The sequence below is a fragment of the Nelumbo lutea genome, chromosome 3, assembly GCF_056320005.1.
Source record: "Nelumbo lutea isolate HS-2025 chromosome 3, American lotus-T2T, whole genome shotgun sequence".
Taxonomy (NCBI): domain Eukaryota; kingdom Viridiplantae; phylum Streptophyta; class Magnoliopsida; order Proteales; family Nelumbonaceae; genus Nelumbo; species Nelumbo lutea.
In genome coordinates, this window is record NC_142686.1 from 33,033,187 (window position 1) to 33,144,817 (window position 111,631).

Genomic DNA, 111,631 nt, shown 5'->3' on the forward strand with positions numbered 1-111,631 from the left:
GTACCTCTACAATACCAAAGTTTGATCTGTGCAAGCTTAATAGAAATCTCTAGTTTCTACATCTTGAACCAACTGCCTGCATCTACATGTGAAAGATTTAAGAGATGTATCTTCATTCCTTTATGCTATATATTGTGAAGGCTGTTGTAATTTCAGAAATAGAGTATATTGTTTTAAAAGTCTTTCATTTTCAAAGGGTAAAATTGTATTTTTAAAAGGGGAGAAAAAATGAGAGCATGTTTAAGTCTGGTGGGTCAACCCACAAGGTATATTTAAGTCTATTTGAAAAACTTAGGGTATGTTTAAGTCAATTTATGAAAACTCGGTATGTTTATGCCGTTTTTCCTAAATGAAAAGAAATCTTAATATCAAGAATACAAGGAAGCATGCAATTAATTAAACTAGTAGTAATTGCATACCCCCAAGAAACATATTATTTCTAAACATAAATCTCCTTCCTACCTCAAGATTGTATCTATTCTTCCTCCTAGCAACACCATTCTATTGAAGGCATAGGCACAAGAAGTTTGATGAATCACCCTATACTCCAAAAGATAGGTAGCAAGGTTACTTTCAAAATATTTTTTAGCATTATCAAAATGAAATGTTTTGATATGATTATTAAACTAGGTAAGAATCATCTGATGAACATTGAAATAAGTGTGATGCTTCAGCTTTAGATCTTATCAAATACAACCACAAAAAAAAAAAACAAAACAAAAATAAGCATCAACAAATAGTAAGAAATAACAGTATCCACCCATTGCAGGTATATGATAAGGTCCCCGAAAATCAGAATGAATATTTGCAAAAGAAAATGCAGATAGTTTATTACAACAAATAAAGGAGTTTTTACATTGTTCGGATAATTGACAGCCCAACAAAAATGCCAAAACATGACTTGATCAATAAACTTAGATGAAACAGATCTACACGCCAAATACTGATTTTGTTGACAACTTCTCCCAAGTAGCATGCCTAGAAGGTATATTCCATTTGCCTTATGGCCACTGCCAACTATTCTCTTGGACTCTAGATCTTGAAAAACATAAAAATTAGGAAAGAAAGTTATTAAGCAGTTCAAAATCATAATAAGGCTACTAACTAACAAAAAAAATTATTTAACTTAAGCACAAGAAAAACAAAAGCAAGAGTTAAATAGTCAATCGCTCTAATTTTCCCTTTTCCCATTTTTTTAGTAATAAAATAAAATTTATAAAGAAAAAGAAAACGAAGATACAAGGAAGGTGACCAACGGTCACCCAAGAGAGAAAACAAAAAACAAAGCCTCCATACACATATCAAAGACTACAATGAAGGACCCAATCGCAAACCCATGCCCCAATTCCCTACCATTCTCAACAGAGCATAGAAAAGCCCCCAACTTCAACAAATAAAAAGAAACCCCTCAAAACCAAAGACCCATAGCATCCCAAATCAAAAGGATAATTACTCCAGAAAGCACAATAAAACCCTTTAAGCCCTCCCAAGTACAAATTTGGACCCCCAAACCTAGTCACCGATCTAAGCTGAGATACCAGCTTCCCCTATGAATTAAATCATAATATCTTTGTTCCTCTTGCTAGATCCTCTTGGCTTCTTTACCTTCCACTTAGGTCTAAGCCTGAAAAGTCCATTCAACCTGGAAAAAAATTTCAAAGCTTTGATAGTTTGATGATCTTTCTGATTTCTGAACCTTCTTACTGTATTAGAGGAGCTGTTGGGATCTCTCATACCCTGAGAGCAATCATTGAATATCTCTAACTCACAAACTGCATTCTTCTCAAAAATTTCAAAAGTGATCTTCTCATCTACTTCATTGAGACAATTTTTCTCATGCTCTGAACTCCTAGGATTGAGAGTTTTTTTGCATAATTAGGACCAAGAGTTTCTTCATCTTGAATGCTATTACCATATTTCTATTTCCGCCACTTTTTCCAACTCAATTGTTTTGTTAATCTTGTAAGTATCATACATCATTATTTCCTCTTTCTTGGTCAAAACTGTCTTCACTTGAATCACTTGAATCCCCAGCATCCTCAGATGATTTATCTTCTACTTTTTTACCCCCTTTTTTTCTGTTAGAGGCCTAGTGCAGCAATTCCTCTTCCTATTATATGTTCTGGAGCAGGTTGCAACTTGTGATTTTTTTTCGACATTCTCCTCTATTTACCTCCATTTTCCCATAAAATAGGAGCCAAAGAGCAATTGGCTATAGAAACCTCTTCCCCCACAAAACACAAACAATAGGATTGGAAGAAGGAGGATAGGCCAGTCATGTGATTAAAAGCACCTAAATCTAGCATCCATGAAATACTCTGATTACATGAAGTGACATGAGTACCTATGTGGGAAAAATTACTAGATCAACCACCTAAAGATATACTCCCTACTGCACTTCTTAATTACTTAAAATACTTCCTATATTTTTCGTACTCAACTCTAGCCACTACAAGCATCTCTGGAGAAGAAAGGCTAAGTGTTGCACAATGGTTTGGTTTAGAAGTACAGGATGCAAAAAAAGTGCAAGGGCCTTTTTCAAAATTGTAATTTAAAAAAAAAATAAAAAAGAAAATTTGATGAAGTAAAAAAAAATAGTCATATATAAGAAAATGTAAACCTGTAACTTTAAAAGAAATTAAGTGTTTTAAAAACATATTGGATCAAATTAAAATGCATAAACATTACATATAAAACGTATTCAAAGTGAAAATGCAAACACTGTGGATCAACAATTCAAGAATTTGAAACATCTCGCATTCCTAATCCTAAGAAATCAGCCCTTTGCCTCCATAAATGCCCCTCAAGACAAGTCTAAACAAGTCCATGTGTGGGTTTAGGCCTGTACTCCCAACCTAATTTTTTGGCCTGTATGCACAAAGGGGTTGGTTTGATTTTAGTTGTAGTTCATTCTATTTTGAGATTAGTTATTAGATATTAGCTGTATTGTTGTTGCTTCTTTATTGGAAACTTTGCTATTTGAGATCCTGTTTGCAAGAACTAAGGTTTTAGGACATGAATGGAAGCACATGGATATGTTGGGAAAACTCAAATAAGTCTCAAAAGTTACACCAATGACACAAAATCTAGGTCTTAGATGACCATACATGAGGTATATAAACAATTAGGAAATATTGAAAAATGATAAAAATAACCAAGATATGCAAGCATATGTTAATTCTTAGGAAATCAATGTAATTATTGTTAATTTTTATAAATATATAAAACATAATAATCATTGTTTCTTAAAGTTTGTCGATAATCTTTCACTAAGAAGAGAAAATGTAAGTTGAAAATTTAGAATTTGTAAAGTTATAAGAAATAGTTCAAGCATGGCATGGTGGTAGATTTGTTATCTCTTAATTTAGACACCCAGGTCTAAAACTCCTTTCTTGTAACTTTTTGAGTTAAGTAGGGAATTAATGGACTTGTAGAGAGGAGAGAGTTGATGGAGTGAGTTACTGAGGAGAGGTAATGGGAGTCAATTAAAGAAACAAATTTGAATTTGAATTAATGACTTAAATATAGGAGTTAATGATGAGGAGAGATAATGGGAGTTAATTAAAGAAACAAATTTAAATTTGAATTAATAACTTAAATATAAGAGTTAATAAGAGAGAATCTGAAACAAATTTGAATTTGAAAAGTCATAAAGAAATAGGAGTTTATTGTCCAATACGATGGGCACGGACAGAATGGAACAAAATTTTGACATTCCACCCATACTGCATGTAGGTAGCCTCCAAAACCAATACGTATTGGCCATGAATATACTCTTACTATCTTACAAACAACAATAAAAGGTAATTTGCAGGCACTATTAAACCATTACAAAGGTACAAAACACATAAGAATCTCGATCTACAAAAACAGGCATATTCAAAAGATGTGCATGTTTGGGTTAAGGCGAAAGGCATAATCCACACCAAGCACATGTGCCTTCAAAAGGGAATGTACCTAGGTTCATGTGAGGCACATGCCTTAAAATGACCTTGCTTGTGTACTTGGGCATGCCTTTTAAAACACTGGTATTGCAGGCATAGGGCAGACTCATCACCTGGTGTAGTGGCAACATTAGCATTGCCCTTCCTGTTATTTTTGAATCATACAGGCTTCAATGAGGATGCCAATTCAAACAAGAATCCTGTGTATGCTTAGGTTTCTTGCAAAACTCACATACTACATCCTTTTCTATGGATGTTTACATCCTTCTTACACTGTCATTACATTACAGTCTCAAAGTGACCAATCACCTACTAGTATGACTTAAGGGTAGATAAATAAAGAGCAATTGATCTCTCTTCTTGTTTCATTAAGAACCCAATAACATAAAATGCCTACTTGTAAACAAACTTACAAGTTAATATCAGCAGATACATCAATAAAGACAAAGTCACATAAAAAGAAATGATAGTGAATGCATGTGTGGCATTATTTACTTGTTATGAAATGTATACCTCCAAGAATATTATTTTGTCACATGAATGACACACCGCAAGCACTTCCCTTCTCTCATCAGATTGAAGGCTTCGTTGATTTCTTCAAATTGTAGATTATGTGTGATGAACTCATCTATTTGAATTTCCTGCTTACATAAATAATGGAGTTAGTAAAAAAAACTATCTGGATCAGCATTTATTTTGTTTGATCAGAACATAAAAAGTTTGTCATGAAAATCATAGTCCATCATCTAACCATGGCTGCAAATACATTCTTTAAGTTACTTATTAAGAGTGCGGGTATGCGGGTTTGAGCATGGAGAGCGGCTACTTCATGCTAAAAAAAATCTGGAGGTTAGGACCATATCTACTGCAACTAGATCACTGGGATTAACATTAGATAATGACCTTGTAGGTAACCATTCTTGCAACTTGGAAAGGGTTAATTTATTGCCTATTAGTCATGTCTTGTTTTTCCCCTTCCTATTTCTGAAAATGTTTCCAGATCCTATGATGAATGAGACAACTCTACCACTAGACCTGTTCACGGTCCGGGCCAGGCTTTGCATCTTTATTAACAGAAAATGTCCAGGCCCAAGCCCGAGCCCAGTCCAACCATCAGGCCTAGATCTTGAGCCTGAGCCTGGCCCTTATATAAAGCCTAATGCCCAATCTGGACAGATATATTAATATAATATATTATACTACATAATACCATATATAATATATTAATATATATTATATTTTTTGTTATATATATGATATTATCAAGCCGGGTTTATTTGAAAAAGCCTGATCCCGCCTGAAAAATAGTTGGGCCTGGTGCCTAGAGTCCGAGCCCATGGGCCTAAAGCTTTGTTCAAGCATGATAAAGAACAGACCAGGCCAGGCCATCCCGTTGAGCTACCCAGCCCATGAACAGGTCCATCTACCACTCTATGTATACACTCTAGAAATCTATTCATCACTGACTTCCTAATGCTTGGTATGTGTGCAAAACAACTTAGTTTAATCCTAGTAATAAGCCAGTGATGGCTATTAACCAGAATTCCAGTTACCTTCATAGTTTGCCTCTTCTCCAGACCATCCAGAAGAAGAATCACAACATATAGTAACCAAAGGGAAACTCAAGCATCATTTTTTCCAAAATCCAATTTATTCAAGCAAGGAAACCTTAGGTTAGCTCTAGTGTGTTGTCTATTCAACAATTAGCTGATTTTCTATTAACAACTTAATCATATTCAACAAAGCATTGCTTACCTGTGGATCTCACTTCTTTTAGAATACCTAACCAAAGAAGTTAAAAAGCACCAAAGCAGACTTGTATTGAAAGAATGTTGCAACAAAAATTCTTGCATAAAGAAAATAATAGAATTTTGTGGAAGATAAACCAGAAAAGTAATGCAATTTTTCATATCCATTTTCAAATTTTCAAAGAGTTATCTAAAAATGGTGAATAGGATTTGAGCCCATAGCTTAATGAGTTGGAATACTGGATTCTAATTCTGCAGTCAAGAGGCTGTGAAATTACGTTTTTCAAATACATATCTACTAATGATGGAAGATCAGATTTAGGTTTCCACCCTCCAAATAGAGAACCTCGTAAAGTCCTTCCTGAAAGAAGTAATGCATAGTGAGCTGTTATCTCAGGCTTTACTTTTGGTACACCAAGAGTGACGGTCATACCCCAACCCTGAAGAAACCAAAAGATAAGAAATTACACTAAATTTAATTGATAAAGCTTAACTGAAAACTAAAGAACAAAAAACATTGTAAATGATAATTACATCACAGCATGACTGCAATGCAGTAGTTATCATTCCAGTGTCACCAATACACTCAAAAGAATAATCCACCCCCCCATCAGTAATGCGCTTAATAACCTGAAATAATGGTAAATGGTTTAGATTTTAGTAAAATCATGACCAAACAAAATTTATATTTGGATAAAGTGAATACCGTGTCATGTGTGGAAAATGATAGTTTCAGGTTAATTCAATGCAAATGTATTTCTGGGATAGATTTCAACATGTTCATTGTTCAGAATGTAGAGAAAAAAATAGTACAGTTGACTGTTGGGCATATCATTGTCATTTAAGCGTAAGGGTTTTTTCTATCATTTTACATGTTTTTATTGGCATAATGGTAATTTTAATGTATTTAAGTCTAATAGAAACATCCAATGGCTATATGTCTTTTCTATTCTGCATTGATTTCTCTCATAATAATTTTTAGTCTTTTATATTTCAAGTAGACATTAGAGCTCATTTTCTGGGCCAATTGAGCAGTTGTATTGTTCTCTTTTATCGAGTGCACATAATAGAAACCTTATTACCTAGGTCAATGGTCATGACGTGGATTGAACGAACTAGCCTATTCTTCCATGACTCTAAAGGTGGACTGAGCAGTAGTATTTTTCTGGTACTTTTTGCCTAGGTATGATCACTTAGAGAGATATTGATGTAAAACAGGTAGTACAATGGGAGCAAGGTGAGCTTAAAATTTGAAGGAAAGGCTCAATAAGGTGACTTGTAGTCTTAGGAGAGTTTAATGGAATTATGTAAGAATTGCAATTTGACCTATAAAGGCTTCTAGATCAAATTCAACAATTCATTTGTTTCTTCTTGGACCAATGAAATTCACATCATCATCTAAGCCTTGTCCCAACTATATGGGGCTACATGAATCCTGTTTCGCCATTTCGTTCTGTTCAAGGCCATATTCATTGTCACAGGGACCACCCTAGAATACCCTTTCCCATTTGACACTACACTCGGGTTAAGGTGTGATGTGCATTTTTCCGAAGAACACCCAAGCATGAGCATGAAAAGACAAATCAGGACCCGTGAACATGGGAGTTCGGAAAAAGTTTTAGTGCCCACTGCCAATGTGATACCCTTCATCCTTTATCTAGGTTTGGGATCAACTGTGTAAGACAAACTCACATTGGTGGAGTTGGAACAATGAAATTTGCAAAAACCAATAAAGTAGCTCTAGGAGATTTGGCATTAAACAAAACAAAATGGTGAAAGAGGATTGATGAAGCCAACCCCATATGTTTGGGATAAGGCTTAGATGACGAAGATGATGAATCAAGTAGGTTTGTCAATGGAATTTTGAAATTTCCATGCATATTTATAATTCTGAAATGAATGGGCGACTTAATTTGAAGATATTACGAGTAGTTTGGGCAAAAAAGGACAAAAGCTCCTCCTTTTGAAAAAAAAAATGAAAATTCTAAAAATTAAGATTTTGGTTGGAATTTTTGATTGAAACATAATGGAAGATAATGAATAAGACCTAAATTTTAGAGGGATCTGAACTGATCTTGTCCAAAAATAAAAAATTTCCTTTCTCTACCTTGCTTCCCCTAAGCATTAATTTGGACTTTGGAATTAGAAGAAGGCTGCAGGATAATGAGTCTGCTTTGGTCGAGTTGCTTTTGCAAATCCTTAATAAAGCTTGCCAAGATCCCTCTAGGCTTGGCAAGCATGTTTGGACCAGTATTTTAAAAGCGCAAGGGCCAATTTGCGTAGGTGAGGCACGCGCCTTTTTAAGAAAGGCGCAAAAACTACAAAAGAAAACTAAAAAAATAAAAAAAAAAGTCAGAAAATTCAAAAAAAATGCCAAAAATTTTTAAACAAGTAAAAAAATTCAAAAAAGATTAAACATAATGTTAATAAAAATATAAACTTAAATTTTAAAATAAATGTTTTAAAAAACCTATTATCTAAAATTAAAATACATAAACATAACATGTAAAGCGTATTCAAATGAAAATTTAAAAATAAAAGCAAACATATAAAGCATTTTCAAGCATGTAAAACCCATTATCTCTTTTTTTCCTTAATTGCATTGCTTCAAGTAGCTAATGTGATGTAAAACATATTATTCTTGATTCTATGAGTCACCTTTGTACCACGCCCCTCAAGGCAAGCCCAAACAACTCTATTTTAAGTTTTGGAATTCTTATTTCTTACATAAAAAATAATGATTTTATAACTTTCATTGCCTTTTAGGAAGATATTTTATTGTAATGAATGAATGAACAACATTTTAAAAAGGTGCACACCTGGCGTGCACCTTTTGAAAGGGGTGTGCCTAGGACCTGGGCGAGGCGCATACCCCAAAATGTGCCTCGCCTGTGCGCCTCAAGCGCGCCTTTTAAATCACTGGAACTTTGGACACCTCATCCTCGAGGCCTTTTTTCTTGTGTTTCCTTTTTAGCCCTCTATGCCTCTTTGGTGTCAACCTATCTCCCCAAGATAGGTGCTTTTTGTTGGGAAGTTTTTCATGGCAAGATAAACACATAAGGTAACTTGCAAAAAATAAGACCTTTTCTTTGCTTATCCCTGAACTGGTGCATCCCCTGTAAGTCCAATGGAAAGAGCTGCTACCACCTACTAATCTCCTATCCATTTGTTGCAAGCATTTAGGAGTGGTTTTCTCTTTATTTGGGTGCAAGTGGATCTTGCCATCGGAGTTGTTTAGACTTTTTGACTCATCTACTTTCTCATGGCCGAAGCGAAGGGGAAGGATTATATGGAGATGTATAAGAGAAACAGTAATTTGGACCATTTGGGAAGAAAGGAATGTAGGAATTTTCTTGAGAAGGAAAGAAGTTAGGAACCGGTGTGTTGTGCTATGACAAGGGTGATTCATTGGATCAAAACATTGGATATCTTTTCACAATTCTCTTTTGATGACATTTGGAGAAATTGGGGTGAAGTGGCACAATGCTCCTCCAAAAAGAAGCTGATTATTATGGTGTTTTCCTCCTACCAAAGATGACATCAAACTGAATTTTGATAGGAGTGGCCAGGGAAGCCTGGGTCCTTCAGGAGTAGAGGGAGTATTTAGGGATGGGAGGGGTAATGTGATTGCTTTGTTTTTAGGACCATTTGGTGTGGGAGACTCTGTTAGAGTCAAATTCCTTGCAGTCATTCAGGGTGTTCAGATTACAAGAAATCTGAATATAGAGAAATTGATTATTGAAGGTGATTCTCCAAGTTAGTGGTGAGTTGGATAGGAAAATCGGAGATTGTAGGGTGGACCTTTATGGAGGAAATGAAGAAATTTAAATGGCTTACCAGCAATATAATTCTAAGGATACAATGGGCTAGAAGATTGGAAAATGGGATGGCAGATGTACTAGCTAAGCAAGAGGTTAATAGGGATCAACTGTACTGGGCTCAATTGTAATTTAAGTTGATTTTTTTTCAAGGGGTGTACCTCACACCTCTCCAAGGGTTGTATGTACTATACGTGATTTGATGATTTTTATAAAATAAAGTTTCATTTGCTTATCAAAAAAACTAAGGAAATTGAAAAAGAGAAGGAAGAAACCTATTTGGGTTGTGTAGAGGGTCCCAAGGAGTAATTTGAAGCCTTTTTAAGAACTAAAAGAGATGGTAACCAAAAGATCTCAATCAAAATTGTAATAGAGAATTGGAAGAGAAGAGAGAGAACATTAGAGAGAAGAGAATGAAAAAAGAAGAAAGATTCACTTAAGAGAAGAAGCACATAAAACAGATAGTTGCACCACTTCAGATGACTATTGCAATTCATTGTCTCCTTAAAACAGGGCATACAAGTTTCAAGATACGTTTATAAAGAAATAATAGGCTCAAGTTGCTATTCAAGAAATTATAGAATTGCCACTAGCAACTCTACCAGTGTGAGCTTGTCTTACACCATTGGTCCCAAGCCTGGATAAAGGAGGAGGATTGTGTCAGGTTGGCAGCCAACACTAAAACTTGCCAAACACTCATGACGTGGATAGACAACTCCATATGGTTGGGATAAGGCGTGGATGATGATAATGATTGCCACTAGAAAGCTTCAACCCAAAGAAAACATCATAATTTTATTGTACTTATCCTATGACTATGAAACTTCGAATGCAACTTGAATACGACCCAAATAACATAGCTACTAGACAGGACCCCACTGGCATTAAGTTTTTTTGAGAAAAGTTAATCAATATTCATAAAGGATACATGAGGAGGTGTACAAAGCAGGGGGAGAACCCCTACAATTTACAAAGGAGGAAGTTTGTCGCTATATAGCTGCTCTAAGAGTGCACCACATTTTGCTAAGCCATCTGCTGTATGGTTGTATTCCCTAGGGATCCAGACTAACTTAACGTTTAGGCATTCCAAAGAGTCCCTGGCCTCTTCTAAATAGTGACTGAATCTCCATGGTCCCCCCTTTTTGTCTCTCAACCATTTTGTTGTATTTGCTGAATCACCTGCAATGGTTAAATTTTGAATTCCCAAATTTTTTATTATTCAGATTCCTATGAGGGCAGCCATTACTTCAGCCTTTGTGGAATCTGCCACACCAATAGGACCGCTGAAAGTCCAAACGATGTTGCCCCTTTCATCCCTTAATTTTCCTCCAATACCAGCTAAACCAGGGTTACCTAGGGCATTTCCATCAAAGTTTAAGATCATCACACCTTCACTGATGGGTTCAGGAATTCTCAAGGGTGATTGATGGAGGTGAGGGAGAAATAAGAAAAGGTGAGCATCTCTATTGAGGTCATTGACTGAGACTCCTCTGAAGATATCAGAATTTACCGTCCAAAGGTTGCACAGATAAGAGATGTCTGAGATTAATTCCTCCAGGGGCCTTGCTTTATTGTCTAAGAGCCTTTTGTTTCTTTCATCCCATACACCCCACAGCACTGCATGTATACTGATTTCCAGTAAATTTTACCCCTCTTACTTAAGCCTGTTCCTTGCCACTGATGTAGAAAGTCCTTGACATGCTTTGGTGTAACCCAACTGTACCCTGCCAGTTTCAGAAAATGGAACAATATCTTTTGGGTGAATTTGCAGTGAAGGAAAATGTGATCTGCTGATTCTCCTACACTGAGGCATGAAGAACAAACATGAGGAGAGATAGATAGTCTGCCCAAAAACTTTTTTTGCAAGAGGTCACAACTGTACCCCACTGGCATTAAGTAAATTTGCCATAATAGCTCTAAACCAGAAAATGACCTCAACATAAAATATCAAGATCCAGAATACTCCTAGGTTGATTCTAGGAAATCAGTCTGACATTAGTGAATTGCAGAGACCTAGTGAGAAAAGATGAGAAGATGAATCTATTTTGCCACTAAAGTTTGATCTGTTAGATATCCTTTAGACTATCAAAATAAAAAAAATGATTGATTTTGAGAATGATTGAGAGTTTTAGGCTGATTCATCCTTTTTTAGTGCCATCTACAATAGGTAGGTTTTTAAAGTTACTAATTGGTACCTCTTGAGCTGTGTTTCTCCTTCCTATTGCATAGCTATTTATTGCCATGGATACTGTTTGACACGAAGACAGCATTGAATTGTGCTACTTCTAGTTCTATGAGTTCCAGGAAGAGCTATGATGAAACTTTGCAATGCCCATTACAAGTTTACGACTGTAAAACTTGATTGTACAGACCACCTTGATTGGGCTCAACCAGTGAAATGAGTATCAGTGGATGGGGAAAAACAGGATACCTCACTGGAAAAGAAATTAAGCCTGCCACAATCAGGTGTATTTTTTGGGTTATACTCTTTATGGTTACTGTTGACAGTTGTTTATGTATTCAGGTTTAGTACCATAAGGGTACTGTTGTAATTTCTCCTCTGTTTATATTGTTCGACTGTACTAGTATAAATAATAATATCATTCTTTCGCCCCCAAGGTTCTAGAGGGCTTTCAGACACTCGACTCACCTCTCTTCTCTCTTCTCCTCTCCTCTCTTCACTTGCTCTTGCTCAACATGGTATCAGAGCAAGTCGTCCAGGCCTGAAGGGTGGTGTCAAGCTAACTACTGTTGCATCCAGTGCTGTCTCCAATCGAACTCCTAATCTGGTGAAGTTAGTTCGACTCAGAAGTTACAGAGTCTTTTCGTCTTCCAGCCCAGAAATTGCTCCTCCTGTCTGCTCGACTGTAGAGAGACTACTGTTTGCAGTTCGTAGAGGGTGTTCTGTCTTCAGAAAGGCTAGCATCTGAAACTAAAAGAAGTATTGCTCATCTTCTGTTTGGCTGCCTATTGTTTGAGGATTCGTAGAAGGAGCTCTGGTTTACAGTCAAGGAGTTCTGATTTACCATAAGGGAGACTATCATTTGAAACTAAAAGAGGTACTATCATCCTTGTCTGTTCAGATGTCTATTGTTTGCTGAACTGTTTGATGACTGTTCGGCTACCCTACTGTTGTCTGTTCGACTGATGAACTGTTCGGCTGCCCTACTGTTAAGCGACTGTATTCCTTAACACAGTAACTGTATTCAAACATTTTTTGTTGGTATTGTGAACTGTTGATGGTCTGTTTTAGCCGACTAATTGTCTGCTCAACATTAATTTTATTAATTGACTGTTCGGCTACCCTATTGATCTCCTTGACCGGTTAGCTATCAGCCCTACCAACTACCAAGTAGGTCATTCGGACCTGTTCTTGTACTGCAACAGCAGTGTGCAGACTTGTTTCAGTGAAACTGTAGGTCAGAAGGACCTGTTTCAGTACTGCAACAGCAGTGTTCAGTTTGTTATTTGTTCTTAGTGAAACTGTAGGTCAGAAGGACCTGTTCTTGTACTGCAACAGCAGTGCTCTTTCTCTTTGTTCTCAGTGAAACCGGTGGTCAGAAGGACCTATCTCTGAAATAGTCTTGTGCGGCTGTACCTTTTTGGTTGCTGTTTCAACTTTTTATTCAGATATCATGGGCAGTGAAGATTCAGCCACATCTGGAGTTTCCTCAATGCTGAATGGAATGGGTGGGGGTGACCTATCCTTTCCTATGGCTGTTGTCCCTCTTGATGGTTTAAATTACCTGGAGTGGTCAAGAGGGATCAAATTATACGTCACTGCAAGGGGGAAGATAGGCTATATTAATGGGAGGATCAAAGAACCATCCTCCAGGAGTGCTGAATATGATAGATGGAATCAGGAGAACAGTATTGTTATGTCCTGGCTCTTGGTTTCCATGCAACCTCAAATCAGGAAGAATTTCATGTGGGCTGAAACTGCGAATGAAACCTGGGAACAAGCAAAGTCTACATATTTAGAAGTGGACACTATGCCAAAATTTATCAACTGCAGGCAGCATCTTCTACTTGTAGACAGGGGGAGAGGTGTTTATCGGTCTATTACTCTGACTTAACATCTGTCTAGAAGGAGTTGGATCACTACCAGAGTGTGGATTGGAAGTGTGATGAGGATGCTAAGAAGTACAAACAGCTTGTCTCCCAGCAAAGGGTGTTTGCATTCTTACATGGTCTGAATCCTATATATGAATCAACAGGGTTCAGATTCTCAGCTCTAAGGATCTCCCTTCTGTTCAAGAAGTCTATGCTCTTGTACAATCTGAAGAAAGCAGGAGAAATTTGATGAACAGCCCTGGTGGGGATGCTGTTGTGTTAGTTGCAAAAGGGGGTGTATCTACTAGTGTGGGATCTTCTTCCTGGAAAGGAGATCTCCAGAAAAAAACAGAAGATAAGGAAAAATTGTAGTGCACTCATTGCCAGAAACCCCGACACACCAAAGATACCTATTAGGATCTTCATGGGAAACCAAAATGGGCTCAAGATCTGACTAAGAAGCAAGGTTCAGAGGTGAATAAGAAGTACGGACAGCAAAGTACAAAGAAACATCACATGGCCAACATGGCTACTCGGGGGAATCAGCCCCCCATTTCTACTATGACTCAGACACATCTCACTAGACCTGACCCGAGGGAGGACATTTCCATGACCATTTAGAGCTCTATGGTAGAGCAAATCGTCAGGTGGATACTCCTCCCTCAACCTCATTTGCATCTATGTCAGGTAACCCTGCCACTGCTTTCCATGTTGCTTCTCACACCCCTGACTGTCCATGGATCATTGATTCTGGAGCATCAAAACATATGACTGGTACGTCCTCTTACTTTCAAACCTATCACCCTCTTTCTGGAAGAGACAAAGTGAAACTAGCCGATGGATCATACTCTTCCATAGCTAGTCAAGGAACTCTCTCTCTTCCTCTTGGCCTTACCCTTTCTGATGTTCTTCTTGTTCCAAATTTTCCCATTAATTTGTTCTCTGTTAGTAGTGTTACTAATTCCTTGAATTGCTTAGTGACTTTTTTCCCTTCTCATTGTGTGATTCAGGATCTGACCTCGGAGAGGACGATTGGTAGGGGTCGTATGGCTGATGGACTTTACATGCTGGAGAATAAGGCTGGTCTTCATGTTATAGAGTCTATGAGTCAGTCTATGAGTCAGTCCTGTAAGAAAAAAGTCTATTTATGGCATTGTCATCTTGGTCATTTGTCTTTTGAGTCTTTGAAAGTTGTATTCCCAGAACTGTTTAAGTCAATGTCTGTTTCTGATTTTTCTTGTCAAACGTGTCAGTTGAGTAAGCATTGTAGAACTCATTTTCTTCAAAGAAATAGTAAATCTAAATCTCCGTTTCACATTGTTCATTCTGATGTGTGGGGCTCTGTTACTTTACCATCTGAGAGTGGCTACAAGTATTTCATTACCCTCATTGATGATTATTCTAGATATACTTGGGTATACTCGATGCGAACCAGGGAAGAAGTACCAAAAATCATTCAAGATTTCCAACAGATGGTCTTCACTCAATTTCAAACTGAAATCCAAATTTTCCAATCAGACAATGCAAAAGAATTTTTTCATAGTGACCTCACGGAATTTTTTGCTTCGCATGGTTCCCTTCACCGTAGCTCTTATGCCCGCACACCACAACAAAATGGTGTGGCCGAACGGAAGAACCGACATCTCCTTGAAGTGGCTCGAGGTTTACTACTTCATATGAATGTTCCCAAACGGTTTTGGCTTGAAGTTGTTCTTTGTTCCACTTACCTTATAAACTGTATGCCCTCTCGTCGGTTAGAGTACAAAGCCCCACATCAACTTCTCTTTCCTAAGGCTCCCCTTCTATTTATTCCTCCTCGTGTCTTTGGTTGCCGGTGTTTTGTCCAAAATCTGTCTCCCACCCGTGGGAAATTGGATTCTCGTGCTATCCCTTGCATATTTCTTGGTTACTCCTTCACTCAAAAGGGATACCGTTGTTTTGATCCTGTTTCTCGTAAATTCTATGTCTCCATGGATGTTTCTTTCTTTGAAGATGAGCCTTTCTATCCTGTTTCTCCTCAGGGGGAGTGTAGGCATGAGGAGAAACTGGTTCAGCTTCCCTCTCTCCCTGACCCTCCACCTTTTCGTGTTTTTTTCTCGTCGTCGCAAAGGCCAACCAAATTCAAGAGCTATAGAGAATCCGGAAGCTGTACCTCCAGTGCCACCAAACTCCTCGGGGGAGGATCATACTCACTCAGGTATTTTGGCTCCCAATGATGTCCTTGAATCTATTGAAAATGACTCCTCTACTGCTAATGATCTTGACCGTCCTATTGCTCAAAGGAAGGGTGTTAGATTGTGCACCACTAAACATCCCATTTTCAACTTTGTCTCCTATGAGAACATTTCATCCTCATTCCGTGCCTTCCTTACCTCTATTGACAGTGTCCCTATCCCTAAGAATGTGGCAGAAGCTCTTCCAGTTCCTGAATGGACAAATGCCATGAGGGAAGAAATTAATGCCCTTCACAAAAATGGCACATGGGAACTTGTTGATCTTCCTAAGGGAAAGGTTCCAGTTGGATGCAAATGGGTGTTCACAGTCAAGCATAAGGCTGATGGAACAGTGGAAAGGTATAAAGCTCGCTTAGTGGCAAAGGGATTTACTCAAGTGTATGGAGTTGATTATGCAGAAACTTTTGCCCCCGTTGCCAAGATGAATTCCATTAGAGTCCTTTTCTCTCTTGCGGCTAATCTGGATTGGGTTTTACACCAGCTAGACATCAAGAATGCATTCTTGAATGGTGACCTTGAAGAGGATGTGTACAATCACCAAGAGCTTGGTTCAGTAAATTCCATGTGGTAGTTCAGTAGAAAGGATACAGGCAATGTCAATCAGATCACACACTGTTTGTGAAAAAAGGAGAAGGTAAAATTGCTGCTCTAATTGTATATGTGGATGACATAATTGTTACTGGTGATTGGGAGGATGAAATTTAGAAATTGAAACTTTTTCTTGCCACTCAGTTTGAAGTGAAAGATCTAGGACCTGCCAGATACTTCCTTGGAATTGAAGTTGCCCGATCAAAGAAGGGTATCTTCATTTCTCAAAGGAAATATGTCCTAGATTTACTTCAGGACACTGGAAAGATGGGGGTGAAACCAGTTGACTCTCCCATTGACCCCAACCATAAATTAGGTGACAACTGTGGTGAATCGCTCAAGAATGTGAAACAGTTTCAGAGGCTTGTAGGGAGATTGTTATACCTTTCTATGACTCGCCCAGACATTGCATATGCTATTGGTGTCCTCAGTCAGTTCATGCATGCTCCTAGGTCTTCTCATCTTGAAGCAGTAGAGAGAATCCTCCGATATCTAAAGAAGTATTCGGGTACTAGTTTGTTATTTCAAAAGCACGAACATTTGAAAGTTGAAGTTTATACAGATGCAGATTGGGCTGGATCCCAAAGTGACAGAAAATCTACCAGTGGCTATTGCACCTTTATAGGAGGGAACCTTGTTACATGGGGGAGTGAAAAGCAAAATGTGGTAGCTAGATCCAGTGTGAAGCTGAATATCGTGCTATGGCCCATAGGGTTGCTGAAGGCATGTGGATAAAGAATTTGTTGGGGGAGTTGGGTTTCCCAGTGACCAAACCTATAACTCTATTTTGTGATAACAAAGCAGCTATAAGCATTGCTACCAATCTGGTGCTACATGATAGAACAAAGCACATCGAAGTTGACAAGCATTTTATCAGAGAGAAAGTTATCACAGGCGAAGTGTGTACCCCCTATGTCACTTCTAACAACCAGCTTGCAGACATCTTTACAAAGGATTTAAACCTTTCCAGACATCATGATCTTTGTGACAAGTTGGGCATGATTGATATCTATGCTCCAACTTGAGGGGGAGTGTTGACAGTTGTTTATGTATTCAGGTTTAGTACCATAAGGGTACTGTTGTAATTTCTCCTCTGTTTATATTGTTCGACTGTACTAGTATAAATAATATTATCATCCTTTCGCCCCCAAGGTTCTAGAGGGCTTTCAGACACTCGACTCACCTCTCTTCTCTCTTCTCCTCTCCTCTCTTCATTTGCTCATGCTCAACAGTTACTTTGACCCTATTTACAATAGGTGACTTTTTAGATTGACCAATTGGTACCTATTGAGCTTTATTCTCTCCGTTATATTGCATAGCTATTTATTGCTATGGAGATTGTTTGACATGAAGCAGCATCGAATGTTGCTAGTTCTGGTTCAATGAGTTCCAGGAATGGCTATGATGACACTTTACGATGCCCGTTACAAGTTTACAACTGTGAAACTTGATTGTAAGGCTACATTGAATGGGCTCACGCAGTAAAAATGAGTATCACTGGATGGGGCAAAATGGGATACCTCACTGGAAAAGAAATTAAACCTACCACAATCAGGTTTATGTTTCTGGGTTATACTATTCACAGTTGCTTTGACCCTAGTAGAAGATCAAGACTGTAATCAGTCTTGAATTCTAATAGGTTTTAGGTTTACAAAACAGAAGAAAAGTGAGAGAAGGGAGAAGAAATAGAAGAGAAACAGGAGAACACAAGGGGTTGAAAGGAGGGACAGATTCTAACGGATCTGCCGCCGCCACTCTCTTATTATTTATAGGTTATGTTCAGTACATAATGGAAAGGACAGATCTGCCCTTAGTACTTATATGATAAATAAAGTAAATAAAAACTGAAATAAATAACAACTGAATTAACAAACTGGCCCAAACTGACACTACTATAACTGAAACAAATAACTACACATGCTGTCCTACGAGCCTTGGATAGGGCTGTCTCTAACTTCTTCCTTGGTACAACCTTGGTGAGGATATCCGCGAGCTGCATATTAGATGTGATATACGGAAGACACACTTCTTGTGATGTGACCCTCTCTCGCACAAAATGTCGATCAACCTCAATATGTTTAGTTTTGTCATGCTACACTGGGTTGTGGGCTATATTAATAGTTGCCTGATTATCACAATACAACACTAAGGGCTTTTCATAGTCAATACCCAACTCTTCAAGTAGTGACCTCAGCCATAAGATTTCAGCCACTCCGTTAGCCATTGACCTGTATTCCGCTTCAGCACTGGAGCGGGAAACAACACTCTGCTTCTTACTCCTTCAAGAGACAAGGTTAACTCCCACAAGGGCACAATATCCAGAGGTAGGCCTTCTGTCATCAACACTCCCAGCCCAATCGGCATCTGTATAGACCTCCACCCTCATGTGATTATTGTTCTTGAGCAGTATACCTCTACCCGGGCATCTCTTCAAGTATGCTAATATTCTCTCTGCCGCAAGGAGAGGTGAAGTTCTAGGGGAGTGCATGTACTGGCTAACAACACTAACTACATAACTGATATCTGGCCGAGTGAGGCAGAGATATAGGAGCTTTCCAACCAACCGTTGGAACATAACTTTGTCTTCAAGAGGCTCCCCGCCCTCTGCACTAATCTTGTGATTTTGTTCAATGGGTGTATCAGCAGGCTTAACACCCAACTTTCCAGTTTCCGCCAACAGATCTAGAACATATTTTCTCTGAGAGATAAAAATCCCCTGCTTGGATCTAGCAACCTCAATACCCAAAAAGTACCATGTAATCTGAAGAGCTATACTCGAAGTAGCAAGGAGGAGAAGAGAACCACAGAACTGAAGAGAATGTCGAACTGTTCTATCCAGTCGACCAGTCCTTTATTTATAGATGAATATGGTACAAAGTACAAGAAATTACTGGGATGCCCATGATTAGTGATGGGACACCCAGATGACTTAAATCATTAAACAGGATTAGGCCCAGGCCCATTAACACAAGCCCAGTTACAAGATAAGTTAAACATAAGAATGGGCTAATAAGAACTCTTATCAGCCGAACATCACTCTAACATTCTAACACTCCCCCTCAAGCTAAGCATGAATATTAATCATGTTTAGCTTGCCAAGTATGTCCCTGAACTTCGTTGATGCCAGCCCTTTAGTTAATACATCTGCAATCTGCATCTCTGATAGAGTATAAGGCACACAAAGTTCTCCTGAAATAATTCTCTCTCTAACAAAGTGTCGATCAATTTCAATATGTTTTGTCCTGTCATGCTGCACAGGATTGTTGGCAATGTTGATAGCAGCTTTATTATCACAATACAGCTTGAGAGGACCCTCAGTCTTGATACCAAGCTCATTAAGGAGAGTCCTGAGCCATAAGAGTTCAGCAACCCCGTGTGCCATAGCCCGGTATTCTGCTTCTGCACTTGATCTAGCCACAACATTCTGCTTCTTACTACGCCATGTGACTAGGTTTCCTCCCAAGAATGTACAGTAACCTGAGGTTGATTTTCTGTCTCCAATGGACCCAGCCCAATCAGCATCAGTGTAGGCTTCAATTTCAAGTCTGTTGTTTTTTCTGAATAGAATTCCTTTCCCTGGGCAAGTTTTCAAGTATCTGAGGATTCTTTCTACTACTCTCATATGAGGGGCCTTTGGTGAGTGCATGAATTGACTGACAACATGCACTGCATAGGAAATATCTGGCCGAGTAAGGGATAAGTATATCAGTTTTCCTACCAACTTTTGGTACCTTTCCTTATCACAATATTCCTCACCCATTGATTCTTGTAATCCATGGCTTGGTTCTATTGGAGTGTCTGCTGGCCTGCACCCCATCATGCATGTTTCTTCTAGGAGATCTAGCACATACTTTCTTTGACATATGTAGATTCCTTCTCTTGATCTAGCAACTTCAATTCCAAGAAAGTATCTCAGATTTCCCAGGTCTTTGATCTCAAATTCTGAAGCTAAGAACTCCTTCAGCCTCTTCATCTCTTTCACATCATTTCCAGTAATCACCATATTATCCACATACACAATGAGTGCTGTAAGTTTGTCATCCTGTCTCCTTGTAAACAATGTATGATCTGCGCTGTTCTGAGTGTACCATACTTTCTTCATGGCCAAACAAAGTCTCTCAAACCATGCCCGGGGAGATTGCTTCAAACCATATAATGCTTTCCTTAGTTTACATACCTTCTTTCCAACATCATATCCAGGTGGGGGTTCCATGAATACCTCTTCATGAAGATCACCATTTAGGAAGGCATTCTTCACATCCAGTTGATGAAGTTCCCAAGAGAATTTTGCTACTAGTGACAGTAGAACCCTGATTGTGTTGAGCTTTGCTACTGGGGCAAAGGTTTCCTTGTAGTCAATTCCTTCCTTTTGTGTAAATCCCTTTGCCACAAGTCTGGCCTTGTACCTCTCAATTAACCCATCTTCCCTGTGCTTTACTGTGAATACCCACTTGCACCCAACAGTGCCTTTCCATTCTGGCAGGTCCACCAATTCCCATGTCTTTGCTTTCATTAGGGCTTTCATCTCCTCATTCATGGCTTCTTTCCACCTCAGATCAGATGCCGCCTCTGAATACCTGGAAGGGACACATACAGAGGAAATGGCAGATACAAAGGAATGATAGGCAGGGGATAAGTGTGAGTAAGAAACATAATCGGCTATGGGATGCCAAGTGGTACAAGAACGAACAGGCTTACGGAGAGCAATAGGAAGATCCAAATCTGAATTGAGTGAATCAGAATTACCTTGGATTGCAGAGACAGATTGATCTGAGTTCAATTGGTTGCAATCATGAGGTTGAGGGGCCTTCTTCCTTCTACTGTATGTAAGTATCTCTTTTTCTTGTTTACTGGAACCTTTAGGAGCATCAGCCGAATCTGGAGAAGCAACTGGCACAGTGGAAGTCTCACTAGGTTGACCCGGAATGTTACAGCTAGTAGTAGTGGAAGGTGATGAAATGGGAACAAAAAAGAAGGGAGAATGAGAATCCTCTTCCAACCCACTACTCTCCCCCTGAAGAGGATTCTGAGAAGACTGGAAATAGGGTTGAGACTCAAAAAAGACTACATCCCTAGTGACATTTTTTCTTGGAGACAGGATCATAACACTTATACCCCTTCTGCGTAGGAAAGTACCCCAAAAATATTCCCTTTGTAGCCTTAGGATCCAGCTTGGTCTTCTTTGGATCTTTCACATGTATGAAGCATGTACAACCAAAAACCCGCGGGGGAAGAGGAAATTCTGGAAGAGTGGGACACAAAACAGAGAAAGGGTTCTTCATACCCAGTACTTAGATGGCATCCGATTTATCAGGTAAGATGCAGTAAGAACAGCTTGAGACTAATATTGCTTAGGCACATTGTGCTGAAAAAGAAGGGCTCGAGCTGTCTCCAATAGATGCCTGTTCTTGCGCTCAGCAACCCCATTTTGCTGAGGGGTGTAAGCACATGATGATTGATGTAACATGCCTGCATCTTCTATGAATGAGTTCAGGGATCTTTCAAAGTATTCAGCTGCATTGTCTGAACGGAATTGCTTGATCTTTTTATCAAATTGTGTTTCAACCATCTTACAAAACATCATAGTTATCCGGGGAACTTCTTCACGTCCTTTCAACAGATAAATCCAAGTGCACCGAGAATAATGGTCAATAAAACTGATAAAGTAACAGAAGCCATCAATGGAAACAATGGGTGAAGGACCCCAAACATCAGAATGAACCAAATCAAAAGGGGCTTGAATTTCATTACTAGAAATTGGATACATTGATCTACATTGTTTTGACATTTGACACACATCACAAATTAAACTCTGACTCAGAATGCCCTTACATAATTCGGGAAACAACATTGCTAAGGAAGAAAAAGACAAATGACCTAGCCTAGCATGCCACAAGTGCAGCCTAGCTATTGACTCCACACTTTCCGGACTAGTAGTAGAAGCTTGCAAGGCTGAGCTGACATCTTCATCAAAATAGTAGAGGCCCCCATACTCATGACCACTTCCAATCATTCTCCTCGTCAATCTGTCCTAGAAGACACAATGAGAAGGAAAGAAAGTTATACTACAGTTCAAGTTTTTTGTAAGCTTTGAAACAGACAACAGATTTGAGGTAAGACTAGAAACATGTAGGACTGATTTAAGAGAGAGATCCTTGCTTAGGTCAACCACCCCCTTTCCAGAGATGGTGGAGAGTGACCCATCAGCTACTCTCATCTTATCCTGGCCAGACAACAGATGATATGTGGAGAATAAGGAGGACATATGTGTCACATGGTCAGTGGCTCCTGAATCAATCACCCAAGAGGTAGAATTAATGGAACTAGATGCACTAAATGCAGAGGTTGTACCTGATTTGGCAAGAGAGGTGGAAGCTAAAGAATTGTTCTTCAGACGGGCTAATGCCCGGCTGAGAACCTCTACCTCACTAGCTGTGAAGCCCAAAGTACTTGGTCCAGAGGAGTCGGCAGCCTGCCTTGCGGTGGAAGATGACACTGTCTGAATACTCTGTGAGTTGTCACTACTGTTGTTGGTGGCAAGATTCCCACTTGCTGTGTGGCCCTTATGTTGCCTTTTGTCCTTTCTCAGAGCAACTGGCTTCAGATGAGGGTACAGGACCCAACATTTCTCCTTTGTGTGTTTCTCACCACCACAATGTGTACACTTGAGGGACTTCTTGTCTGAAAATCTATTCCCCTTAGTGGAGACTAAGGCTGAATGTTCTCCAGGTAGTTCTGTTGACTGTGTCTGGAAGTCAACTTGCATCTCCTTTCTCCTTACTTCTTCATTCCTCACCAGGTAGTAGACATGGTGAAGCTCAGGTAATTCATCTCTCCCTAGAATCTGTGACCTTATACCTTCATATACAGGGTCAAGACACGCCAGAAACTTTAAGGCCCTGCCCTCCTCAATCTGCTTATCATGCCTCCCCTTATCATTAGCATTTTCCCAATCCAATATCAAATGGTGGTCAAGCTCTTCCCAGAGGCCTTCCAGTGTTGCAAAGTAGGTTGCCACGGACATGTCTCCTTGCCTTAGGGCTGCAATGTCTTGGTTCAGCCTGTAGATTCTAGCATTGTTCTTTTTCTGGCCATATGTCTTAGATACTTTCTCCCAAATTTTAGCAGCTGTGGGGAAGTGATGAACAGTTCTGGCCACCCTAGGAGTCATAGAGGCCAGCAACCAAGACATGACTGTGGCATTTTCCTTGCGCCACACGGTGTATTCAGGACTGCCAATTTCTGGTTGTTTCTTGTCTCCATCCAAATAGCTTGTGAGGTCACGAGAGGTAATGAACAGCATTGCTGAGACAGACCACTCTTTGAAGTTATACTCATCTAGCAGCACACTTGTAATCTGCAAGCTGTGCAGATTAGGGTTTTCCAGGTTTGAGGACCTTGTAACAGGTCTGTTATCTCTAGAGGAAACTTCACCGGATAGTGAGGACATCCTGACTTCAGTCCAAGAGTTGTTCACAGTACTATAGGTGATTCTGTTAAGGACTGGCCAAATCGGTCACTGTGTTCACAATACGGGTACAGAAGCAAGTAGAGGTCTGTAACTGAACCAGTTCACAGTGTTGGTAAAAGTTTAAGGCTGCAACTGTGTGGTGCAAAAGTTGTCGTAGTTCTGGTAAAAGGTAAAGGTCTGTAACTGAACCAATTCAGTCCAAGAGTAGGGCTGATAACCGACCTGAAGAAAGTCTGTAACTGAAGTTGCCGCAGTTCTGTAAGAGTCTTGCTGATGCACCAAGACTGCAACTGTAGAAGCTGATGCACCGAAACTGCAACTGAAGTTGAAGGAGCTAAGTCTTTACCACTTGTTCTGCACAAGTCTTGCTGGAGCACGAAGCTGCAACTGTAGAGGAAGTTCTCCCCCTCTCGGCTAGTGCTAGGACTGCTGAATCAGCCCTCAACCAGGTCTGTCCTATACAGACCTCTCTTAGTAGCCCAATAGCTACTACTTGCTGGTGTAATCTAGTAGGACATCTACTTCTGGGTCTTACTTCTCTTGAGTCCTACAACCAAGAGAAACCCTAGGTTCGAACTTGCTTTACTCTCTTACACTCCTAAGTCTTCACTGCAGCAACCCAGAAAAGGAAGAGAGAAGATGAAAGGACAGCAAGAGAAAAGAGTGCGCCTGCCGAAACCAGGAAGGAGCTAATGCTCTGATACCATGTAATCTGAAGAGCTATACTCGAAGTAGCAAGGAGGAGAAGAGAACCACAGAACTGAAGAGAATGTCGAACTGTTCTATCCAGTCGACCAGTCCTTTATTTATAGATGAATATGGTACAAAGTACAAGAAATTACTGGGATGCCCCTGATTAGTGATGGGACACCCAGATGACTTAAATCATTAAACAGGATTAGGCCCAGGCCCATTAACACAAGCCCAGTTACAAGATAAGTTAAACATAAGAATGGGCTAATAAGAACTCTTATAAGCCGAACATCACTCTAACATTCTAACATACCATAGTGCACCAAGATCTTTCACCTCAAACTCTTGATGAAGGAGTTGTTTGAGGGACTCAATCTAATGGTTGTCATTTCCTGTCACCACAATATCATCAACATGTACTACAAGTAGTGTTAGAGAGGACTCCACCCTCTTGATGAATAGTGTATGATCTGACTGGGCCTGTACATAACCAAACTTTCCAAGGGCTAATCTGAACCTATCAAACCAGGCTCTAGGTGACTGCTTCAAACCATACAATGCCTTGTTCAGTCGGCAAACCTTCTTACCCGTCTCTGTATCATAGAATCCAGGAGGCAGCTGCATGTAGACCTCTTCCTGTAAGTCTCCATTCAAAAAGGCATTTTTAACATCCATCTAGAACAAGGGCAAAGAATGATTTGCTACAAGGGATAACAGAACTCGGATGGTGGTCATCTTGGCTACTGGGGCAAAGGTCTCCAAGTAGTCTATACCATAAGTCTGAGTGAACCCCTTTGCGACCAGCCGGGCTTTGTACCTTTCAATAGAGCCATCAGCATTATGCTTCACAGTGAACACCCATCTGCATCCCACCGGTTTCTTTCCTTTTGGTGGGTCAACCAGTGCCCAAGTATTATTCTTCAATAAGGCATCCATTTCGACTTGCATTGCATCTTTCCATTCTGGAACTGATAAGGCTTCTTGCACTGTTCTTGGAATAGGGACATCGGCAATGGAAGTGAGATAGGACCGGTAAGATGGAGATAGACGATCATAGGATAAGAACTGTGAGATGTTGTAAGCTATAGAAGTGGTGCAATGTCGTTTCCCTTTGCGAATGCCAATAGGGAGATCAAGGTTATCCACAAGAGGGGAAGTGGCAACAGTGGGAGGTGTCTTAGTAGGCTCTGGTAGTGTTTTCCACCTGAGGATAATTTTGTGATAGTACATTCCTAATCTCCTTAGTTGTATCCAAGAACATACAATTCCAAGCAATATGTGGCTTCATTGATCCTACCAGTTAAAACGTCAGCACGAGGTTTTCCTACTCTCACCTAGCTAGCATGGTTAGGATCATCAGGACTGGGCTCCATTTCCTTCCCAACGAGGAAACATATTTTACTCCTAACACCAATGGAGAGTTTGGCATAACATTCCCACTCTATGTAGTTGGTTGCATCCAACTTAACAGTTGTAATCACTAAATCAGTGTTGTCCCAAGACCCACTGATGCAAAACCAAGTCTTGGAGTCTTCTCTCCTGATCTGTAGCAATGCTTCAGTGAAGCTTGAGTTCCCCCTACACTAGAATCTTAATTTTCCAGTTATAGGGCTTCCACAAGAAACTGGGTAGAATGGAAGGCACACAATTGAAACTCTAGACTACCAACAGAAACTAGGAGGTAAGAATCCCTCAACGAAACATGTTGGTAATGTCTGATGTCATCTATAGTACTAGTTCAGACATGAACAGTCAAATATAGAGGCTAGGCAGCAATGTGTATGTATAAAAAGTTTCGTCAAATATTCTCCAAGCATCCAAAAAATCTCAGTCCACTTTCCTTGTCTCCATAAATATGTATTGGGTCAAATAGAACAAATCCCATTTACAGATCATTGACCATCTGCCTGAAAAAATCTCCTTTTTCGTTTTTTTATTGGCACCATCTGACTGCAACAATTAAAAAACCAGATCTGTAATTTTCTCAACTTTTCACCATAAAATCCATAAAAAAATGTCAAATGCCTTCAAACAGGCTTGAAACATGTATGAAGATTACCCTAAAATCACTAAAATCATCATCTACCAGGATGTAGGGTTTTCATATGACAGTCAACAACAGTATGGCTGCTAATGCGTATAGTCAATGCCATTAGTACTGTCTCAGGAGGTGTGTCAGGCCCTGAGAATCTTCAGGACTGCCTTTATACCAAATAGGCTCTTGTATATTGTGATTAGACTCAAAGAAAATAGAGTAAAGAATAATTGGGGAGAAGAAAACTGTATTAGGGGGCATGCCCAACTCCATTAAGTTAAATACTAATTTAATACAAGGCAAGAAAAAGACTAATATGTCCCTTTTATGATTATTAACAAAAAAAACCTCAAGTATTCTCTCAATCTTATGCCCTCCTCAACAGAACTGACTCGTTTTTATCAACGCAACCTTTCTGAGACCTCAGTTGACTTTTCACCTATGAACAGTCTTTGGTTTTAAACTTGACCATCAGATTTTTTTGACGGTTCAGATCTGTTGTTATTTTTACTCTTGTTCTTCATTTCCTTTCTCAACTGTTTAATTTCACTTGATTTAATGGTCAAGCTGATAACTCTTTTTGGATCACGTCAATCAGTCTCTGGGTGTCTTCTCCATTGTTCTTGCACCGCCACAAACACTCCACACATATTTCTGATGCTTCTCAGGATTTCTGTTTTCCAGAGGTAGAAAGAGAGGTCTGGGAGGACAGTGATCTCAATTTGTATCACTTTCAAAAAGCAATGGTCTAAGACTGGGTTGATGGTGGAAAACCCATCTTGAAATGGCTACCACTCCCCTGTCTGAGGGGACTTAGCATCTATTTCTGTGATTTCTCCATCTGCAAAGAGGATAGCCCTTTATTTTCCAAATGGCTTCAGCACAGGTTTCAAGTTAGTTTTAGTTTTTCTTTAACAACTCTTCTATGCCATCCTACTTCTCCATCCCCCATCTTACTGTTACAACAAAGATTGTCCATTAGTTTGACCCCCTACTTTCCACTGAATATAAAATGATTGTCTGCTTTATTTTTAGCCATTAAACTGTAATTTTATTACTGACAATCCTAAGGATCCCATTTAAAAAATGACCCCACGGTCATCCCTCCTCACAGCAACCTGAGGTTTTCCTGTAGTAATCCATCATGAACTTGCATTTGTGTAGAATAGCAAATAAAGGAACTGCCCCACTTCTGCTCCCTCTGACCGGGACTGCCGATGACTAGGATCAACCTACCTGCATTGCTTGTGATAGACTCTCAACTCCTGCTCCCTCTAAACACCCTCACCACTACAGCCTTCATTACCCAGTGGAATAGGTAAAGGAACAGCCCCACTTCCACTCTCACTGCTCCCCCCTGAGGAGAAACCCTAGGATAATAGGGTGTCTCCTCAAAGAAGGTGGCATCCATGGAGACAAACATTTTCAACCTTTTCCATAAAACCGAATCATAGCAGCAATAACCCTTTTGAGTTTGTGCATAACCAAGGAAAATGCATTTGGAGGCCTTAGGTTCAAACTTGGAATGATGAGGCCTGAGAAGCTGAACGAAACAGTTACAACCAAAGGTTTTAAGGGGAACAATGAACAACTCCTCATCTGGGTATAGAAGAGAAAAAGGGGTTTTCATATCAAGAACCCGGGAAGGAACTCGATTAATGAGATAAACTGCCGTGAGGATAGCATCACCCCAGAAGTGAATAGGTACATTGGAGGTAAATATAATGCTTCTTGCCACCTCCAAGATATGCCTATTCTTCCTTTCGGCAACGTCGTTCTGCTGTGGTGTATAAGGGCAAGTGCTCTGGTGAATAACTCCATGGCTAAGAAGATAGGAGGTCAATGGCTGTGCAAAGTATTCCTTTGCATTATCAGATCTAAGGACTTTGATTTTGGCCCCAAACTGAGTGAGAATCATCTGATGGAAGTTTTGGGTCAGAGCAGGAACCTCATCCCGAGAATGCATAAGATAGACCCAAGAAAAGCGGGTATGATCATCAACAAGCAGTAGAAAATATCTGTACCCACCCATAGAAGAGATATGATATGGCCCCCAAACATCAGTATGCACAATATCAAAAGAGGAATTACTCCTTTTATTACTTAAAGAATAAGAGGTTCTACAATGTTTGGCAAACTCACAACTCTCACACCTCAACTTTGATAACTCAACAGACTCAAATAAAGCAGGAAACAGACTCTTCAAAGACTTAAAAGACAAATGACCTAATCGATTATGCCAAAGCATAACCGGACTCACAGACTGGGAAACAAAAGACTTCTTATCCACTGACTCCTCCCAACGAGAACTCTCTCCATGCAGATAGATCCCGTTCGTCTCACGGCCAGTCCCAATCACCTTCCTGGTCACCAAGTCTTGAAAAACACATCAGTTAGGGAAAAAGGTTACTGAACAGTTCATGTGTTTGGTACTACTACTAACTGAAAGCAGGTTAGTATCAAGCTTAGGAACATGCAAGACAGAAGATAAAGAGATAGTATCTGATAGCTTGATGTCCCCCTTGCCTGAAATGGGAACAAGAGAGCCACCAACAATGGATACTCTATCTCGGCCAGAGGACAAGTGATAAGAAGTGAACAATGATGGCAAGCTGGTCATATGGTCGGATGCACCTGAATCTATTACCCAACAGTGGTCAGTATTACCTGGAGCTGAAGCATGGTAAGCTGAGGCTTGAGTACCTGAATGTGCAAATGCAGATGTGGCAAGAGCTGATGGTGACTGAGATGGCTGAGCTGAACTCCTAACTTCCTTTTCCAACTGTATGAGGGCAGCCCGAACAGCGGCTAAAGTCTCTAGGGATGTGCCTGATGAGGATGCTGAATCAGTGTTCACGGCCACATGAGCATTACCCTTCTTATTTCTTAGTTTTGCTGGGACCAAGTGAGGATGTAGCTTCCAACAAGTATCTTTTGTGTGCTTGGGTTTCTTGCAATGTTCACATACCAGATCCCATTTATCTTCCTTCTTCCGGTCCCTTTCTGGATCACCCCCTGGCTTAGGTTTAGTAGCTGTCAGGGCTGGGAAAGGGGGCTGAGGCTGCATCATGACTTTCCTCCTGGTCTCTTCACTATGCACCAGGGAGTATGTTTGAGAAAGGGTCACACTATCTCTTGTCAATATCTGTTGTCGCACAATGTCATATTCTGAATTCAAACCAGCCAGAAACTCAAATACCTTATTCGTCTCGACTTGCTTTCTGTGAGTCTGTGCATCTTTGGGACTCTCCCACTCAAGGGTCTCTAGATGGTCAATCTCATGCCACAAGGATTTCAAGGTAGAGAAGTAGACAGAAACTGGCTTCTCTCCTTGTTTAAGGTTGTTCACCTCACACTTCAGTTCATAGGCTCTGGCAACATTAAGGGGTTGGGAATAGGTTTCTTTCACAACATCCCATATCTCTTTGGCTGTCTTTGCCCACAAGTAATTTTTGTTGATATGTGGCTGCATAGAATTACACAGCCATGCCATAACCAAATAGTTCTCTTGAACCCACTTGGTGTATGTTGGGTCCTCCTTGGAAGGTTCTTTCACATTTCCCAAGAGGTAACCCAGTTTTCCCCTTCCTCCAATAGCCACCATGGCTGATTGAGCCCACTCCAAGTAATTTGACCCATCAAATCTCATAGTTGTAATCTGAAACCCAGTTTCAAATACACCACCATAACTGTTGTTTCCAAAACTACTTTCTCCCTGACCCTTAAACTCCATCTTTGTTCAAGAATCAATGGCTACAAACTGTTAGAGCCACTATACCACAAAACATAGTGAAATCAAGCAGGTCTGAAATCTGATCTGAAAACAACACAAACCTGATCTGAAATCTGATCTGAAAACAACACAAATCTGATCTGATCTGATCTGAAACCAACCCAAATCTGATCTGAAACCAATCGCCTATCACAGTATATGCAAGAAATCAACTCAAATCTGATCTGAAATCAATCGGCATGCACAGTACCAGGCAGCCTATCAAGGTTTTATCCTCTAGAAGAGCAATCTGAGATGCTATTTTCTGAAATCACTATTGTGGGGCCCATTGCTGCGAGAGCAGAATTAGGGTTTCAACTGTAGGTCTGAAATAAGTGCTTAGTTGCACTCTCCAAGCAGTCCGCACAAGTGGGACTTGTCGTAGGGTCAATATGAAACCCTAAAACTTATCACCTCTTGGGGGGGGGGGGGGGAGGGGGTTCGGTCCAACAGTCAAACCCTAGAAACAAACTTAAAACAGTTCGGCCTCTCCTTCTAGATAGGTCCAACCTATCTCGACTGATTGCAGTCTCTGAAACTAAATAAAAAAGACTTACTTATGGATTTCGGTTTACTGCCTTCCAGGGTTACCTGAACCCTAACCTTCGCTGCTTCTTCCTGATTACCAACTCTCTGCAAGCCGCGGCAAGTCCTCAACTGCTGCGAACCTCTCCTGGTAATCTCCAAGATTCAGCCGCCGAACACTTCTTCATAAGCTTCCAGCCCTAGCTAGTCCTCATGTGGTCGGCTGGACTAGACACACATGAGAAGCCCTAGATAGGCTCTGATACCAAGTAGAAGATCAAGACTGTAATCAGTCTTGAATCCTAATAGGTTTTAGGTTTACAAAACAGAAGAAAAGTGAGAGAAGGGAGAAGGAATAGAAGAGAAACAGGAGAACACAAGGGGTTGAAAGGAGGGACAGATTCTAACAGATCTGCCGCCGCCACTCTCTTATTATTTATAGGTTATGTTCAGTACATAATGGAAATGACAGATCTGCCCTTAGTACTTACATGATAAATAAAGTAAATAAAAACTGAAATAAATAACAACTGAATTAACAAACTGACCCAAACTGACACTACTATAACTGAAACAAATAACTACACATGCTGTCCTACGAACACAGTGGGGACCACTGCTGTGGGGCCCACATCAGTGTTCTCTACAACCCTATTTCCAGTTGAAAGTTAGTGTCACAATTGTTACCTCTGTTGAGCCCTTACCCTTCTAAATTGATGATTCTAGTAAGGAAATGTTGGTGTCAGCTTCGACCCTTATAATTTCTGTTACTCTACCTATTATTGTTCCTCAATCTACTGTTTCTGTTCATGTTCTTCCTACTCCACATTATTTTTTTCTTGAGTTGAGTCCATAATATGAGATTCAGGTGCATCAAAGGCACTCCACGGGTGCTACACAGAAGGTCAAATATGTAATTTGGTTTCAGGTGGTGACTTTCTTTTTGGTTCTTTACCCTAAAGGATTATCTTGTTCCTGTCTCTTTTTTTTTTTTTTTCTCTCTCTCTTTACATCCACCACAGAAATAATAATATTATTTGAAAAAACAACACTTTTTATTTGTTGCAGGCAGTTTGATGAAAGTGTAATACCTCCTGAATAGGTTCATTGCAATCAGCTGGATTAATAAATTCTGTTATACCAAAAGCCTTTCCTGCACTAAGAAGAGGTCCTCAAAGACCTAAGGTTCTTGAAATGGATCAAACCGTAACCAAAGAAGGAAGCCGCTGAATATACAATTACCTTTTTCATATTTCTCAGGGTTGGTATCTACACCAATTATTCTAGATGCCCCCCTTAGCTTGGCACCTTGTGCTACCTGATTGAAATTTTGTAATAGATAAAGTCCACCAATAAAAACTATCTGAAGGGATTCTACATATTTTCAGTAGGACAAACTTAACTAGGCATACAGAATTTCATACTTACAGAAAGGCCCACAGTTCCTAGGCCAAAAATAACTACATTTGAACCTTCTGATATGTTAGCAACATTCCAAGCCGCACCCAAACCTGGTAATATTAACATAAGAAAGATTTGCTCAATAAAACATGAGAATGTCTTCATAGCAGACCATAAAGTATATTAAAATATGAAGAGGTAGGAAAGAAGCAACAAACAATCAGTAAGTAATTTGATTATACTATCAAGTATAGCAAACTTTACATATCTAGTTAGGCTTTCAATAAACATGGCAATAAACGTGAAAAGTGCCATCTGACATGGAGAGATGAAAGAAGAGGAATAATGGAGCAAGAGAAAAGAGAGAATTGCAAGAAGTCAAAATCATTAGGGTGCAGTGGTGCCTCACAACCCTATTTATATTTAGTGTTTTAAAATATGAAGTAAAAAGACAAAACTTCCCTTTCTTTAATACATAGTAAGAATAATAACATTCCCTCTCAAGTTGGATCATATATGTCATACATTCCCAACCTGTCACATAACCCTTTATGATGCAAGAGGGTAACACACTGTGTAAAATAATACATCAACATTTTGCTCATTGGAGCCAACAAAATGTATGCAAATTTCCCCTCTATTCACTTTCTCACGATTAAGTGCTTGGCCACTTCTATATGTTTGGTCCTATCATATTGAACTGGGTTGTGGGTGAATGCTAATAGTGGATTTATTGTTTTTTTTTTTTTTTTGACCAACAACAGAAATCTTTATTGAATTCAATTAAGAATAAGTTACATAAAAACGAAGGGAGGTAAACTATCTTAACTCCCCAAAAACAAAGAAAAGAAAAAGTACAGAGCTAGAAGTAAGCCCAAAACAAAGAATCCCTATTCATCCCTTGCTTAGCTAACCCACCAGAAAAGGAATTTGCAGTTCTTTTCACCCAGTTGTACTTTATCTCAACATCCCTTGCCAACCAGTTAATAGTGGCTTTATTGTCCCAATACAATGATATAGGTTTTGGAGTAAGAAAACCCAATTCAACAAGAAGACTCTTCAGCCATAAGATTTCAATTACTCTTTGAGCCATAGCTCAATATTCAGCCTTTGTGCTTGATGTAGCTACCACAGTTTGTTTCTTGCTTTTCCATGTAACCAAATTTCCTCCTACAAAGGTGTAATAGCCTGTGTAGATCTCCTGAATCAATAGATGTAGCCCAATCCACATCTGTGTAGCTCTCCACACTAATATGATCCCACCTTAAAAAGAGAATTCCTCTTCTAGGATGCTTCCTCAAGTAGCCAAGGACATGCTCTACAATAGCGATGTGAGAGGAATTAGGTGAGTGCATGTACCAGTGATATAAAAGGCATGCCTAGGCGCACAGGCAAGGCGCATTTTAGGTATGTGCCTCACCTAGGTCCCAGGTGCACCACTTTCAAAAGGCACCTGGTGTGCCTGGTGCGCCTTGTGCCTCAGCCCAAGCATGCGCCTTTTTTATTTTTTGCACTTTTTGGTGTTTTTTCAGCATGGTGGCTGGGCCGGGGGCTCCACCCTTGGACCCCTCCAACCAAGCTCCTTTAGGCAAGCCCAAAAAAGTCCATGTTAGGGTCATAAATTATTAATCCCTAAAAAATGATTTTATAATTTTAATTATCATTTAAAAATACCTTTTATTAGGATGAATGAATAAACAAAATTAGGTAATTAGAATCTAAAGATAGGAAGTTAAAGCTCTTTTTCAAGGCTTAAAATGTTAATAAGCCCCATGGATGTCAAAGGTGAACTAATGAAATGGATGTGCAATGGTGTAATCTGCACCTACAGACTTTATTAGTTGATAAATCAAGCCAGAAGATGGAATAGGAATCATCATTTTCAACAGACTGTCTGACTGATGTAGCGGATTCTTTAGGTACAAAGTGTATAGCTAGAATATGGAGATGGTTTTTTATTACAGGTATGCTTGGATCTTTCGCCCCTAAATTTTTCTACTTTTTCATAATACAAGATAGTCCTATTGTTACCTACAAACTCTAATACAATCCAGTTTCTCAAGTAATGAACATCTGGACTATATGGATTGAAGATGAATGCACATAAGGGTTGGCTCCATTGAAACAAAGGTTTGGGCTGGCCAATAGTAAGACACTTCAGGCCTTAGCCTGATCTATACTAGTAACTTGAGAAACGTGGTCCATACAAAGCTTAGTAAAGTAAAACAATCAGGCCAGGCTCAAACAATTCACCTAAGAGGAACATGACTGACAGACCTGTGATTGGACAGAGATTGTACTGCAAAACTGTTAAGTTGGTCAAGCTCCTTAACTAGCCAGTCTAGCCTAGCTTCGGCTCATACTCACATAATATCCAGTGAACATGCACAGCCCATCAAAATTGCAAATGGATTGTTAATTCCCGTGCAAACCAACTTCTCTAACAAAATCTAAAGCTTAAATGGATGAAAATTCAAGGTTCATTAGGATATCTTTCATTAAACATTCTAATGTTTAGATTTAAAAGACCAAACCTCTCCATTTGGACATCTAAGAATAGGAAATCATCATATAATTCTCAACAAGCATAATCTAATTTGAGACTTTGTTTTTGGGTGTTTGTATGTATTTTGTTTTTGTTTTTGTTTTTTGTTCAGGGGTTTGTGTATGTCTGTGTATTTATATATTGAAGAGAGGGAGGTAGGGAGGGGAAGAGAGAGAAGGGAGAGAGAGAGAGAGAGAAAAGTTTTCAACTTTTCATGAATCTTAAATAAAACAATCATGATCTGACACGTTCCAACCAAAGTCAAATCTTCAACATCATGTTGTCAGGTTAACTATGGTCTTATCTGAATAAAAGAGTCGATTGTATATCTATCATTACCATGAAAATTCTAATTGGAACAAATTTTTTTGGTCCACCCAAATAAGTTTATGAGTAAAATAAAAGGAAAGATTGACCCAACAGACCGAAAAAACTATTCACTTTTCTACTCTTCAGGCTACCTCTCCAAAATCCCTGCTGACTGAATGGTTGCATACATGGAGAGGTGGCAATTTTTTACTTGCTTTATGTACAAAAACCTATAAGAAACAAATTTTTGACATTTGGAAATAGAACAACAACAAACACAAATTGATAAATCCATCTAAAATATTGAACATTGTGGAAATAGAGCAATAGCAAACCTAGCCTGATAGAAATACTATAAGAACCTTACCTGCAGCCACTCCACAACTAAGCAAGCATATTTTCTCCAATGGTGCAGAAGGACATATTTTAACAGCACAGCCTGAGTGCACAACCGTGTACTCACTAAAACTCGAAACAGCACAATAATGATAGATGGGTTTCCCTTTTATCGAGAAGCGGGTCTTCTGATCACTATGCATTACACCTCTCCTTTCCAATCCCAATACCTGGCACATATTACTTTTACCAGAAGTGCAATGTTTGCATGTCATACATTCTCCAGTGAATAACGTAAGCACATGGTCACCTTCTTTAAAATCAGTCACTCCTTCTCCAATGCTCTCAACAATCCTGTGAAATTTCAATTGAAACATGAAATTCCAGTTAAAATTTTGAGGGAAAGAAATGAAATGAAACAGCATGGCAGACCCAGAGAAAATTGCCATTCTTTTCCAACTGTCCAATAAATGTGATACTTCTTGTATAGCATGTACGTCAGCGTCCATGCAATTAAAAGATGAAGTCAGTGACTTGACTACTTAGGTAATTGGATTGATAAGGTCATGCCATTAGTTTAATTTTTAGTCTATGCTCAACAAAGCATGTGGACTACCAATAATAAGATGGTTATTGTTTTAAAAAACGGAAACTGAATTGGACCATTTTTGGTCTAGTTCAGTGGTTTGGGCAGTTTAGCCATCAACAGATTGTCAACCTCTTCACAACTTCCAGAACATGTTTACATGATTGATAATTCAAACAATTCAACTGTGAGGTTTGACGGGTTTTTAAGACAGTGTCTTAAATTAACATCTGTCATGCAGATGCTAGACAATTATATATGGTTTTTAGAGTAAGAAATCACCATACAATGTCATATTCTCCAAATGGTAAGTATAAGATGATCACATAAAAGAAGGAAAACAAGAAATGAAAAGTTAAGTTTGAGACTTTGAGTTGATCTCAGTATAGAAGGAAGAAATAAAACAAACCCTGATGCCTCATGGCCAAATATCCGAGGAAATAGTAGAGTGTGTGCCTGCAAAAACAAGGGATTCTTAGTGGAATGGAGTTGAAACAGTTTTAATATAGATGTGACAAAAATTCATCTATGTGCAAAATCTTGACCCATCAAGCTCAGCAGCTTCATTTTATTTTTATATTTTTTTGGTAATCGTTAACTTTATTGTATTGTGGAAAGGAATATATGTCTTGTACAAGTGATGTGCCGAGCACACCTCATAACCCCGTACCCCTTGCCACTAACCCAGTTACACACATCTACTTACTAATTTGTTTGTACATTGTTTATAGTACAAATGGGTCCTGTACACCCCTTGTTTGGATAATGTGTCATCCAGCCCATTTCCTTCCCTTCATGTCCACTCATTAAAAAGAAAAGGCCATTTACCCAATGTTGGTCCCAGCTATCTGAAATCGTGGGAGGGTTAGACTGGATTCTGTCCTAACTTTTAAATTTTTTTGCACAAAGTGGCCGCTCCCTGACTCAAATCAGCATTCTCACACTTCCCAGCACAAGATTTTACCAATACACCAAGCATTGGCCCCTTTTGTATCCACCCAATAATAGCTCTTAATTCCCTCATTAACCTCCTGATAATATCCCTTACCAGATTCCTGCACCTCCACGGTGCTGGATTGTTATGTCTTAAACATTCCACAATAATGAGTTAGTCCCCTTACATTGAGATGTCCCCAAAGTTAAGAGATCTAGAAAGCTTTAGGCCAAAAAACAATGTTGATAATTCTTCATTATAAGAGTTTCCTTCGGCAACTTTATTGGTAATAAACTAATAATGAGTGAGTCCCCTTACATTGAGATGTCCCCAAAGTTAAGAGATCTAGCAAGCTTTAGGCCAAAAAACAATGCTGATAACTCTCAATGAGTGAGTCCCCTTACATTGAGATGTCCCCAAAGTTAAGAGATCTAGCAAGCTTTAGGCCAAAAAACAATGCTGATAATTCTTCATTATAAGAGTTTCCTTCGGCAACTTTATTGGTAATAAACTAATAATGCCTATCTTTATTTTAGCATTAACTGCATGAGTTACTCTGTATTCATTTTACTCTGTTTCCATCTAAAAAATGAAAAAGTTGTTTCTTCATATCCTGTATCTTTTGAATCCCCAAGAGTATTAATGTGAGATTCTTACAAAAACATAGGCACTTTATGTTATAAGCAATTTCATTTCACCAATGAATAATAATTTCCTTCACGTAATGAATAAAATGAACATTCCTATCATATATCATATGGTTTCTTTCTAACCAAATTTCATGGCAAGCATAATGAGAGCAACACCAGCCAGTAGACTAGATATAGCAAAAGCTAAAGACTGGTCCCAAAAAAAAAAAAAGCTTACGATGCAACTTTCTTCTTTTTTTGTTTATAAGTTATAACCATTCAAAAGAAAATAAACAAATAAATGAAAAGGAAGCTCAGATATATGACACCTTAGATTCCCATTGTGTAATATCACTCCGACAGAGCGAGGTGCAAACGACTTTTATACGAATTTCCATCGGTTTCGGGGGATCAACCTCCACTTCCTCCAACACCAAAGCTTCTCCGGGACCCCAGGCAACGGCAGCTACACGAATTGAAAACAAATAAATAACAATAGCAGTTGAAGAAAAAGTGGAAATGCCGGTCAATGGCAGTGAAGCCATGGTAAATGAAGGATTGAAGTTCAATCTAAAGAAAGAAAACATAGATCAAAGATTCAAAGAAAACAAAGAACCACCATTTGTTCATATAAGAATGGAACAAACCGAAACTGAATTACCTTTGCAGGTGATGACCTGAGGATCTCTAGTTGAGACCGACATGATTGAATTACTCCGAAGAAGTGTTCAGAATTACACCCAAAATGGAGAAGTGTTTAGTGTTTACACTTGAAGCAATAAAGCAGGAATCGAAGAACAGCATCCGTCCGACTCGGTAGGTAGACCGGTCACCGGTGGTAGGTGAGTGAGACCGATAGTTTGAATTCGCATGGTCGCCCCACAAAGCGCGTCCCACAGAACATCCCAACCATATATTAGGAGCATCTCTATGGGAGATGCTCCCAATGCACGCTCAGATACATGTGGGGCGCGCGCTCGTGGGGCGTCAATCTCAATTCGGATAGTTTTGCTGCCACCCAGTAGTATGACAATGTATCATAAAAGTGGGACCCGCTATGTATTAGATGTGCGGTGTCGGATCACGTTGGTAGTGAATGGAACACATTATCTTGGTAGGTGATCCAGACTCCAAGGGCATAGCATTCGTCCGACTCAACTCCACTCAAACGATTCTCATTCCACGTCAGACTGTGTCCCCTTTTTTTGTGATAAAGGCCTAAAACCCGGCCCAGGCCCGCATAGATCCGGGCTTGGGCCTATACTTCAGGCACGGTTAGAGCCCTAATTATAGGTGCTAAGCCCATTGACGGCCCATTACACCCCTGGGAGGAACTGGTTTCAGAACTCAGAGGATTCAGAACTCAGAACCCCGGTGAACACCTTCGAGCTTTCGAAGTTCGAATGGTTGTATTGAACAGTAAAAAACAGGCACACACAGCTCTACCAAAAAACATCTTATTTAAGAGCAATGGTGATCGAGGCTAGTTCGGAGAGTTTCTATCAACCCTCGACCGTTGTCCAGGAAACCGATCTTTGGTAGGTTGATTCATTTTCAGTTCAGGCTGTGATTCAACGTTTTCATCTCCGTTGAACTTGCTAATTGTATGAACAAAAACATCTTCATAATCTGATATTTTATCGAGTAATTGAAGGCCCTGATAACTTATCAAAAAAGGTTGAAGGCGCCGATATCAAAGCCAGACCATTAACACTGATTATCTACCCCGTTCATCATTTTTTGTTTACTTCATCTATAACTGTTTTCCCCTGGCTTTTCTGATTGTTCCATGGATGTGGTTTTATAATTTCTTGCTTATTGTCTAATCTGCAATACAGTAAGTAGATGTTCTTTTTTGTTTTTTCTTCTGTAGATTTAGAGTTTTGGACAACTGAAGGGCTTTCATCAAAATGGCTTCTGTGACATCTCAAAGAAATGAGAATAAGTTTGCTCAAAGTGTCTGTGCTGTCCTTATGAAGGGAAACTGGCTCAACCTATTGAAACCCAAGATGTCTCATTGCTTTACACCCTCTCTTGTGAACCGGATTTTGCTCTATCTCTCCTTAGACGGCCCTCTTTGTTGGGCTTTCTTCAAGTGGGTAGAATCCCTTCCTCATTACAAGCAGTCTTTACAGCCTAATTGGACCATGGTTCATATCCTCACTGAGCAAAAACAGTATACAACTGCACAGGAGTTGCTCAAAAGAATTGCTTTTAGGGATTTCCTTTCGTCACCTTTGGTGCTTAGTGCACTTATAAGTAGCCAGAGTGACCCTAATTCAAACTCACAAATTCTAAGTTGGCTTGTGATCTTTTATGCTCAATCAAAAATGACTCAAGATGCACTGCAAGTGTTTGAACAAATGAAGACCAATGGGTTCAGACCTCATCTACATGCCTGTAGTGCAATCTTGAGTGCATTGGTGAAAGCTGGACTCACTGATAAGGCATGGAAAACCTACAAAAAGATGCTCCGTATTGGGATTGTCCCAAATATCCACATCTACAATGTCTTGATCCATGCTTGCTGTAAGTCTGGGGATGTGGAGAAGGCAGAGATATTGTTGAATGAGATGGAGTCAAAGGGTATTTTCCCAGACCTTTTCACTTACAACACATTGATCTCACTATTCTGCAAGAATGGTATGCATTATGAGGCTTTGTCTGCTCAAGAGAGAATGGAGAGAGAAGGAATACATCCTGATATTGTTACCTATAACTCCCTTATTTATGGGTTCTGTAGAGAGGGCAGAATGAGGGAAGCTTCAAGGAATTTTAGGGAGATTAAAGGTGCAACCCCCAACCAGATAACATACACTACACTGATTGATGGATATTGCAGAGTGAATGATGTGGAGGCAGCTTTAAGATTGCGTGAGGAAATGGAAGCAAAAGGGTTGCACCCTGGGGTTATTACATATAATTCAATCCTCCGTAAGTTGTGCGAAGAAGGCAAGATGAGAGCTGCAAATAATCTCTTGCGCGAAATGAGTGGCAGGAAGGTTGAACCTGATAACATAACCTGCAACACATTGATTAATGCTTACTGCAAGATTGGAGATATGGATTCTGCATGTAGGGTGAAGATTAAGATGTTAGAAGCTGGATTGTCCCTTGACCAGTTCACTTACAAGGCTCTGATTCATGGGTTTTGCAAGGTCCTGGAAATGGATAAAGCAAAAGAACTCCTATTTGGTATGCTTGATGCAGGTATGTTTGAACTTGGTTGGTTTTATTCAAAATGTATTAATAGAGTTCTTGACAAGAGAAAAGGAGGATTTGAAAATTGGTTTATTACTGATATCAATTTTTTCAGTTGTAAGTGTAGAAATTTACATCTGGATATTTATTATTAAAGTTAAAGGTATATCCATGGTTCTTAATTTCGATATCAATGAACATTTCGCCATGTAGAGTTGGAGAAATTTCAGAAATATTTCACTAAGATATTTGGAAAATCTAAAAAATTAGTAAAGTTTTCTAGAAACACAGAATTAGTTAATAAACCTTCAAGAGATTATTAGAAGAAATATAATTGCACATTTGAAACTGAAAACCATAGCAAAGAACTATATAAATCAAATAGGAAAAATTAGGAGACTGTAATAGGTATGTTTCTCTTTGTCTCCCTTTTGGTCTTTAGCCATCTTCTCTTATTTATATATGTCAATTATTAACTTTTATCTTTATTGTTACTATATGTTTTGATTATATTGAGAATACTCTTTTGTAGTTATATGCATTTTTTCATTTTCTTTTGAACTATAGTGACTTAGTGAGTGAATCATAGGAAAGTAGTAAGCTAATTATCCAGTCACCAATTCCCTGCTAGTTCTTTTAGGAAAAAAATTTTAAAAAGTTATGATGATTTTAATGAAATATTGAAAAGTTTTTAACAATGTTCTAAAATTTTAAATATATAGTATATTAATCAAGTACCTCTTTTTAAATTTGTAAATAAAGTTTTAAATTTTAAATGGGGATATTTCAGGGATACATCACCAAATATTGCCAATATTGTGAACCATGGTTATATCTAGGAGTAGGTATATGGTTGATTAGTTACTATAACCACAATGCAGCCTACAAATTTTATCACCCCAGACTCTAGACCTGCTAAGTCTATTTATGAATTTTTTGTTAACATTTAACAAAAATAGACCCTTAAGCATTTTGTGTTGCTTAAACTGTTTTTAAACAATTAGTGGCACTATGGCAGTTTGCCACTTATATGTGCATGAATAGAATCTACATGGAAACCATTGTTTTCAAGGTGTCAAAGTGAGGCTAGGTGATAGGGGGTACCATGTCACCTAATTGCCTAGGTGATGGATTTTTTTTTTTTTTTTTTTTGAGTAAAAGCCATGAATCCTTGGGTGAGTCCCTAGGTGTTCAATAACAGCAACCATCTTTCACTATTAATTGTCTATAATCTTCACAAAAAATGTATAAACTTCATTTAGAACATAAAAAAAAAAAAAAAAATCAACACATTCATGAAAAAATGGAAGAAAGAAAATGAATTTTAGAAAATAGAGGGGCTGAGCCTCTATTTTTGTCATAGGAAAAGAAGAAAAGAAAGGATGAAAAAAGAACAACAACAACAATAGCACTGACAAAATAATAATCAATATGTGTTGATTGGACAAAATTTTGAGTTCTTCCTTGTCTATCAGTTCAGCTTTTGAAGTCTTCGAGGGTTCAAGACAGTATACGTGTTGATTGAACCCTAACAAATAAGAAAAATAATAAAAAGAAACTAATATTTCAACTCACAAACTGAATAATTTAGTTCAAAAATGTATATTATAGTCTCAAAAAGTTAAGAATATAAAAGTATCCAAAAGTAACATGTAAAACATATCTTGGCAATTAAGCAAGGTGGCCCTCCATGAGTGGCTTATTGCCTAGGCATCACCTTGACAACTATGATGAAAACCTATAAGTTCCCAAAGCTTACCAAACTAAGGATTCTCCAAAATTGAGTGCCACCATTAACCATCAAAGTTTTTGTAAGTCACAATGCTTAGGTATGAGTTTAAAGGTGCCACTTTAGCTAGTCCAAATGCGTACCTGACTGAGTCAAACTGGTTTCCAAGCCTAGTTGGTTTGGTTAGACCTCGGGTTAGGCTTGGGTTGGAAACTCTTGAACCGAGCAAATCAGCAAATAGTTGTTTCTATTAAGTCCTATCATGCTCTATCACCTTCCTACTATGCTTTTCTCTTTGTTATTTCTTTTGTGTTTATTCACCATACTATTACTTAGGCAATGTAGGATCCTAAGTGAAGGAGGTGATGACCCAGGAGATGGATGCCTTACTTAAGAACATGGGAGTTGGTTAAGGTTCCTAAAGGGAAGATTTTCTTCTGTGTTGCCGATCAAAAAAAAAGAAAAAACATGTGTGTGTATTAAAGTTAAGCCCTCCGATTAGAGAGCTCATCCTTCAAAACATGACATTCTATTTTTTCAAGAAATAGTGTAGGTGTGTACAGCTCACCCAGACCCTCAAAGAACACTTAGACACCAAGAGTAATACCGTAGAAGCACTTACAAGCAGATTGCAATCAACCCCCATGCTGCGATGAACTTGCGGTACACCGCCACCTTTGCGATGAACCCACAAAACTTTAAGCAAAGCTGTGATAAACCCACGGCTCACCAAGTTCAATTAACGCCCGAACTTAAATAAACCTCAGAAAGACCCGTCCAAGAGACCCAAACACACCTAAGTGTGTGATGAAGCCACAGCCGCTATAACATGCGATGAACTCACAACCTGCGAGCCCGCTTTGGATAACGGGATAGAAAAGGCAGTAGGCCAAGCACACGGCGAGGCCTGCGTGTGCCCAAACACACACGAATCCAAGACGGCAAAGGACTTTGCAAGCCGCCACGTAGGGTTGACGAAATACCAACCACCGAATGATGACGTCACCGTTGCCACATGGATTAGTTATGACGCGCAAAAAGGTAGTAGCACACGTGAGTAATAAGGAATCTCAAGGATAAGAAAAGCCAATCCTTGAGAAGATCCTCATGATACACGTGGCGATACCTCAGTAGCGCACCCAATGATTGACAGCGAATTAAATATTCCCTTCCCCAATACGGAGCGAATATCTTAATCTCCTACCTTTTAGGATATGGGGACCTCCTCCATAAATAGAGATCCTCGTCACATTAGAACTTGTCCGATCCTAAGCATTTGTTACTGATACTCTCGAGTATCTACAACCCTCTCGTTTTCTAAGCCCTCTACCTAATGACCTTCACCTTCCCTCATTCTCGAGGCCTCTCTTCGTCTTTCAAAGAGACCGCTCCCCAACCTAGCCTTACATCTCCATCCTACAAATAGCATCCAAGGAGTGGGTACTTTTCACTCATAAATAGAAGCTTTCTCCTCAGACATGTGGTTACCCATAAAAAATAAATAAATAAATAAATAACCACTTCAAAAGATATGGGACCCATATTGGTCTTTCTAATTCAAATAAAAGACTCATTAGAAAGACTTTCAATGGTGTCGGTCACATCATTTTAGATGAAATAAGTTGTTAATTACAAATTAAACCTGATTTGATTTTTTAAATTAAATTAGAAACTCAAATTAGAGAAAGCATGCAGAGTTTGAAAGGATATATATGCACTAAAACAGCCACCATGTGCTTAGTTTGACAAGTTTGGAGGAATCAAAAGATTGTGTTCACACAATCTCATGCTAACAACACACTCTTTACTAAGAGATTTGAGCACTCAATTACATTGTTTATTGTATATGTGGATGATGTTGTGGTTTCTGTTAATAATCCATCTGAGATTGAGAGCCTTGGATCTCTTAACTATTTTCTTGGCATTGACCTTAAGGTGGCCAGATCTATGAAAGGATTGTTATCTCTTAGAGAAAATTTGTTCTAGACCTTAAGGAGACAAGGAAATCGGGAGCAAAGCCTATTGACATTCCTGTAGATCCTAACTATTTTGGAGTGAACAAAGGTGAGTTGTTGCCTAATAGAGGACAGTATCAGAGGTTGGTTGGCAGGTTGTTCCATCTTTGTTTGGCCTAGCCAGATGTCTCTATTGTTAGTGTGGTAGTCCATACATGCATTAGCCAAGAACTTCTCATATGCAAGCAATGGAATGAATCTGGTGTTATTTGAAGGGTGCTCCTCGGAAAGGTCATCATTACTCTAATCATGGGCATATTAATGTGGAGGTGTATACTGATGTTGATTTTTTTTTTATCAATAACATCATTTTCATTAAATTAAGAGAAGAGAGGGAATAAGTATACTGATGTTGATTGGGCTCAGTCTATTAATGACAGACACTCTACTTCAAGCTATTGTGCATTTGTTGGGGGAAATTTAGTCTCATGGAGTAAGAAGCTGCTGGTAGTTGCTTGATTTAGTACTAAAGCATATAGGGCTATGCCACATGGTGTTTCCAAATTCTTATGGTTGAAGACTTTATTGGCAGAGATTAGCATACAACTTGAGAAGCCTATGAAACTGTATTGTGATATTCAAACTGCCAACTATATTGCCTATAATCAAGTTCAACACAATTGTACAAACTATAAAGCACATTGAGATGGATAGACATTTCATCAAGGAGTGTGATGTAAATGAGAAGTGTACCATTTATGAGATCAAAAGACCAGCTAGCTGGCTGTTCGACTAAAGGAGTTCTTAAACCCAAGTTAAAACATAACCTAAGCAAGCTGGGCATGTATGACATTTATTCTCAACTTGACGGGGAGTGTTGCAAGGTTTAGGGGCAATTCAGTCAAATTATTTTCATTTTGAATAAACGTAATTATGTTGGAATAATAGGGATTTTTTTGTAATTCTCACCATACTAATATAAGTGAAATTGATGGGGCATGTGATCCAAGACAATCGCAACTCTCTCTCTCTCTCTCTCTCTCTTTCTCTCTCTCTCTCTCTCTTTCTCTCTCTCTCCGTAATTTTTCCTTCTTCCTTTCTTATCTTTGTACCTTTATTTTCTGATCCGTTATTGTTTTTTATTGCCTTAAAATTACTACTCCTCCCTTGAATTTGGCTGGCCCTCAAGTGGGGACTCAGCTTCCAACACTTCTCTCAGGTATGCCACAACCTTTTACACTAATCAGATACTACCTCTTTAGGATTATGATCTTGAACCACCTTCCCATCTTCTCCTTTCTGTTGAGACAGTAGACAGTAGACACTAAAACAATGTGGTATTATATGTGATTGATGTTTCAAAGCAATCCTACAACTCTCTTCTGCTTAATCTAAACAATATGTATGTAGTAAACTCAATCTACTTGCTAAAGATTTTCTGTATAGTGTAATCATATTTTAGATGTAACCCTGCCAAAAATTCAAACACCCTATTCTTTTTCTCTAACTTCTTACACTGTTTTGCATCCTTAGCACAATGCCACTGTTCAGCTTCTCAGTGGTCTATCTCCTATTATGACTTTAAAGATGAGAAGTACATAAATACAAGCAACTCTCCCTAGCAAAAACTCCTCACTTCCCTTCTTAACTGGTATGCTCTGGTAGTGTTTTCCACCTGAGGATAATTTTGTGATAGTACATTCCTAATCTCCTTAGTTGTATCCAAGAACATACAATTCCAAGCAATATGTGGCTTCATTGATCCTACCAGTTAAAACGTCAGCACGAGGTTTTCCTACTCTCACCTAGCTAGCATGGTTAGGATCATCAGGACTGGGCTCCATTTCCTTCCCAATGAGGAAACATATTTTACTCCTAACACCAATGGAGAGTTTGGCATAACATTCCCACTCTATGTAGTTGGTTGCATCCAACTTAACAGTTGTAATCACTAAATCAGTGTTGTCCCAAGACCCACTGATGCAAAACCAAGTCTTGGAGTCTTCTCTCCTGATCTGTAGCAATGCTTCAGTGAAGCTTGAGTTCCCCCTACACTAGAATCTTAATTTTCCAGTTATAGGGCTTCCACAAGAAACTGGGTAGAATGGAAGGCACACAATTGAAACTCTAGACTACCAACAGAAACTAGGAGGTAAGAATCCCTCAACGAAACATGTTGGTAATGTCTGATGTCATCTATAGTACTAGTTCAGACATGAACAGTCAAATATAGAAGCTAGGCAGCAATGTGTATGTATAAAAAGTTTCGTCAAATATTCTCCAAGCATCCAAAAAATCTCAGTCCACTTTCCTTGTCTCCATAAATATGTATTGGGTCAAATAGAACAAATCCCATTTACAGATCATTGACCATCTGCCTGAAAAAATCTCCTTTTTCGTTTTTTTATTGGCACCATCTGACTGCAACAATTAAAAAACCAGATCTGTAATTTTCTCAACTTTTCACCATAAAATTCATAAAAAAATGTCAAATGCCTTCAAACAGGCTTGAAACATGTATGAAGATTACCCTAAAATCACTAAAATCATCATCTACCAGGATGTAGGGTTTTCATATGACAGTCAACAACAGTATGGCTGCTAATGCGTATAGTCAATGCCCTTAGTACTGTCTCAGGAGGTGTGTCAGGCCCTGAGAATCTTCAGGACTGCTTTTATACCAAATAGGCTCTTGTATATTGTGATTAGACTCAAAGAAAATAGAGTAAAGAATAATTGGGGAGAAGAAAACTGTATTAGGGGGCATGCCCAACTCCATTAAGTTAAATACTAATTTAATACAAGGCAAGAAAAAGACTAATATGTCCCTTTTATGATTATTAACAAAAAAAACCTCAAGTATTCTCTCAATCTTATGCCCTCCTCAACAGAACTGACTCGTTTTTATCAACACAACCTTTCTGAGACCTCAGTTGACTTTTCACCTATGAACAGTCTTTGGTTTTAAACTTGACCATCAGATTTTTTTGACGGTTCAGATCTGTTGTTATTTTTACTCTTGTTCTTCATTTCCTTTCTCAACTGTTTAATTTCACTTGATTTAATGGTCAAGCTGATAACTCTTTTTGGATCACGTCAATCAGTCTCTGGGTGTCTTCTCCATTGTTCTTGCACTGCCACAAACACTCCACACATATTTCTGATGCTTCTCAGGATTTCTGTTTTCCAGAGGTTGAAAGAGAGGTCTGGGAGGACAGTGATCCCAATTTGTATCACTTTCAAAAAGCAATGGTCTAAGACTGAGTTGATGGTGGAAAACCCATCTTGAAATGGCTACCACTCCCCTGTCTGAGGGGACTTAGCATCTATTTCTGTGATTTCTCCATCTGCAAAGAGGATAGCCCTTTATTTTCCAAATGGCTTCAGCACAGGTTTCAAGTTAGTTTTAGTTTTTCTTTAACAACTCTTCTATGCCATCCTACTTCTCCATCCCCCATCTTACTGTTACAACAAAGATTGTCCATTAGTTTGACCCCCTACTTTCCACTGAATATAAAATGATTGTCTGCTTTATTTTTAGCCATTAAACTGTAATTTTATTACTGACAGTCCTAAGAATCCCATTTAAAAAATGACCCCACGGTCATCCCTCCTCATAGCAACCTGAGGTTTTCCTGTAGTAATCCATCATGAACTTGCATTTGTGTAGAATAGCAGATAAAGGACTTATATTTCTTTTTTTTTTTTCTTTTGGATAAAGATGCTAATATCATACACCATATAATGGATAAAGAAAATATTTTTTCCCTACTAATACCAGACACTTCTTGGATGGAGGATATGAAATCCAAATACAACTAATATCAAAAGCAACTTAATGGATATATAAGTTATTTAATTTTTCCCCAACCAGACCTTTGAATGAGTTACTACTTACAAGTGAGTCAGATGCATCAATATCTGCTCTAGTTACATAATTGTCATTTCTTGAGACACTTGGTGCATGTAATTTTCACTTGTAATAAGTGTATATCTTATTTGAGATTCAAGGGTTTTATTGCAAATCTTGTAAAACATGTGACTGGGTTACATCTTGCAAGTGAATCTAATGCATCAATTTCTGGTAAATAATGAACTGCTTTGATTATGTTGGTCATTGTTTAAATGTCTGGTTCCCATGATTTTCATTAATAACCAGTGAACATCTTATTGAGATTCAAGGATTCTAATCGTAACTCTTGTAAGTTATGACCAATTGAGTGCAGGATATTGTCCGAGTTATTACACTTATTCTTGGATTGTGGATGGATACTGCAACCAAGGCAATGAAGAAACTGTTGTAAAACTCCCTGATGAGCTTGTGAAAAGAGGCCTATGTGTAGATGTCTCAGTTTACAGGGCGCTTATACGAAAGCTGTGTAAGAGGGAAAATATTGACTGTGCTCAAAAGGTTTTCCATCTTATGCAAGGAAAGGGAATTTCAGGAGATAGCGTTGTGTACACCAGTATGGCCTTTGCATATATGAAAGCTGGGAAGTCAATTGCTGCTTCAGAGATGTTTGATGACATGGCTAAGAGGAAATTGATGATAACACTTAAAATCTACAAATCTTTTACTGCTTCCTATGTCGGTGACAGCAGCATCTTAGGCCTGTTTTGGGATCACATGGTTGAGAGGGGTCTAATCTCAAAGAAGGTTTTAAAGTTAATCCAGTAGTTGAAATTTTAAAACAGTTCCTCTTGTGACAGCAATCAACAATGCAGTTGCATATTGAAGTTTTCTGTATCAGCCAATTGCATAGTTGTACATACAATTATATCTGCAGAAGGAGGCCTATGATTGGATTCCCCATCTTGGAGATCTCATGGGCCAGAAATTGTTTGTTTAATACGATGACCATGAAATTGCTGGATGGCCCTTTTATTTGAAAATCATAAGTACTCCATCAAGTTGAATATTATCCAGAAAGACATGAGCTTTATTTATGCTTAACATTCTTTCTTGATTCTTTGTAAGTCCACTAATAGAGGGAATGAATTCATAGTTTCATACCAGGTGATGACACAACTGGGACCTGGAATTGACAAGTGGTTACATTGAATATGCCTGACTGGAAATGACTGTTTAAACAGGCACTACTGGGTAATTCTACATAATTTAGATATACTGAAATGGTTTTGGATCCACACTAAAATGTTCACCCTTTTGTATTCATAAGGTGACTTTTGCTCCAGGAGATCTACATGGACTTTTTGTCTGAGTGGCTGACCATGGATTTTGTACTTAAAGATGAGATAAACATTATATTTTTGGTGGATTAAGAGGCATCATCTAAGAACCATTTTCTTTATGGTCACTCTATCTTTTTTGGTAAAATCTCATCTTCTCTTTTCTCTAGATGTTCCATATGGCTCAGAGGATTCTCTGCATGTTAATGGAAGGTAAAAAGGATGACAGCTGGCCAGTTGAGAATGGCTTAATAAACTCATCTACCAGGTGAGTTTAACTGAACCAGATCACTAGTGGCTTGATGTGCATGGAAGACTTTGCAGCACCCATTGGAAGAAACAATCTGTTACAAGTTGAAGGGGCTAGAAGAGCTAGGTTTAGACTGACAAGGACTTGGGTGGAGGTAGTAAGAAATTATTTAAGTGCTCATAATCTAATGACGGATATGATACTGAACAAAATGGAATGAGAAAACAGGATTCATGTAGCTGACCCATACTGTTGGGAGGACTTAGATGATGATGAGACACTAGTGGCTTGAGCAGGTCCCAAGGGTGAGCCAGTGTGAGATTAAGTGATCACATGCCTGGTCTAGTTCCAAATGGACAACAAAAGGGATTTATCATCGTCCACCTTTCATTACATGGGCCTGAAAGAGGCCATTGTATCGAAGGCTGCAGCAAGCCCTCTTCAGTGGAGACTGATCAAACCTTGCAACAGCAGAAATGGAAATTGCCCTAACCCTAGATAAAATGGACGAGGAAGGGGGAGATGATTAGATGCTCATCAAGTGGACTTTGATGATTCAGGCTATGGGATTCAGATGAGCCGAGCATTGAGAGTGTGGATGAAAATGCCCAGAAGGAGGTGGTAAAGGAGGACATCACCAAAATGGTAGCCATTCTTTTTCAGGAATACAGGGGCAGCAAGATTGGGGATCAAAGGTAATATGCGACAAAAACTGTAGGAAGTGGTAAGGAGGAACACTCACCACTGACCAGCCTAATGGGTGGACAATCAATTAGTAGTCGATCAAGGGTAAAAACAAGTTCAATTTTGTTACTTCAATGAGGCAGAATTGTTGTTTCTCTTTTATTTAAGTGGATCACTATATTCTATGTAAAGAAATCTGGCTAATTGGGAGATTAAGCTTTTCTTTCCAATTGGCAGACCATTCTCTTCTTTTTCTAATATGTATGCAATCACTCTTCCCTCTCTTCTTTCCCACAACTTTTATTTTGTTAATACTAAACAGATCTTGCTTAGAGATATTGGGAAATATGTGGAAATACACAATGATATTTTATGAAATGGTAAAGGAAGCAATTCTATACTTCTTCGTATTATTATTTTGTTTAAAACCATCAAACAAAACTAAGAAACTAATGTTAACTCACAGTAAAACATTGGAATTTTTTCCACATGCTTTAAGATTTAAACCTACATAACAGAGCAAGTTCAAGCAAAATTCATACTCTTGTGTAAATGATCCTAAAAGATCAACCAAATAATCTGTTACCTAAACAAAAGCCAATATTTAAAGTCACATCCAAGAATTTTGAGCTGGATGAAATGGTTATTGTCTTCTTGGGCAGTTAATGATACCATTGCTCCACATATTTGCAATACTGTTGCAAATTTATCATGTCATGTGTCAATTTCAATAATATTTTGTATTGGTGCCCATGAAAATGGAAATATATCATGAAAATATTAAAATATGTCAATATTTTGTATTGGTGCCGAGCATTGGAATTTTTTATCGCTACGCCACTACAATTTGTTAAAATTTAGTTGTTCGTTGTCATTTTTATCAACTTATTTTATTGATACTCTATTAATAGGAAAATAAAAAAGAAATGAAATAATTGATTGATCGTTGAAATTAGTAATTTTTAAAGTATTTTAATTCTTTTATTATTTCCCACATTTTCTTAGTTTATCTTGATAATTTACACTTTCGTTTATTAAACTATTTGTTTTTATGCACATCCACTACCACACTTATTTTAGATTTAAGTTTAATTGTTTGGATGTATTTTTTCCAGGATTTATTTGAGTATTGCCCATAGCATATCCATGTGTATCTCAATTTTTCTATCTCATCCATGCATATCTTAAGCATATGCAATAAGGCTCTTAAAATTGTCTTTTCTAACTATTGTTATACTATATAGTTATACTTTGAACATTTATTTTATGGGGCAATTTTTTATTGGGCTGAGAGCATGTTATAATAGTTGTGTTTTCTTGTGAGACCATGTTTGGGAGTGTTTATTGAATAAGTGCTTAAAAACAAGTGTTTATTCGAATAAGCACTTATTTGCATTTGGCACCCAACTTTTTTAAGTGCTTATTTTAAATAAGCATTTGTGTTTATTTTAAAAAATAAGCACTTATTTCATATTGGGAGTTTGGTAGTCTTTTTCTCCAATAAGCACTTAAATAAACATTTGTGACTATTTTGTCCTTCACTTTCTTTTAATTTCATATTGGACGTTTGGTAGTCTTTTCCTCCAATAAGCATGTGACTATTTTGTCATTCATTTTCTTTTAGAATTTACGAAAGCACTTTTACAAAATTACTTTTATGAAATAACTTTTATTTACAAAAGCACTTTTATAAAAGTACTTTTACAGAAGTACATTTACAAAAATATTTTTATTAAAGCACTTTTATGGAAGTACTTTTATAAAAATAATTTTATGAAAGCACTTTTACGGAAATACTTTTATAAAATGCAACTAGGGATAATTTTATAATTGGTATTTTAAATTTTAACTAGGGATATTTTTATAAGAAAAAAAATTGAATAAGTGCTTATTGTATAAGCACTTAAAATAACTAGAAATTTGGCTTAAAAAATAAGCACTTATTTTGGACTTATTTCCCAAATACCAATAAATGCTTAATGGTACGGCCTGGCCCAAATAAACACTTATTTTTAAGCATTCTCAAACATAGCCTAAAGCCTCCATCTTGATTTCTTTTTTGGTCCTCCTAGGCAACTATTGAAGAATTTGGTCGTCCTAAGCACTTATTTTTAAGCATTTCCTGTCAAGATGCAAACTGAATCAAACTCTTCTCCAAGGGCACCAAATCAAACTCTATACAAGCTAGTATAAACCTATATAAACTGGTATAAATCTATAAAATCAAATATTAAGCGAGAAACTATATAATTATATCTAGACAAAATAAGTTTATCTGAATTTTGAATTCCACTTATTCTTAAAAAATTTAAATTAAATTAAATTCCAAAAAGAGTTTAATAGTCAATAACCACATATAAATATCATAAATTATCATATAATTAAAATATAATCAAGTAGAATGTTCAAAGAATGTGTGGCAGAAATGTGTATACTTAGATGGGTGAGTAGTAAAATTAGAACAGATGGAGATCACAATAAAGCAAGGTTTTCAAAACTGTTGTTAACCCAGGTGGTTGGACCATCTGGCCCGAAAACCAGTCATGTTGCTGGTTCTGTTTAAAGCCCAAACTGCTATTATGTGAAAAACCATTGATTTGGTAAAAAACTGCTGATCTGGATGGTTGAACCATCAAACCATTCAACCTAAGCAGTGGTTCGCAGCTTGATTTAAAAAAAAAAAAAACTAAAAAACAAAAATAAAAGAAATTGAAAAGATCATTTATGTCCCAAATGACCCAATCGACATATCATTTTAGTGTTTTTCTCTGTATTTTTCACTCTGGAGTCTGAATCTCTTCTTTTCCTTTATACAAGAACTCCTCTCCTTCTCTCCTTTGCTCAAAGTACGTTTGATTGTGTCAATACCTTTTTTTGGATTCAAATTGGATCAAAATGAAAATATTGACGTTTGATTTCCTCAATCCCCTCGGTTGAGTCAATATCTTTTTTGGCTTTCAATCGAAGTTTGATTCAAAAATAAAATGTAAATATTGATTCAGATTTCCCCATCAAAATTAATGAAAATATTCATTCAACCTATTTGAATCAAAAATAAAATGAAAATATTGATTCAGTTTGATTCAAAAAACTTGTTTCAATTCTTTGATCTTTCTCTGAAATCTAAAATGAATCATAATAACACCCACATTTAAATGGATTTTGGTCTAAAATAAATGAAAAAATAAGAAATAAGAATACTCTTTGTATAGTATTGTATTATTACTTGGGATATTTTATATTTATGTTTTTCATTTGTGGCATCACAAGTTGAACCATACCCAGACGGTTGACCCACTGACCCAGAAACCAGAGACAAAAGCAGTTCTATTTCTGGGTCGATTTTGAGAACACTGCAATGAAATATACAAATTTACAAAGAAACCCATGAGTAGCTCCAAATCTCCTATAGATAGTAAAATTAGAGAAAGCTGGCAGAGGTGATTTGGAATTAAGATTAACTGAGTGTGATGGCTGTTCAGTGGGCTATGGAACCAATGATGAGGTTCTGCGCCAGTATGGTAGATCCAAAAGGACTTAGGTGGAAGTAGAAATTAATAGATGATTTAAGCGCTCATAACAATCAATATTTTTTTTTAGGAAGATAACAATCAATGATTTACTCCTTTATCTTTTGCTCAATTAGAGTTTAAGAATAAAGCAAGTTGGTAAGGTCTTCTCTTGGTTGTAGCGGAGACTTGAGATTGAATCCTGCCTAAGCCTGGGTTGGGGAGGTTATGAGTTGGGGGATGTGCTACCCTTCCATTGTGTAGCCCTTCAAGATTAAAAAAACCTTGGCTTTATTAAGAAGCGCCCCCCAAACCTTCTTAAAATTTTATTCACTAAAAAACAAAACAATAAGCCTTTTAGTTCAACCATTTCAATTGTTATGAACTTATGATGATGATGATGATGATGAAACCGCGATTAAAGTTCATAAAAAGATTAGATTAAAATTGAATCATGATTCCAATTAGGGTGCATTTTGAAATTTATTACTGGTCTGTTTATATTTGAGTTATGTTGCAGCAACTACGATGCATTTTTTATAGAAATTGATACAATATAATTCAAATGTAAATGGACCATTAATAAAGTAACACAGTAGAATGATGTTTTCTTGAAAGCTACATTATAATGACATATTTAGGGCTATCAAAGTATTAATGATAAGTATATCTACTAAAAACATATACCATAGAACATGAATAGATGAAAATTAATGTAATTTCTCTTTGTTATGACTGATTAGTTGAAATTTTAATGCTAGCATATAGTAAAAATTTCAAAGTGCACTATAATTTTAAATTTCCTCTTGAATTATATTATTTTTTAGGATAAATTACAAAGACTCCCTTCACTATGGGCCAAGGACAAATGCCCCTGAATTTTTACTTTACAACAAATACATTAAATTACCAAAATATTCATCTAAATGTTCCTTTTCTTCTTAAACCCTAATTGACTAAAAATATATCCATTTTCTCCAAATGAAAGGACTTCAATGTTCATAAAAAATTAATTGAATCATAAATCTTTCAAATAAATAAGAAATTAGTCATTTAGGAATTTAAAAAATTTAAACAACTGAATGAGAATTTTTTATTTTTTTAACTTATTGAGGAAAGTCTAACAGAGGTATATTTGTCGTAAGGTTAAAGTCTAAGAGAATTTTTTTTTAACTTATTGGGTTCTTTGTAATTTACCCAATTTTTTAATCCACACCGACATAAGGCCCAGGCCTAGAGGCCCAGTTCGTAATACTAAGATGTGGTCATGTGGAATCTACTTTAACCTCGTTAGTCGGTACCTCACCGATTTTCCTCTGAAACCAGAACCGCTGAGCGGAGTTGAATTTCTTCGATTCTTGGCTTGTTTCTACGATTGCGAAAGCGGGAGCTCGTTTCGTGACGAAGGGGCGAGGAATAAGGTTTTTGGTTTGGTAAGCTTCTCTTTTTCATTTCTCTTTCTTTTCCCTTTTATTCCTTTTCACTTCAATTTTTCCCCCGATGGGCCTTTGGAGTTTGGACCTTCAAGCCATGGCTTCTTCAGGAGAATTGCAGGTAGAGGTCTTTTTTTTTTTTTTTTTTTTTGCACGACTCCTCTTTCCCGTCTCTGCTCTTGTCGATACATGTTGCCTCGTGGAGCCGCGTCCTCAGTCATAGAGGGTGAAAATGGAATTGGACCCCAATCTGGTTCGAGTTCCCACGGATTTCACCATCTAGCCATCTGGATAATTAGTAGATTGCGCGTGCTTATTTTCGTCAATTTTTTTTTCCATGTCATATAGGTGAAGCCATGACTACCGAAGAGGACTCAATCGAGCAAGCTGCGGCAGCTCGACGTGAGAGGCTGAAAGCTCTTAGAGCAGCTCAAGAGCTTCTAAACACTCCGGATGAAGATTCGACTCAAAAAGAATATAAACCAGAAGAGGAGGATGCAGATGAAACTAATGAAGACAAGTAAGTCTTTTTACCTTGTATCCTCACCTTTTTTTTTCTAGTTGTTTGAATCTGTTTTTCTGACTCTTTACGTTGCTTTAAGTGTCAATTGTGTTGGAACTGATTAAGAGCGTGTGTGCTATATGAAAAAAAAAAGGTTTCTATTGTTGGTGTGGAGAATATAAAGAGGGTGAGAGGGTTGGGGAGGGGGGACAGGAGAAGCATGTTGCAGAGCATAGACCGATCCCAAGTTTATGGAAATGATCACCACAAGGAAACAGGCCTTCCATGTCGGTCCATTGGAGGGTATCATTTTTGGAGAACTATACTTTCTTAATTATGTTATTTTCCTACAGCTTACAAGCAGAAGTCAAAGAAAAAGAATCTCTAAAAGCATTTATCTGCTTTAGAATAAATCCTTATTACTTATCAGACAAAAAAGCAAGGAGACATTAACTAAAAGTATTATATTAAGGGTAGCACACTAGGTGAAGACAATGGACCTGTTCTCAGATCTACATTGGATGATTTCTTCCGGAATTGGAGGGCAGTTGCAGGATCGTCATGGAAAATCCAAAATTAAAAAGGAATGGACCCCACCAGTAAGGGGATGGTTGAAGTTGAATTTTGATGGAAGTGGTTTGGTTAATCCGGGGCCTTCTGTAATTGGGGTGTAAATAAGGGATGAGAATGGGGTTATACTTGTGATGTACTCAGGTCCAATAGCTGAAGGAGATTCAGTCAAGGTAGAATTTTTGGCAGCAGTATTTAGGGTGCAAAAAGTCAAGGAAATGGGAGGTGACAGATTTTTATTGAAGGTGACTCCAAAGTAGTTGTCAGTTGGTTAATGAAGACTAGTACTGCTTTATTGGAACTGCAGAAATGAAATCAGGTGCTTTAGATGGTTTTCAAGAGACATGCAGCTAGAAGTCCAATGTGTACAAAGATTGACTAATTGTGTGGCTAAATAGGGGGTTAATAGGCAACAATTATTTTGGGCTCAAATGTAAAAAGTAGTTTTTGAGGTGAGTTAGCAGGGGTTATGCTCACAAGATCTATTTGTATGGTAAACTAACATCCTCTTGTAATGCTTGATTGCTTTTAATTAATGAAACTAGCGGAGGGGGCCTTGCCTTGTAGGGGCTCGCTCATAAACTATCAAGCTCGAGCTCGATTCGAATTAGATACTTGAGCTCGAGCTCAAAAGCTCGAAAATTTGAGCTCGGCTACCTTTGATTGCAGGTCTCTCAAGCAACTGAGGTGCCGAGCCGAGGTCTCCCTCAATTGTTGAGGTGCCAAACCGAGGTCTCCCTCAGCTGCTAAAGTGTCCAGCTGTCCCTAGCAGGCAAGATGTCGAGCTAAGGTCTCCCTTAGTTGACAAGGTGCCGAGTTGAGATCTCCCTCAATTATCGAGGTGCTGAGCCGAGACCCCCCTCAGTGACCGAGGTGCCGAGCCAAGGTCTCCCTCAGTGGTCGATGTGTCATCTAGCTCAAGCTCAATTCGAATTAGAGACTTGAGCTTGAGCTTAGAAGTTCGAGCTCGGCTCGAACTTGAACTCGACTACCTTTGATTGCAGGTCCCCTAGCAGTCGAGATGTTGAGCTGAGATCTCTTTCAGTTGGAGAGGGAGTGGCATTCTTGTAATTTGTAAGAGAAAGAGAGTTGGTAGGAGAGAGAGTGGCATTCTTGTAATTTGAAAGAAAAAAAAGCAAGAGAGAGAATTGGTAGGAGAGAGTGGCATTCTTGTAATTTCTATGAAAAAAAGGCAAAAAATACTGTTAGATTCCATTTCCCTCATCCTCAAGCCTTCTTACGTACACATTTCACCTTAATATATTTATATAGATTCTTCATATTGTTACTGATTAAAAAAAAGTGATAAGGAATTGTTGTATATATCAAGGTTTTTTAAATACTCAATAAAAGTTTCCATTACCAATCAAAAAATTATGAATGAAAGAAGTTCAGATCTAAAATAAGAGAGAGAATAAAGATAACACCTTTACAGATACAAAAGAGATAGAGAAGGCGCACAGGTAACTTCAAAAGAAATTTTTTGTTTCATTAGTTCTCATCTCTTTTTTATGATAGTTCTCATCTTAAATTTCCATTATGATGACTCTCTTTATAGTTCTCATCTCCCTTCATGGACTCTAATTTTGACTAAAAATCTAACCAAATACAACTCCTAATTGCCTTAAAACTAAGGCAAATCCATAGGGAGCCTTAAATAAGGATATAGACTTCTAAAACAACTTTAGAACTAAACAAACCAAACAAACCTTAAAACGACTCCAAATTGCCTTAAAACTAAACAAACCAAAACCAACCCCAAGAGAGAGAAAATAAAAAAACAGGTTCAAATGTTGCCACTGACTGATACCCTATCATAGGTTGAAGATAGAACTAAAATTGAAACTTTGTTAGGTGCTAATTACAGGTCTGGAGCTATCTGGGATCCCATAATTGAAAGGTTCAAGATGTAAGCTAGCAGGCTAAAAAAGATACTACTTTTCAAAAGGAGGTAAAGTAGGCCTTTTACAAAGTACCCTCTCAAATCTGCTCACCTGCTGGCTACTATTTGTCGTTGCTCACCATGCCTTGTTTGCAAACATGTAGAGAAACTTTGTAGAGACATTTTTAGGAGGGGCCTAATGATGGGGAGAAAGTTTTTCATATGGTTGCATGGAATAGGGTGTGTGAGTCCAAGGTGAGGGGAGGACTATGAATAGGGCCTTACCTTGCAAGTGGAATTGGAGATTTGACCTCGAAAAATAATACTTATGGAGGAAGTTATAAGTGGTCATCTTTTTTTTTTTTTTTTTTTTCGATCAATAACAGTTTCATTAATTCACCAAAGAGGTTACATAAGGAAGACAAACACACTTATCTTCCAAGTACAATCAAGAAACAAAAGAATAGGTAGAGACAAAAAATTACAACTTAGCCCAAAACATTTTTTCCATCTCCCGCACCAGCCACTCAATTTTCCTCCTCTGATTACTGTACCACCATAAACCATTGTTGTCTGCATTCAGCCACCCTATCACCACCTCCGAATCCCCTTAAATTAAGATTTTTTTGATGTTCATCTCCTTGGCTTTCTGGACTCCTTCCATAACTACAAAGATCTCAGCTCTAAGAGAGTCACTCACTCCAATTGGGCCTGAGAACAAGGCAAAAATGACCCCATTCTCCATCCCTAAAGACACCCCCAATCCCTGATTGTCCAGGGTTCCCCCTACTACCATCAAAATTTAATTTCATGAACCCAGCAGGTGGAGGTGTCCAAGACACGCTCATTACTGACTTGGTCTGTGTGCACTTTGCTATTTTACCCCTTTTCCTACGCCACCTGAAAACAGAAGGGGAAAAAAGGCCCTGCAGATCTAATGGAGGGTTCCATCTACACCCAAAGAGGGAAAAAGCTCATTCCCAAATTGACCTTACAAAATGGCAAGACTCCAGTAGGAAAAAACCAGTCTCTCCATCCGCTTTACATAGAACAGACCAATGGGGTGACAAGCAAGTATTGGGCCGCTTCTTTTGGAGTAGATCACCAGTGTTGAATATTTCCAAATAGGCTTACCAACAAAAACTATCAACCCTAGGAGGGATTGCTCTGCACCAAACCTCATCAACAGGGAAAGGGGGGGTTACAGGACTGGTGGACTGACTTAGGACTTTGAAAAAGGAAGCACAAGAAAAGAAGCCAGTGAGGGTAGGGGTCCAAATTCTAGAGTCCGCCCTTGTGGGGTCTAAGACAACATTATCAAGAAGTTCAAGAAGGCTTGAAATATTAGCAAAGTCTAAATCCCTTAAGGCCCTTCTGAGACCCAAATTCCTCCCAAGCCCAGAATTGGAAGAGGACGGGGTAAGGAAGGATGAAACTGGCTCATTTTTAAGATCAGATAGAGCATACAAAGAAGGAAATTGATCCTTTAGAGGGGCATTCCCCACCCAAGTTTGTTCCCAGAATTTTATGAAGTTACCGGAATTCAGATCATACCTGATATTGGGGGAGAATACTAGAAGTAGATCGTGAATGGATTTCCAAGGAGAAAAGCTTGTAGCTTTGTTTCCAGCATCCCAACCATTGTGCTCCAGCCCATGTATACTTGCCACTATTCTAGCCCATAGCTTCTCCTTCTCCAAGGGGAACCTCCACAACCACTTCCCTAGAAGAGCCATATTCCTTCTCCTAACATTCCCGAGTCCCAAACCACCACAAATTTTACTCCTGGACACTACCTCCCAGCTGACTCTATGGTCCCTCTTCTCCTCTCCCGGCTCCCACAAGAAGTCTCTCATCAACTTCTTCAACCTATTAGAAACCTTCACTGGGATTTTGAACACAGACAAGAAGTAGATGGGTAAATTAGCAAGCATGGCCTTAATCAATGTAACTCTTCCACCAAGAGAGAGGTAATTCTTTTTCCAAGAGACCAATCTTTTTTCAAACCTTTCCACCACCGGGTTCCAAAAGCTCTCCCTTGTAGGGTTGTCACCTAATGATAACCCTAAGTAATTCAATGGCCACTCTGACACTTCACACCCCAACACTTCTGCACTCTCCCTAATCTCTTCCTCCTCCATATTCACCCCCGTTACACAACTTTTCCCAAAGTTCACCTTCAAGTTAGACATTTGCTCAAATAGTTGTATCACCAACTTCAAGTTCCTGATAAAGCTCACATTGCCACCTTCACAGAATAGAATCGTGTCAGCAGCAAACTATAAGTGAGTGAGGGGGGTTTTCGTCCTCCCGACTCTCCAACCTCTAACGAGACCCCTCGAGTTTGCTCTGTGAATCAATTTCCCCAGGACCTCCACAATTAGTATGAACAAGAAATGAGAGAGAGGGTCTCCTTGTCTTATACCCCTACTGGCTGGAAAGAACTCTACCACTGTCCCATTCACTAGCACTGAATAATGACAATTCCGGACACAACTCATGATCTAATTGCACCATCTACCACCAAACCCAAATTTGATCAAAACTTTCCTCAATAATTCTCAATCCACCAAGTCATAAGCCTTTTCCAAGTCCAACTTACAAACCACTCCCTTCTTGTTAGCCTTCTTAAAGTTCTCCACACTCTCATTAGCAATTAAGATTTAATCAGCAATTTGTCTTCCACTCACAAATGCTCCTTGATTTTGTGCGATGATGTCTAGAAAAACCTCCTTCAACCTCAATGACAACACCTTAGCAATGATCTTGTACAACCTATTAACCAAGCTAATTGGCCTAAAGTCCTTCGGGTGGGAGGCATCTTTCTTTTTTGGAATTAGAGCTATAAATGTAGAGTTCACACCCGGATTGATAATTCCTCTCCTGAAAAACAAACTCCTTAAACACCAGCAAAAGATCATCTTTCAAAATATCCCAACAGTCTTGATAAAAAGCCATTGTGAACCCATCCGGCCCTTGAGCTTTTGTTCTATCCATAGAAAACATAGCCTCCTTAATCTCTTCCAAATCAAATCTTCTTTTCAACCTTCTCCTGTTCTCCACCCCTACATTTGGCCAATCCAAACCTTCTACCCACACCCTTCTACTTACCGGCCTTCTTAGAATGGATTTAAAGTGCTCCACATAAGCCCCGACTATCTCCTCTTGTTGTGTTAACTCAACTCCACCTACTACGAATTTCGAGATAAAGTTCCTCCTCCTTCCATCTGCCAAAGAGTGAAAATACCTAGTGTTTCTGTCTCCCTCTTGCAACCATTTACACCGAGATTTTTGCCTCCAGCTTATTTCCTCATGCAAGAAATCCTCTAACTGTCTTCTCAAGCCTCTCCTGAGTTCCTTATCTTCCTCTCCAAATTCTCCCCTTTCTTCTTTAGAGTCAATGTTTTCAAGTTGGTCGATTGACGCTTTCTTTCTTTTTTCTAACCTCCCAAACTCCAAAAGATTCCACTCCTTGACCTTTGCCTTCACAAATTGTAGTTTCTTATGGAATCTTACCCCATCTCAATCCACCATTGGGTTACAGTCATACCACCACTCCCTTACTTTATTGGTAAAACCAGGGTGGAGTAACCACATGTTTTCAAATCTAAATGGGGCGGGTCCTCCACTCCTTTCCTCCTTACAAATCACTATGGGCCAATGGTCCGAGGTCACCCTTGTGAGAGCTTTCGAAGCCAAATTTCCCCAATGTTCTTCCCAATCCAAAGAGAACAGGAATTTATCCAACTTAGAGCAGATGGGACTAGATTGGAGATTTGACCATGTAAATGTTTTGTGGGCTAAAGGAATCTCTTTAATCTCAAAGGCATCCACAAACTTGTTAAACTTTCGCATGCTTTTTGTCACCCTCTGATTAATCTTATTGGTTTCCTCCGAGTATCTAATCACATTAAAGTCCCCACCCACACACCATGGCCCATTCCACAGTCCTCCAACATTAGCCAATTCCTCCCACAACTCCTTTCTCTCTCTGTGGTCATTTGGTTCATATACATTTGTGAGCACCCATACATAACCATCCTCTTGTTGCTTAAATTTCATGGAAACCGAATACTTCCCAATCAGCTCCTCCAGGCCTTCAACCGCATCCCACTTCCGCATTGTTACAATCCCACCCGACGCACAACCCACGAAAGAGCAACCACCCAGCTAACCCCCCTGGCTTTCCATACACTCCTCGCCCAACTATTATTAAACTCCATTCTCTTGGACTCCTGTAACAGAATAATATTTGGGTCATACCTCCTTATCACCTCTTTTATTGTTGCTTTTTTTCTTGCATTCCCTATTCCCCTCATGTTCCAACTAAGTATCTTCATTTCCACTTCTTTCTTGACTCCCTCTCTACCTACCCACTACTTTCCCCCTTTTCTTCTATCTCCTGTTGCCTCAAACTTCTTATCCCCTTCTACATTTCTTTTCAATCTCTCTACTTCACTAAGCTTCCTCTTCTTTGTTTTTATCTCCTTCTTCCTCTTTTGTAGACCTTCTTTCAGCACATTCAGATCTTCCAGCCTACACCCCATCTTCTCCACAAATTCTGCTATCATGTCCTCTTTCACCGAATCCTCCACCCCTATCCTTCCTGCACTTCCCCTCCAATTCTGCCCCCTACCCTTCCCTCCTCACCCCTCTTCTCTCCTCTCCAACCATCCCCCCTCTCTTGTTACCTGCCTCCAGCCATGTTCTCTCCCCACATTCCTCTCCCACTCTACCCTCCTTCCTTTCCTTCCTCTCTACTGACCCCTCCCCTCTTCCTTCCTCCCCACCCCTCCTCCAAGTCAGAATTCCTTCAACTTCACAAAACACTCTTTCAATGATTTCCCACACTTTTTCATTCCTATACCTCTCTTCCCGCTCCTCCCCCAATCCTTTACTTCCTTCTCCACTACCTCGGACAATCCACCATCTAGCTTGGCTGCATATTCATGGGCTACAGTACATGGCGCCGGGACGGAATTTGGAACCAAAGACACAGGAGACACATTAGTAGCACAACCCAAATTCACTTTGTTACCTGGGATTGATAGAAAGGTTGGAAAAGGACTGTTCCCGGCCTCCCTCTCTTGTTCTAGAGGTTGGTAAATGTCTGTCTCCCTGAGTTGGTTGGAAAGTACTTCTGTCCTTTGGTCACTCTAGTGATCTCTCCTCTCTACCCCTGAATCACCCCTAGGAGGTATGTTCCTGCTCTGCTTCAGGTTCTCCCGATTTGCCCCTTCTGGTGAACCTTGCACACTCTAGATTCCTAGTCCGATTACAACCTTCACCCTGAAATAAGCTTGCAATATTCCACCCATCCATGCCACCTTCGACATAGCCACCTCCGTCATTTACACTACCCACGCTGGTACCATCATTTGAGCTTTCGTCCAAATCTTCATCTTCCTCACTGCATTGCACCCAGCCTTCATCCGCCTCTTCCCTCTCTTCTGCTCTTTCCCTTGCATATCTTGGATTCGGCCTATCTAAGGAGCGTCGCCCCTTCTCCAACTTCCGCTGCTGCGAACGTCCTCCGTCCATTCTCACCATTTGGGACGAAGATAGACCAAGTTCGCTGTCTAGTAATGGTCTATGTTGTGTCTCCTTACCCCGACCCACGTGACAACTTAAGTTATCACGTGGGTCATTCGAAAAAGACCCGTGTTCGGTATTAGGCCCGCTCAACCCGCCCACGTGGCCACTTAAGTTGTCACGTGGGCCCTTAAATGAGTGGCCCGGTTCATTTTCAAACCCACCCACGCGACTTTTTAAGTTGTCACGTGGCTCCTTCCAAATTTGTCCCAGTTTAATCTTCAGCCCACCCACTACTACCTTCACTGGCTCGGACCAAGCCATTCTGCTCCCAGAAGCAATCTGCTTCTTTGTCACGTCAGCATAAGATGAACAGCCCGCCCTAATTTTGTCTAATTCAAACCTGTTTGAATTAATTTCCTTAAATAGGTTGCCTACTGTTTGGTTTTCCCCAGCCGACACAGTAACCCCAGATTTAACCTTCATCTGCTCCACCTTTTCACCGCCCTCCCTCTTCCCTCCACGTGTCCACCACCCTGCCATCTCATCATCTTCAACCTTAGGACCTCCTTCCCACCACGACCATTTGACTTCTGAAGCCATCCACACCTTGTACCAAGCTTCATCCGAACAGATATCAAAGAACCTCGGCAAGTTCTCGTGTCTAACACCAGCAACATGTAACTCCACTGCACTCAAGTTACGTCTATCAGCCTTCACTAAAACACCTCCCAGGCTCTGCACTATATACTCAAGGACAGGGTCCCGCCATAGGTGAAATGGAAGGCCTATTAGCTTCAGCCAAACACACCCATCTTGAACTTCGACTTCATTGCAGATTGGGCTCCAGTTCTGAACCTGTATCAGAGCTCCATCCACCACAACTGCTTTGAAGCTTAGTTCCCGGTTGCCTACATCAAGCACGGCTTTCATCTCCGCAAAAGGGAGCAGCATTGCTTCATTCCCAGCACCTATCTGTCCTGCAACTGTACTCAGAACCTTCTTCCAATCTGTCACCCCTTTATCAGCCACTAACACCATTCTTTTCTTCCATTCCTCCTTCCCCACTCCTACCAATATTCTTCGATGAATAGAAGAGCAAGCAACCACCATTTCAGGACTCAAATGGCCTTGCACTTCTACACTCCCAGAGGTGCCAATGCTGCCTCCTCCTGAGTTTTTTGACTCTGGTCTTCAAGATTTTGGCCAGTTGCCTTCCCTCCATCCACTCCCTTCTCTTCTGAAGCTACAAGGTAAGACTGCAGCACCTGCACAAAAGCCATCCACCCTTTCTGCAATCTCCCTTCCGGCACACAAAGCATTTGTTTTCCATTTGTTCCAAAAAACTCCACCACAGTGACGAACCACCCCTTCTTGTTTCTATTCAGTTCTGTTACATATCTCTTGCCTGGAACTGACATGGAGTTTTTCCAACCATTCAACTTACCAGAGTTGATAGCCCCATCTACGAAACCTTTCATCCATGCTATAACCTCCTTTGACACCAACACTGTCGCCCTGTTATTCTCTCTGATTTTCAGTACAACCTTGCCTTTGGTCCTTTCCTCTTCGAACTTGAACGTCTTGGCTTCAATCGACACCTCAGACCTCCATCTTCCTACTGCTCTGAAACCTCTCTCGCCCTCCATAGAAATTCCTTCGCCGCATTATGAAGTCAGCTAGCTCTAACAAAGAATCCTTCGAGTAGCCTGCTTCCTCAAGTACGTGTCAGAACTTGCTGCCTCTGCTGTTCAGACATAAATGAACCAGTCAGATCCCGCAACACATCTAATATATCATTGAAGGCGACCTTCCCATTACAATCCGTATCATAAACCTTGAATATAAATTCGATTTTCTGTTGCAGAGTTGCACGAGAACTAAAGGCAGACAAGAATGCCACGAATTCCTTAAAATTCAATCCATTGACCATCCTTAATAATCTCTGACAGAGATGATTGACAGCGAACTCCGGCACAGACAAGAACTCCTCTGCAGAGATGAATCCAGCACCATTTCGATCGAGCTGACAGAACCTTTGGTAAAGCAAAAAGGCATACCAAGTAGGTATGGTTGCAATGCTCCTGGACTTCTTCAATGTCGTATTGAGTAAGCATAGACTAAGTGTTTCCCATTGTCACAGAGGCCGGGGAGAGAAATTTCCTGAGAAGCAATAGAAAGAGAATGAGGTCTGTTGGTGGATGAGGAATCCTAATTCCAAGCTCGATAATGGAGGCTGGGAAACAACTGGGTCTTCTGGAGAAGGGAAAGCAAAAAAAGAGAAAAACTTCTGCAGGCAAGTGGTCATCTTTTTTGACCAGTAACTATTGAGAATTTTATTAGTTATTTTTTCAGCTTATTCAACGGACGTCATTCACAGTTGGTAGCAATGGCACATTCTGCAACTTCAAGGCCTAGCATTTGTATCATTGTATGGGGTGGTCTCCTCCAGATGTAAACCAAGCCAAAGTAGAAAATATTTTTAAAAAACTTTAAAATATTAAAAATCCAAAATAGCAAAACGTTATAAAATTGCCATCAAATGATGAGTCTAGAGAAAACTGATTTCTTTTTCTATGGGTTCTTTCCTTATTTCAATGCCCGCATCAGTAAATCACTGAGATTGATTAACATGCTTTGCCTTTGGCAGTGACTTTGATAGGTAATAATTCCTCTAGAGGTGGCCATCTCATGTGGCTGTTCATGCATATGAACACTTTTTTTTTTCAATTAGTGCATTGATGGTTTTGTTAGCAAATAGTGTTGCTGGATATATTTCATTGTAATTTATTTTTGAAGGAACCTTGTATTTGATCAATGTTGTATTAAGGTGTATGATGAAGCTGTGCTTGATTTATATTTTAAGGACCTTGTTGATAAACATTTATATTTGGCATTTGCTTGATCTGTTATCTTAATTGCGGTGGTCTTTGCAGGACTCTGAACATGAAGTTCAGGAACTACCTTCCTCATGATAAACAGCTTCAGGAGGGTAAGCTTGCTCCACCAGTCCTACCAAAATTTGAAGATCCAGTTGCCACTGAGCCACCTCCATCACAAAAGACCGAGGTTCTAGTTCTTCTACTATAAAACATTTGCATTATGGATAATGATGAGGTGTTTTACCCTCGTCTTGCTGCTTAACTGACTTGGAAGAGTTGAACAGGATCCATTTGTAAACATTGCTCCAAAGAAGCCTAATTGGGACCTCAGGAGGGATGTGCAGAAGAGACTTGAAAAGCTGGAAAGACGTACTCAGAAGGCAATATTCCAACTTATGGGTAAGTACTTTTTGTGCATCAACTATAGTCAGTTGGTAAGGAATATATTGAAACTTATGGTGAAACAAGATTTATGCAGAGGCTTAGCTTAGTTTTTAAAATGAACTATCTTTCCTAGGAAACAATTGTCTTATTTGTTTGCTTTACCTTCATTGTTGTTGATTCGTACTGCAGAAGAAGACAGGCAGAAGCAAGAGGCTGAAGAAAATGGAGCTGCTATTGAGGATTAGAAATTAGAAATGAAGTATTGTATTGCCATTTTAGTAGCCACCATTTTTTGGAGAGAGGGAAGGCTACTTGCCAGTCAAAAATCTATTGCCTATGATTTGGTTGTCTAGAGAAACCAGATTTGCCAAAAGAAAGTAAAGTTCATAGGTATTATGGGGAGAGCCCTTCCGTTGACTATAAATCTATAATGAAGTCGTGTACATTAACTTCAGAAAGGGGGAAGTGGATATCGTAAGTTCTTTGCTTGAAATGGTTGTCATTGAGAATTATGAACCACCATAACTACATAGTTCATATTATGTTTCTTTTCGCATGGGAGTTTTAGAAACCGGAAATGCGTTTGCACCACTATATTTCCTGATAGCTGGAGTAATGACCTTTTAGAATAACTATGATCAGTTTCACTTTTCTCTACTGTTCAACCCATTTCCTTGGCCTGGGCGGGTAGCCCTGGTTCTTCTAGGTCCATCGTTAACAGATTACATTTTCTTTTTGTTGAAGTTTTTTGGTGGTATTCCGTGTGCATGTACGAACTTTCTTATATACTGTTGTAGCGAATGCCAGACGTCAGAAAACCATTGTATAGATCAAAAGCGATTAAATCACGTCTGAACAGCTCATTCCTAAGATTCAAATTTCAAAATATCGCGCAACTTCTACATTGTAGATTTGCCCACCCCTCGAATGTTATATGCAATTATCTTCGTGATAATTATGACTGTTACTTTCAGAATTGTTAGCGCAGTACCATAAATATAGCAATCAGGAAATGATTTGGCTGGGTAACATGGTGCAAAATCCAGGCATTAAACATAGACACGCTTCAATATTGAGACGGTACCAGCTAGCTTGCTGGTAAGGAGATTTGGGATAAAATCCTACCATGGGTTTGGTGGGTTTCTGGGTTTTGGGGGAGGTCTTCCCCCCGTTGTGTAGCCCATCTGCCTAACAAAAGAGTTCTCAAAATTGAAAGCCACAAACAATTTGTTTTCTTCCAGAGTTCAGTGTGTTTCTTACGAACAAGTTTTCTTGTCACTTGATTAGAGGGGAAGAAAATGAGTTTTTCCATTTTTTTCTCTCCTTTCTTTTTTCTATTTCAATCAATGAACGCTTTACACCACGAAGTTATTTGTACACGAAGCTCTGCCACTCCACTCAGGCTATTCATGGGCATTGGGGAAAAAAAAAGAAATGGAAAAAAACAAGGCTACGGACATGAATTTTAGTACACAGCCGGAATACTCGTAGAGTCTTTCAATTGGCTTCTCCATAAAAGCCGGTCCATCGTCTCTATAAGCTAAGCAATCAACTTGTCTATGTTTTATCAGGCTTGCGATGGTTAAATCCAATTTGACCCTTGATATTTTCCTCATTCCATGAGGGGCTTATAGAAGGAAGTTGATATTCATCAGGTTTCAGTGCCAAAGCAAAATCTGGCAATGCAGGTGCCTTCTCCATAATCCTGCAACCAAGAGTGCATACCTACATTAGAGTCCGCAAGAGAAATCTCTCAATTGAATGTGTACCAACTTTTTTAAAGTAACTATTTGTTTCCGGTAGTGTGAGCTTGTCTAACACCACTGGTTCCAAGCCCAGATAAAGGAGGGTTTGTGTCAAGTAAGTAGCTGGCACTAAAACTTCATGATCATGGTCCCAATATATTTGGGAGAAGGCTTAGATGAAAAATTGTGACATTACAACATTAGAGAGAGAGAGAGAGAGAGGAGAGACGATTCAAGTGCACAAAACATATTTATGTATATGCAACTACGTATCTCCAACAAACAGTTTTAGGCCAATTGAAATAAAATTTTGGGTAACAATATATAATCTAAAATTGGTCCAATAAAAGAATGAAAAAATGAGTATGGCAGAATGTTGGACAGTTGAAGAACAGTATATCCAAAAAAATGAGTAGCAGAAATGTGAATGCCTGGATGAACGAGTAGTTAAAAAAACTAGAAAAGACAGTTAAAATGAAATCATATGAGAGAAAACGCAGATTGAGATGGTTTGTCACATGCATAGAAGAATATCTACAGCACTTGTTAAAAAAATTGATCTGTTACAAATTGAAGGTGGCTAGAAGAGCTAAAGACCCAAAAGGACAGAATGGCGAAACAGGATTATGTAGCTGATCCTGTAAATTAGGACAAGCTTTAGATGATGACAATGGCAATGATGATGAAAATAATGGAAAAATGAATATCACTTGGTGCAGTATATGGATGCATGTATATGTAATATGTAGCCATAAACACGTTATTTATATGAATTTGTCTAACATGGACAAGTAACTTGGATGGGTACTTTTTGGATTAACACTGTAAACTCTAGATGAAGATTACTTAATTGATGATGGAATAAACCCACCAACCTAAACTGAAAATTTCTCAATTTCTGGTCAAGGTTCAAATAAGCCTGCTCTAAGCCCTGACCATTGAGGACCAAGACAACTGTACCTCCCTCCTATGCAGAGAGAGAGAGAGAGAGAGAGAGAGAGAGAGAGAAGATAGCAATATCAAAAATATATACATATTTTACCTTTCATTACTGTAGAGATCACGGTTGATCCGCACCTTGCTGGAAGTATCCTTGGGAATCTTCTCAGAGAGATACTTCATGGTTCCCCAAAGAGGTGGATTCCTATACCACAAAATGCCAATACAAAGAGTTAAAGCAAATTCAAGACTATAACCAAAGTAAACAAATATTATGATCTAGTATCCAGCAGGACCTTAGATTAGGGTTCAAGGAATTCCCCAAGCCCATTATCTTTAAGTTAAGAAGGCATTTGTTCTCTTTCAGAATGAACAATATCTCCACAAGATCCTGGGTGGTAACAGGGGGTTACCAGGGTTTGTGCAATGCCTGGCACTTCTTGTATAGATATATGTATTATTTTACATAATTAATTAGGGGTGAGCATATTTCGGTTAAAACCAAAAAACCAAACCATAATTTCAGTTTTGGTTCTTAGATTTGGAAGTTCGGTTAACCGAGAAAACTGATTTTGGGGTGTGTGTGTGTGTGTGTGTATACACCAAAATAACCTAAATAATTGAACAAGAAATTCGGTTCAGTTATTTCAGTATTTCCTTAATTCAGTTCTGTTTTTTAACCAAATAAACTGAATGCTCACCCCTATAATTTAAGGATCACAATAATTGATAAAAAATAGTATCTCCATAAAATTACACAGAGCCTCAGAGGTTTCAAAACACCAGTCTCCAACTTAAGAAGCAACACTCAAAGATCAAAGCCACGCATACCAAGTAACAGATTATCTACAAGCAAAATATCAGTAGAATAAGCATGTTGTACGAGTGACTAGTGGCAACATTTGACATGTAAGTTTAGTCTCTTGATTTAACGAGTGTTAGACTTTCCTAGATCAACAATCTGTCTATCTCGGACATACGCCAAAGTCCAACACACTAATTCTTGTCTACATTTCTATGTAGCATTTCCTCTTATCTTTTGGCTTATTTGGCATAAATGAACAGCTTATTTACAAGATAAATGCCATTTTCAAATAAAATGTTACTTGGTAACAAAGTCAACATTTTAGACCCCCTGTTTACAGGTATATGATGTTAGAATTCAAAAAATATGACCTATTTTAGTGGTGTATACTTTTCCATTGACATGATTGTGCATCCATGTTTTCTCACCTTGCCAAGTCAGTAACTTGGAGACACATTGCATTCCAACTCCTTTGCCGTCTCCATGCAATATTGCTTTTAACATTATCTTTTACAGTCAAATAGTAGGACTAAAGAAATATTCAAAATATGTGATCTTGCCCACCAGATTAGATCGGTTCACTAATAAGAAATATTCTAAAAGGAATTTACTGAGACGAACACCACATGTGTGCACCATTTGTCAGCTCCCCAGTAACCACTAAGCAAGGATTAGAAACCAGGTTTCAAGTGAATCCAAATGGAAACTTTGACTGAAATTTTGGTGTAGTCCTGGGATCAGGTCAAATTTCCAAGGAAAAATCAATTATACGTCATCTGTCATGGAAGATTAGAGAAGAAAAATCAATATGAGAACAAGAGTAGAGAGAAGAAAATCTGTCCTTAGGGTGTGGCGGCTCCCCACAGCCCTATATATATTAATGAAAAACTACATTAAGTACCCTTGCACCTAAGTACATTAGAAAAACTAGTGCATATGACACTCACCCTCAAGTTGGATCATACATGTCATACATCCCCAACTTGTTACATAACTCCTTGTGGTGCATATTAGCAATTTTCCCACTAGATTTAGTATACAAAATCCCCCCCCCCCACACACCTACTTTCTCGTGATTTTTTTTTTCCTGAAGGAAGGCTCTATTGCATATGTGATAAGACAAAAACACCTACTTTCTCCTTCTCTTCTACCCTAGTTCAATCATACCTGGAAAACAGAGCTGAAGGCTAGTTGAGATCAAAGAGAACTATCAAACTCTAACTGCTACCCCATGGGGTTTTTATTATATTAACGTTGAAATTACACCATTGCTCCTAAGACTAAAGACCCAATAACACTAGAAATAACAGAGCAATAAAAGTAAAAATACCAAACTAACCCTGCAACCAGCTTTATAACTCAACACTACCCCCCTCAAGTTGAAGCATATAAATCATAAAGTTCCAACTTGTTACAACTGTATTTCATCCATGCATGATTCAACCCTTTGGTGAAGAATCAGCTAGCTGATCTTCAAACTTTGCATAGGGTGTGACAATTTCTCCACTAACAACATTCTCCCATACAAAGTGACAATCCACTTCTGTGTTTGGTTCTCTCATGAAACACTAGATTGGAGGAGATGTGAATAGCCACCTGATTATCACAAAACAGTTTCATGGGAGTTGGAACCGCTGATCCTATCTCCTGTAATAAGTGCTTCAACCACATTAACTCACAAGTGGTGTGGGCCATGGCTCTGTATTCTGCCTTAACAGTCAGTACTGCTCTTAGCCACCACACTCTGCTTTTTACTTTTCCATGTAATCAAATTCCCTTCCACGAACACCCAATAACCAGTACTAGACTTTCTATCTATAGCTGATCCTGCCAGTTGTTTAAGGTGAAGCCTAAAAACAAAGGAAGAAGAGGAGAAAGGAGGAGAAGGGAAAAGAAGAGAAGAATGAATTTTGGTAAGAATCAATTCACTAATACCATTATCCATCAAAAAGATCCTTTTTTGAACAAAGTGTTTTGGACCAGGACATGAATCCAGCAGTGGAAGTGGCAAGAAATTACAAACCAGGAAAATTACATATATAAGATTGTGAAACTCCACATGCTTTAATGATCATCCACTCTACACTCCTGTAGATGGACTAAAGCAAAAAAAGGAAAAACTTCTTCTTTACTATACTACACTTGGACCAACCAAACAATTATCAGTTATGATTCTTAAGTCAGCTAAACTGAGCTACTCAAAAAATTCTTAATGGTCCAGATCGATGAACTGGTGGTTCCATCATGGAATATAGGTATAATAATAACCAATTCTTCTAGATAAGAAAATAATGCCATCAATTAAAAGTTCCATCACTTTTATTGTCTTAGAAGATTATGTAGGCAAAAGACAATTAACTCCAAAAACCTTTTTTTCTGATAAGTTATCTGCCACAAGTTGTGATTTAGTTATGGAAGCTCATAATGTGGATTCCGAAGCATAAAAAAGGTTTAAACAACTACCTTGATAGGGGAGGAGCCATGTTGAAGGCCTCACAAGCCTTCTTACTGTCTTTGAGAAACTCCTCTGCTACTTGCAAGGCAGCAACAGCCATACCATGAGATTTCTCTGTATTCCCCTCGTCAAGTATCAAACCATGATAATAATATGCTGCAGCCTGGAAAAGAATGGAATTTGCAGATAGATGCATCAGACTTAAATGTAATCCCAATTAACCATAGAGGAGGAATTCAAAAACTACAATCATTGCCTTCCCCATGAAGCGGGCAAAAATCAATGGCAAGGCTTCTTGTCAATGCAAAGGAAAACCTCTTTCTTGCTTTTACAATAGTGCAAAAATTCACCACAAATATATTCTTATTACATCTCTTTTTTAATCAGTATCGCTTTCCTTTCCAATGCATACCAAGAATACTCCCTCTACAAGAAAGATCAAGATCTAAAATCCAAACCCACATCTTATGTGTTCCTGATTGGATGTCAATAAGTATCAATATTCATATCATTGTGCAGATCAAATCATCTTTTCATGTAATGCAAGTTCTGATGCTGTATGTGTCTCACAAACTAAATTTACCAACATCACCTAATAAAAAATGTCACAGCATTTTGATGAAATATGCATCCAACAATACAAATACATACCTCTTAATTCAAATAAGACCAAAAAAAGAAAGAAAAATCACATAAAGCCAATGCTTCCATCTATTATCTATAAACTACATGAATTTTGTCCCAAAGACAATTTGATATAAGAAAAAAAATGTTGAGTAATACAGAACGGAATGGAAAAAACAGGATCCATGTAGACAACCAGTCCAACCCCATATAGTTGGGACATGATGATGATGATGAAAATAAATGTTATATAAATGAGATATTCCAACCCCCCCCCCTCCACCCCCCCACAAAAAAAAAAAAACAGAAACAGAAACAGTTTTTGTTAGAGAGAAAACATGAAAAGTACATCATATGTCTCCTCAAGGTAGGCACGTATCAGTTAACACTATCCAACTAATAAGCATAAACAATAGAGGCAATACAGGTAGGACTGACCCTTGGAAAAACTGAGATGTCTACACCAGTTTTAGCAAGATTATCAGCTAGCACATAAACTGATCCTGAGATCCATTTAAACTGAAAGAATGGTAGGATCCATCTAATGGACGCCAAGAAAGGTGCGGAATGGGGGCGAATTTCAAAAAAATTTCCTACCTTCTTCCAACTGGGAATCATTATCCCTAAATTTAGAATACATTATTCAAGGATCCTACTTGAACCATAAACAAACCAGATCTGAACTAAAAGGAAACAGGAAGGATTATACCTGATCCGGAGAAATAATATCTCCCAAAGTTGGTGTTCACGCCCAAAGAAGTAACCAAGATCCGCTCCTGCTGAAGATGACACAGCTGTGGATGGAACGGAACCAGCAGGGTGCGTCCTACACACTGGATTCTTCACAAGAACCCTCTGGAAACCTTGAACACCGAATCCTAGTGTCTTTCTTGCAAGACTATTGTCAAGAACTGCTTTCTTGACTTCCTGTTGCTGCAAAGATCCAATCTTCCAATAGGTAGTGGCGGCGGCTGAAGGAGGAGAAGTCCAGGGACGAAGAGGGTAGAATTGTCTCTTCTCTATGGAGTCTGTGAGAGATCAAATCTCATATTGCAGGATGTGTTTCTTGCTTACTCAAACCCCCTAGTTCGAAAATCTGATATTTCTGCTAGGGTTTTCTCCTCTTTCTTCTTGATTAAGAAACCTCCCAATATTTTGGGAGTTATACCAATCTAAATCAGTATTTGGATAGAGGTTAATCTTAATCCTATTTGTAGATTAAGTTAATTAACTCTTGATCTTATCAGGAGGTTACCAGATTCAAATCTAATTTGAATTTGGTCTCTTAGAGTGGATAAAGTCAAAGACCCAATCCTTTTACTAACACTAATCTCAGATTCGCCCTATGAACTGGTGATCATATCAGCCCAGTTCGAAATGGGCTTTTGGCCCATTAAGTGTTCAGTGTTTAACTAGTTTCCAACCTGCTGCCCAGTTGGGCTTCTTTGTATGGCGTGGGACCCAAGCATTGATCTACACACCAGCCACATGGGTTCGGCCCAGCCTTTATTACAAGGCCCAGCCGAATTCACTGAAAGACTCAGTAACCCCCTTGAGCCCATCACATGGACCCTATGGGCCCAACACTTACATTAAGTGGTCCCCGGGCCAAGCCATCTTATAAAAACCCAGGGACTGTGGGCAGGTGCAAGATTAGCCCATCAGGTATTATCCTAAATGGTCTTACACTTAACCTCTCAGCCCTTAATGATCAAGCACTGCCCGACAAGAGAAGACCTCTCTCTCGACTGCAAGGAACAGTGTCGCACTCTCTACTCACATGGATCCCGAGAATTAAAACCTTTTGCAAATCTTTTGAAACCGTACATATATATATATATATATATATATATATATCTTATTTTGCAAAACAAAATTCCAACGATTGAAATCAATTGCCAACAGTTTGGTTTCCATCAGAGAGAGTGCATTACCGATCATTACCATTGTCCGACAAAGGGGCTGATCCTGTCACTATGACCACTCACTCAGATGAATTCTCAGACTGCCTCAACATGTCCAGGTTTTGACCCCCACTAAGGATCTCATTGATTGACACATCAAAGACAGCCCGATCCGACACCTAGTGATGTGTCATAATCGAGTCTAGGGGTCAGGTGTAACTTTCCAGTTTTGCCCATCTGTCTCCAAGGTCAAGGGCAATACTGAAAATCTGGTCCGGTTCAAGGGTTCAAGCAATCCCATACTGCATGTGCCTTGGGTCTTACCCTGATGGCCGAAACAAGCCATCCCAACACTTGGTGGCACACCAGTATCAGCCTTGGCAGGATAAATCTCCTCAGACTTATCCAATGGCTGTGAACATTTAAAACTAACACAAGTTTCTATAAGTGTCCAGTTTTAGGGTCTTACACAGAATTATACCAAACAACATGAATCACACATGCACTTTAATTTATTTCCACTAAATAACAAAAGTACATCAAATCGATTGAAGCTAAGGGCATACAAGACTGTCTAACACTATTAGTTAACACTATCCAACTAATAAGCATAAACAATAGAGGCAATACAGGTAGAACTGACCCTGGAAAAACTGAGATGTCTACACCAGTTTTAGCAAGATTATCAGCTAGCACATAAACTGATCCTGAGATCCATTTAAACGATATTGGAAACAGTTAAAGTATTCAGAAATAAGAAAAGAAGAAGTATAGTGCCATCATTCTGCCCTCCCCATCCCTGAAGACTCCCCCAGCTCCCGAGGGTCCTGGATTACCCATGGAGCTTCCATCAAAGTTTAATTTTACCCTTTGTTGTGCTGCAGGTGTCCAAGAAGGCTGAAGAGCAGGCTGTCTGGTTGAAGAGTTTGCCACTGCTGACCAACCCCTTTGTATATCAACCACTGAAAAGTCTTTAAATAAGTCACTAACTTTCATCCAATGTATGACTTTAATGGTTATGCAGTCAATGATTTGTTATGTTGATCTTTGTGCCCTGTGGAATATTCTGTTATTCCTTTCTGCCCATAAAGACCAAAGAATGGCTGCTCTTGCTGCCCTCCACATCACTCTTCCCCTTTTCTTTGGTAGAGGGAAGAAACTTGGGTTGAAAATGAAGGGATAAGAGATCCATCATATGGATAGCCGAACCCTGCAGGAAGGTAGGGTGAAATTTCAAATTTTTCTCTCTCTCCCATGTGGGAATCACATTCCCTATTTTAGAAAAACTGCATTTTTCAAGGACAAATCTTGAACCAATAACCAAACCAGATATGAACCAAAATAGGAGAGGGATATACCTGATACGAAGAAATAGTATCTCCCAATGAAGGTGTTCACGCCCAAAGAAAACTCCAAAGACTGCTCCCACTGAAGATGACACAACGAATGGTGGAGCAGAATCAACAGGGTCCGTCCAACGAACCAAATTCTTCAGCAAGAATTCGATGGAGACAGTGAGCACGACTTCAGATCAGCCTTTCTCCAAAGACTGATATCAAGACACCTCTTGATCGCTCCTATAATGGAGATCGAACTGGCAGTATGACGGCAACTGGAGGAAATTGCAGGGAGAAGATGGCGCAGTCACACTGTTGTTGTCTTCTCTCTAGGTGCTTTGAGATCTGATCTCTGAGATTTCTGAGATGTGAGGATGATCCGAATGGTTCACCCCCTCCTTTTATAGGCTTAAAGATAACTCATAATCTCATTAGGAGTTTCCTAATCTAAATTTGTATTTGGATAAGGAGTTCAATTGCAGGGAGAAGATGGCGCAGTCTCACTGTTGTTGTCTTCTCTCTAGGTGCTTTGAGATCTGATCTCTGAGAATTCTGGGATGTGAGGATGATCCGAATGGTTCGCCCCCTCCTCCTTTTATAGGCTTAAAGATAGCTCCTAATCTCATTAGGAGTTTCCTAATCTAAATTTGTATTTGGATAAGAAGTTCTCTTTAAGAGATAAGGATAAGCCCTTATCTTATCTACAGATTAGATCAATTCTCTCCTAATCTCATTAGGAGGTTTCCAGATCTGAATTCAGATCTGGACTCTCTAAGTGGATAGGGTAAGACCCTATCCTATCTGCTGATTTAATCCCAGATCCACCCCCTTATTTAACTAGTCAAACTAGACCAGTTCGAAATGGGCTTTAGGCCCATTAAGTCTAAGTGCTCAAACTGCTTCCAAACTACTGCCCAGTTGGACTTCTTTGTATGGCGTGGGACCCAAACATTGATCTACACATCAGTCACATGGGTTCAGCCCAACCTCTAATACAAGGCATGGCCGAATTCACTAAAAAGACAGTGAACCCCCTGAAGCCCATCACATGGACTCCTAATGGGCCCAACACTTACACTAAGTGGTCCCTGGGCCAAGCCACCTTATAAAAACCCAGGGACTGTGGGCAGACACAAGATTAGCCCATCAGGCATTACCCTCAATAGTCTTACACTTAACCTCTCAGCCCATAATGATCATACACTGCCCGACAAGAGAGGACCTCTCTATTAGCTGCAAGGAACAGTGTTGCACTCTCTACTCACATGGATCCCGGGAATTAAAACATTTTGCAAACATTTTGAAACCATAATATGTATATTTATATCTGTATATAAAATATATTTTGCAAAACAAATTTCAACGATTGAAATCGGCTGCCGGCAGTCTTGGTTTCCATCAGAGAGAGTGCATCCCCGATCATTACCTTTGTCCGACAAAGGGGCTGATCCTGTCACTATGATCACCCACTCAGATGAATTCTCAGACTGTCCCAACATACCCAGGTTTTGACCCCCTCTAAGGATCTCACTGATTGGCACATCAAAGACAGCCCAATCCGACACCTAGTGTAGTATCATAATCGAGTTTAGGGTCAGGTGTAACTTTCTAGTTTTGCCCACTAATCACCAAGGTCCAGGGCAATACTAGAAATCTGGTCCGGTTCAGGTTTTCAAGTAAACCTACACTACATGTACCTCGGGTCTCACCTTGGCAGCTAAGACAGGCCACTCCAACACTTGGCGGCACATCAATGTCAGCCTTAATAGGATAAATCTCCCCAGACTTATCCAACGGCTGTGAACATTCTAAACTAACACGAGTCTCATAAGTGTCCAGTTTAAGGGTACCACACAGAAACACACCACTATAACATGAATCAAATATGTATTTTATTCATTTACAATAAATGTCATAATGTACATCAATCTGATTGGAGCAAAGGGCATACACTATCTAACAGAAAAGACTTGTCACATCCAAGGGAGGGGTCCACCACCAGCCAAATAAGGAAGAAAAACAACTCCACACAAAGAAGCAAAGGGACAAGAAAGTAAAAGATGTGTTACTATCTCACCATTTCCCAAACAGAGGCAACAAACATGAGGGGAGAGGCAGTGATTCAACCTCCTTTTTTGTAAATTATCTAGAGTATTAATTTTCTAGAGCACCACCTCGCAGCAAAGGGCTCTTATTTTTGGGGGTGCAGGATTACACCAAACTTCCTTTGTAGGAAAGGAGCCTCTCGGGTATAAGGATTGAAGGAGGGTGGAGAAGAAAGATGCACAGGTAAAGGAGCTAGAAGGGGACTCCGACTAAATCCTACTATCCTGACAAGAGAGGTCCAAGAATGGAGTATTAAGAAGGGAGATAAGATCATCTACTAAGCCCATTTCAGATTCCCTTAACCCTTTCTTTAATCCTAGATCCCAAGGGTTTTTATTAACAAGAGCTAAAGAAATCGCTCTCCCTTTGTTGAGGGACAAAGAATAGATAGGTGGAAATCTGTCTTTGAGAGGAGTGTCCCCAAGCCAAGCATCCTCCTAGAAATGTACTTTGTTACCCATACACGCATCATACCTGACCAACGGAAGGAAAGAAGGTAGCAATCTGTGAATTGCTTTCCAATGAAAAGCCCTTGTTGCCCTAGGATCGAGACCAGCGCCCCATCCGTTGTCTGCCATGCCATGAATGCTTGCAATTACATTATGCCATAAGTCTAGTTCTCTTGTTCCAAAGGAAATCTCCACAGCCACTTACCCAACAATGCCATATTCCTAAGGATGATGTTTCCTATCCCTAGGCCTCCACTATCCCTACTCCTTGATACCAACTCCCACTTTAACAAATGATCATTTTTTGTATCCCCCGGCTCCCACAAGAATTCTCTCATCAGTTTCTCCAATTTATTGGCCACTTTTATGGGGATCTTAAAGGTTGAGAGGTAAGAGACTGGCAAATTAGTCAAGATTGACTTTATTAGAGTTATTCTACCTCCTAGAGAGATGTAGTTTCTCTTCTAGCCAGCAAGCCTTTTTGTGAATCTTTCCACTATCGTATCCTAAAAACTATAAGAATTCGGGTCCCCCGCTAAGGGTAGTCCAAGGTACTATAGAGGCCAATCACCTACCTTACAACCCAACAAACTAGCTAGGCTTTCAACCTCTCCTCTCTCCTTATTTAACCCTACTACACAACTTTTGTTGCTGTTTACTTTGAGATTGGGGATCTTTTCAATAAGGGTTACCACCACATTATTCCCCCCAATTCTCCAACCTCGTATAAAATTGTTGGCATCAACCCTTGAAGTCAAATCGCTAAACACATCTACTACTAGAGTGAAGAGGAAGGGAGACAGGGGGTCACCTTGTCGAAGGCCCCTCTTAGCTGGAAAGAAATCTCTAGCAACTCCATTAACCAAAATGGAATAATGAGGCAAATCAATGACATATTTCCTTTGAGAAATATAAATGCCCCTCTTTGACCTTGCGACCTCAATCCCTAGGAAATACCAGAGATTTCCAAAATCCTTAATTTCAAATTCAGTAGCAAGAAAAGACTTTAGTTCAGTAATTCCAAATATATCGTTTCCTGTGATAACAATATCATCAACATATACTATCAACATAGTCACTTTTCCATTTGCTATCCTGATAAACAAGGTATGGTCAATTTGAGATTCAGCGAAGCCAATTTTTAAGATAACTTTTCTGACTCTGTCAAACCAAGCTCCAGGGAACTGTTTAAGGCCATAAAGGGATTTCTTCAAATGGCAAACCTTTCCTTCACTCCCAATGATGTTCACTCCAGAAGGAAGCTCCATGTAAGCTTCTTCCTGAAGGTTGCCATTAAAGAAGGCATTCTTAACATCCATTTGATACAAGGACCAAGAATAATGGGCAGCAAGAGACATGATAGCTCGAATTGAATTCATCTTGGCTACGGGAGCAAAGGTTTCCTAATAATCAATGTCATAAGACTAAGTGTACCCTTTTGCCACAAGTCGAGCTTTATACCTTTCAATTGAGCCATCGGCTTTATGCTTCACTGTGTAAACCCACTTACATCCAACAGGATCCTTGCCCACTAGAAGATAAACAGTTTCCTATGTCTACTTTTTCTCAAGCGCCTCCATTTCCGGTTCATAGCATCCTTTCAATGAGGGAACTGCACTGCCTCGGTAACACTGTGAGGGATAAAAATAAAAGCAATGGAAGAGATATAGGCACTAAGAGACATAATTTGAGATATGATATTTAGCACATGTCATTTTTCTTTACAAACTGCAATAGGAAGGTTAAGGTCAGAAACCACACTAGGAGGCTCAGTAACAGGTTCAACACAAGCATAAGAAATAAGAAGAGGTTCAGAATCCAAATTACCTGAGTCAGGGAAGCTAGATTGTAATGGACATTCAATCTCTGGAGTCATCCTCTTTTTCCGTCTAGCAAACCACTGGTGCCAAGACTGAGGAATAAGAGGAGGCACAAGAGGAGTATTACTGCCACCACAAGGAGGAGGAGAAGGAGAAGGAGAAGGATTGACAATACCAATTATAGTCGGAGTAGGAATCAACATACAAAAAGGAGTTCGATCTTCATTAACATTCTCCCCCTTAAGAGAAGGACAAGAAGAGGAGAAGGGAGTAGATTCAAAGAATGTGACATTTTTGGACACATACCTTTTTTCAAAGCAAGATTCATAACAACAGTACCCTTTTTCGACTGAAGAATATCCCAATAAGCATAGTTTTCAATGATCGTCTAGGTGCCTAGGCATTGAAATTTTAAAATGCTTGTTTTATTGAGTTTTTACTTTATATATGCTTTTCAGACATGTAATTCAGCCATAAAAAGAAAAACATTTGATTCAATTCAACCATACAATCACTGAATCAGCCATAAAAATTTTGAATGAGAAGAAGAATCATCCATAAACATTTGATTCAAGTTTCAGATTCAAGACATTTAATTCAGCCATAAAAAAATCAGCCACATAATCATATATATTAATGATATAAAAAAAAAATGAATGAGAAGAAGAGTTAAAGAAGAGATTAAAATTTGAGATGATTCAAGACTTCAAGTGTGAAACTGTGAATGACTTAAGGGAGGAGAAGAGTAGGGCGGAGCCCCTGTTATTTTCAAAAAAAAAAGGGACTCATGGGGCTGATTGACGACTGAGAGAGTGAGAGTGATTGACTGAGAACACCACTCATGGGGTGGGGTGGAAGAAGAAGAAGAAGAAGTGGAGAAAGGGAGGACTGAGGAGTATAGGGGCGGAGCCCCTATTTTTTTTACTGAACTGATATCTAAGAAGAGAAAGGAGGAGAAGAAGAAGAAGAAGTACCTGCTCGAACTAAGATGCGAGTGCGAGTGCGATGGAGATGGGATGCTCGAGCTTGCAGAGTTCGCCTGTTCGGTTCTCCTCCCTCTCCAGTCGAACCGAAACCCTTCTCTTAGTTTAGTTGTATACCCTTGTCTTAGTTTAGTTGTATACACTATTCTATAGTTGTCTTAATACTAAACCGATACAGTGTAATAGGTTTATTTTAAAGGAATACAACAACCAATAAAATATCAAACTAATAAATTAAAAAAAATAATTATTATAGATATATTAGGCGCCCGCCTAAGTCTCTAGGCAGGCACCTAATGCGCAAAACATATGGTGTTTGGGCGAGGCGACCTTCAAAAACCGCCTAGGCGTCGCCTTGACAACTATGCCAAGAAGACACACTTGATAGACTTTGGGTCAAATTTCAACAAAGAAGGACTCATGTTGTCGGTGAAGCAGACACACCCAAAGACCTTGGGAAGAAGATAGAAGGTATCCTCATCAGGAAAAAGAAGATGATGAGGAGATTGGAGATGAAGGGTCTGTGAAGGAAGTCTATTAATAAGATATACAATTGTTTGTGCAGCATCCCCCCAAAACCGGGTTGGGACATGCATCTAGAATAACAATCCCTTGGCAACTTCAACCACATGTTTGTTTTTCCTCTCTAATACCCTATTTTGTTCGAGGGTATGAGGACATGAACTTTGGTGAATTGCTCCTTTCTCTTCGAGGAAAGTTTGTAAGTGCTTCTCAAAGTATTCCTTGGCACTGTCAGATCTAATAATCTTAATCTTCTTTTCAAATAGTCTCCACCATACTAAAAAAAGCCTTTTATAAATGAAGGAACTGCATCTCAACTCTTCATCAAATACAACCAGGTATACTGCGAGTAGTCATCAACAAGGAGAACGAAATATTTATAACCACCCATACATGGAATACAATAAGGTCCCCAAACATCAATATGTGTTAAATGAAAAGTAACATTACTTCTCTTGTTACTTGCAAAATATGTGGTTCTACATTGTTTTGATAGTTGACAAACATCACATTGTAGACCAGAACTAGACAAGGACTCAAACAGACTAAGAAACAAAAACTTCAATGAACCAAAAGACACATGCCTAAGACGGTGATGCCACAACTTCAATTGACTTAGTTTCTCATCATGACAGAACTCAGACTGCACATTAACCCTAACTTTGGAGCTCCCCCATATCAGGACTTCCCTCAAACCCCCCACCTCGCCCCTCCTTTGAAAATCCTTCTCCTCTTTCGCCTTCTCATGATACTCATTGTGCTCCCTGTGTTTTTGCCTCAGGTGCTCGTGGACCTCCATCCAAACATGCAACAAGCCCACATTACATGGAGATTGCTTCAACCAACGACAATCAAAAGGGCACAAACAGGAATAACAGAAAGAGCACAAGTGATTCTAACATTTTTGCTAAAAAGCTAGGGGTCAATTTGCCAGGGGAAAGCAGCAGTGTCAGCAATCCTAAAGATTACACAATGGGAAGTAGTACTTCAAGGACACCTGGGCCGGGGTCAAATAAGAGAACAAGTTGGGAGCTTAAAAGGATTCAATCGGGATTAGCATATCAAGCTTCTATGCCAGTGAACACCTCAGATAGAAGATCAGGTAAGGGAAAGCCTCTCTCAAGAAATTAATGAAGATTTTAAGTTAGAACATCAGAGGGCTGGGGGGGAATGAAGAGATGCCTAGTCAAAGAAACTCTGTGATGGGAAAATCCAGACAATGTAATTCTACATGAATCAAAAAAAAAAAAAAAGAATCTGTTGATAGGAAACTAATTAAAGCAATTTGGGATATTCAAGGGAAGAACTTGTCCAACTTGCCAGCATCTGGATCATCAAGAGGGGTTATAACCATTTGGAAAGAAGAGGTAGTCTCGGGGATAGAGATAAACAAAGGAAACTTTTCCATTTCAGTGCTCTTCACTAATGTTACAGATGGCTTCAACTGGATCTTGGTAGGGGTTTATGGTCCAAATTCTCCTTCTGAAAGAGACAGACTGTGCGAAGAACTAGATTCTTTGCATGAATTTGAAGGAATACCTTGGTGCATTGGCGGCAACTTCAATGTCATCAGATTCTGCAACAAGAGCTCAAGTTGCAGAAGACTAACTAGGAGTATGAAAGATTTCTCAGCCTTTGTTGCAAGACATAGCCTTAGGGGCCTCCCCCTCAATAACAGGTCATTCACCTGGTCAAACATGCAAGAAAATGCGACCAATAGCAGAATTGACAGATTCCTCGTGACCACGGACTGGGAAAAGCACTTTCCTAATCTCCTGCAATCAATCAGCTCTAAGCGTGTCTCCAACCATTGGCCCGTGATTCTCCAAAATGAGATAATGAGGAAAGTAAAGGCCCCATTCAGACTTGAGAAAGTCCTAACCACCCACAAGGAGTTTCATCAAAAGGTTGCTACTTGGTGGGAAGAATGCAGAGTGGATGGCTGGGCAGGCTTCCGTTTCCTACAAAAGCTGAAGTATTTAAAGAGAAAATTTAAATCTTGGGGCAAAGAGGAACTTAAATTACATGCAGAGGATAAGAACAAGGTGATCCAGAAGCTAGATAACTTGGACCAAAAGAAGCAAAGTGGAGGTCTGGATGGAGAGGGTAGGAAAAGAAGGGCAGAATTAAAAAAGAAATGGGAGCAAATTGTAAGGAGGGAAGAAATCATTTGGAGGCAACGAACCCAGGTTTTATGGCTGAAGGAGGGAGACAACAACTCCAAATTCTTTCATAGTTATGCTTCTGGACGAAGGAGGAAAAACTGTATCTCAAAATTGAAGGTCGGGCAGATAGAAGTAGAGGATCAAAAGGAAATTGTTGATGTTATAGTGAACTTTTTCAAGGAGTTGTACTCGAAGAAGAAGCACAATAGGGCTGTCTTGGTTAGAGAGGGCTTTTGATGAGGAAGAAGTGAAGAAAGCAGTTTTTAATCTGGAAGGTGATAAAACCCTGGGGCAGATGGATTCCCAATTTTCTTCTATCAGATATGCTGGGATACCTTAAAATCAGAGCTTCTAGAGGTGTTTTCAGACTTCTACCAGTCAGCAGTTGTGAATAAAGGAAACAACTCCACCTTTATTACTTCAGTTCCTAAGAAAGAGGGCATTTTGGAAGGGACTTCAGACCAATTAGCTTGCTGGGGAGTTTATACAAAATCATAGCCAAAGTCCTGGCAACTAGGTTGAAGGAGGCAACTAGGGAGTTAGCTTCAAACAATCAACATGCATTTGTGGAAGGGAGGCAGATTATTGACAGTGTTTTAGTGGCTAATGAATGTGTAGAAGACTTCAATCAAAGAGAAAAATCAGGGATTTTATTGAAGCTGGACCTAGAGAAGGCATTTGACAAAGTGAACTAGAATGCTTATTGGAAATTCTGCACCTGAGAGGGTTTGGGAGTAAGTGGGTCAGCTGGATAAAGGGCTAAATCAATTCTGCCCAGTTTTCAGTTCTGATAAATGGAGAACCAGCTGGTTACTTCAAAGCTAGTAGAGGCTTAAGACAAGGCCGCCCTCTCTCCCCTTTACTTTTCACATTGGTAGTCAACATCTTCAGCTTCTTGATAGAGAAGGCGAAAGTTCTGAACCTTATAAAAGGCTTTGAAATTGGAAGGGAAAGACTTCAAGTGTCTCACCTAATGTATGCAGATGATGTAATTTTGTTCTTGGAAACTGAAAAGGAAAACATCTTTAATCTTAAACAAGTTTTAAAATGCTTTGAACGGGTGACTTGGCTCCAAGTCAACCTCTCAAATAGCAGCATAGTAGGTTTAAAAGTGGAAGATTCCATCCTAGACAGGTTTAAAGAGCTGTAGAGGTGTAAAGTGGAAAGCTTTCCCATCTCCTACTTGGGAATGCCTCTAGGTGGGAACCCGAAGAACCAGAATATTTGGGACCCGATTGTGGAGAAATGTGAAATTAGCAACCTGGAAGAAAAATTATCTTTCTAAGGGTGGTAGACTTACGTTAATCAAGGCCTCTCTATCCAATCTACCATCTTACTTCCTTTCGGACTTTCAAGCCCCCCAGAAAATAATAAACAAATTGGAGAAACTACAGCGTGACTTCTTATGGGATGGAGGAAGAGACGTGTAAAGAGACTGGGCCGAATGGGTCCTCGTATCTTCTCTTGTAATATCTTTTCTTTTCTTGTTAGCTAATGGGCCTGTTATTTCTTTTTTGTTTGATCTCTTTATGTTACTACCTAACTGGCTGCCCACTTAAGGGCATACTTGTAATTACATTAACATTAATTCTTAATAAAAAGGATTAGAGAAGAAAGGGAAGAATAATTCGAACTTTTCTTCTTCTTCCTCTTTTCGCCATTTTCTTCTCTTGTACTGCTGCTCTTACTTTTCTTCTTCCTTTTTCTCTCTAATTTTCAAATTTACACCTAATTTTTGAGGACTGATTTACATCTTGGTATCAGAGCAAGCATCTTTCTTCTTTTTTTCTTCTTCCTCTTTTCCCATACACCCTTAGATTAAGAGAGTGTATGGAGAAATAGGTTCTCTATAGCTCAGAGGATCTCTGACCTAGTTGGTAGAGGGTTTGGAGAGTTTAAATCTGGCTGGATATTGCCAAGAAGTGGTGTTGTTCTGTCGCTGCCCAAAACCGTAGTCAACTAGAGATTTTCGAAGGTACAAGTAAAGGTGAAGCTTTGTGTGTGGCGCTCTGTGCTTGGGAGGTGTCTTTTGACTCCTAAAGGAGGGCGGTTCACATTTGGAAGAGATTGGGAAGCTCTAGTAGGAGCGGCTGCATCTTCTCTCTTCCTCCCCAACATTTGGACGGAGTAAAACCCTAGTTTTCAAGCATTTGGATTCTGGTTTGACTTCAAGTAAGTTTATATAGACCAAATTTCTGGTTCTTTGATTTTCGTTTGATTAATGGAGCCATACGGAAGTGAGTTTAAGCAAGTGCCGGTTTCCGACCTTGGCTCAGTAGATTCCGTTTTGACTGGTGTGACCACAATCAAGCTAGATGGGACAAATTATCTTGCTTGGACACAGTCTATAAGAATTTATGTTTGTAGTAGAGGAAAACTCTGGTATCTCACAGGTAGTAAAGCGAAACCCGAAGAGACAGACCCTGAATTTGAGAAATGGATGTGGGATAACTATACCGTCATTGGATGGTTGGTCAACTCTATGCAACCTCATATAAGTCAGCATTATCTCTGAATGTCTTCGGCTAAGGAGAATGTAGCCAGAGTCTACAAGTTGAAAAGTGACGTGAAGAACCTAAGATAGGGGGAGAAGAGTGTAGCAATCTACTACTCTATACTGAAATCCCTATGGCAAGAAATTGATGTTATGGAGACAGTTGTATGGGAGAGTAAGAATAGTGCTGAAATGTATAGGAAGTTGGTGGAGAGAAATAGGTGTTTGAATTTCTCACTGGACTCGACCCTGAGTTTGACATCATTAGGCAAAATATCCTGGCCAAATATGAGGTTACTCTTTCCTAGGCATACACTTTGATAAGCAGTGAGGAGAGTAGGCAGTAGGTTCAGTTGCAGAGTCCACCTACAGAATACTTTGCACATGCTGGAATAAAGCCAAAGGGTCCAACTGAGAAAAAGGAGCAGATATGTGAATATTGCAAGAAACTGACGCATACAAAGGACACTTGTTGGAAGCTTCATCCTGAGCTTCTTCCTGATAGGTTTAAGAATAACAAAAGCTCGAAGAAGGGAATTCAGGTAGGAAAGCCTATGACAGCTAATGTTGCTACAGTACCTGAAGGAGGAAATAAGGAGAGTGAAGAAAAATCAACCACTGAGCAGTTGGCAGCAATGAAGGCGGATTTTGAAAAGTATGGGAGGCTGCTAAATCACTTGGAAGCTACTGTTTCTTCATCTCACTCTTCCAGCAACACATCATCTTCATCTGCATTTGCTCACTCGGGTATTCGTGCTTCTACAAATCATGCTTCAGTTTCAGGTAATCATAAAATCCCTTGGATTATTGATTCCGGTGCATCAGACGATATGACCAACCTGTCTAATCTCTTCTGCTCACACCACCTTCTCTCTGGTAAAGAAAAAATATCCCTTGTTGATGGGTCTTTTGCTCCCATCTCTGGTAAAGGGGATATAAAGATCTCTGACACCCTTTATTTATCCTCTATCCTTCATGTCCCTAAACTTAATACAAACCTTTTATCTGTTAGCAGCTTAACTACATCCATGAATTGTAGCATAACCTTTTTTCCCACTCATTGTGTTTTTCAAGACCTGCAATTTCAGAGGATGATTGGGAGTGGCCATGAGGCGAACGGAATATACTTGCTGGACACACCGGATAGAGCTTTTGGACCACCTCATGGAGTTGCCTTAGAGTCAGTTTTGTAACAATCTATTGACAAAGTCTTGTTATGTCACTTTCGGTTTGGTCATTTGTTTTTTTCTGCTTTGAGTCATTTGTTTCCAGATATGTTTAAGGGAGTGTCTTTATCGAGTCTTCATTGTGAGTCGTGCGAACTGGCAAAGCATTGTAGACATTCTTATTCAGTAAGCAATAAAAGATCTCTTTCTCCTTTTCATATTGTTCATTATGACGTGTGGGGGCCATATCATTTGCCAACTATGGGGGGTTACAGGTACTTAATCCTTTTTATTGATGATTACTCTTGTTACACTTGGATTTATCTCATGAAATCCAGGGATGAAGTACCAGCTTATGTGCAAAAATTTCATAAACTCATCCTCACCCAATTTAACACTCAGATCAAAATATTCCATTCTGATAATGCTAAGGAGTATTTTGAGAAAACCCTCTCTGCCTATCTTGAAACTTTTAGGGTTATTCATCAAAGTTCTTTTTCCTACACTCCACAACAAAACGAAGTGGCAGAAAGGAAGAGCAGACATGTGGTTGAAGTTGTCAGATCCCTCATGTTTGCATCCCATGTTCCTATAAAATTTTGGGGAGATGTTCTTACTGCTACCTTTTTGATCAACCGTATGCCCTCCCGGGTTCTTAACTTCAAAACCCCCTTTAGCCTTCTCTTCCCGGATGAGGATACTTTTTCTCTTCCTCTCTGTGTTTTTGGGTGCACTTGCTATGTGCATGTTCACAGCCATCAAAGGCACAAATTTGATCCTAAGGCTCGTAAATGTGTTTTTCTGGGATATGCTTCCACACAGAAGGGATATTGCTGTTTTGATCCAGTTAGTGGCACCCGCTTTGTATCTCGGGATGTCACATTTGCTGAGTTGACTCATTTCTTTAGTATTTCTCCTGGGGGGGAGAAACCTGAAGAGCCCTTTGCTATGTCTCCAGTTGTTCCTCTTCCCATTCCTCTTGAGTCCTCTCATGAGGTGTCTACTTCTCCCACTGGACCTACCTCCGATATTCTTGTTCCTCCTCCTCCTCCACCTCATTCTCCTATAATTCCTCCCCATCCTGTTCTCCAAAGGTGGTACCAAAGGCACAGATTCAGACATGGGCAGGATGTTTCCACTCCTACAGAAGAGCTTCTTGCTCCTCCCATCATTACTGAGGTAATAGGTCAGCCTTCTTCTGATCCATCTACATCTTTCCCAGACATTGACCTTCCTATTGCTCTCTGCAAGGGCAAGCGGAAGTGTACAGCCCATTGTATCTCCAAACACCTGTCTTACAGCCTTCTCTCTCTTTCCTACTACTCTTTTCTTGCTTCTGTTTCTTCCCATCTGATACCCGGGTCCGTACCGGAAGCCTTATCTAAACCTGAATGGAGGGATGCTATGATGGCTGAACTGGATGCTTTGCATAAGAACCATACCTGGGATATTGTTGACTTGCCTGAAGGGAAGGAACCAGGGGGTTATAAATGGGTGTTTACCATTAAATATCACTCTGATGGATCTATTGAGAGGTTTAAGACTAGGTTGGTTGCTAAAGGCTACACTCAGATGTATGGTATTGACTATCTTGAGACATTTGCTCCTGTAGCTAAGATGACCTCAATCCGGGTTTTGTTATCTTTAGCCGCTACTTTTGATTGGCCCCTACACCAGTTTGATGTTAAAAATGCCTTCTTTAATGGAGACCTACATGAGGAGGTCTATATGTCTTTGCCTCCAGAGGTGTATGGGAAGGAAATGCAAGGCAAGGTGTGTAAACTGCAGAAATCTATTTATGGTCTCAAACAGTCTCCTCGGGCTTGGTTTGAGAGGTTCAGGGCTGCTCTTGTCTCCTTTGGTTACACACAAACTCAATCTGATCATACCCTGTTCTTGAAGAGAAATGGCTCTCTGGTGACCTTATTGATAGTTTATGTTGATGATATTGTGGTCACGGGTAATGACACTCAAGAGGTCAGTAAACTAAAAGGATTTCTTAACTCTGAATTTGAGATCAAAGATTTGGGAGATCTTCGATATTTTTTGGGCATTGAAGTTGCTAGATCTAAGGATGGTATCTTCATTTCTCAACGTAAATATGTCCTTGACCTCCTTGCTGAGACTGGTAAACTTGGAGCTAAACCAATCTCCACTCCTATTGATCCCAATCATAAGCTTTCTGCGACAGATGGTGACCTTTTATCTAATAAGGGGGTGTTTCAGAGACTGCTTGGGAAGTTGTTATATCTTTGCATGACTCGGCCAGACATTTCCTATGCAGTAAGTGTTATTAGTCAATTTATGCATTCTCCCAAAGATACTCATTTAGCTGCTGCAGAAAGGGTTCTGTGTTACTTGAAAGGTACTCCAAGGAAAGGTATTCTATTTGTCAAATATGGACACATGAAGCTGGAAGCTTTCACTGATGCTGATTGGTCAAGATGTATTGATGATAGGAGATCCACCTCAGGTTATTGTGCTCTGGTCGCTGGGAACATTGTGTCATGAAAGAGTAAGAAACAGTCTGTAGTTGCTAGATCCTCATCTGAAGCAGAATATAGGGCAATGGCACATGGTGTGTCTGAATTACTGTGGCTACGATCCCTTTTAGAAGAATTGGGGATTGACTATGAGAAGCCAATGATGCTCTACTGTGACAACCAAGCAACTATCAATATTGCACATAATCCTGTTCAACATGACAGAACTAAGCACATTGAGGTTGATAGACATTTCATAAGGGAAAGAATTTCCTCAGGAGAAGTTTGTTTGCCATTCATCACATCAGACGAACAATTGGTTGGTATCTAGACCAAGGGAGTTCCGAGAGGGAAAATGACACACTATATAAGCAAGCTGGGCATGATTGACATCTATGCTCAGTTTGAGGGGGAGTGTAAAGAGACTGGGCCGAATGGGTCCTAGTATCTTCTCTTGTAATATCTTTTCTTTTCTTGTTAGCTAATGGGCCTCTCTTAATGGGCATGTTAGTTCTTTTTTGTTTGATCTCTTTATGTTACTGCCTAGTTGGCCTCCCACTTAAGGGCATACTTGTAATTACTTTAACATTAATTCTTAATAAAAAGGATTAGAGAAGAAAGGGAAGAATAATTTGAACCTTTCTTCTTCTTCCTCCTCTTTTCGCCATCTTCTTCTCTTGTACTGCTGCTCTTACTTTTTCTCTCTAATTTTCAAATTTACACCTAATTTTTGAGGACTGATTTACATCTAGACAAAAGGAAACAAAGCCACTTAGTTTGCTGGAGACATGTATCTAAGCCAAAGAAGGCTGGTGGATTGGGTAATAGGTCACATCAAGGAAAGGAATGTTGCCCTACTTGGGAAATGGTTATGGAATCTTCAAAAAGGAGGATAGGGTACTGGTAGTGTGGACAAAAAGAATAAGGCATTGTTAGGGAAATTGCTTTGGAGGTGGCCGATGGAAAGGGATAGAGTGACATGGAGTAATAGCCAGCATACATGAAAGGTTGGGAAATGGTTGGAATGCAGGTGTATCCAATAGAGCTACTCTGGCCTCGCCTTGGAAAGCTATTTACAATATCCTACCTCACTTTCTCCGCTTCATCAGGTATGATGCTTGCTCTGGGATTTCTGTTAAATTTTGGGAGGATATTTGGCTCAGTTCTTGTCCGTTAATGGAACTTTTCCCCTCATTATACTCAGTTTCTTTGTACAAAAATGAGTCTGTGTCAAGGTTTGTTGTTTCCCCTCCAAATCCTATGGACCTCAGTTGGGACTTTGGATTTCATAGAGGTCTTAGGGACAATGAAATTTTGGCTTGTTCGGACCTTCTACAACTCCTTCAAAATATTTGCTTGGAACTTGGTAAACCTGATAAGCGGATTTGGACCCCCAACCCTAAGGGTTTGTTCTCTTGTGCTTCTATGTTCAAGACCTTTTGTGATTCTTCAGTTTCTTCCTTTCCCATCAAAGAGTTTTGGTGTAGACCCATTCCAACCAAGGTAAGAGCCTCCTGTTGGGAAGTAGTCCATGGGAAGCTAAATACTATGGACTTGCTTCAGGAGAAAAAACCTAACTCCTGCTTCTCCCTGAATTGGTGTGTCTTATGCAAATCCAATAATGAGAGTTGTTGCCACTTACTGATTTCTTGCCCCTTTGTTGCAGATTTTTGGCTTTGGTTTTCTTCTTTGTTAGGGTGCAGGTGGACATTACCTACATAGGTTACTATGTTATTTGACTCCTGAAATGCAAGAATCTTCTTAGAGAAGGAGAGAAGCAAGGAAGAAATCAGGATTTGTGTGATGGTTAGAGTGAACCACCGGATAGACTCTGGAGTTGCTCTGCCAGTTCTCCTTCGACGAAATCTGGAGGAATTGGGAAATAATTGCTAAAAGTTCTAAGGGAAAGGATAGAGTGGAGGTGGCCTGGACACCACCAATTGAATGTTTTGCTAAACTGAATTTTGACGGGAGTTGCCAAGGTAATCCAGGCCCTTCCGCCCTAGTGGAATTGGAGGGGTGGTGAGAGATGGAGAAGGTAAACTTATAGCACTGTTTTCTGGTCCTGTGGGTATGGGGGATTCTGTCAAAGCTGAACTGCTTGCTGCAATTCAAGGGGTGCAGATAGTTAGTGAGCTAAACTTGAAAAATGTGGTGATAGAAGGGGATTTGAAACTGGTGGCAGAATGGCTAAGGAATCATGAGTCTATAACTTGGTGTTACAGGGGTGAAATGAACAAATTTACTTGGCTAACCAGGAATATGAATTTAAGCATACAATGGGTGAGAAGATCAGCAAATGGGATGGCAGATGCTTTGGCTAAACAAGGGATGAACAGGTTTAGTTTATTCAGGGCACAGTTGTAATATGTTTTTCTTTGTATGAGAGGTAGCAGCTCGTACCTCCCTAAAGGATGATTGTAAAGTCTTTACATTAAAAATTTTAATAAAATTCTAATTATTCATCAAAAAAATATAAGATCTAATTCCTATTTTCATTAGGAAAACCACTAAGGACTCAAAATTATCAGAAAACAACTACTAGAAGATTTACAAAAACAACCATACTACTGTAAATACATAAAAAAATCAGAAAAAATCCAGATTTGACATTTCAGCTCCTAAATCTCCTTCTACTTCAATACCTGAGATGTCTATGGAATGCAAGATCCTTAAGCCATGGAATGAAAACAATATTTTTGCTTCCATTTATGTCCCATTACCAAATACCAACAGATACTGAATAAGTGTGGTTGATATCCCACCGCAGGTTTCTGTTTATTTAGGCCCCTATTGGAAATTTGGAATCAACCATTTGGTTGAGCTAAGAGGACCCTCTACCTAAGTATAAGTGAAGGGGGCCAAAGGTACACAGTTTAAAGGTGACAAACACTAATTGTAAAAGTACAAAGCAATCTTACTGCTCAAATCTAGTGCAAGGAGCTGCCCAAATAGGTTTTGTCTCCCAACTCTACCCCCAGTAAAGGAATCAGCAAGATCTGCTGATCTAGGCACCCAACTGAATGAGCTGTTCACAAAAAGTGCCAGAGGTGTTGCCTCTCTAATCTGATGCCTGAGCATCCAAGGGCCATCTATGTCAGCCACAGTCATCAGATCACAATTCACAACCTGAAAGTCCCCCTCAACAATCAAATCAATCCAAACCATTGAGTAAGCTAGCCTTGGACTCTGGAGTCTGGAGCACCAAAATTTCTACTCTCAGTAAATTCTCAACCCAATGAGGCCTGAATAGCTTAATAATAGCCTTCCTTGTGATCTTTAAAGACCCACTACACGTGAAGGGCCTTGGTTTTGTATGGCACATTTGCCAAAATTGAGTTTTATCTTGCCAGTTTCTAGTCCACTTCACCTCTAACTAAAACCCTAACCACCCTGGGGTTCTATTCCCAATCCCTTAGACCAAACCCTAGTTGCTTCCACAAACAAAGAGGTCACAAAATCAAAAACCATTCAAAGAGATGTCAAGATATATTAAGGCAACAAGCATGAAAAACAAACACAATATATATTAGGATTAGAAGAAAAGCGACAAAATAAAGAGTGCACGATCCACAATGAAAGATACCTTTGCCTCAACATGTTTCCACTTGACATAAAGCTTATGCTTTTCCCCCCAACCATTTGTCAATGGAAGGTTGATAATGTTATCCTCAGCCTGAGAAAAGGACAAAAAAAACAGAGAGAGATAATAACTAAGTTCACAGTAGCAAGATTTTTTTTTTTTGAATGTTAACCTTGAATGTCATGGACAATTAGGAATGCCTATTTTGTTAGGCTAGCTTTCCCCACCTAACCTCACCCTTCATGTTGTCTTATATATCTTTACATACAACTTTCATTGGTCACTAAACAAAATAGTTTCTCCCTATTGACCACCTGCTTAGCAAGTGAGTCAGCCAAACAGTTTGCTGATCTAGGTACCCAAACAACCAGTTTCCTTGCTTATTGTTTAATTTCCCTTAGAGCATGTCTATTTTTTTTCCGCATTCCTTGGCTGCCTCCTCTAACCAGCCTACCAGAGTCTTGGATTCTCCTTCTACTAGTAAGTTTCTTGTGTTAAGCCCCTGATACTTTGCAAATGGAAATTGATTATAGACAACATCAACCAACATGGTCTGATACTCTGATCAAACCTGTTCCAGATATGCACTTGGCTAATTCCCAATCCAGGCCTCACAAAATATAAGACAGGAACAGGAGGGTGTAACTGGGCTGTAGAATAATTAGCCAACAATATCCAGGTCAGGTCAGGTTCCAAATGAGAAATGACAAGTGAAACTCATTTACTAACTGGTTCAAGATAGAATAATGAAGCATATTTAAAAGTTGACCACATGAAGAATACTGAAGCAATAGAATGGGTGACTCATTTACTGTGCAATGGTGTGCAAATGCAACCCATGACCCAGTCACCGGGTCAAATGGGTCAATGGTTCAACCGCCCATGTAAGATGTTTTTTACCAGGCCAATGGTTTTTTACCAAAGTTAGGGTTTTAGGAGAACTGCACCCGGAATCATGGCGAGATGACAGTTCGAGTGGTTCAACCAGCTGGGTCAACAGCGTGTTGAAAACATTGAAATGATGACAATTAATATAACATACCTGATGCCAATACTTAACCATCTCACATGCAAGCCTTCGTTTCACTGCTATTGTAGCTTTGGTACTATCAATTGCCATTCCTAGTTGAATATCCACACCCTGTTTCATACAAGAGAAAAACATTAGAGATTACAAACACAATGGTTTACACAGCATTTTCTGAGAGGCTAGATATATCTACCTACCCCACTTGCATGATATGATCATTTCCCATGTTACAGTCATGGTTCTGAAAGACAGTGAGACATATAAATCGAGGTGAGGCAAAGCCAAAACACCCTGTAGATGAAGCAAGAGGATTACACCTCAGACTTTGAGGAGTATGTGTCACAACCTCATGCCTCAAATTGGTGAAGCATATGCCTCATATGAGCAGCATTAAATTGAAAAGAAAAAAATAAAAATATATATATATTGATAAAAATACTTTCTAAATCTCAAAAAAAAAAATCATTGTTTGGTTTGTTACAATAAGCAATTTAGAATTAAAAATCTCTAATAATATATTTTTTATCAGTAACAACCAAATTTTATTGAAGCTATTAAACACAATTTACAAATTTACAAAAGATGGTAGACTAGCATGAACTATCAACCCCAATAAATCTGACATTAGGTTCCCCTTGAAACCTCTCCCCAAAACAGATATGCTCTGTTCAAAAAAAAATCTCTAATAATATTTCCCTTAACCCAAAAACATCTTTTCTCTTATTTGTTAAATATAATAATCCTAATGTGCCACTTCATGCCTCAATTTACCAAATTGAGAATATCATCTCCATTTATATGTTTACCCATGACTCATGACAATGGAACCAACCAACCGTAATGCCCTTTCCAATGCAGTCACTTTTTTAGCATCCAATCTCTTGAGATATAGCACAAGACCAAGATGTCTCCCTAGCAATATTGTGTATAAAGAAATACATACATTCTTTATTACCTAAACAATCCCATCATGTCAATCCATCTCTAACTTTAAGCCTAGAAATGTGATTTCTTATCCTCCTAACTTTGATTTTTGCCTTCAATGAAATCTCTTTCCCATGTATTATATCTGATATTTCTTTTGACACCTTCCCTTTCCAATTCAACCTCTTTATTAAGCTGATCTAATTCCTCCAATCTGTGAAGCCATGCCAGTTTTCTTCTATGTTTCCAAATGAGGTTCTATTCCACACTGTCAATCTCTTTTTTTAATTCTTGCAATTCTATTATCAACAAAACATTTATCCCTTTCTTCCTCTTTAATTTCCTTCCACCAATTATCTACCAGGTAAATGAAACCCATACGTTCAAGCCACATGCAAAATGTGTTAGATAGTTTATGCCCTTAGCTCCAATCAAATTGATGTACAGATAGATTTGTTGTAAATGAACAAAAGTATATTATTGTTTCATGTTGATATTGGTATGTTTCTACGCAATTACCCCTTAAACTGGACACTTATGAGACTTGTGTTAATTTAGAATGTTCTCAGCCGTTGGATAGACTTGGGGAGTTTATCCTGCCAAGACTTACACTGATGTACTACCAAAGAAATTGGGGCAACTTGTTTCAGCTGCTAGGGTTAGACCCGAAGCACAGGTAATGTGTGTTTTGATGTAACATTGAACTTGGACCATTTTCCAGTTATGCCCTAGACCTTGGGAATTGATGGGCAAAATTGGAAAGTTACACATAACCCCTACACTTGATTATAGTACTGCATTAGGTGTTGGATTTGGTTGTTTTTAATATGCCAATTAGTGAGATCCATCAAGGGTCAAAACCTGAGTATGTTGAGGCAGTCTGCGAATTCATTTGAGTGGATGATCATAATGATAGGATTGGCGGACAAAGTGAATGATAGGGCTTACACTCTCTCTGATGGAAACCTAAACTGACGACAGTGGATTTCAACTATGTTTGAGATTTGGTTTTGCAAAATATAGTTATATGATATATATTATGTTTTATGAAAAATGTTTGCAAAAGGTTTTAATTCCCGGGATCCATCCAAGCAAATAGTGTAGTGAATTCAGTCAAGCCTTTTCACAAAGGTTGGGTCGAACCCATGTGGACTTATGTGAGGTTATTGTGGGGTCTCATGCCATAAAAATCAGGCCTAAATTGGCCATGCAACATCTTGGATCGTGAGACTTTGAAGGAAATGGGCCTAAGGCCCATAATTAATAAGACTAAGTAAGCTGTCACATGACAAGCTTTGGGTCAAATCCGGGTTTGGAAATGGGTATGAAGCACTCATCCTCTTAAGAGAATAAAGCTTATCTCTTAATAGAATCTAGATCCAAATTAGATGTGGATAATCTCCTAATTTGATTAGGAGAGTGCTCTATAAGGAGATAAACGAAGAAGATGGTGAACCAAATAAGAAAACCACTCTCTTGTTCTCACTTCTTCTCTTTTTGTCTTCCAAGAAACCCAATCACGACCTAAGCTTTTAAGGACTGATAGAGATCAATTTTCTTCTAATTTTTGCAAGAAAAATTCAGAGGAATTTCAGGCTCACCTTCCACAATTCAGTCCAAACAGTTTAGTTGCAGTTTTGTTGAAAATTGTGTTGTTGAATCAGCTTCACCTATACACTGCACCATCTTCAGTGGAGGCTGATCTTAGGACTGATTTGGGCGTGAACTTCCACCTTGGGATCTGCATTTGTGGTATCCATATATGATACACATCTCCCTCTTTGTTTGATTTCAAATTTGGTCCGGTTCAGTGCAAAACCGGTCCTGAAAAACGTAGTTTTTCAAAACATAGGGAATTCGATTCCTAAAAGAATTAGGAATTTTTTAAATTTCATCGTCTAGCATGGTTCGGCCACCCATATGATGGATCCTAACCCTTCCAACAAAATGAAATCCATTTCTCTCCAACTTCAAATTCCCTAAGAATAACCAGATCAAACTTTGAACTCACCAACAATTATTTAATAAAATTATGTTGAAGTTTTTTCTTAGGACATTGCATGCACTTTATATATTAAGAGATATTGTCCAAACAAAATATTTTAGCCTATGAAGAGCAAAAGACTTCCAATCCTCTTCAAGGAAAACCGTTATCTAACTTTGATGTCATTTAGCGCTGAAATAATATGATTTTCCAGAAAGTGTAGAAAAAAGCTATCATGAACACTAAAATTTCTTTGTAAAGTCCCTAAATAGGGAAAATACTTGAGTGATAACACCCTCAAATAACCATTTCCTACCAGAATTGAATATTCAGGACCACCTTTTCCAGTGCTGCAACTAAAACCAAATGATGCCAAACATCTCTTTAAGGAGCATGTATAAAGATGTATGAAAACAACTTCAGAACTTTTCAAAATGGTTCTAAAAACCCAGATAATTCTACGAAAATAGTGATGAGAAGTTATGCCTTTATAATTTTTGCTTTCACAAAAAGTATACTTATTATAAACTGATCATCATTAATTGCTTTTCTTGTATACTCTGTAGTGAGTTCTCACCCATCCTAAAAAGGAAGGATGGGGACAAAAAGGCCCAAGTACAGTATATATTTTTCATGTCAACTTGGTTAGATCAAACTAGAAGATAACTTGTTATTGTCTACAATGACTCAATATGTTACTTACAAAAAAGATGAGTATCTCCGGTATGCATTGATGCAATTTGTCTCAGATGTACTAGAATTTCAAGTACAAAACTGCTTTTGTGCTTGTCCTATACCAGGTATGCCTAAGCTTGTCCTACTTTCATTGAAATATCAGATTAAAACTACTATAATATCCCTGTCATCAAAACTTCTTCTTTAAGAAGTAACCATTATTAAGTTCTAGGTTATCCTATCTCATTGTACTAAATATTATCAAGCAACAACAAGAACATGATATGCATTCTTAAGTATATTGTTTTCAAGTAAGGTGAACAAAAAACCATGCCTGTGTAAATTATTCGAACCTAAGAATTCAACAACGGAATCAAGTAGGTGAAAGTATGAATATTAGACACAAGATGGCATAGACTGGAAAGTTTCAACAACAAGGGATGCAAAGGAATAAGGCAATACCTGACCCAATGCTTGCATGCATAGAGCTTGCAGTGTTCCTTCTCTAAGGTCTACAGGAAGAACTCTCCTACATTTACATAAGTTGTCACAGTAGTTAGGGTATCAATGTGAACCATGTTAACAGTCATCACGGTGTACAGAAACCCGAAGAAAACATCACAACATCAGTTCTATTCCAATAAGAACTAAAAAAAGAAAGTAACAGCAACAATGGCAACTAACCTAAGTTCAGGGGGCAATTGGGGGATAACGTGATTGAGAGCGCAATCTAAAAATCCCGCTGCCTTCAAGAAAACATCTATAGAAGTACGTCTGCTCTCTGCTACAAAAGAACACAAGGAATACCGTTAACGGAACCAATAGAATTAAACAAAGCCAAATGAAGTGCAAAGCTAGGAAATTTGAAGGTTAGCTAAAAGTATAATCATAGGTTCCTAAATCCCAAGAAGTAAAAACAGATAATACACAGACCATAAAATCCATGGTTAAGAGGTGGTTAAGAGGGCAACTTTTATTGATCAAAAAGTTGAACCCCATAGTAGAAATCAAACATTCATGTCGCACCCCAACTTTTTATTGATCAAAAAAAAATCAAACAAAGTTGAACACCTATCCAGAGGTCAATCACCACCAGACTCTCGACCACCAGAAAATATTAGTAGCTTCATAAGCCCAAATGGAAACACTTATTCAGTTGAGAGTTTCACTTGTAAGTGGTAAAGCATGAAACTGCACCAGAAGACAATATAATGATTGCATGCACCTAAACCAACTTTTGAGATTTTTAGCCGCCTTCTTGTTGTGTGAAATTTAGAGAGCTTCCGGTTACATTGTGACAAAAAATACAAGGATGCCATAGTTGCACATAACGTAAGTAGAAACTATATGCTGATGAAAAAATAAAAATATTTGGCTGCCCATCTGGTTAATTAACTATGAATCCACCCGACCCAAAAAGAAAGTTGCAAAATTCAAAATCCTACCTAAGCAAAACAACAATATCCTAGTTGAAAGTAAATAAAATAATGAAAAAATATAACATAGAGGGATATTTGCATTGAAGAAAGAGAATTTTAAGAGACAGTGGACCATGTGTCCAATTTCTGCATAGAAAAAATGGGAATTAAAATGCAATACGCAGTCTATCTAGACTAGAGTATCTTTTCAACCATCCTATTTGCAAATGCTTATGAAGGCCGGTGCCCCACAACTTTACTGATATACAGAAATAGATGAAAAGATGTGGTAATTTGTCCAACCAGGAATGTGGGCCCAATCAGCTGTTGGCCTAGGAGATGTTCGAGGCAATAGCCATCAAATGGTAGGTCTCACATTCCCAGCATCCAGTTATGCATACACACATAGAATGGAGCCACAGAACATGGGTCCTCACCCTGAAGCAACCATGAGCATTCTTCTATGGACAGAGTAGGGAGTTTCCAATAAATCTACTGTCAGGAAATTGTAAATTGGCAAATGGGACAGAACTAGGTTCTAGCATCAGTATTCCACAAAAGTAATAGGAGCTAACAAGCCAGTAGTTCAGGTTCATTGAAACTTGAAAGGAAAAATTAATTCAATGAATAAATTCATAGCATGTATTTTCAGATACCAGTCTAATAAGCATAACAAATTTATAGATAGATGGTCAGGCAGTAAATACACACCTTCCGATACCTTTGGCTGATAACCATCAGTAGATGCTTTAGGAAGAAGCAATAAATTGGCCTGTGATAACGATAGCATGGCCATCAAATGTAAAACTGACAGTACCTCATACCATGCATTGGGCATGGCTGTTTCCTGGAAAAATAAATAAATAAATGGTTAGTATCACATAAAAAAAATGAAAGGAAAAGAACTCAAAAAACATATTGATCCATGAATCCCCACCTCTGCATCATCCTCCTGATTAACCCAAGTAAATTGTACTTTATGTTGTAACTGGTTACCTGTACAGTACAATGACTCTCAGAACTTCAATCAAACAGAATAAATGTTATCAATAGTCTTACAATATAATCCATAGTATTATAAAGGATTGGACTTTGAGTTTTGATTTACCATCTTTAACTAGTCCTAATAGAACCGGTAAGTAATCTTCAAGAGCCTGTTGAAGATCAGCCAATGTCGAACCTCCTAACAAAAATTCCATCATGTGAGTAATTTTTTTTTGAAGATAAAATAAAAGAATTTTATTAAGAAAGGCAGATACAAGGAAGGTAATAAACAATCACCCAAGAGGAAACAAACAAACCCAGAAATACCAAGCGAAGAAACCCCAAACCCCAAAAAAAACCATGTGAGAAATATTTTCTTTTGCACCCATAACCAAAATAAATTGTGGCTTCTAAAGAATTCAACAAACCATGTCGTGTGGCTGTTCTTCTTCTTGCTTTTGTAGCTGTTGGTGCTTCTTGGCCAACCATGACAACTATTCTAGTTCTAAGAGCAGAGAGACGTTCAACTAGGCCCTTGGACAGGATATCACCAAGTGGCTGAGAGAAGTCTAGAGGTTTAGGAATTCGTAATCCAGGAACAAACACAGCCACCTCCCCTACATTTCCTGGCCTTCTTCTATTTCCTCCAGAATCTTTTGGTGTTGATACAAGGCATCCCATATCCTGGAATTTATTTCTGCCAGCAAAATTTAACTTATCAAAATCAAGCAAAACAATTTGAACTTATCAGAGACAAAAAAAAAACAAAATTGAGTCCTAATAGATTCGATCAAATGCATCAGAATATTTAAAGCAAAAAATATGAATAACCTTGCTCACATGATTTAATGGAAACCAAAGAACAAAATTCTAGTATATAATTCGCAAGAGGAGACGATGGGGGAAGAAAATTTTGAAATCCAAAATCTCCAAAGTAAGAGGAAGAAAACAACGCTCACAAGTAAAGTAGAAGACTTTACAGTGAAACAAGACACGAAGAGGATTAATTAATTGCCAACCAACAGGGCAGTATGCCACTCACGGGTGAGATTGTATAGGACGTTACTAGAACTCTCTAAAACAGTTTTAAAATAAATAATGGAATATAGTCAATTTTCTCTTTTGGGTGTTCTTCGTTTTATTTAACCTGCATATGAGAACTCTTTCCTTATAAATTTCGAAGCATATACATCAAAGATAGATCTTCTCACCTGTCTCAGAAGGTTAAGTCAAACGCTATAACGTCTCTCAATCTCTGCACAAATAGTTCATGAGTGAGAGAGAGAGAGAGAGAGAGAATGAAAACAACTGAATCACATAAAACCCGTGACAGAGATGAACTTTTCTTTCCGTATTACAATTTAGCTTCTCAAATTTACGGTTTCGTTGCCTTCTGGCGATCAAAGAGAAATACAGGTAAATTGCATACTTTAAAGCTACAAACATCCCATGCGTCTAAGAACAGAACACTAAAGCTCGAAAGAGAAACGTAAAGAAAAAGGAAGTTTTTATCCGCAAAAGGAACCCAAAAAAATAAGACTGACAGATCAGAAGCTTCCTTTTCTTACATAAAAGAATAAGATTCGGAAGTAAAGGGTAGCAAAAAGGAAAATATGAAATTCGCATAAGAATGCGACTTAAGGATTTCCAAACGAATTCAAGTAAGCAACAGAAGAAGAGTAAAGCTTTAGTTTCTTCAATCACAGATCCAAGAAAAAAAAAAGTTTCATCAATGGAATAGAAGATCCTTCAATCTCGAAAAAACACAGATTTCGCAATGCTTGGAACAAAAATAACAGAAACAATTGAATATTTCAGTTCGGTGCAAGTGGAGCAGATTAAACGAAACGTGAGAGAGAGAGAGAGAGAGAGAGAATAAAAGAAAGGCGGTCACATGATCCGACAAAACTGAACAACTCAGCTCGAAAACTGAGACTTTACGACTTCAACAACCACAATTCGACAGTAAAACCAAAGTTCTTCCCAATACAGAGAAAACAAAAGTCAAAATTAGCTCAAGCCAGAAAACAGAACGCAGAAACAGATGGATAAATGGATCTGCATATTCGGGGCAAAAGAGCAAGGAAACACCGAATTTCTCACTTCTTAGCTACCACCACTCATTTCTCTCTTTTCCTACCAGAAATGAATTTCCTCTGTAGAAATTCTGTCATGAAACCATGTAATACCTTCTCCACTACAAATTCAGAACCAAAAAGGCCCATCAAGTCTCCCTTCAACGTGGATGCAACTGCGTATCAAGAATTCACGACCTGCAATCAATCGGGTCACAGAAACGAGCTCCGGAACCCTAGAAACCGAGCACTCGCCACCAGATTCTAAAGAATTCCTCCTGAGAAACCCTAGAAATGGAGATTTTACAGAGCAAACAAACCGGTGGAACAGATTAAAGAAAAAGAATGCAGTTGTTCGAAGCTTCGACGTCCGTCTGTCGCCAAAAATGAGCTTTTTGAAGAAGGTGACTGATTTTGTTTTCCCTTTTTTTTTTTTTTTTTTTTGACCTCTTCTGGTTGTGCTTTCAATCTCAGGCTCCGAGATCCCACGAAGCGTTTGTTCTCTAATCACTCCACTGAAAAGGAAAGATCTTCTGCTTAGTGGAATGAATGATTCCTTCCTTTTTCACTTCCTACCCTCTCGAAATTCGGAGGTCGTAATAAGTAAAACTTGTACTTAGAAAAGTAAAGTAGATAGCCTTCTTATATAAGAACGAGATATTGAACGTTGGATTAGAATCCAGGAAACGCTGCTTTCCGGCGGTGCGGTGGGGTTGTTGTTATCGCTTATCAGAGTTCATTGCGGCGCAGAGGCAGAAGCTTACATGAGCGCGTGCGTTTGAGGGTAGTCAACTTGGTCCAATCATGGGCTGCTTTTATTGGGCCTGTTGGGTTATCTTTTGTGGGGGCCGACTGATGCTTAACTAGCATTTTTCGAATAATTTTATCGGGCATAGCATAATTGGGCTAAACCGGTCCGATGAATCTGATCATCTGGCAGTTGGCTTATCGCTTTATAGAAATTTGAACGATTAGAAGGGGGATTACTTTTTGTACACTTCTTTCTCCAATATCTCGTTACACTCGTCAAAATAACCTTCCGTACATGAGATGGAACAAGATTGGAATGAAGCGGAGGAGAGAAAGGTGAACGCAAGGGTGCCAACTGGCTAGTTGGTATTTGGTCAGTAATTCGGATCAGCTGAACGCTGTGGAAACGGCTGTGGAGCGTTCTTATCTGATTGTAACTAAGACTTAGAATCGAATTCCACCAACATCGATCAACTATACCTTAAAGTAGTGGATGTGAAACCAATAACAATGTTAAAATTACATGGAATTCGCATTTTTAATGGTAGGGCCATAAATTTATTACAGATATAAAACATTATGATTGATTCTACAGCCGGCTGAACAATCATGGCGTTCAGCTAATCCCAATTAACCAATATGACCTTATGGGAGGATAGGCTATTCCATTGTATATGTACTTGGGCCTTTAATTGATTCGAATTTGGGATCTAATGAGCTGTATCAAATTTGACTATGCTTTATTTTTAAATAAAAAATATTTTTAAACTTATATATATATATATATATATAATAAATTAATAAAATATTAAATATTGAATTTATATGATAGAAATTTTATATATTTATACCACTATACCACTTTAAAAAGTATAAATAGCCTCAAGAATATTTTTAAAAATTTTTGAAGATAAAATTTACTCTTTCATATTAAAATTTATTGATAAAAAATGAAGGCAAATAGGGTATTCAGTTATTAACATTAAATGAGTTGAAAAGAGATAATTTTAAGATATTGAATGGATTCAGCTCCCTTTCATTAAATCCAACATTTAAGATATTAACTTGCATTCACCTTCATTTAATTATACATTTAATATATTTTTGTTTATTCTCAACCATAAATTACATTAATTAAATCCATACATAATAAATTAATAATTTCAATAACATAAAAAAGGGTAAATTACAAAAACCCCCTATACTATGAGATCTGCGACAAAAAATGCCTTTATGACCGTGAGACAAAGACCCCTTCCAATAGTCTTCCATTAAAATCTGCCGTTACAATATTTTTTAATCCCCTTGTAACAACGGAGAAAAATACTATTCATTTTCCCCGACCTCACAATTAACAGCGACAGTAGCTGTGGCAGACTTGGGAAGTCCTCCCTATCTTTCTCTCCCCACCAAGCTTACTGAATTCCCCTATACGACCACCGGATGAGGCAGCAAGGGCTGCAGTAGTGGCCCCAGCTAGAGTGTGCAGAAGATACAATCGAACATCCCCCTAAACCTCCAGCGGCCGCCACCTCCAATGATGGCGAAGTTGCTTTCCTGCGTCTGCAACAACAACTTGGCTCTCTCGATGGGGGCTACAATCGTGTGCACAACTCCCCCCATCACCGCTCCCACCATCAGATCCTTATGGAAGTTAACCAACCACATCCGTGAGGCAAATAGCTATCGAACTTCATAAGAACAGAAAAGAAACAAAAAGAGGCAAATAGCTATCGAACGACAAGATCCAACAGCCAAGAATAATGCTTTCACGCATAGCCACCATTAACGCGAATGGTCTGCCCATTAACCCACTCGCCGCCATCAGTAGCCAAGAACCCAACAAGAGGGGCCGCGTCTTGGGTCTCACCGAGTCGACTCAGAGGGAACTCCTCGATCACATTCCTCACATGCTCCTCCCCCTAGCCAGCAAAGAACATATCAGTTGTTATGGGTCCCGGCGCCACACAGTTGGCAGTGATCCTCGTCCCCTTGAGCTCCTTCGCCAGTATCCTCACCATCATCTCCATCGTCGCCTTGGATCCCGCGTAAGCTCCAAACCCCGGCTTGAGCCCGCCTACCATTGAGGAGGAAATCAATATGATCCGTCCTCCACCTCCACGTTTCAAGCGATTGGCTGCCTCCGTACAGCATAAGAACGCTCCTCTTGTGTTGACGCTGAAGATGGCGTCGAAATCCTCCACAGTGGTATTTTCTATGGTTGGATATTTGGGGTCAATCACCCCAGCTGAGTTGACGAGGATATGGGGCTCTGCGCCGAATGCTTGCTCGGTCTAATCAAACAGGCTTTTTACTGGGGCAGGATTAGAGACGTCGTCCTTGACCGCAATGGCTCGTTGAGGGTGAGGGGAAGGAGACGAGGAATTTATGTCGTCGCCTAGGAGATCGGCTTGGGTAGAACTGTTGGCGTAGTTAAGGACGAGCTTCGCGCCGAGAGAGGCAAGGTGGAGAGCGATGGCGCGGCCAATTCCGTGCGACGCACCAGTAACAATTGCACCCGGCCTTCAAGAGGGAGGGAGGGAGCTGTATGTGCAACGGTCGGGGAAGATGAACAGTGTATCGAACGACAAGATCCAACAGCCAAGACATGGCCCCCATCACCGCTCCCGCCGCTGCTATTCGTATATCGTGAGATCAGGGAAGATGAGAAAATGGTTTCTTCGTGTTTCCATTTCGGAGAGTTGGGAGAGAGAAATAATGAGAGAGGACGGTGAGGGGAAAAAGAAGAGAATAAAATGATAGGTTAAAATGGGTGAAAAAAGAAAATAGAAAAAGTTTAGTGGGGTATTTTGGTAATTTAATGTATTTCGTCATTTAAATTAACGGTGAAGGGGGGGGGGGTTTGGTCATAGTACATGGGGGGTTTGTTGCAAAACAAAGTATAAGGGGGTATTTGTCACAGACCCCATAGTACAGGGGGTCTTTGTAATTTACCCTAAAAAAACTTATACTTTTAAAATCCACATCTAAAAAATTAAAATAGTGTTTTCATCAAGGTGATGTTAAGAAATTAAACCATTTTGTGTTAAATGAGCCAATTATGTTGTCACAATTAAACAATAAAATAAAAAATATATAGAAGTTAAAAAATTTGGAAACATTTTCAACATCATATATTCAACATATTAAACAATAATAAGCATGATAAATAATAAACATTTTTATTAAAGATGAAAATGTAATGTAAATTTTAAAACAAATTGAAAATAAAACTATTTTCCTATTCTATATCATTAAATCCCATATCTAATGTATATTCTTTTATCATGTCTTATATTTAAGATATACTTTTTTCATCATTAAATTCTACTAATTAAATCCACTACATTAATTTTAATAATATGAAAACAGGTATTTTGAAAAATAATTTGAAAACAAAATCATTTTATTCTCTCATAGTGGTGGGTAAGCAATTTAACCATTTGGGGTAAAATAGGTTAATAAATAATGTTATAATTAAACAATATAAATAAATAAAATATATAGTACAAAAAAAGTAATTGGTCGTATCTCCAATATTGAATATTCATTATACTAAACAAAAAATAAGTATGAAATGAAAGAATTATTTTTATTAATGATGAAAATGGAATGACAAACTTAAATTCAACTTAGAAAGGAAATGATGTCATAGTCAAATAATAAAACTTTTAAAAGTAGGAAATATAAATAATCACAAAAATAAAAAGTAGAGAAAAAATTGGGAACATATCTAATGTTATACATTCATTATATTGAATAAAAATAAGCATTGTACATAAGAAATAATTTTATCAATTATGAAAACGTAATACAAAATTTAACGTAAAATCAAACTATTTTCATTTTTTAGTGGTGGGTTATTGGTTTGGGTCAAATGGATTAATTGATAATATGATAGTTAAATAATAGGTCTTTAAAAAATAAAAGTACAAGTAATCAAAATAATATATATAAAAGACTATATATTAGAAATGTCAAACCAAAATTAAGTGTGATAAGTAAAAATTATTTATATAATGTAGATGAAATATATAATTTAAAATTGACTTGAAATCAAAAGCTACTTTATTATTTAGATGGTGGCTCAATGATCTAACTTTTCAATGAAACTCGTGATGTTATAACTGAATAATAAATATTAAAAAAAAATAGAACACAAAAAAAAAGAAAAAGTACATAATTTTGTCCAAAACATTTAAAACATTTATAATGTTATATATTCATCATGTTAATACAAATAATTGTTAAAATAAATTATTTTTATTTACGACAGAAATGGAATAGAAATAATAATAATAATAATATAATAATAATTGTTCTTGTAATTTAAATTTTTCATGTGCACATTTAGTGCAAGTATTTAAATTTATTTTTAATCATATTATTACTTTTTAATTTTCAATTTCTATCTTAAATATGATATATAAAAATTTAAAATAATTAATATGAAGAAAAATTTCTCATATACAAAACATGTATTTAATTACTAGTTATATTAAAATAATAGAACTCAAATTTAAATTAGAATGAAAAATGTAAAATCCAAATTCGATGCGAACGGATCATCAGAACCTGATTCAATGTCGGATCTAGTTTCGGTCCGTTGACAGCCCTTCATCTCTGCACAATTTTTGCTTTGAGGAAATCTCGTCTCTTTTCTACAAGCGCCTCATGAATCATGATCGATTATTACTAAGGGCTGCCAAGTGTCCGTGGATCTTAGGCTGGCCTGGTCTATTTGGTAAATCTACATTTCTTTATACAGAATAGTCTACATCATCCGACTAAACCAGGAGTTGACCTATAAAAAACACAGCAAAACATTCAAATTTTGAAAATAAAATAAAATAAAATTAGTCAAACATGTGCCATACAGTAATTTATACGGCCATGTTAACAATCCCCTCCTTCTCTCGTTTTTTCTTAAACCTCTCTCTCGTCTCCTTTAACCGGTTTAACCCTTCCCTATTCTCTCATTAACTCTCTCTCTTTCCTTCTTTTACCCTATCAAAATTTCCTATTAAGCCACGTGGCAAATCATTCCATGGAGTCAAATTCATACCTCCACCAAAATTGAAAGACCAAGACAACTCCCCTGTTTTGGAGAGATCCAAGTTCAGTACTCAGCTAATACTGAACTTTTTGTCTAAGATGTTGCAGAGATTTTAATTACAGAGAGCAATCGTTTTTGCCTCGTTACTCGAATTGAAACATAAAGACATGAATAAAAGTTGTAACCCATCTCTCCCAATACAACAATTCAAACTCTCCCTTTACATAGTGCCATATCCATTTAGTGGCCTTTTTTCACCCAACCCGTTGAACTTACCCAGTATCTTATTCATCCAACTCGCATATTTACTTGATGCGTTAGAAATGGGTTGATCATCCATTAGATCAATTTAAATGAGTTGGGTTATTTGGGTTATGGATAATCATTGTGTTAGCCACTAATAGTACAAGTGTGAATTCCTTAGTTATTTTTTCTTTAATTTGTTTTTTTTTAGTGAATTAATTTATAGTCAATCTTAACTAAAATTAGTTTTTACTCGAATCAACACACTTCACCCAAATTTACATAAATTCAAATCAACCTAATATAGACCAGCTGACTCCATCTATTTGCTACCTGTACAAAGTATTTAGGTAGAGTGGCAAATGGGTGGGTTGGGTTGGATTGGGTGAGGGTTGAGTGCCAATCCGCCCAGATTGACCCAGTAACCCATTTTGCTACCCATGTTAGTGGGTTACAACCCACTTTGACCCTGACCCACCCATTTGACCCTCTAATTCAAAACATGTTTCTTTTCTTTTTCTTTTTTTCTCTATATATACATCAAAATTGCAATAAATTGTAGAAAATTTTCAGAAAAAAAAAACAAAAGAAATTATCAGAAACAACAAAATTTGTATATGAAAAAAAGCATAGAAATTGCAAAAGAAAAATAACATAAATTAAAAAAAATGTTGGAAATTATAAAACATTAAAATTTGAAAACACATAAATTACTGAAAATTGGAAAAAATATATAAACTTGATCAAGTCAATGTACTCTATCAAAAAACAGAAATCGATAGAAAAAAAAATTCAAAGAACAAATATTAATAAACAAAAAAAAAGCAAAAATCGAAGAAAACATATGTCTCAAAAACAAGAAATTACAAATCATGTAAATTATTCCAGAAAAAAATGAATAAAGAGAAAATGTCATGTTTATTGTTGACATTCTCAATCAATCACAAGGAGGGAAAACCTGTTTTTTTAGAAGCCAAGAAGAAGATTGAGAGAGAGAGAGAGAGAGATAGCGATCTTGTTTTGCAGTGGGCTGGTAGCGAACAGTCTTCTCTACCAACGGCAATATTGGCGAACAGTCTTCTCTACAGGCGGCAATCTTGTTCGACAGAGAGGGATGGCAAATGAAGCTTGCTATGCTATCAGTTCTCTACCGGCGAAATAGAGTGAGGAAGGAATATATTTAAACAAACAGGGTTTCACTATTATAATATGGAAAATATATGATATCAGAAAAACAACTGACGCATAAACTGAAATCACAAACATAGTAGCAAATAAGGTGTTATTTATCAAAATTCATGGGTGGATTTTGATTGGTCAAAACTCTTTCCATTAGGGCTGTTCATAAAAAAATTCAAACCAACCAAACCGACCAACCTGGGTCAGTCAGTTTCGGGTTGCAAAGATGGATAAACCGATGGTTCGGTTTTATGTGTAAAAACCGAAACCAAATTGAACCAAACCGAATTATCTAACTACTTATTAACTTCTTGTATTTTTTGAAAAGATTTAAAGAAATGATCTCTACTCTCTAAGGACCTTTACACCAAATAGGTGTCATTTTTTTCCTAAATTAGAAGTCTTATTC

The 111,631-nt window shown here is 38.7% G+C and overlaps 4 protein-coding genes and 2 pseudogenes across 13 annotated transcripts; 2 read left to right on the top strand and 4 right to left on the bottom strand.

Moving 5' to 3' along the window:
- Positions 1 to 804: 804 nt before the first annotated feature.
- LOC148864100 (GroES-like zinc-binding dehydrogenase family protein) lies at positions 805 to 38,621 on the bottom strand. 2 transcript variants are annotated; one of them, XM_088979081.1, is made up of 11 exons: positions 38,283 to 38,621; positions 37,951 to 38,087; positions 36,468 to 36,514; positions 35,504 to 35,826; positions 32,310 to 32,392; positions 32,124 to 32,199; positions 31,973 to 32,034; positions 6,227 to 6,322; positions 5,971 to 6,132; positions 4,458 to 4,585; positions 805 to 1,038 (listed from the first exon to the last, which is right to left on the bottom strand). In XM_088979081.1, exons 1-10 carry the CDS (start codon positions 38,323 to 38,325, stop codon positions 4,469 to 4,471), a joined length of 1,146 nt encoding a protein of 381 aa, XP_088835207.1. In that variant the 5' UTR covers positions 38,326 to 38,621; the 3' UTR covers positions 805 to 1,038; positions 4,458 to 4,468. The 2 variants fall into 2 exon arrangements, with proteins under 2 accessions (XP_088835207.1, XP_088835208.1); XM_088979082.1 differs by lacking the exons at positions 31,973 to 32,034; positions 32,124 to 32,199.
- Positions 38,622 to 38,938: 317 nt separating this feature from the next.
- LOC148864101 (Tetratricopeptide repeat (TPR)-like superfamily protein) lies at positions 38,939 to 51,003 on the top strand. Its single transcript, XM_088974970.1, has 3 exons — positions 38,939 to 39,159; positions 39,495 to 40,831; positions 48,733 to 51,003. Exons 2-3 carry the CDS (start codon positions 39,532 to 39,534, stop codon positions 49,182 to 49,184), a joined length of 1,752 nt encoding a protein of 583 aa, XP_088831096.1. The 5' UTR covers positions 38,939 to 39,159; positions 39,495 to 39,531; the 3' UTR covers positions 49,185 to 51,003.
- A 4,343-nt stretch (positions 51,004 to 55,346) lies between these two features.
- LOC148864102 (Cwf18 pre-mRNA splicing factor) lies at positions 55,347 to 67,902 on the top strand. Of its 2 annotated transcripts, none has more exons than XM_088976814.1 (5): positions 55,347 to 55,572; positions 55,921 to 56,092; positions 66,995 to 67,127; positions 67,225 to 67,339; positions 67,514 to 67,902. In XM_088976814.1, exons 2-5 carry the CDS (start codon positions 55,929 to 55,931, stop codon positions 67,567 to 67,569), a joined length of 468 nt encoding a protein of 155 aa, XP_088832940.1. In that variant the 5' UTR covers positions 55,347 to 55,572; positions 55,921 to 55,928; the 3' UTR covers positions 67,570 to 67,902. The 2 variants fall into 2 exon arrangements, with proteins under 2 accessions (XP_088832940.1, XP_088832939.1); XM_088976813.1 differs by having other exon boundaries at positions 55,390 to 55,693.
- On the bottom strand, positions 65,661 to 66,193 carry LOC148864103 (uncharacterized; annotated as a pseudogene).
- Positions 67,903 to 68,627: 725 nt separating the features above from the next.
- LOC148864104 (uncharacterized) lies at positions 68,628 to 104,612 on the bottom strand. 7 transcript variants are annotated; one of them, XM_088979552.1, is made up of 13 exons: positions 104,109 to 104,612; positions 103,131 to 103,174; positions 102,348 to 102,616; positions 102,044 to 102,118; positions 101,873 to 101,931; positions 101,647 to 101,782; positions 100,202 to 100,301; positions 99,980 to 100,046; positions 95,947 to 96,045; positions 94,908 to 94,997; positions 73,277 to 73,431; positions 70,112 to 70,213; positions 68,628 to 69,029 (listed from the first exon to the last, which is right to left on the bottom strand). In XM_088979552.1, exons 3-13 carry the CDS (start codon positions 102,598 to 102,600, stop codon positions 68,882 to 68,884), a joined length of 1,284 nt encoding a protein of 427 aa, XP_088835678.1. In that variant the 5' UTR covers positions 102,601 to 102,616; positions 103,131 to 103,174; positions 104,109 to 104,612; the 3' UTR covers positions 68,628 to 68,881. The 7 variants fall into 7 exon arrangements, with proteins under 7 accessions (XP_088835678.1, XP_088835682.1, XP_088835683.1 ...); XM_088979556.1 differs by having other exon boundaries at positions 100,202 to 100,298; positions 104,109 to 104,606; XM_088979557.1 differs by lacking the exon at positions 103,131 to 103,174 and having other exon boundaries at positions 100,202 to 100,298; positions 104,109 to 104,567.
- A 1,175-nt stretch (positions 104,613 to 105,787) lies between these two features.
- On the bottom strand, positions 105,788 to 107,460 carry LOC148864105 (NADPH-dependent aldehyde reductase-like protein, chloroplastic pseudogene; annotated as a pseudogene). The gene has a single exon (XR_016109573.1). The product of XR_016109573.1 is annotated as an NADPH-dependent aldehyde reductase-like protein, chloroplastic pseudogene (transcript).
- Between the last annotated feature and the right edge of the window lie 4,171 nt (positions 107,461 to 111,631).

Bases quoted from the DNA above. Each gene is read 5' to 3' on its own strand.
- LOC148864104 (XM_088979552.1), bottom strand. From the start codon at position 102,600: ATGGGATGCCTTGTATCAACACCAAAAGATTCTGGAGGAAATAGAAGA. The intron at 70,214-73,276 runs GTAGTTGTTTAA...TTTGTGGTATAG, and splicing joins ATGGCTCCTCCCCTATCAAG to GAATCCACCTCTTTGGGGAA. The intron at 69,030-70,111 runs GTAAAATATGTA...TCTTGGTTGCAG, and splicing joins GATCTCTACAGTAATGAAAG to GATTATGGAGAAGGCACCTG.
- LOC148864100 (XM_088979081.1), bottom strand. From the start codon at position 38,325: ATGTCGGTCTCAACTAGAGATCCTCAGGTCATCACCTGCAAAG. The intron at 6,323-31,972 runs GTATTACACTTT...CCATTATTTCAG, and splicing joins GCAATGAACCTATTCAGGAG to GTTATTAAGCGCATTACTGA. The intron at 6,133-6,226 runs GTAATTATCATT...TGGTTTCTTCAG, and splicing joins CATTGCAGTCATGCTGTGAT to GGTTGGGGTATGACCGTCAC.
- LOC148864102 (XM_088976813.1), top strand. From the start codon at position 55,399: ATGTGGTCATGTGGAATCTACTTTAACCTCGTTAGTCGGTACCTCACC. The intron at 55,694-55,920 runs GTAGAGGTCTTT...CATGTCATATAG, and splicing joins CTTCTTCAGGAGAATTGCAG to GTGAAGCCATGACTACCGAA. The intron at 67,128-67,224 runs GTTCTAGTTCTT...AGAGTTGAACAG, and splicing joins CTCCATCACAAAAGACCGAG to GATCCATTTGTAAACATTGC.
- LOC148864101 (XM_088974970.1), top strand. From the start codon at position 39,532: ATGGCTTCTGTGACATCTCAAAGAAATGAGAATAAGTTTGCTCAAAGT. The intron at 40,832-48,732 runs GTATGTTTGAAC...AATTGAGTGCAG, and splicing joins ATTTGGTATGCTTGATGCAG to GATATTGTCCGAGTTATTAC.